The sequence below is a fragment of the Canis lupus genome, chromosome 5 (genome assembly GCF_011100685.1).
Source record: "Canis lupus familiaris isolate Mischka breed German Shepherd chromosome 5, alternate assembly UU_Cfam_GSD_1.0, whole genome shotgun sequence".
Classification (NCBI taxonomy): domain Eukaryota; kingdom Metazoa; phylum Chordata; class Mammalia; order Carnivora; family Canidae; genus Canis; species Canis lupus.
Window position 1 is genome coordinate 63,242,862 of NC_049226.1, and position 121,896 is coordinate 63,364,757.

General features: G+C 49.6%; 2 protein-coding genes and 2 long non-coding RNA genes across 9 annotated transcripts in view; 2 read left to right on the top strand and 2 right to left on the bottom strand.

Annotated features, from left to right (window-relative positions):
• Positions 1–6,486, bottom strand: part of LOC119872029 — a 6,901-nt gene extending 415 nt beyond the window's left edge. Inside the window, exons 1-6 of one of the 4 annotated variants that reach the window (XR_005358919.1) lie at positions 6,246–6,478; positions 5,841–5,976; positions 5,270–5,656; positions 3,776–4,002; positions 3,192–3,263; positions 1–579 (exon numbers count right to left, since the gene is read on the bottom strand). The exon at positions 1–579 is cut by the window's left edge and continues 415 nt beyond it. This is a non-coding gene — a long non-coding RNA (uncharacterized LOC119872029). Of the gene's footprint in view, positions 580–3,191; positions 3,264–3,775; positions 4,003–5,269; positions 5,657–5,840 lie in introns of all 4 variants that reach the window. The other 3 variants (XR_005358921.1, XR_005358920.1, XR_005358918.1) reach the window with 3 other exon arrangements.
• A 32,270-nt stretch (positions 6,487–38,756) lies between these two features.
• Positions 38,757–74,379, top strand: SLC25A33 (solute carrier family 25 member 33). The gene is made up of 7 exons (XM_038537906.1): positions 38,757–39,012; positions 51,521–51,700; positions 63,579–63,656; positions 66,629–66,729; positions 68,485–68,551; positions 71,906–72,186; positions 73,776–74,379. Exons 1-7 carry the CDS (start codon positions 38,957–38,959, stop codon positions 73,976–73,978), a joined length of 966 nt encoding a protein of 321 aa, XP_038393834.1. The 5' UTR covers positions 38,757–38,956; the 3' UTR covers positions 73,979–74,379.
• Positions 74,380–77,590: 3,211 nt separating this feature from the next.
• TMEM201 (transmembrane protein 201) lies at positions 77,591–102,017 on the top strand. 3 transcript variants are annotated; one of them, XM_038537907.1, is made up of 11 exons: positions 77,591–77,703; positions 83,992–84,112; positions 84,383–84,577; positions 85,833–86,009; positions 87,337–87,686; positions 88,299–88,502; positions 93,729–93,958; positions 96,953–97,024; positions 97,594–97,893; positions 98,705–98,842; positions 99,901–102,017. In XM_038537907.1, exons 1-11 carry the CDS (start codon positions 77,591–77,593, stop codon positions 99,996–99,998), a joined length of 1,998 nt encoding a protein of 665 aa, XP_038393835.1. In that variant the 3' UTR covers positions 99,999–102,017. The 3 variants fall into 3 exon arrangements, with proteins under 3 accessions (XP_038393835.1, XP_038393836.1, XP_038393837.1); XM_038537908.1 differs by lacking the exon at positions 77,591–77,703 and adding an exon at positions 79,495–79,601; XM_038537909.1 differs by lacking the exon at positions 77,591–77,703 and adding an exon at positions 83,438–83,594.
• Positions 102,018–111,649: 9,632 nt separating this feature from the next.
• LOC119872030 lies at positions 111,650–115,080 on the bottom strand. The gene is made up of 3 exons (XR_005358922.1): positions 115,023–115,080; positions 114,352–114,462; positions 111,650–112,819 (listed from the first exon to the last, which is right to left on the bottom strand). It is a non-coding gene; the product is annotated as an uncharacterized LOC119872030 (long non-coding RNA).
• Positions 115,081–121,896: the final 6,816 nt, after the last annotated feature.

A 121,896-nucleotide genomic window follows, 5' to 3' on the forward strand; every position in this document is an offset into this window, starting at 1 on the left:
ATCCATCGTCTGTCCCCCTCCTCCCTCACCGGGTGGTTCTGATTTGCAGACCGGCCAAGGCAGTGATGTCAGACCTCTGCCCGACTCTTGCCAGCTGGCTCTGTGAGCTTTGATTCAGTGTCTGGGCCTCCGTGAGCAGAGAGGAGCTTAGAAGGTGACGTTGGCAGAGGTGGGACAAGGAGCCTCCCAGCACATTCTTTATTTCTGAGGCTTCCAGAAGAGACCATCTCCTCTGGATGCCAATGAAGGTGTGAACAGCAGGGTGGGGCCGAGCCGGATGACTCAGGGCTGCTATGGGAACCGCTGTCCAGAGAGCGCCTGAGCCAGGGGTTCATAGATGCCTTGACCTGAGTTCTCGGCGAGATTCGTTAAGGCTCCTGGGACACTCTCCTTCCCCTGCCAGTCCCTCCATTTACTTCTCAGGGAACAGAAGTCATCTCTGGACACTTGCTGCCTCCAGGAGCTGCTGGGCTTCTGAGCCAATTTTCAGGTTTAACTTCCCAGGATTGGCTGCAGAGCCTGGCCCCTAGAATTATAATAACCCGGTTCATCCGAGAACTTCATGAAGAAAAGTGGATTCTGTGAAGAAATGAAGAAAGTGGAAAGTCTATACTGGGGGAACCCACCGCTGGCTGATTGTCAACGGGTCCTGCCTTCTCTCTGGGGGTCAGCAGGACGGGGCCTGGCTGGCTGGAAACCATGGCACCCAGAAAGCTGCTCACCCTCCAGCTGCCTCAGCTTCTTGGGCATCTGCATTTCCCAACCTGCCACATGTTGTCACGGGTACTACTCAGCAACCCTGCAAGTCCCCAGTCAGACCCAGCAGCCCCCAGCAAGAGTACCCGGCCCACTCTGAAAGTTTTTTGGAGATTAGCATGGAAGATTGGTTCTCAAGGACTCCTTTTTTCAAGAATAGTCTATTAATTTGGGGAAAGGGGGACGCCTGAGTGGTTCAGCAGTTGAGCGTCTGCCTTCGGCCCAGGGTGTGATCCTGAAGTCCCGGAGCGAGTCCCACATCGGGCTCCCTGCATGGAGCCTACTTCTCCCTCTGCCTGTGTTTCTGCCTCTGTGTGTCTCTCATGAAAAAATAAATAAAATCTTTTAAAAATAATAATAATAATTTGGGCAGAGGGGTGGTGTTTCATGCATTTGTTTCTCCACCAACATTCATCCAGAGCCTCATAGGAGCCAGGCTCTGTGCTGGGTAATGCGTGGGCCACAATACTGAAGGCAGTACTCATCCTGGGGCCAATGACATTAAGTTAAAAACAGTTAATCGCTATGAGAGCACATTGATAAAGTGCTCTGGGACCTGAGAGAGAACAAGAGAGCCTGAGTCCCTCTGAGAGTCCCCTCCTTTGTTTAGTTTATGTAACAAGGGCTTACAGAACATTCTGTGCCAGGCATTGTTCTAAGAACAAATGCTAAACCATTTAATTATCTTAACAGCTTTATATGATACTAGGATTACCACATTTTATAGAAGCTGGGGAAGCGGGGGCGCAGAGAGGTTGAGTAAGTTGCCGAAGGTCACATAGATGACTTAGCACAGAGGTGCTAAGTGGTAGAAAAAAACAACATTTCTACCCCAGTGGTCTGGCTCAGGTCCCTGCTCTTAGCCACCGTCAAGGCTGCTTCTGAGGATGGGATGCATCTCTCAGGACAGGTTCACACCAGCCACCAGGTCACTCAGAAAGCAAGTGACTTTCCCACTCAGTTACCAGGCACAGGCGCATCTCGGCATCTCAGGGCACCCTGCTCCTCCTGCCAGCTCCGAGGTCAGGGGTCAGGTGAGCCAGGGGGCTCCCAGGCCTGACAGTTCTCTGTCCTCCAGCCCTCAGGGGTGAACTCCAGGAGCCCTGTGGCTGGGTCCCTGCAGTGGAGCTACCTGAAGCAGGATTCCTGCTGCAGAAAACAAGGTTTTATGCCTGCCCTTGAATGACTTTGTTCCTGAAGGGTGAAACAAAACAATGAAACCTGATTCTAGGTAAGTGGAGATTTCATTTTACCAGTGAGAGAATGGTGTTCTCCTTCCCTGCCTGGAGCATGGATGACGTCAAAAACACCACCCCAGAGGGAAAGTTCCCAGAGGCTGCACAAGGCCCGCGTCACCTGTCACCTCCGCCAGCAGACTTATGAGGGAGCTTCTCAGGGCAGAGCCTGGTCTGGGAGGTCACTTGCTCCCTCATGACAGCTGACTCTGCTCCCAGGGGGAAAAGGAGCTGGAGAAATTCTAGAAGCAGGAGATCACTTTCCAAACAGTCTCTGTCCTCAGAGGCAGCTTCTGGAGCAGGCCGGCCCCACCAGCCTGGAGCCCCAATTCCTGTCTTGTTCACTGCTAGGTGTCTCTGAAACACGGGATCACAAAGCCCCACCATTTTTGTGTAAATTTAAATTTGCAGGCCATGTGACCTCTGCCGCTTTTCTGGGCTCTGTCCCCACAGAACCCCAGCAGCCTGTTCATATGGAAGGAATGGACAAGGCTGTGTCTGAACAACACTGTATTTATGGATACTGAAATCTGAATTTCGTATCATGTTCAAATGTCACAAAACATTATTCTGCCTTTGATTATTTTTCTTCCCCAACCATTCTTTTTTTTTTTTTTTTTTTTTTGGTGACAACCATTCCTAAATCGCAGGTGGCAGTAACAGACACCAGGCAGGATTTGCCCCCCAACCCCCGCCCCAGACCACTGTTGGGCGTCATGGTGACCACAATGCTTGGGATCAAAAGCAGGCATAAGGCTCCGGACACCACTGACTGGGGTCTCCTGGACCTCACAAGGACCCCAGCTAACATCTGCACTTCTCAGTACATGCCGCTCTTATGAGTTCTTCTGGAACATTCTTCCTCCCTTTCCAACACTTGATTGTTTGTTTGTTTTTTTAAGATTTTATTCATTTATTCATAGAGACACAGAGAGAGAGAGGCAGAGACACAGGCAGAGGGAGAAGCAGGCTCCACGCAGGGAGCCCAATGCGAGACTGGATCCCAGGTCTCCAGGGTCACACCCTGGGCTGCAGGCAGTGTTAAACCCCTGTGCCACTGGGGCTGCCCCACTTGATTGTTTTTTTAAGACTCGGATCAAGGGTTCCACTTCTAGGAAACCTCCCTCCATACCAAGTCAGGTGTGGATACTCTTCTCTTTATTGCTCAGACCCCCCAAACTAGGCCCTGAGTGTACTCACTTCGTCAGTTTGTCATCAACCTGGAAGCTCCCCAGTGTGGGGTCCGGGCCTTTCGTCCCCTATCCCGGCAGTCTGCAGTGCGTGGAACAGAGTATATGCTCAATAAATGCTCCTGGGACTCATTTATTGCTCCTCCTCCTCCTCCTCCTCCCCTTCTCCAAGCCTCTAAGGTTAGCAGACCTGAAGGCTCAGGGCCAGAGAGGTCTTTTCTCCACCCACCCTGTCATCCTGTGTGAGCTCACCCCACATCGGGCTTTCAGGCCACCTATGTGGTAACAAATCCCAAAAGTCTATCTCTGCTCCTGACATTCCCCCTGGACCCCAGACCCAGATATCCTGCTTCCCACTCATATCTCTGTGGGGATGTGGGGCAGGCATCCCGACCTTCCGGGCCGCACACCTGCCCCCTTGCAGGCTTCCCCATCTTCCATCTAGGCCGACAAGCAGCATCGATTCTCTGAAAACCCTGGAGTCCTCGTTTCCCCTCACAGCCTTGGTCTGACCCATCAGAAGCTCAGGCTGGCTCTGCTTCAAATACAGGCAGCGCCTTCATACCCAGCACGTCCCAGCCATCAGCCTCTCACCTGGATGAGTGCAGGGGCCTCTTACCCGGCTCCCTACCTCTGGGTCCTGCTCGTCCCCCCACTTCTCTTCACACAGTGGCCAGAGGGACCCTGTTGCAACAGAAGCTCCTGAGGACGGTCACACCTCAGTTCAGACCCCCTGGGGGCTCCCGTCTCACGTCTCACGCAGGGAGGCGCTGCTGACACACTCTGCTCCTTACCCCTCACCACAGGCCTGAGGGTAGGACCTGAGACACAAAAGCACAAAGAGGTTAAGTTGCTGGCCCAAGGTCACACAGTAGTGATAAAGCTCAATACCTTAAGGGGGCCTTCCTGACCACACCCCTCCCTCCCTGGGGTCCGCTCCTCCCTTAGCCCCAGGCACACTAGTCCCCTGCTTAGTTTTTTCTTTCTTTTAAATTTTATTTGTTTTTGAATTGTAATTGAATTGAATAAGTAATTGAATAAGTAATGCAGGCATTTGGAATTTAAAATGTACACAAAGGGAATACAATAAGTCTCTCTCCAACCCCGGTCCACAGCCACTCATTTCTTCCAGAGGTAAGCTTCTAGTGTTCATTTTATTTTTTTTAAGATTTTATTTATTTATTTGAGAGAAAGAGCACAAGGGATGGAGAGGGTCAGAGGGAGAGGGAGAAGCAGACTCCCCACTGAGCAGGGAGCTCAACAAGCAGGGCTTGATCCCAGGACCCAAGAACCCGATCATGACCTGAGCTGAAGGCAGACACTTAACTGACTGAGCCACCCAGGCGCCCCTAGAGTTCATTTTAAAACAAATAAATAGAGGGAATCCCTGGGTGGTGCAGCGGTTTGGCGCCTGCCTTTGGCCCAGGGTGCGATCCTGGAGACCCGGGATCGAGTCCCACATTGGGCTCCCGGTGCATGGAGCCTGCTTCTCCTTCTGCCTGTGTCTCTGCCTCTCTCTCTCTCTCTGTGTGTGTGACTATCATAAACAAATAAAAATTAAAAAAATAAAACAAATAAATATATGTCTCTAGCAAGTTTGTAACACACTGTTCTCTACTTTGGTTTTCTAAGTGTATCTCTGTATCTTTCCTCTCCTGGCTTCTCAAACACACCAAGCACACTGTACCTCAGGACTTTTGCAAACTGTTCACCTGCCTAGAGTATACTTCTGCTGGATGTCTCAGCTCAGAGGTCACCTTTCCAGAGAGGCCTGCCCCTGCACACAGAGGAAAGAACAGCGGCCACCCCCGATTCCCCTTTCTGCCTTTCCTTCTCAATGGTCCTCTCGCTTTCTGTTCAGGGGCTCCTGTTGTTCACAGTGTATCCACAGGGCCTAAACCAGTGCTTGGTATCTAGTAGTGGCTCCATAAATCCTGGGGAGCAGGTAGTCACTCCCAACAGAGCAGATCCCAGGACTTCAGTCTTGTAAAATGTTAGCAACCTATATAAATGACTGCAGGAAGGAGCAAACAAGTGAATGCATGAATGATAAGTATCAAACTTAACGCCAAGAGCCATGGTTCTCACCCTTTGGTGCTCAATAATCCCGTGGGACCTTCTGAAAATGAGATGGCCTAGACCCCATCCTAGGTCAACTGGAAGTAGAATCTCTAGGGAGTGCAGTCTGAGCATCTTTGAAAATCTCTGCCTCCCACTCCACCTAATTTGGATGCACAAAAAGGATCCAGAACAGCTGGTTGTAGACCGACCACCTCTGGAGCTCCCGATCCAAGAGATGAAAGGAGTGTCCTCTGTTTGATCTTCCAGTTTCATATGCCTGGCAGCATCAGGTAGCAACCATGAGAGGCAGCAGAGTGGCCTTGCCGGGAGCTGGCTTTGAAGGGAGGGCACAGAGTCCACAGCCTCGCTGCTCAGTGTGGCCCACGGACCAGCCACGTCAGGTCACCTAGAAGCCTGTGGGAAACACGACAACTCAGGCCCTGCTCCATAAAAGTCTGCACCTTGTCCATTCCTTCAGCAGTTCCTGGGCATATTCAAGCCCCCACAGTGCTGTGCCAGCACATGTCACAGGCGCATGGCCATCCCACCAGGTCCCCGCGTCACACACACACACACACACACACACACACACACACACCTGAAGTGTCTCACTTTCCTCCCTAGCAAACAGAGAAGATGATCCAAATGTTTCTGCTTCAACTGGTAGCAGTGAGGGAGTAGATCGAGGCAGCAACGGGCAGGGCACTTCATCATCAGCCAGAAAGGATGAGGCTCTGTGACCCCAAGGGCAAGAAATCAGAGAAGTCGAGGACACTGGGCTGGAAAGAACCAGCAAATGTCTGCTCAGCTGGGACCAGAGGCCGGAAGCCCAGTGGTCATTACCGGGTCTTCGGGGAGCACCCCCTGCCTCGGCCTGTCAGCCGCCCCGGGCTCCACCAGCCCATGCCACCCGCCCGCCCGGCTTTGAGCTGTCCTCTGAGCCGGGTCAACGGGCCGCCCGTCCACAGCCCCAGGAGCCCGGGCTGCATGTTCCCAGACAAACCCCGGAGATCCGAGACGGGCTGGGAGCTGGAGCTCAGGCGTGGGGAGGCAGGCCGCTCCCTGCAGAGCACTTCCTAAGACTTTGATCTTGTAAAATGTTAGCCATCAAGCCAGGAACATGTCGGAGCCCCTGGGATGCTATTATTCTCTCACTCGGGCTTTGTGCCCAGAAACAGTCTTCATGCTCAGCCTGTCACCTCCTCTCCGTGACATCACAGCAGCGCTCCTCCCAGACTCGCCCGAACCTCTCCTCCCATCTGGGCCTTTAACACCTGCCAGGCGCCCCTGCTCCCCAAAACAGCCACCGGCCATGCCGCCCTCCCCCGCTCCCCAAGCCAGGCCCTCCAGCCTCTTCACCTTTACCGCCCTCTCTCCAAAGTCCCTCCAAAGCCGCTACCGAGCTCGGTGTGTGAAGACCCAGAAGAAAATCCCCCAGATAAGAAACATCCTCTTATCTCCAAAGGTGTTATTTTTGCACAAGTACTTCTCGTGGGCCTGATTGCAGACACGGTTTTGGCCAGATTGAGCATATTTGTGATACTCGAAGGCTTCTGCTCTGTCTCTGAGAGCTCCTGGCCCACCCTTCTGCCCTCCCCAGATGCTCTGCATCAAGCCACGAGGAGAAACTGCTTCAGCTTGTGATCTCTCTGATTCTACCTAAAGCACACGCTACCCTAGGAGCAGAGTGTGGAGCTCAGGGAGGTGATCCTGGAGCCCTGGGCCTGTCCCCACCACCCCCACTGTCAGTCACTTCAGCAGCCCAGGGCCCCTGGAAGTGTCGGTTTGGAGCATCTCTGGTGGGCCAGGGAATGGCGGGGGGCTTTGCCACATTATTTCATCTGAAACAACCATCCTAGAAGACTTCATGACCACCATCACAGGGAGGACACACTTGATTTGGGCAGGTTTAGGTAACCAAACACAGCTGTATGATCAGGAAGAAAGGGCTGGGATTTGAACCCAAGACCTTTACCTTTCCCCTGGAAGCTTCAATTCCTCGATGTTCACATCTGACCATCACAGGACCTACAGATGCTGGTCCTTCTGGTAACAAGGAAATTATATTCTACCCACTGCTGCCTCCAACTGGAAGGATGGAGCTGCTGTTTACAGGGGTCAGGAAGTCTGTGGGAGGAGCAGGTTTGGATGGGAGGGTGACAGTGGTTTTGCAGAAGTTAGGGCTGGGCTCCCTACTGGGTATCCCAGCAGGGCTTTGAGACAGATGGATATGGGAGTCTGGAGTCTGTGAACGGAAGAGCCAGCCCCAATCGGCGAGACAGGGCCCCAGAAAGGTCCTCAGTGACCTGGTCAAGAGTGAGTTTGACGGCATGGGGAGCACAGGTGGCTGCCTAGAGCAGGTTTCAGATCCTGCTTCTTACCACGGTTCTTATATAAATCCTCAGATGCTCCCACTTCCCTGGCTGAAAGATGGCCCCTCCGTTTCTATCTTCCTCTCTCACCATTTAACGATTCTGAAATGTGTGGTTCACTGGTCTACAGCAGATGCTCAATACTGTCAATCATCGCCACCATCTACCTCCACAACTTCTCCATCCCTCCCCCAAACACCCCATACCCATGAGCTGTCACTCCCCATTGCCACTCTCCCTGGCCCCTGGCGACCACTGATCTACTTTCCATCCCCACCATCTCCCCTGACCAGGACATTTCAGATCAATTTCTGTGTCTGGTATGGTCACATGACACAGTATTTTCTTTTCTTTTCTTTTTTTTTTTTTTTTTTAAGATTTTATTTATTTTATTCTTGAGAAACACACAGAGAAAGAGAGGCAGGGACATAGGCAGAGGGAGAAGCAGGCTCCATGCAGGGAGCTCGATATGGGACTCGATGCCAGGACTCCAGGATTGTGCCCTGAGCCAAAGGCAGATGCTTAACCACTGAGCCACCCAGGCGTCCCAACACAGTATTTTCAAAGTTCTCTCACGTATCCACACTTCATTCCTTCCTATTGCCAAGTGGTATTCTGTTCTATGGATGTGCCACATATTGTTTATCTATTCCCTTGTTGATGGACATTTGGGTTTTTCTAAGTTTTCAACTACCATGAATGATGCTTCGACGAATATTTGTGTGCAAGCTTTTGCACAGACATACGGTTTCAATTCTCTTCAGTATTTACCTCGAAGTGGAATTGCTGGGTTATCATAGGGGTGACTAGATGTTTAACGCTTTGAGGAACTGGGAAGCTGTATTCCATAGCAGCTGCACCATTTTACAATCCCCCAGCTGTGGGAGGGTGGTCAGACCTGTCTGAACTATAATTGCTCATCGCCCTGATCTAATTCCTTGTGTGCACACATGTGTGTGGATTGGGGGGTGCAATCCACTTTGGTGGACCCCGACTCTTTAGACTCTAACTTTGGAGAAGCCTATCTCATTGCAGGCTACAGAGTATGATGGCAGCCTGCAACTCTCATGTTCTGGACTGAACTCACTCAGAGACAGGGCAAGAGGTTCCAGGAGCCCCTGTAATGGTCTCACTTCCAGGGTGGGAGAGAAAGAGGCCTGCTTGCTCATCAAAACCACAAGGGAATATCCAGAATAGAGAAATCTAGAAACATAAAGTAGACCGGTGGTTACTTAGAACTGGGGGCAGGGCATAGGAGGTTAGGCAGGGTGATAGCTAAAGTTTCCTTTTAAAGTGTCAAAAAAAAAATTCTCACATTGACAGAGGTGATAGTTTCATGTATCTGCTTATACTAAAAACAATTGAATTGTACATTTTAAATGGGTGACTTGTATGACTTGTGAATTATATCCCCAAAATAATTGTTAAAAAAAAATAAAAATAAAAACAAAACACACACAGGGAGAGTGGAGAAAGTCGGGGATAGATACCAAAGGATTAAATAAAGTACTCTGAAGTGACACTGGGATAGCCCTTCTTGCTTGCACATTCCTGCAGTCGTGACCTTGATCTTGACCTTATGCACATCTTTTGGGTTTGTGCATCAACCTCCTCCCCCCACCCCAGGAGTCTGAAATCTCTGCAGATCTCAGAGGAGGTGGAGAAAGAAGGGCGGGGAAGGATGGGGTGGCGCTTGGGTAGGTTACTGTGGTCTTGGCCGCCCCCTGGTGGGCACAGGGGACTGAGGCACACAGTGGGGCATCTGTACGGACCCGCCAGCCGGGCACTCTCTCCCAGCCAGCCAGGGTACCTCTGGGTGTGACTGAGTCCTTTTGCACCCAAAGAAGCCCTTATGTGACTCCTCTTTTTTATTTTAAAAACTTAAAAAAATAAAATAAAACCTTTTTTTATTATGGGTCATTTATATGGAGAATTGCAAACATATTTTTAAAAATAGAGAAAGAGGGGCGCCTGGGTGGCTCAGTGGTTGAGCATCTGCCTTCAGCTCAGGGCGTAATCCCGGGGTCCTAGGATCAAGTTCCACATGGGGCTCCCCAGAGGGAGCCTGCTTGTCCCTCTGCCTGTGTCTCTGCCTCTCTTTGTGTCTCTTATGAATAAATAAATAAAATATTTTTTAAAAATAGAGAAATAGTCTAATGAACACCTCTGCATAAGCGCCCCCCTCAACAATTACCATGTGGCCAATCTCATTCTCATTTCATCTTGACCCCCATCCAATCTCTCCAACTGTATTATTGTTATTTTTTAAGATTTGTATTTATTTATTCACGAGAGACAGACAGGTCATGATCTCAGGATCCTGGATTGGAGCCCTGCGTGGGGCTCCAAGCTCAGGGGGGAGTCTGCTTCTCCTTCTCCCTCTGCTCCTCTATCCCCTTTCCCATGCTTGTGCTCTCTCAGTGGGTGAAGTCAGATGCTTCACCCACTGAGCCACCCAGGCACCCCACTACAAAGGTTTTACTGACCCTTTCTCTCCCAGTTTCCCCAGATCTCTGTGGTTCTAATTCTTCTATCACAGAAAACCAATTTTCTTTAAACAGAAATGCATCTGAGACACTATCAGAAAAATTTTATTTTATTTATTTATTTATTTTTTTTTTTAGAAAAATTTTAAATTACACAGTTGACCACTATCAAATCACCTGAACCTAAAATTTCTCAAGGTCCTGAGATTCCTAAGCCTGTGAAGAATAACTCCGTGTAGACAGTGGTACGAAATGCAAAGATCCAGGAGAGTCTAGGTTTGAACAGATGAGGCCCTCACTCAGCTCGCTGGCTCGGCCAGCCTACACTGGGAGCCCTTGACTGCTCTCCCGTAGCCATCTCTCTTCCCTGAGCTCAGACACTCACTCTCCTTCCAGAGGAACTTGCCAGTCTTGATCCTGGAGGGCCCGTCACACAACCTCTGTGTTGGCTGCACCATGGCTTCCAAAACAAGAGCAATGACGTTAAATGTTGTAACTAACTTAGGTGTCACTTTGGGCCAATTGTGCCCTTTCAAGTTCAGATAAACATGGCTAACATGCCCTGATTTCACAACTCACTCAGGTCTAGACGAAAACCCAAACACAGATACATGCCATCTTCCAGTTTTCCATGCCCGGGGGTCCCCCGCCCCCCCAAGCCGCTCCACTCTCCCAGCTAGGGGTGTTGCCCCATTGGCTTCCAATCAGTTCACCAGTTTACTCCAGAATCCAGTCACACTTAGGCTGTTCTGAGATTAATACCATCACCAAAATCAAAGACCTAAGTTGGGGTAGGGACGGGGACAGGGAGATGGGGGTCTTTCAACAGACGACTCTAGGGTTGCTATTTTGCTGGGCGAGGACCAGGGCACATTGACATGAAAGACATCATCGGCCATCTGAAGACAGCACTAGAAAATAATCCAGAAAGATGTTATTTTTAAATATTTTATCCTCACAAATTGCTTATCTAATACAGTGGGGTTTTTTTAATGGAATCTAGAATTTTCCCCTAATGGCCAATCAATTATTTTGCCAATATTACCACTTCCTCTTAATTTCTTCCTTTCGTGAATTAAACAGTAGTACCATCAACTTGGGAATTTGAAACATATACTTCTTCACATTTTTTCATTTTTATTTTTTTAAAGATTTTATTTATTTATTTATTTATTTATTTATTTATTTATTTATTTATTCATGAGAGACACACAGAGAGAGGCAGAGACATAGGCAGGGGGAGAAGCAGGCTCCCTGTGGGCAGCCTGATGTAAGACTTGATTCCAGGACCCTGGGTCACAACCCCAGCTGAAGGCAGACACTCAACCACTGAGCCACCCAGGTGCCCCTTCACATTTGTTTAAATACTTACTTAGGGTTGCTGGAGATGGGAATGGGTAAAGCCCTGCCCCTCTCTCTCCTTGCCATCACCCACCCCAAGTCTTGGCACTTTGGCCTCACTCAAAAACTACGTGGCAGCGCCCTCCTCTGGACTTTCTGCCCCTTGAGGGAGGGTCCCAAGGGAGGACCTCTTTCTATATCCAGCCCTTGCCACTGATTTTATGGGGTGGGTTCCCCTGGGCTGGTGCGGGCTTTCCGGAGGAGAGAGGGTTGGCCCCCTCTCCTCTGGGGATGTGTCCTGGAAGGTCCTGAGGGGCGTCCGGTGAGGGAGGAGGGGCGGGGACGGGGGCGGCCCGGAGAGAAAGAGGAGTGGTCTCCATCCCAGGAACGGTTGGTTATGGGTGGATGAAGGAGTTTGGAGCACAGTCCTGCATACTGACCCCCAAGCGCCCACCAGTCCTGTCCTGAGGATGGTGGCCCAAGACCTGAGAGAGAGAAATCTGGAAGAAAACTCGGCTTGACCACCTTTGGGAACGCTTGAGGAGTGGTGCTCACCCCTGGCAAAGCCTCCGCAGGTGCAGGCGTGGTCCTGCCCCAGGTGCCCGCGTGGTCCTGCCCCAGGCAGCCGGCCAGAGCGGCCGCTCCCCGCTGCGGCCACCAGGGGGCGTAGTGGCGCCTACGGGAACCGCAGGGAACCTGCAAGTCCTCCGGGGACCACAACTAGCTGTCCACACTGAGCCATCCACCTGTGCCACCTCCGTGATCTTCACCGGCGCCAGCCAGAGTTGTAATAACTACCCCATTTCACAGGTGGGCACTGACTTGCCCAGTGTCCCAGGTTTACAATCACCACCAGCCCCCGTCCCCATGATTGTCCCCTGCAGGGTGATGAGGTAGGGGACAATGTAGACAATGTAGACATGAGGCTGACCCGGGCAGGCCTGGATGAGGGACAACTGCCATCCTTGCCTCCTTAGGCAGCCTCTCCCAGAGGCTCTTCCGCGAGCTCCATCCTCCCTTCCACTCCCCAGCTCAGAGGGCTGATGGGGTGGGGGGGGACTCAGGAAAGGGGTTTGGCTGAGTGAGTAATTTATTTTAATAGACCTTATTTTTAGAGCAGTTTTAGGTTCACAGCAAAACTGAGCAGAAGGTACAGAGAGTTCCCATATACTCCTGCCCCCACATGTGCACAGCCTCCCCCACAATCAGCCTCCCCCACCAGAGTGGTGCCTTTCTTACAATGAACTCACATTGACACATCGCCCAAAGTTCGTAGTGCACTCTGGGATTCACTCTCAATGTTGTACATCCTAAGGGTTTTGGCCAATATATAATGACATACATCTACCATTGTAGTATCTTACGGAGTAGTTCCACTGCATGAAAATTCCCTCCTATTTGATGCTCCCTCCCTCCCCCTAACACCTGGCAACCACTGATCCATTTACTGTCTCCACAGTTTTGCTTTTTCCAGAATGTCCCACAATTGGTATCATACAGCACGTAGGCTTTTCAGATTGGCTCCTTTCACTTAGTAATATGCATTTAAGTCTCCTCTATGTCTTTTCAGGGATTGATCTCTCATTTCTTTTTAACCCTGAGAATATCCCATTGTCTAAATGTCTAAAATTTATTTTTCCATTCACCTACTGAAGGACATCTTGGTAGCTCCCAAGGTTTGGCAATTATGAATAGAGGTGCCATGAACATCTGTGTGTAGGTTTCTGTGAGACATTGTGCGGGCAAGGAGTGCAATTGCTGGGTCACTTGGTAAGAATATGTTTAGTATCGTAAGAAACTGCCAACCTGTTTTCCTTTTCTTTTCTTTTCTTTTTTTTTTTTTAGATTTATTTATTTATTCATGAGAGACACACACAGAGAGAGGCAGAGACATAGGCAGAGGGAGAAGCAGGCTCCCCCACAAGAAGCCTGATGTGGGACCCAGCCCCAGACCCCAGGATCATGCCTTGAGCCGAAGGTAGAAGCTCAACCACTGAGCCACCCAGGCGTCCCTACATTCATTGGTTTTTGACTGTTGAACCAGCCTTGTACTGGGAATAAATGCCACTTGATCATGAGTGAATAATTTCATGTACCTGCCCTGTGACAGGTTAAGGGTCCCATACGCCCTATGCCACTCCCACCCACTCCATTGAAATTGACCCAGGAGAATGTGATGCTTTTCCTGACTCACTTCAAATTTGGAGAACTCCCTCTTTCCCTCAGTGGGACTGTTTCCATCATTTCAGCACAGGTAGATGAGGCCGGAAGCCCACAATCTCAACACTTTCCTCCTTTCTCCTTTTCTATCTCAGGGCTCTACCCTCAGGCTCTGCCCCCTTGAAATGGGGGGTCACCCTAAACCTTATGCAACAGAAAAAGAGCAAGTCTGGATCACCCTTCTGCTGACTCTACTCCCCTAAATGGTGAACCCAGGCTTGGTGGCAGAGCCCCCAGACCCACACAATGTCTCCAGCTGCCTTTTCAGCCTTGCTTCCTCTTACCTCCTTACTCCAACTTCCAGCCTCTAAAAATCCGGCTACAACAAATCAACAGGTGATGCATTCACCCTGCAAAGATGTATTGAGAGCCCCTTTGTGTGAGACCTTAACCCAGTTCTGAGATACAAGGCAAATAGACCCAGTCCCTGTCCTCAGGAGCAGACAGTGCAAGGGGACAGAGATGCAAGTAAATAAACCACTGTAACACTGGGGGGATGGGTGCCAGAGCAGGGGCGTCACAGGAGCCTTGGATAGTTCTGCAGTCTCCAACTTCTCTGCTCCCTCCTTTCTAAACTCCTTTTTTTAAAAAAAAAAAAAGATTTTATTAATTTATGCATGAGAGACAGAGCGAGAGAGAGAGAGAGAGAGAGAGAGAGACAGGCAGAGGGAGAAGCAGGCTCCATGCAGGGAGCCCGACGTGGGACTCAATCCCAGGTTTCCAGGATCCCACCCTGGGCTGAAGGCGGCTCTAAAATGCTGAGTTACCCGGGCTGCCCTCTACACTCCTTTTTTAAATGTTCTTCCTGGATTCTTACCCCTGCAAACTTTTATTCATCCTGCAAAGCCCAGCTCAAATGTCCCCTCTTCCATGAAACCTTTGTTAGCTGTCCGTTCTGCCCCAGCAGAACTAATTGCCCCTTTGTCTTTGCTTTTGTAGCACTTGGTGCAAGCTTCAGGCCTCACCTCCAGGGTACACTATGCTAGATGGTCCCAATCCCAAGTACAACTCCCTGGGATAGTGTAGTACCAGTCCTCAGTGTCTCTATGTGGCCACCATGTCACTTTCCCACGGTCCTCTGTCTTTCTGCAGTAAACACTTCAGTCACCAGCCTTCTCCCAGAACTGGCCTATCATCATTAAGATCACAGACTACTATGGAACTGGAGGGTATCATGCTGAGTGAAATAAGTCAGTTGGAGAAGGACAACCATTATACGGTTTCACTCATACGTGGAAAATAAGCAATAGTGAAAGAGATTATAGGGGAAAGGAGGGAAACTGAGTGAGGAAAAATTAGAGAGGGAGACACACCTTGAGAGACTCCCAACTCTGGGAAACAAAGGGTTGTGGAAGGGGAGGTGTGTGGAGGGATGGGGTAACTGGGTGATGGGCACTAAGGAGGGTACTTGATGGGATGAGCACTGAGTGTATTACTATATGTTGGCAAATTGAATTTAAATAAAAATTTTTTAGAAGAGAGAGAGATCAGAGACTCCTGAAAGCAGGCAATGGCCCTGGGGCACTTTGGGGGCTAAACAGGATCACCCAGTATGGGTGGGCAGGATATGCACAGCACACATCAAAGACAGTGCTGTTCACATCATGAACATGCTGGACATCCTAGATTTATATGTTTATTGCATCAATTTCCTGACAATCAGGGGTCTAGAGGAAGGGATGCCTTTTGCTAATTCTCATAGGGTAATGGCCCTGGGCCTGAGGTAGCTGAGACTGGAGAGAGCCAGCTGCCTTGCTCATGGAACCCCACTGAGGACACTGGGCTGGCAAAGACAAGAGAAGGGGGTGGGAGGGGAGAGTCCTGCTGCAGAGGCAGATGCAGCCCCACTGTTCCCTTCACGCTATACTTTCTGTTCCTGGGGGTGCCTGCTAGGCCAGGTGCAAGTGGCTACTGATTAACAGAGGCTTCTAGGCAGCTGGGTGTGGCTTTTGCAATGAACTGTGGGCACGTCAACTTTTCCAAGCCAGATATGGGTAAAGAGGCATCTAGCATAGAGGTGAAGAGCAAGACTCGTGGAGTGTGGCTGGCCGTGGGTTTGGACCTCAGACAAGTTGGTGATTTCTCAGTTTCCACATCCGTGGGATGCAGGGTAGCAAACGCACCCACCCCATGGGCCTGTTGTAGCAAAGAAATAGGAGTTTGCATGTAGGGGCACCTGGGTGGCTCAGCAGTTGAGCATCTGCCTTCAGCTCAGGGAGCGATCCCAGGTCCGGGGATTGAGTGCCACATTGGGCTGCCTGAGAGGAGCCTGCTTCTCCCTCTGCCTATGTCTATGTCTTTCTCTCTGTGTCTCTCATGAATAAATAAATAAAATCTTTAAAAAAAAAAAAAAAGAAGTGTGCATGCATGTAAATCGCTTAGCTCAGTGAGCCTCAATCACCTGTGACCCTTAGCAACTGAAACTGGTGGACCAGCAGGACCAGGGCAGACGCCACCTTTAGGCCCAGGAGACACTACACTTTGATACTTGTTGGAGCTCACAAGAATATTTTAACTACTTTATAAAATCAGGGGGAAGAAAAGGATTATGTTACTAATAAATATATAATAACAAATCCAGCCTGAATGATGTTTGTCTGTGTACTGACATGGTTCTAAAATATAACTTTTAATGATCTCTTTGTGGGAAAAAGACCCGCGAAAGCAAAAGCACCCATGGCCCATGGAAGTCATTACACTTCCCTGAGGCATTCAGAGCACATTCTGGAGGCCCTCTCCCTGGGAACTTCAGTCTACTTGGTAAATAACACCGAAGCTCTTAGATGTCCCTCTCTGAGAAGGACACAATCCAGGATAAATTCTAAGCAGATGCTCTTGGGAACCAGGATGGGATTCCTGCCCAGGGGATAAGTGGAAGACAAAGGATACATTTGAACCTTTGAGGCCTTGACAGTGAGTGGTGAGCAAGTATTGATCTAGTGATTTGATTCTGGGTTTACCTGACTCTGCTCACATTCAGATCCTCTCTGGAAAAAGAAAAAAGAAAAGACAAAACTTGGCACAGTTTCAAACAAACAAGCCAGTCCTATCCAGGAGTGCGGTGGCAGGCAGGTCTTGCGCAGGATGGTTTTGCACCTCACCCTGGAGCAGCCAGTGCCCACAGTCTGTCCCACCAGGCCCAGCCCGCCCCTCTGGCGTCAGCTAGCAGCTGTGGGCTGCAAGGGGAGGAGGGAGCTCTGACCACTGACTTTCATGCGTGCGCTCATTCTGGCCTGACAGTCAGACAAGTTCCTGGCCAGCGTGGGAAAGGTCACAGAGCTAAAGTTACTTGCCTTGAATGGGTGTCCCTGCAAGCCCTGCGGCCCAGGACCTGTACTTGTTTACTCTATTTTTAAATGTTTTTTAATAACCAATATGGCTTTCTTCCAGGTGCAAGGATGAGAGATGAAGGATGCATGTACCTGGACGGGCTTCTAAGAGCCATCTGTCCTTAGAAGCTGGGGACTCTGTGAAGGGACAAACATCTCCATCCATAGAGCAGAGTCTCATGATCCCACTCTCCTCCCTGTACACACTGTCCCTTGTTGACCGGGCCCTGTCTTGCCCTGCCAAGCCTTCAATATCTTGTAGTCACTCCTGCTTACATGCAACAGGACAAATACAGGGGCCAACGAGCATCTCGCCTTCTGGGCAAGACTCAGTGTCGCACTCGTACAAGGAGAGAATGGTGTCCAGGGCTCCAACCTCTCATTGCCTGCTGGACTGATCATTTTTCTCCTAACCAGGGTACCTCAGAGGCTGGCAGGGGCAGGAGGAGCTACTGAAGGAGAGGTCCTTTAGGGCAGGGCAGCCAGAGACTCCCAGGGTCATTTCTAGGCCTGGCACTTAAGGCTTGTGTTTAACCCTTTAACCTCCCCCCTCCATGGCCCCTCAGGTCCCTGCAGTGCTCATTGGTGCAAGGAACCTCAGATCTCAGGCACAGGCCAGGCAGAGGTTGTATATGGGTTTGATTCGCAGGGCCTGAGTACTATGTAGCCAAGGATGGGAGCCCTAGGGGAGCTGATCACACTGCAGGTCCTGATCCAGCCATGGCCAGGCCACTCAACCTGCCTGCACCTCCCTCTCACCATGGCCAAATGGGAATATACTAGCATCCACCACGCAGGTTATTCCAAGGATTAGATAGTGTAAGTAGGTTAATGCTTAACCTACATAGCTCCTAGCATGTGGTAAATGCTGTTTTGTTTTAAAACAAAGACATCATATATCAGTTACAGGTACAAGGACCATATTGATTTCCTCTGACCGCTGAAACAAATGACCACCAACTGAGTGGCTTAAAACAACAGAAACGGATTCTCTCACAGTTACAGAGGCTGGAAGTCATAAACCAAGTGTCCACAGGACGTTGCTCCCTCTGGAGGCTCTATGACAGAGATTTCTCATCCTCCAGCTCCTGGCAGCTCCTGGTGATCCTTCACTTCTGGCAGGGCCACCCCAACCTCTTACTCCTCTTCACGTGGCCTTCTGCACTATTGTGCAAATGTCTCTTCTTTTACAAGGGCACCAGTCATTGAAGGTAGGGCCCGCCCGGATGATCCAGGGTGATCTCATCTAGAGAGCCTTAATTACACCCACAAAGATCCTTTTCCCAGCTTAGGTCATGTTCACAGGTTGTGAAAGCTCATACTTTGGGGGGGCCACTATTCAATTCAGCACAAGTCCTAACGCCCAGGAGAATTAATGGTGAAAGGGAAGCTAAAATCTTTAACATCCGCTGGTGATTGGATGCCCCGGTGGCTCAGTGGTTAAGCGTCTGCCTTTGGCTCAGAGCGTGATCCTGGAGTCTCCGGATTGAATCCCACATCAGGCTCCCTGCACGGAGCCTGCTTCTCTCTGCCTGTCTCTGCCTCTCTCTCTCTCTCTGTCTGTCTCTCTCATGAATAAATAAATAAAATCTTAAAAAAAAAATTTAAACATCCTCTGGTGATAGGGTGAACTGGGCCCCAGGAGATCCATACAGTGTCCAGCTTCACTGCGAATGTGCCAGGAGATCACAAGTGAGGCCAAAAAGCCTGCAGATAGAGCTGGAACTCAAGGGGGTATGAACTCTTTGTGATTGCTCTGAAAACCTGTCTGGCCTCCCTCCTCAGGCCCCTGTGACCCATCAACCTCAGCGAGAATGGATGCCTTTGACTGACACTGTGTGTGTGAGACACTCACCCTCAGATCAGCTTCTGGAATCGAGCTCTTTGGCTGCTTTGTGGCTGTTCCCTAACTCAGCTGCTGTAATCGCGTCTGGGTTTGATCTGGCATCAGAAAGTGGCCTCCCTCTGAGGCAGGGCAACACCGAGGTGCTGCAGACAGGGTGAAAATTCTGTCGCTTGCAAAACTGTCCCAGGTCATGATCCCAAGTTGCTGTCTTAGAGTAGAGAGATGACAATCCGAAGCTGAACCATGTGACTGTTTTTGGTTTGTGCACAATCTGTTCCGTTTTTTTAACATTTATTTATTTAGGGATGCCTGGGTGGCTCAGCAGTTAAGCACCTACCTTTGGCCCAGAGCGTGATCCTGGAAACCTGGGATGGAGTCCCATATCGGGTTCCCTGCGTGGAGCCTGCTTTTCCCTCTGCCTGTGTCTCTGCCTCTCTCTCTGTCTCTAATGAATAAATAAATAAATAAATAAATAAATAAATAAATAAATAAATAAAATATTTTAAAAAGAAAAAGATTGATTTATTTGAGAGAGAGAACACAAGTGGGAAGGGCAGAGGGAAAGGGAGAGAGAGAATCTCCAGCAGACTCCCTGCTAAGCACAGAGCCCGACACAGGGCTCTATCTCAAGACCCTGGAATCATGACCTGAGCCAAAATCAAGAGTTGGACACGGAACCAACTGAGCCACCCAGATGCCCCACAATCTGTCCCCTTGTATTCTCACTCAGTTTCCAGGACCTCACAGATGTGCATCACCAGCATCAAGTGTGATGTGGTTTTATGCACCTTTGCATGGGCCTTCTCAGCTAGTCTTGAGCTGATCTAAAGCTGTTCCACCCAAGGTGGGGTCGTCGTGAAAGTAACTATAGCACTGACACAGCCTGAGAATCTACAGACACAGTGACACCTCCTGGTTGTCATTAGATTACTAATCTAAATGAAGACTGCCTTGGGGCGTCTGGGTGGCTCAGTGGTTGAGTGTCTGCCTTCAGCTCAGGGCGTGATCCCAGGATCCTGGGATGGAGTCCCACATCAGGCTCCCCATGGACAGCCTGCTTCTCCCTCTGCCTATGTCTCTGCCTCTCTCTTTGTGTCTCTCAGGAATAAATAAAATCTTTTAAAAAAATTTTATTAAAAATAAAATAAATAAATGGAGACTGCTTTAAAGCTGTCAGTGAGGATTTTATTTTGTTTGGGTTTTTAGGGACAGCTTTATCCAGCTGTAATTCACATACCATACAGTTCGCCCACTTAAAATGTACAATATGTTTTTGATATATTCACAGATAGGTGCAATTCTAGAGCATTTTTACCTTAAGAAGGAGCCTTAGGCATTACCCACTCATTCTGCCTCCCTCAGTTCCCAACAACCACTCATCTACTTTCTTTTCGCCTCTCTGGATTTGCCTATTCTGAACATTTCATATAAATGGAATCATATAACCTGTGGTTTTTTGTGTGTCTAGGTTCTTTCAAGTGCAGTAATGCTTTCAAGATTCATCACATAGTAGCAGGTGATGGTGCTTCGTTCCTTTCTATGCTGAGAAATACTGTGTGAAGAGACCACATTTTGTTTATCTGTTCATCAGTTGATGGACATTTGTTTCTTATGCTGTTTGGCTATTATGAATAATGGTACTATGAGTGTCCACATAAGCAAGTTTGTAAAGTATTGTATTTCTTTTGTGACCACAAGTAGAAAATGTACAAATGTCCTTAAGAGAACCATGGGCACCGTCTGGCCTGCTCACCAGGAGAGCATGGGTCATGAACTCTTTCCAGAGAGAGAAGGGACCTCTGTACACAGAGAGGGAGGTGTGCCTTAAGCATCCGGGAGCCTAGCAACAGTTCTTTCATGGTCAAATGTTTTTGCAAAATTTGCAAAAGTGAAATATTCAACAGCAATCAGGTAAACATTGCTTCTTTCTTTTATTTTTCTTAAAGATTATTTATTTATTGCTTCATGAGAGACACACAGAGAGAGGCAGAGACATAGGCAGAGGGAGAAGCAGGCTCCCTGTAGGGAGCCCGATGCAGGATTCAATCCCAGGACCCCAGGATCACACCCTGAGCCAAAGGCAGATGCTCAACCGCTGAGCCACCCAGGTGTCCCTCCTTTTTTTTTTTTTTTTTTTTTTTAAGATTTTATTTATCTATTTGAGAGAGAGAGCACAAGCAGGGGGAGCAGGAGAGGGAAAAGCAGACTCCCTGCTGAGCAGGGAGCCCCATGCAGGACTCAACCCCAGGACCCTGGGATCATGACCTGAGTGGAAGGCAGGTGTTTAATCAACTGAGCCACCCAGGTGCCCCAAATTTTGCTTCTTTCCATTTGGACTCCCCCTGCCAACTCACTGTTCTCTTGTCAGGGGTGGTACGTGACAATGATTGGGGACTGTGAGGGGAGGGGGAACTGGGTTTCACGGAGTGTGTTAAATGGACCATAGCCAAGTCTGTTATGTTAAGTGTCTACGGACAAGGCTTCCAGAAATGCTTTCCACCACTCACTGCAGCTCACCCCACATGGTGACAGAGGCGCAGGGTCAGAGAGGGGGCAGCCAGATGTAGGAGAAAGAATGCCAGCAGACTGCCGGCCAGCTGATTAACTTTTAAAATATTTTTATTTCTTTTTTTTTTAAGATTTTATTTATTTATTCATGAGAGACACAGAGAGGCGGAGACATAGGCAGAAGGAGGAGCAGGATTCCTGCCCGGATCCCCATGCAGGACTCCATCCCAGGACCCCAAAATCACACCCTGAGCCGAAAGCAGACGCTCAACTACTGAGCCACTCAAGTCCCTGATTTTTTTAATTTCTGGATTTAAATAAAATGTTTTTACATCCCCTACTTTGTGGTGACTTCTAGTATCGTGGTGGGCAGCAAAGGAAATGAGGTTGGTGTGGGTCCCATCATGTCGGAGGCACCTGTGAGGATGTCTTGCAGGAAGTCCAGGGGAAGGCCGGAGGAGCTCATTGAAAACAAGTCTGGGTGGACGTGTCCACGTGGGAGCCCCAGCAGGAGGGTGTTTAGTAACACCCGAGAGGAAGTGAGTCACCCTGAGACACAGTGCAGAGCGAGAAGGGCGGGCCAGGCTTCCTGCACCAGGAGGTGGCCACAGGGCGGTGGAGGGCCCTCTGGGTTTAGCAACCAGGAAGCCATCAGTGACTGTGGCAGGAGCAGTTTTGGTGGCTAGTGAAAACGTCAGACTGAGGACAAGTACAGAATCTAGCTCTAAAAGGGGGACACCTGGGGTGCCAGGGTGGGAGGAACCCAAGGCGCTTGGGGACAAGGTTTGTCAAAGATGCTAAATGCCAGAGGGTAGGAACCCATGGGGAAAGTCAAGTTCAGTTAAAATGCAGAAGAGGGAGTTGGAAAGCAGATGAGTGGTTGCCAGGGTTGGGAGGAAGGCCAAGCAGGTGGCTGGAGGGGGTGGGTGCGGAGGGGGCGCAGCAAACCTGTCCCCTGTGCCACTGGGCATTTCAAAATCTCTGGCACAAGGAGTGACTCTTAATGGGGGCAGACTTTTAAAAACTCAACGAGGAGGTTGGAAGGTCCTGGGACGGGAGGCAGACTGTGACGAAGAATCCTGTGTGTTAGGAACATGTGATACAACCTCACTGAAGGTGATGCCCGCCCAAGGTCACCTGACAAACTGGGGCTGAGTGGGGAACCAGAGGACAGAGGACAGAAGACAGGGGAGCCTCACAGACTCCCTTGCGCTCTGGTTGGTGAAGTCTTTCCTGGCGGTATGTGGGCGAACAGTTCTGCTGCACCACACGTGTGTGCCAGGATCCAATAAACCAGGCAGTGGACGGTGATGGTGGAAGCCCAGGCCTCACTGTTGGAGAGGAAGTGATGGGGGCGGGGGGGAGGCTAGAAGGAGCCATGTGAAGTGGGTGTAGAGTGGGAGACATCAGGATGGACTCATGTTCAGCCTAATATAAGCACAGACAGATGAACACAGAGATCTTAGACATGTTGGGATGCCTGAGTGGCTCAGTGGTTGAGCATCTGTCTTCAGCTCAGGTCGAGATCCTGGGGTCCTGGGATGAAGTCCCACATCGGGCTCCCTGTGTGGAGCCTGCTTCTCCCTCTGCCTATGTCTCCCTCTCCCTCTGTGTCTCTCTTGAATAAATAAGTACAATCTTTAACAAAGAGAGAGAGAGAGAGAGAGAGAGAGAGAGGTGCCAACGGCAAAGCTCCTGAAGTAGCTAACACTAAAACAATTTGAACAAAATAAATAGTGTAGTATTGATAACAACTCAAAGTAGACAATAAAGTTCTGTGAGTCTACGCTGATACAAGTAAATGATTGAATAAGTATATACATTGGAAAGACACACCTCATGTACAGATGAATTCTAAGTAACGAAGTAGATATGACCCCTGAAGAAGGTGAAGCACAACTCCCCACCCTTTAAGTGCGGGCTGTGCATAGTGACTCCCTGCCAATAACGATACCATGGAAGGGAGACACAAAGGAAACTCTTTAGAGGAGACACCTGGCAAACACCACCTGAACTAGGTAGGTAACCAAGGTCAACAACAGCAGTGGTGAGTCATGTTGGCAGCAGGTACCCTTCATACGGTGTGATGAGGCCTCTGCCCCTCTGTGGTCTTCCTCCCAAAAAACAAACAAGCCCAGGCTACTCATGAGCAAAAGATTGGATAATTTCCAACTGAGTGATGTTCGACAGAACACCTGCCCAGTGCTCAGAATTGCCAAGGTCATGGGGCAGCTGGGTGGCTCAGCTGGATAAAAATGCAACTTAGTTTCAGCTCAGGTCATGATCTCAAGAGTTGTGAGATCGAGCCCCGCATCGGGCTCTGCACTCAGTGTGGACTCTGCTTGAGATTTTCTCCCCCTCTCTACTTCTCCTTCATAAGAAGAGAGAGGCATCAGAGATGCCCACTCATGAAGGAAAGACCATGTTAGGATACAGAGGTAAGGAGGCCACCCAAGCAGAGAGGCTGTCCATGAATCCAGACTTGGTGGCACCTTGATCTGGGACTCCTAGCCCCCAGAACTGTGAGAAAATACATTTCTGCAGTTTAAGGTCCCCTGTCTGGGGCACTTTGTTAGGGCAGCCTGAGTAAACAGAGACGATAGGTAACCTGACATTGCTAGCTCTGGGAACAAGGGAGCGGCATTTACACTGGGACGGGTGTGTTCCTGAGAACTGCTGTCCAGAGGGCAGTTTTCTGATCCCCTGAGTCCTAGCACATGGGCACAACCCTTGCTATCAGGGACTGCCACTCCTCTGTGAAGCCTTAGCATTGGTGCAGCCTGGATCTGGAAATAGCCGCATGTAAACCTCTGTGTGAGACCAAGTTACCTTGTCCACTCAGATCATTCATTCATTCATTCATTCATTACATATGTACAAATGCTCAGCGTTGCCCAGTATTTTACTAGGTGCTACTGATGGGTAGTATTATTAACTGCTTTATCACCAATATTCTAACCCATGGCTCCGCAAACTTTCTCTAAAGTACCAATCAATCATTGTTTTAGGCTTTGCAGCCATGCAATCACTGCCTCAACTACACCGCTCTGCCCTTCGTAGGGAAAGCAGTCACAGACAATATGTAAGTGAATGGGTGTGGCTGTATCCCAATAAACTTTAAGGAACTTTGAATTTCTATTCTTTTCACATCTTGAAATACTATTCTTTTTTTTAAAAAAGATTTTATTTATTTATTCATGAAAGACACAGAGAGAGAGAGAGAGGCAGAGACGCAGGCAGAGGGAGAAGCAGGCTCCATGCAGGGAGCCAGATGTGGGATTCAATCCCAGTACACCAGGATCATGCCCTGAGCTGGAAGGCAGATGCTTAAATGCTGAGCCACCCAGGCATCCCATGAAATACTCTTCTTTGTGTGTTTTTCTCCCAACTCTTTAAAAATGTAAAAAACAGGGCTTCTGGGTGGCTCAGTTGGTTGGGCATCCAACTCTTGATTTCAGCTCAGGTCATGATCTCGGGGTGGTGGCATCAAGCCTCAAGTTGGGCTCCACACTCAGTGTGGAGTCTGCTTAAGCTTTTCTCGCTCTCTCTCTACCCCTGCCCCTGCTTGTGTGCTGTCTTTCTCACTCAAGTAAATAAATAAATCTTCTTCTTTTAATGTAAAAAAGTGTTCTTAGAGCCCAGGCCATACAAAAATGGGTCTTCAGGCTGTACTTTGACCATCTTTATTCTGAAAAATAAAAAAATCCATCAAGACAGATGAATAATAGAATGACCCTGAGTCTAACTGATTCATCAGTTTCAGTTTTCCTTTGTTTCAGTCCTCGCTGATGGATATGATTCCTGATGCCAAGTCCGAGCTATAAAACATACAGTTAAGCTGGGCTGTCTTCTTGAGATAGAAGCCCCTGCCTCCACCCTCCACCTCGGGAAATGATCCTGGAATAAAAACACCCACTTAATGTCACTTTCCCAGTTCAGGCCTCACTGAAGACTTGTGACTTGTGACGGAATCTGCCATTCAGGAACTTCTAAAGGCCTTAGGATGGAAATATGATCTGCGGCTGTCAGGGCTGCCTGTGAGGGCACAGATGGGGGTCAAGTCCCTGAGCGGTGTCCTCAACAACGAGGGTTGAAGTGCCAGCTTTGCTTTTCAGTGGAAAGATTGGCTAGTCTCAGAGGTTGCCTAAGAAGTGCTGGCAGGCCCTGGTCAGTCCCAGAGCATTAGTGGAGCCCCCTGGCCTCCCCCAAGGGAAAGCCCTAGGAGGGGAGGCGGGCTGAGGAAGGAAGCTTCTCCGCACTGTCACAGAACAACGAGTTCCCCCACCAGCTGCCAGGACCAACAGTGTCCCGGGATGGGTCCCCGAGCCCTGGGCTGGGAGGTGCATTTGAAACCCCACTGAGGGGCACCTGGGTGGCTCAGTGGTTGAGCGTCTGCCTTTGGCTCAGGTCATGATCCCAGGGTCCTGGGATCGAGTCCCACATGGGGCTCCCTGCAGGGAGCCTGCTTCTCCCTCTGCCTGTGTCTCTGCCTCTCTCTGTGTGTCTCTCATGAATAAATAAATAAAATCTTAAAAAAAAAATGAAACTCCACTGAATAGGAGGGAGTCCCTCTCACCACAATTTAAGACCAAAACAAAAACACCGATACCCACACTTTGAGGGGAACCCTAATCTAAAATTCACAGACTTTTAAAGAATAAAATGCTGTTATTTTTGAGGACAGGGGGTTGTTTGTTAAAATGGAGCTGACTAGCAGCTTTGCCGTAGCAAGGCTCTCCTCAAAAAGGAACCAGACAACTCTGTCATCTCTTCATTTTCCACATTTTTCCTGGGGCACAGGCCATGCAGTAAAAACTAAAGCAGAAACAATAAAGGGAAACAAATGCTTCTCTTTGGGGACACCCGGCTGAGGTGGCCAGAGCTGGGGCAGAAGAGCAGCGGGCTCCGTAGGGAGGTGACATTTGAGGTAGATCTACCAGCAGGGAAAGGGGAGAGTCCAGGCAAAGGGCACAGCATGTACAGAGACACAGGCATGAAGCAGTGTCCCGTGACAGAAGAATCTGGAAATATTGCCAAGAGCAGATTGTGCTTTGAAATGGTGGCTTTGACTCACAATCAGCTGGGCACCAAAGAATGGGAATCCTGTAAACCCATTGTTGAGGGTGTGTGGGATTTCTGCTGGCTACCCCAGCACTGCCACCCAGGGCTACTAGGTTCATGGATCAAGTATTGTCGGGGAGCCACCTGTATCCCCTCAACCAGCCCCCAAAGCCATGGCAGGTGCTCCCTTGGTGGACCCCTGTGGTTTACCGAATCCTCCATGAGGACGGCCCCTGGCTATGGGAACACAGGACAGTCTGAGGGATACAGGAATTAGCCCCACAAGAAGAATAGGAGTGGGTTGGACAGACACCCAGCTTCCATGCCCCTCAGGGAGGCATTCCAAACTGTGTCCCACGTGGCCTCCCTGAGAGCCCCAGAGGGATCTGGCCCCATATCCCCACAGTGGTAACAGCTCACTAGCACCCGCTGTACCTCTTTCCTCTCTTCCCTCACCTCAGGGCAATGCCTAGGACCACTCCCCAAACAAACTAGCCACACTCAAGGCACATCACAGCCCCTGCTCTGGGGAGAAGCAAAAGCAAGCATAACTTTCCTATATGGTTCCTTCTGGACCACAAGAAGTATCAATTCAAACTCCAAACTCACATGGGGGGTCAGGCCTGTGAGCACCCATTTTCAGAGGAGCTTTTTTCCCCTCCCCCTTGCGTCCAGATGACAGATGTCTCTGCTAGCAGATGTGTTAAAGTCCACCGTTTGCACCCCTGGAGGGCCCCACTTGCACCCCTATACCCTCAGCCATCTGACTCCAAACACCTGGGCTATAAAATCCAGCAAGTAGTTAGAGAGTAGCCACAACCCTCTGTCTGTTGACCTCTGGAGATTTCTCACAGATTTTCGTGAAAATGGGGACATCTGGGTGGCTCAGTGGTTGGGCGTCGGCCTTTGGCTCAGGGCGTGATGCGAGATCAAGTCCCTCATCGGGCTCCCTGCGTGGAGCCTGCTTCTCCCTCTGCCTGTGTCTCTGCTTCTCTCTCTCTGTGTGTCTCTCATGAGTAAATAAATAAAATCTTAAAAAAAAAAAGATTTTAATGAAAATGGCATGGCCGCTCCCCAAAGAAGTAAGCATAGAATGACCACATGATCCATCAATTTCACTTCTGTGCACACAATCAAAAGAATTGAAAGCAGTATCAGGGAATAGATATTTGTACACCCAAGTTCCTGACAATCTTATTCACAAGAGCCAAAAGACGGAAACAACCCAAGTGACCATCAGTGCATGAACGGATAAACAAAATGTGGTTTATATGTACAATGGAGTATTATTCAGCTGGAAAGTAAGGACATTCCAATTCGTGCTACAACGTGGACGAACCTTGAGGACATTATACTAAGTGAAAGGAGCTAATCACAAAAAGACAAATGGTATATTATTCCTTGTATGTAAAGCACTTAGATTTGTCAAATTCATAGAGAAAGAAAGTGAAAGGGTGGTGAGCAGGGACACAAGGAGGGAGCACAGAGAGTTAGTGTTTACTGGGGACAGAGTTTGGACAGATGAGAAAGTTCTGGAGCTAGTTAGATGGTGGTGATGGTTGTATAGCAATGTGATTGTATTTAATGCCCCTGTATTCTTAAAAATAGCTAAAATGGTAAGTTTTGTTATGTCTATATTATTATAGTTAAAAATAAATAAATGAATCAGAGAATAACTCAGCTTAGTGTTTTAAAAGTGATTTGTGAGGCGCCTGGGTAGCTCAGTTGAGCACCTGACTCCTGATGTGGACTTAGGTCTTCCTTTTTTTTTTTTTTTTTTTTTTTTTTAATTTATTTATTTAGGGGATGCCTGAGTGGCTCAGCAGTTGAGCGTCTGCCTTCGGCTCAGGACCTGATCCAAGGGCCCTGGGATCGAGTCCCTCATTGGGCTCCCTGCATGGGTCTACTTCTCCCTCTGCCTAAGTCTCTGCCTCTCTGTGTATCTCTCATGAAAAAATAAATAAAATATTAAAAAAGAAGTCTTGGGGCTGGGGGAGGTCACCTAGGGAGAGGGTATGACCCCCAATCACAGATGAGGAAGCCTGGCACTTTTTGAGCTGTAAGAATCACATTTATACCACATGGTCAACCACCCAGAACATCCCCTTTGGTGGTGGGCGTTACAATCTGACAGCAGCAGCATGGAATCTGGAATGATAAGACTCAGGTTTTATACCATAACTCTGTCCCTACTAGCTGTATGGCTCAGCAAGATGTAACCTCTCCCAGTTTCCTCTTCTGTAAAATTACCTCGAGCCACTGGACCTCTTTAATTTATCAACAATGAAACACATTCCCCCAGGGCCCTTGAGCACTGGTTTTGCCCTGACTTGGACCCCACCCTTTAATGGGAAAGGCCTGGAGGCAGAGGAATGAGAGCTATAAAGCTACAAAGAAAGCTATTCCTGAGTCCCAAGGAAGCAGGAGGGGCCACTTCTAACTCAGAGAAGGTGTGTGTTGGGAAGATTCTGAACCACCTGATGAGGTAAGCATTTTATTCGTTTATTTATTTAATTAATTTATTTATTTTAAGTAAGCTCCATACCCAACGTGGGACTCAAACTCATGGCCCCAACAGTAAGAGTCACGTGCTCTTGCAACTGAGTCAGCCAGGCGCCCCTGAAGAAGGCATTTTAAGCACCTTTTTATTTTTATTTATTTTTTAATTTATTTTTTAATAAGTCAGTTTCCTTTTTTTTTTTTTTTAGTGATACAAAAAATATTTATATATTCCACAAAAACTTCAATAAAATTGGTGATTTAGTCCTGCAGAAACATAAGCATGCAACACCCCCCCAGGACTCACCCGTCGGTGTGTTTGAATGTTAAAGTCCACAAAATGTCTACAATTCAATCTGGATCTATAACACAAACTAATTTGATAAGGGTGAAATCCTTTTATTTTTTATTATTTTTATTATTTTTTTATTTTTATAAATTTATTTTTTATTGGTGTTCAATTTGCCAACATATAGAATAACACCCAGTGCTCATCCCGTCAAGTGCCCACCTCAGTGCCCGTCACCCAGTCACCCCCATCTTTTTTTTTTTTAAAGATTTTATCTATTTATTTATGAGTGACACACACAGAGAGAGGCAGAGACATAGGCAGAGGGAGAAGCAGGCTCCATGCAGGGAGCCTGATGTGGGACTCGATTCCAGGACTCCAAGGTCATACCCTGGGCCAAAGGCAGGCGCTCAACCGCTGAGCCACCCAGGCGTCCCATTAAGCACCTTTTTTATAAAAAAAGAAACATTCAGAGAAGGCAGGGAACTCAGTCAAAGTTACACAGCCTGAAAGTGGCAGAGCACACAGTGGCATGCTCAGTTATCAGCTTTGATGTTCTTGGCCACAGCCAGGGCAGGCAAAGCCTTGCAGTAATGAGAACCCAGCCTGTCCGTCTTTTTTCTTTTCTTTTCTTTTCTTTTCTTTTCTTTTCTTTTCTTTTCTTTTCTTTTCTTTTCTTTTTTCTTTTCTTTTCTTTTCTCTTTTCTCTTCTTTCTTTCTTTCTTTCTTTCTTTCTTTCTTTCTTTCTTTCTTTCTTTCTTTCTTTCTTTCTTTCTTTCTTTCTTTCTTTCTTTCTTTCTTTTCAGCCTGTCCTTTCTTGCCCCTGCCTCCCTCCTCCCTCACCAGTAACAGGTTTATGCATCAGCACAAAGGGACGTGATCTGCGGGGAAGGTGGCTCACATATCAGTTTAACTTGAGTCAGAGATAAGAAGATCTGGGATGCTTTCTGCTTAGAGCCTCTAATCCAGTCCTGGGAGGAGGCTGGAGCATAGACTCCAGAGCCAAACCACACTGGTTGAAATCCTCTGTGCCTCAGTGTCCTCATCTGTAAAATGGGGACAATAATAGTAGCCTCCACCTGACGGGGTTGTTAAAACGGTTGAGTCAGTTAATAGAAGCACAGTTGCTCTATAATGTTAGTTAGGATTCTGGATCCCTTTTGTCGACCTGCCTCCTCCCTTGACCTGGGCCCAGGGCAGCAGCCTCCCAGCTCTGCCCTACTTAGACCATGACGATGTCAGGCCTGCAACCAGAGCCAGCTCCCCAGGGAAGACGGTGACCATGGGATAGTTTCCAGGAGCTAATGAATTCTTCAAACCCTGGGGCTTGTTGGAATATTACTCCTTCAGCTCTCTGAAGGGTGCCCTGGTTCTGCCTCCCAGGGCAAGGAGGCCCAGAAAAAGGCCCCCTGAAAAATGACCTGTCCAAGCCCAAAGCTGCTCACTTCCCCAACACTTCTGGGCCTCAGTGGGGACCCATGCCCATCTCAGGTCAGCCCGGAGCTGCTGGGACCCCCCAGCCCTGTTCTATGTCCCTTGTCTACCAACATCTATGTTATCTTCCAGGAAGCCAGAGAGAGCTCGTATTTCTCAAAATACCATCAGGTGCAACTGGGCTGAAGCTGCCCCGAGAAAAAGATGTCTCCCCAACTTGGCATTGGCTTCTCTGCAAGGCTGCAGCTCCAGGGCGCCTGGGGGGCTCAGCTGGGGAAGTGCCTGCCTTCGGCTCAGGTCATGATCCTGAGGGCCTGCAATTGAGACCCACATCATCTGGCTCCCTGCTCAGTAGAGAGTCTGCTTCTCCCTCTGCCCCTGCCCCTCCCCCCATTCATTCTCTCTCTCTCTCTCTCTCTCTCTCTCTCCCTCTCTCAAAAAAAAAAAAAAAAAAAAAAAGACGGTAGCTCCAAGCAGGCAGGAATCTGTGAAGCCCACCCCCTGCCATACCCAGATTTGTACCAGAGTGAGAGCCAAATCAGTATTTGTCACATGAATAAGTGAATGAGTGGGTGGTTCCCACCCTGTTTCTCTCTCCAGCTCTGCCCTACCTCCCCTCAGGGCCCAGAAGCCGCTGTGGGTCCAGTCACCGTTGCCTGTCCCTGTGGGTCCGCCACATTCCTGGAGATGCTCCCGGCCCAGCAACCCTCAGGATTCAGTGCTATGGGGCTGAGGGAAGCAACAGGAATCTTTTCAGCTCAGGGCCATGCTCTGTGGACAAGAACCCAGACCCCACGTCCTCTGCGGAGGGTCCTCGAAGATTCTGGCACTATAGGCTTTCCAAGTGCCACCTCATTGGCTTAACCTCACGCTGAGGTGCTGGGAGCCGAAAGCATGACAATAACAAAGCTTATGTTTAACTGCAATTTCTCTGGCCAAGGGGCGATTATCTTACAGGAAGCCTCACCATAATCCCATGGGGCAGTTACTGTTACCATCTTACCCTTTTGCAGTTGGGGAAACAGAGGCTCAGAGAGGCTGACTTGCCCAAGGTTCTGGGATTTGAGCGCACATGCCCTAACTCTTGGGTTGGTGTGCTCCCCTCTGTCTCAGCTTGGCAGTGAGGCACTCCCATTCTGCAGGCTGGGGCTGGGGGTACCTTACTCAGCCTCTCTGAAGCTCAGTCTGCTCATCTGTGAAAGGGGCATCGTAAGAGCACATAGCTTCCCAGGAGGATTACAGGACACAGCACCAGTGCTGGCCTGGCAAATGCTCTGCCTCCCAGGGTTGCTAGACGGTGAGATGCAACAGCACCCCGCAGTCCCTCGTCCACAACTCCAAAATCCAAAAAGCACTGAAGACCGGAGGCTAACTCCCTCGGCAGCAGAGCCTGACCTGGCTCCACCTCGTTTGGTGGTAAAACCTGACCTTGCCTGACCAGGAGGCTATTTACAGGGTGTTTTCAAAACCCCACAAAGTGTAACTATTCAAAACTGTTTTGTGCTGGAAGAGGGAATGCTGCCCTGGGGGTGTCACCCAGCATATGCATCCTCTGACTTCTCTGAAATCATCAGAACAGCTTGACTTGTGAAACACAGCCCTGGGGGATTTGGGATAAGGGGTTGTGTTTATACATCGTCCTCCATACAAGGGCGGCTTACAGCAGGTGCTCAATAAATGACAGTTCTCTCTTCTCTTAGGATACTACAGCTCCTTAACCTCTTTCTCTCCAGCCCACTCTGCTCTTCTACTTTGGAAACAAGGCTTCCTGGTAGAAGGGGAGGAGGGCGGGGGGTGGAAGTGAATGGGTGACGGGCACTGGGTATTCTGTATGTTAGTAAATTGAACACCAATAAAAAAAAATAAAAAAAATAAAAAATTAAAAAAAAAAAAAAAAAAAAAAAAAAAAAAGGAAACAAGGCTTCCTGTGCATTTCAATGACTGTAAATAAGTATGAGTAAGAATCCTGGTGGTGATGTCTGTGTGCACAATACTGATCACAGACGTGGCCCTGAGCCCTTCCTGTATCCTGCCTCAGACTGTGTCACTGCATGGTTAAGCCCGTGCCCTCCACCATGGCACTTCCTCTGTTCAAATCCCAGCTCTGCCACTCACTAGTAAGGCCTACTGTTGGACCTCGCTGCGACATAGTGAATGGGGGTACGGTCACAGCTCCAATTTAGAGTCCTCAAAGGATATAGAGCAGTGGCTGGCACATGTTAAGTATTAGTAGAATTATTATTACTCATCTCCTCTCTGTAATATATACCATAACTAGCCTCGTCAGATAGGTGGGGAAACTGGCATGGAGGGGATCCTTGGGTGGCTCAGTGGTTTAGTGCCTGCCTTCGGCCCAGGGTGTGATCCTGGAGTCCCGGGATAGAGTCCCACATCCGGGTCCCTGCATGGAGCCTGCTTCTCCCTCTGCCTGTGTCTCTGCCTCTCTCTGTGTGTCTCTCATGAATAAATAAATAAAATCTTAAAAAAAAAAAAAAAAGGTATAAAACCTACTTTCTGGGCAGCCTGGGTGGCTCAGCGGTTTAGTGCCGCCTTCAGCCGAGGGCCTAATCCTGGAGACCCGGGATCCAGTCCCACCTTGGGCTCCCTACATGGAGCCTGCTTCTCCCTCTGCCTGTGTCTCTGCCTCTCTCTCTCTCTCTGTCTCTCTCTGTGTCTCTTATGAATGAGTGAATAAATAAAATCTTTAAAAAAAACAAAAACAGAAAACAAACAAAAAATAACTACCTCCTTTGGTCACTTGGTTGGGTCTGCTATCTTCAGGGGATCCCATATATAAGAAATGAAATGAAATTTTTTTTCTCTTATTAATCTCTCTTTTATTACAAGGGGGAGTCTCAGCCAAGAACCTAGAAGGGTAGAAGTAAATTTATTTTTCCTCCCCTACAGTGCATTCCTTCTAAGAAATGAACAGGGAAGCACGGGGGCAGGGACACCCAGCTCACGAAGGGCTCAGACAAACAGGTTCCAGCCTGGTAGACCTCAAGAGGGCAACTCGCTGGCAGTGGCTTATCCTTGCGGGCGCAGGGACAACGCAGGCCTTTCATTAGTGAGAAGGCTGGGCTTGCAGAACCTCATTGGAACTGTGGCAGAAACTTGGCTCAGGCTGCACCTCTCAAGGAGAAAGAGGAGAGAGAGCAGCAGCCTGCTGGGCATTTGTCCTTCGCCCCCCCAACCCCGCCCGCCAACCATAGCCCCTGCCCCTGCTGCCCACCAGCCCCCTGCTGCAGACAGGATCTTGAACCTCAGCTCATTCTAGGTGAGGCCTCAGGAAAGAAACCAGCCCTGTTCCAGGCCTTAGCCTCAGCGAGAAACCCGAAATGCTCCCTACAGTTCTCTCCACAGATCTGAAATCCCAGCCTGTGGGGGTGCAGCGGGAAGAGGTGTTTTCCGAAGCCGGCAGCTTTGCAGAAAAACAAGGATTAGAGAGGCAATTAGAGGTTTGACAGCCAATAATCAGGGGAAGAAAGCAAGAAGAAACCAGCAAGAGGTCAGCAAGAAGCCTCAGGCCCTTCAAAATTTGAACAGTTGCAAAAAAATCCCAAACAAGCCTCTCTCCCTCTCTTACCAAGTCTGGGAGCAGTGGCTTAAATGAAGGTAGCGCCTAAGTGGATTTCCATAACCATCCGTCTGCACCCTTCCTCATCACTAAACTTGTTATGTCGTGTGTATATTTACATATGTAGTCTGTTTTGCTTTTTTCCCTTACAATCAACTTTCTTGAGATTTAACTGACATTCAATAAAATGCATCTCTTTTACTGAATTTTGACAAATATGTATACCCTGATTAGGAGAGAGAACATTGTCATCACCCTAAGAATTCTTCTGGCCTCCTTGCAGTCAGTCCCCCTTCCCATTCCTAGCCCCAGCCCTAGGCATCTATTGATCTGCTCTCCTTCACACTAATGCAGTTTTGCCTTTTTTAGATTTTCTTTTTTTTTTTCTTTTTAGATTTTATTTATTTATTCATGAGAGACACACAGAGAGAGAAAGGCAGAGACATAGGCAGAGGGAGAAGCAGGATCCATGTAGGGAGCCCAATGTGGGACCCAGTCCCAGAACCCCAGGATCATGCCCTGGGCCAAAGGCAGGTGCTAAACCACTGAGCCACCCAGGGATCCCCTAGATTTTCATATAAATGAAATTATGTATTCCTTTTTGTCTGGTTTCTTTATTATTGTTGCTATTATTCAGATGCTGCTGTAAGAATTTTTTTAAATTTTCATATTGGGGGCACCTGGTGGCTCAGCAGTTGAGCATCTGCCTTTGGCTCAGGTTGTGATCCTGGGGTCCTAGGATCAAGTCCCGCATCAGGCTCCCCAAAGGGAGCCTGCTTCTCCCTCGGCCTATGTCTCTCTCTCTCTCTCTTTCTCTCTCTCTGTCTTTTATGAATAAATAAAATCTTTTTAAAATTTTTTCATATTGAAACTGCTTGCAGCTAGCAAAAGTTATTTCTTCCTTGTATATTGACCTTGTCTCTTACAATCTTACTAAATTCAATAACTAGTTCTAGTACTTATTATATAGATTCCTTAGGATTTTCTAGTAAACTATGACATCATCTGTGACTAAAAACAGTTTTCCTTCTTCCTTTCTGATCTTTATATTTTGTATTTGTTTTTCTTCTCTTATGCACTGACTAGGACCTCTAGTTCCACACTGATCTTAGGGAGGTGGACAAGCAACCTTTTACCACCAAGCATGATGTTAGCTATAGATTTGTTGTAGATACCCTTTATCAGGTAGAGGAATTCCTTCTTTTTTTTTTTTTTTTTAAGACTGTATTTATTCATGAGACACACAGAGTGAGGCAGAGACACAGGCAGAGGGGAGAAGTAGGCTCCCTGCAGTGAGCCTGATGCAAGACTCTAACCCAGAACTCTAGAATTACAAAGTGAGCCAAAAGCAGACGCTCAAACACTGAGCCACCCAGGCATCCCAGAGGAATTCCTTCTTAATCCCGATTTGCTGAGAGCTTTTTTCAGGAATGAGCATTCAGTTTTGTCCAATGTTTTGTTTTTCTGGATCTATTGACATGATCATCCAGCTTTTCCTTTTTATTCTGTTCATATTTTTTTTTTATTTATTTATGATAGGCACACAGTGAGAGAGAGAGAGAGAGGCAGAGACATAGGCAGAGGGAGAAGCAGGCTCCATGCACCGGGAGCCTGACGTGGGATTCGATCCCGGGTCTCCAGGATCGCGCCCTGGGCCAAAGGCAGGCGCTAAACCGCTGCGCCACCCAGGGATCCCTATTCTGTTCATATTTTGAATTACATTGATTGACTTTCAAATGTTAAACCAATCTGTCATTCCTGAGACATATCTCTCTTGGTCATGATGTATAGTCCTTTTTATATATCACTGGATTTGAGTGCTGCTGTTTCAATAAAGATTTTTACCCATTTTAATCCCTGATGTACCCTCAGAGCCTAGAAAACAACCTTAAACAGGATAAATGCTCAATAAAAAGCATTGAATAAATGAATTAATCAATCAAATATCTTCCTCAATGTGGAAGTCAAAGAATGTGCCCATTTCAATGTTTGGCAGTGTCCACACTTCCCTCTGAAAATGTTGTCCCAGTCCGCACTCCCACCAACACATATGCCAGGGTATGAACGCTGGTGCTGCTCACTGCAATAATTTGCAGCAACATGGACTGGTAGTCACAGCCACCATTCCTTTGCTGTGTGGTAGGCAGCAGAAGAGGGAAGTACTCGATTCCCCCACACAAACAGGGGTGGCTTTATAGAAAAGCTAATTGTTGAGCTGGTCTCAGAGGAGGTCCAGCAGAGGAAGGGGGCATCCTAGGCAACAGCATGTTCCAAAGCACAGAGGCATGAAAGATCATTGCATCAGCCACTAACTAGCTGTGTGACCTTGGGCAAATTTGTCCTGCTTATCCATAAAACGGGAACGAAAACAACAGGGCTGCCAAACAATGTGAGTAACCAACAAGATAATATATGTGAAAGACCTTGGAAAAACTTTACATGAAGGCAGTGTTACTCTTCACAAGGGGGTGGGGAGGCCTGTTCATGTGCCCAGCATAGCCCAGACTAGCTTAGCCAAAGCAGGCAGGAGGCTGGGTGCTGCCTTGCTGTTAGAAGCCTGGGTCTGCCTCAGACACCTCCATAAGAGCAGACAATAGGTAGGGCTCTGCTCTAAGGAGAGCAACTCCTCGGATTAGAACCCTGCCCCGATGGCAGAGGTTCCCTCCTGGTTAACAGGGCCCCCCTAACTCTCTCCTTCCTTCTATTCATGCCTCATAAACCATCTTCAGCTAAGACCAAGACTGACTTCACCAGCAGCTAAAGCAAGGGATTTGGGAGATCTAGGGAACCGAAAGAAACTCACTTTTTCCCCCCTTCCTGTTTGCCTTCATTCTTTCCTTTTCTCTTTTTTCCTATATCATGGAGCTAGTGTGCTTTTCCCCCTTCCTAAGCCTGGGAGTAATGGTTTTAATATGGAGTATTCACTGCCTTTGTGTTTTGGATGACTGCTCCTAAGAGCTGTTTTTAAAGAGTCCCAGCAATCAAATATCTAGCTCTTGTGTTTGCACACAATTTCCCTTCTGCTGAGCTCTTTTTGTGTTTACACACTGGACATCCAGCAGCTTGGTCTGGAGATTGAAAAAAAGGGCTGATCTATCCTGTACCTTGTGCCTCTGGAGGGGGGGTAGGGGAGGCCTGTGAGAGCAGTTAGATTTTTTTGCTACAAAGTAGGTGAGAGGCATGAAAACTTCCAGCAGTAGTAAGGGAAGAAACACAGAGAAGGAGGTGGTGGCTTTGGGAGAATTTCAGGAGATGGAACTGCCAGGTGAGTGAGTGATGGACTGCTGAGAAAAAGAGAGGGAGGGGGGCGGAGTCCACCCTGGTGTCACCTGGTATCACCACCGGGACAGGAAATTCAAGCGGCGGGGCAGGTGTGGGGGAGGAGAGGAAGAGAAAAAGGAGTACTTGGGACATTTATCCATTACTTTCTAGGGCATTACTAGCAGCAGGTGCCTTGTCAGGCACCATTAGAAATAAAAGAAACCGGGGATCCCTGGGTGGCTCAGCCTTCGGCCAAGGGCATGATCCTGGAGTCTTGGGATCGAGTCCCACATCAGGCTCCCTGCATGGAGCCTGCTTCTCCCTCCGTGTCTCTGTCTCTCTCTCTCTCTCTCATGAATAAATAAATAACATCTTTAAATTAAAAAGAAAGAGAAAGAAAGAAAAGGAAAAGAAAAGAAAAGAAAAGAAAAGAAAAGAAAAGAAAAGAAAAGAAAAGAAAAGAAAAGAAAAGAAAAGAAAAGAAAAGAAACCAGATTCCTGCCCTCCTGAAGCTTCCACTCCGGGGGTAAAAGATCAGCTTAAAGGAATAAATCAACAAAGTAACTACAGGAGCCTACGTAAGGAAATTAAATGTAATCATGTGATAATGTGGGGCAGGGTAGCCAGAGAAGGCCTGTCCGTCAGACCCGGAGGTAAGAGGCCAGCCTGAGTTTGACAGTCACCCAAGGACATCCGAGTAGAGAGGCAGCTGGACTAGAGAAGCTTGGAACTCAGAAGTCTGAGCCGCAGATAGAGAGGATAAACCAAATGCATTTTTGCAGAGCCACAGAAAAATAATAATAATTTTTTTAAAAAAGCACACCCCGTTATAGGGGTGCCCTGGGGTCCAGGCTGCTGAGGTCACGTGTTTTCCCTGAGCTGGATGTCGAGTACAGAGCTGTGAAATAGAAGATGCAATCCCTACACCTTTTTGCACATCGTATCACAAAAGCGCAACTGAACTGAAAATAGACTGAAAAAACGGTCGGGAAGTCCGGGCCCCGGGTCCCCCCGGGCTTTGCCTAGCCGGGTTTCTCCGCGTCGGAGCGGGTACCAGGCAGCCTCGGCCGGTTCTGGCTCCCGGCGCCCCGGCCCAAGCAGGCCCCGCCCACCGGCCCGACCGCGCAGTCGCCCCACCCACGTCCGGCGCCGGCCAATGGGCGCGCGGGATCCGGGCCCACACCCCCGCCGCGTGCCGCCCCGGGCTCGCGCAGCCGCGTGACGACACGGCCCGGCCCCCGCCACGTGACGGCCGCGCGCCGGGCTCCGGCTGGTGCTGGGCTCGCGCCGCAGAGGCCGGTGAGGCGCCGGCGGCCACGCCGCGGAGGGCGCAGCGCGGGGGAGCGGGGAGTCGGGGCGCGCGCGCATGGCGGGGGCGCCGGCGGCCGCCTGAGGGCAGCCGGGCGAGCGGAGCGGGCCACCTCGCGCATCCCTCGAGCGACCTCGCGCCCGCGGCACCCGGCGGCGGCGGGCCGCGGAGCCGGCGCGGCCATGGCGACGGGCACCCAGCAGAAGGAGAACACGCTGCTTCACCTCTTCGCCGGCGGGTGAGCGTCCTGGCCCCACCGCACCTCGCGGGCCCCCCACCCCCGCGGCGCCCTGGGGCGCCCCGGCCGGCCGGCCGCCCTCCCCAGGCCCGAGCGCGGGCTCCTGGAGGCGGAGGAAGTCCCGACGGTGGGGAGGCCCCGGGGGCGCGGGCCTTCCCCGCCCCGGGCCGCATCCTCCGAGGGCGGTTTTACCCCGTGCCCGCCGCGCTCCCGCGGCCTCGCCTGCTTTTTCTCCTTTTCGACAATTAGAAGCTGGTGTGACGAGCGTCACTCGGGGGCGGTCCTGCCTGGCCCTTGTGGCTCGGTCCGCCCTACGCCCTCCCGGCTGGCGGCGCCGGTCGTGCCGCACTCGCCGTCCTTCTGCCTGGATTGCGCTCCGGGGCCTTTCCCCCAAGGCCCTGGGCAGTCTGACTCGTGGATGCTCGGGCGCGGCGCCGGGGGGCGGGGGGCTTCCTCCGGGCAGACAGTCTGGAGGCCGGGCAGCAGGTGATGGACATCAGCCGGGGCCCGCAGGGTGCTGGCGTTCCGAGATGCTGGCCAGCAAGCAACCTGTGGGAGGGCTCCTGGGGGCCCTCGGGGTGGGGGCGGGAACGAGGTCCGGAAGATGTGTTGAAATGCTTTCCACCTGCTGGTGGACGCTTCTCCCGAAAGATGTGCCTTGTGTTTTGAGAGCTGCATTTTTTTTTTCATCATCATGCACATGATATTTTTCAGGGGTGGCAACGCATTTTTAGGGACGTTGGGTGGTAGGGAGGTTAGGAAGGGAGCTGCTTTGTTTCTTTTCTTTCTTTCTTTTTTTTTTCCCAGAAAATAGTAGTGAAGATGTGTTCGAGCATTAGTGATTTTCTTTTAATACAGCCAGTGGCTCTGGGTCTTTTTTAAGTCTTCCAGATATTTTGTCTTATTTGAAGACCTCGCAAGCCTGGCACAGCAATTCTAAAGTGTAGGACGTTCTGCATAAACTAGAATTTATTCTAGATTATCATCTTGAGTATTTTAGTTGCAGCTTAGACTGAGGTATGTTCGTTATTTCAGACTAGTATCGGTTGAGAAAACTTAACTTGCAAAACAACTACGATGAAAGTGTGCTTATTATGGGTGATCACCCACTCTGTTTCTCCAAATAAAAAATGTTGGTTCTTCATACGTAGGGAGAATTTCTCATTCATCTCTTTCTTGTCATTCCCTCTTCATCCTTTCACTTCATCTCCCAGTGTTTCCTGAGAGTCACAGGGGTAAGGGGGTAGCATTTCTGAAGTCACACAGGATATTAATTGGTCATTCTGAGGAATTTTAAACAGGTTGGCCATGTTAAAGGCATCTCTCAAGCCAAGAAGGGTAACTGAAAAATGATTTTATACTCCATGATTTTGATTTCATGATGTTAGTGAGGTGGGCTTTACAAAAATCCTTTGTACTCAAGATTAGGAGAGTTACATGCTCCGGAGCAGCCTCTGTTAGGCTTGCTGCATAATCCATTGCCCTGTCTTGCTGAATCTCCCTACCCGCCCTTCACAGTGCCCTCTGGCTGCTGATTCTCGGCCGAGCACCAGCCTCCTGTGACGAGGGAAACTGCAGTAGCTGGGGCTTGCAAGGACTGATTAAAATGTAGAGGGTTTATTAGAATGGTGCCTGAAGCCATTGCATTTAACAGGTTCCTTCTTAAGCAGCAGTTCGGGATTACTTGCAGACACAGTCAAGAAAGAAAATAAATCTTCCAACAGGATGCTTTCAGAGTAACTAATTGGATTTTGATTCATTCCCACTAGCCTGAAATACATTATTTCAATTTCTTAAGGGAAGAGCATTAAAGGAGCTAAGTATTAAAAAAAAAAAAAGGAGCTAAGTATTGAGTGCTTAGTATATTATATAGTTAAAATCAGTAAACCCAGTGGATCCACCTGGTGTGATGGCTGATAGCACTGCTTTGCTCTACGTAACTAGTTTTCACTGTTAAGCTGGCATCTTTACAAAGAACTGAAATTCAGGTCTTTGAAAAGAAGTCAGAGCCCTTTGTTTATAAATTGGTCACATTTCTTCTGTTGAATAGCCATTGGACTCTTAAGATCAAACAGGTTTAATGCTGTCACTAGTTAATGATATTGGACGATTGTTTTTATCAGGTAGCAGAGACTTAGGTTTAGTTGAAAATTAACTTTAGAGCGTGGGAAATAAAAACTACACCCGAAACAACTCAGTCTTTTAAATTTTTTTGATTTTTTTTTTAAAACCATTTCTTGGGCTCTTTGCAAAGGTAAAAATACTCCTGTTTTAATCTGTAATAGTCCTCTTTTTAACAGTGTTACCCTTAAAGAAGAGAACTGGAGAAAAAACCACCCACAAATCAACACCTAAAATAAGCGCTTTAAGAAATGGTTCTATGCATGTGTACATGTACTAAATGTAATTCCATAGCTAGTTTTAAAATAGGCTCATATTCTTTAAATTGCTTTCTTCTTAGTAATACACTGAGTTTTAATGGCAGTATGTAGTGAATTTTCTAGGTAACCCTTTAATCAGTCCTTAATGTTGGGTGGTTGCAGTGAGGAAGGCAAACTCAGCTTCCAAGGCCAGTGACTGGAATGTAGAATGTTATAGTAACTTTACCACAGGGCTACCTAACTTATAACTTTTTCTGATGACCTACTTTCTTTTTAATCTTGTTTCTTATTTTTTGCTAACATGAATAACTAGATATCCTTATGTGTAGTTCTCTGGTTACTTCCTTAGGATAAACCACTAATGGTATAGTTGCTGAGTCAAAACACATTTTTAAGGCTTTTGGTATCTCCCAGCACATTCATAACCAGTTCTTAAAATGTATTACTTCTGCATGAACAAACATCATTCACTTGATGTTGATTTTTAGTATCTTTAGGGATTCTGTGGTTTTCTGCTTCCTTCCTCCCAAAATCTGGGCAGTATCATCAATATAAAAAACCTATTCAAACAGATTTTGTTACTATATAGCAAAACCTGTAGTTCCTTTCTACTCTTTAGACTCTCTCAGTAAGAGAGAGGCTGAAATCCTCTGAAGTTGCCCATCTGAGGCTAGACCTTATGTCTGTTAAGAAAAATCCTTTAAACTTTCCTTCTCACATGTCTTGGGGGTTCTCATAGTCCATATAGTGTTAGTGATGCCCTTCAGCTGTTAAACTAGCAGTGACAGCCAGGTGATGACTTAGTAGACATGCTCAGCACCTGAAATAGCTGGGCTAAGCTGCCACTGGAGTTAGTGGGGGGCAGCCTGGATTATATGCTTTAGTCCTCTTTTTGTAGCATGATTTTTTTCTTTTGTCATCAAAAATACATATCTTTAAAAATCTATTTTAGTGGGAATATGGTATGTCTTTAAGGTTTTAAAATACATAATCAAGATAATTTTCAAGATTCAGTATTTCATTTACCCTCCCCCCTTCCATTATGGGCAGCTGTCACCTGGTATACTTCTGTGCTGTGCTTGTCTATGGATGTAATCTGTATCAGCTAATGGTTACTTTTGGAGTGTTAGGCACATATTCCTGTGTTTGCCAGGGGACCAATGCAAAGAAGGTGCAAGATTTATTTAAAATGCTTAAGGAATAGGTATAGTGTGCACGTAATACTTTATATAGGCATACCTACATATAGATATATTGAGAATATAAGCTTTCATTTCATCAGTGTACTTTTTATATGTGACAAACATTTTTCAATACTATATGGTTTTTGTATGAAAGATTCCTGCTAGAAGTAAGCTTCATGAGAATAGCAGCCATGTCTGTTTTCATCACTAGTATATCGCGAGTCCGGTATCACACGTATTACACATGCTTGGTCAGTACTTGTTTAAATGAATAAAAGGTAGTGTGTGTCTTATCTGGGGGTTTAGATTTATGTGGCCTGCTAAATTGTCCCAAATAAAGAGAAGCAGTACTTTGATTATTTACAAATTGTGAACATGGTTCTATATTAACATTTGCTGAAACTATATTGGCGTAAGGTAACATTTTGGATTTGTGTATTTGCAAAAAATAATGATTCTCTTCAGGTTCAGAAAGTACTACAGGATTTTTTAATCCATTCATAGGGTGCTATTTAAATTTTCTTTCTAAATGAAATGGAATATAGGACATAGTATCTAAAAGGTAATTAGCTGCATTGAAACTAGACATTTTGGTTTGACTTGAGTAAATACAGAATTTGCATGATCCAAATCTTCTATGCCAGGTATTCAAATGAGACATTCCAGAAAAGTATATGTAAAGAAGCACTAGTGTTTTCAAGTAGTGACTATAGAGTTAGTAGATGAAAAGAGAATTACTGAAGGCCACAGATTGGGACCACAGATTGTCTGACAGTATCATTTGTTGGTGGAATCCATGGTGTAGATAAGTATAAGCTCTGAATCTGGAAAGTAGTTTACTATCCATTAGGTAGCGATTATAATAAAGAGCAGATTGGTCTTGGCTTTAGTGCCTAAGATGAGTGAGTGTATATATGGAAAACAAGTTCTTGTTGAAAACATCTAGTTGTTGTTTGTTTTTTATTAGAGGCAAAGCAGGAAGAACTTCAGCCTTTTTTTTTTTTTTAAGATTTTATTCATGAGAGAGAGATAGAGGCAGAGACATAGGCAGAGGGAGAAGCAGGCTCCCTGCAGGAAGCCCAATGTGTGGGACTCAATCCCAAGATCCCAGGATCACGACCTGAGCCAAAGGCAGATGCTCAACCACCACTGAGCCACCCAGGCATCCCTGTTCTTTAAGATTTTATTTGTTTATTCGTGAGAGCCACTGAGAGAGGCAGAGACACAGGCAGAGGGAGAAGCAGGCTCCCAGGACCCCAGGATCACACCCTGAGCCAAAGGCAGATGCTCAACCACTGAGCTACTCAGGTGCCCCCCAAAACATCTGGTTTTAGAAAGGTGTCCTTGTTACTTGATACTCAGAGTTAAAAGGTAAAAGTTTGTCCGGATAATTAAAAGTTTTTGTGTCTCCGGTCACATGAAGATAAAAGAAAAAATCCAGTGTATATATTGTAGTCGTGGTAGTCTAGCTTTGTTCTGCTGTAAAGTGGAGGAGAGGAGCCTCTTCCATGGGCAGAGGGATATCAAGTAAGGCTTAGGAAGGTGAAAAGATTAAATCCACATGTGTGTACTAAACCCAAGACTTCAGTTCTGGGCAAGAAAGAATGAAAGAAAGTTGGGGGGAGGGCATTCAGGAATATGTAGTAGGAGGGAAAAGGCACAGAAAATCCAGATGATAATTTTTTTAGAAAATTGGGCAAATAGATTTCAGAGAGCAACTCTCTCTTATGACTGCTCCCAGACATGTAATTTATTGTATTATTGAATTTATTGAACTGCTCACTGTTCGTAGCCTTTGTGCTACTCTGTCCAAACCCTTTCCCAGTGTATGGAATATCCCACAGAGAATTATCTCTGAACTTTGGCATCAGTGGATAGAGCAGTATTACCTTAGGAGCAAAATTAAATGAACATCCAAGGAGTTTCCTCATAGCTGTTGGAAACATAGCCTACTAGCTACATGAGTCCCAACTACTTTTGGAAGATTACGGATAATAGTAAAATTCTGTAAGTGCTTTCTTGAAAAAGGAGGATGTACTTTTTTTTTTTTAATTGACTAGGGTCATTTAGGAGGCTTTCATTTGTAAGTAATAAAAAACTCACTTCCAGCTGGCTTGATTATTGGCACATGGACCTAAATTCTAGAGAGAGAGAACAGGCTTTGGTGAGGGCTTATTTAAGTGGCTCAACAATGTCAATATGGAACCCCTCATTGATTGCCATGTTCCAGAAATATCTGTGTGATTCCAAGATTGGTCACTGCATGAACTCGGAATGGTTCCCTGCAGCTCCTAGTGTTTCTCCACCATTGAAAAGTCTTGAGCTTAATCTGATTGGACCAACTTGGACGTGCACCCATCTCTAAACCGGTTCTGCTCCTAGGGGATTATTCTGTTTGTTTTGGGCTGAATCATGTGGCCATCTCTGAACAGATGACATGGCAATGTAGATGGTGTTATGTTGATTAAGTGAGTCAGGTATAAAACTAGAAATGGGTTCAATACTACCTAAACTATATGACATAAGACATTTGGAGTCTTGTTAAGACTTCATTAAGGAGGAAGGGAATGGATGCTGGGGAGGCAACCAGCAATGCCCTCCACATCGGTTGTACTGTTTTCAAGTAGATTGTCCATTTTATTGATCTAGAACAGAGGTTCTCAACCTTGGCCCAACAATTTTTTGGCAAAGGGCAGGATATTACTGTGGGGTTTCCCATGCATCCCATGTAGGATGTTTAATAGCAACCCTGGTCTCAACCCACTAGATGCTAGTATAGTATCCCCTCCCCCAGTAGCAACAGCCAACGATGTCTCCATACCTTACTTGATGTCCCTCGGATGGGGACATAACTGCCACAGTTGAGAACCACTGGTCTAGAGCAGTGCTCTGCAGACTAATCACACAGCCCTGTGGTTAAAATGTTTATGCATGTATAAATTTATATTATCCTATTAATTTTATACATATTGTAAAGCATATATACAAAATAGAAATTAAATAGTAGAGATTATACAAAATTGAAATTTTTTTTTTCTGTAATTTTTCTTTCCCCACCAGGCCAGTATTCTATTGTGCACGCTTAGGAGTATGCCCCCACTTTGAAGATTAGTGATCTGAAATACTGGTATCCAATCAGACTTGCTTTCCCGATGATGTGATGCCAACACTGCCACCATATAATTGATCATTGGATGTGACTTTTTCTATTGTCTGTGCTTTGGCTCCTGTGACCCTCAGCTGAACCAAGAGGCATTTACCCTGAGACTTAAAGATGCAGAATCTGGGATCCCTGGGTGGCGCAGCGGTTTGGCGCCTGTCTTTGGCCCAGGGCGTGATCCTGGAGACCCGGGATCGAATCCCACGTCGGGCTCCCGGTGCATGGAGCCTGCTTCTCACTCTGCCTGTGTCTCTGCCTCTCTCTCTCTCTCTGTGTGACTATCATAAATAAATAAAAATAAAAAAAAATCTTTAAAAGATGCAGAATCTGCCTGACTGCCATTGACCACTTCACCCCAGATTGTATATACAGAGCAAACAGGCTATAGTTGTTAGTGTTGTGGCAGGTGGAGTATTGGGAGAGCGTTTTGCTGTCCCCAGTCCCTATTGGTCTGGGTTGTAGGTTGAGGGAATTTGTAAGGATGGTACCTTGCTCTCTGGCCAGTGCTTCCTGCAGGTAGGTTGTTAGCCCATGCCAGCTGGATGAGGAGGAACTGGTGTGGTGTGCTTGGGATGGATATGGGGGGACTTCCCACCAAGAGCCAACTTCACTGCCTCCTGACAGGGAAGAATGAATACTCTAGTGGGACGCCGCTTGGTGTCAAGGAGCATGGGGACCAGAAGAGGGGAAGGCACGCAGGGAGGGACTGCTCGAGGGACCACTATGGGGGTTCCCAGTATTGGGGCCTGTGGTGAGATGGAACACCACTCCAAGAAGGTTTGCACACCACCTACACTGAAATCATAACGTCTGCCAAGGCCATTAGCAAAACACACAGCCAGGTGGGCCCACAGCAAACAGAAACCAACCACATGAAACCACTTTACTTGGGGGACGCCTGGGTGGCTCAGTGTTTGGGCGTCTGCCTTGGCTCAGGACGTGATCCCAGGGTCTCAGGATCAAGTCTCACATCCGGCTCCCTGCATGGAGCCTGCTTCTCCCTCTGCCCGTGTCTCTGCCTCTGTCTCTCTCTCTGGGCTCTCATGAATATATAAGTAAAATCTTTTTGTTTTGTTTTGTTTTGTTTTTTAAATAAGTAAAATCTTAAAAAAACAAAAAACAAAAAAAAAACTTCACTCCTCTGTCCTCGTGCCCAGAGGACCCTTAAAGGAATGGAAGAGAAAGAGCAGACCCAAGTCTCCTCAAGCCATACTTCTGGCTGGCATTGCTGGAGGGAGGTTTTGAATGAGATTTGAGATAGAAGTTTTGGACACACCTGAATTTGAAGACCTGGAGTTACCAGAAAGTCATGGAATCTGTCCATTGATAAGAAAGGGGGAATTCAGTAGAGCACAACTGAAAAGCAGACACGGAGGGAGGACTGGTGGATGGAGCTGCTAATATCTTTTTTTGAATTGAGACTCATGAAAAGCCCAGTTAATAAATACTGCACAGAGTCACAGTGGACAGGGCTTTATGTGAGCTGAGTGACCATGGTTAGGAGCCAAGCTAATACCGAAGGTCATCTTTGTATCAAAGAATTGAGAATTGGCAGGAACTTTTTTCTATAAATAATGTAATTTGTTGTAATCACAAGTGCTTTGGACCCAACATGATTAAATGTTTTTAGAAAAATTTGGAAAGCCAATTCAAAGAAGTCAGTTTATACTCCCAGACTGATGGATGTGCTATGTGCTGGTTCATGAAGAAAGGAAAAAAAGGGATCCCTGGGTGGCGCAGCGGTTTAGCACCTGCCTTTGGCCCAGGGCGCAATCCTGGAGACCCGGGATCGAATCCCACGTCGGGCTCCCGGTGCATGGAGCCTGCTTCTCCCTCTGCCTGTGTCTGCTTCTCTCTCTCTCTCTCTCTCTCTCTCTCTCTCTGTGACTATCATAAATAAATAAAAATTAAAAAGGAAAAAAAAAGTTGAGCTGAAATAAGATTCTGTGAAATGTTTTTTTTTTTTTTTTCTGTGAAATGTTTCTATTTCAAGAAGAATCTTCTCTGGAAATTTCAGTTTAGTATCAGAACTTCTTTCCTTATAATCAGAAGTATTTTCGTGGTGATGTTTCCAACATAGGTTAATAACTTAAAATTTTTTAATGACTTAAAACATTTAAAATGACTTACAGTTGAGAGATCTGGGTGGCTCAGCGGTTGAGCATCTGCTCGGGGCATGATCCTGGGGTCCTGGGATTTGAGTCTCGCATCAGGCGTCCTGCATGGAGCCTGCTTCTCCTTCTGCCTGTGTCTCTGCCTCTCTCTTTGTGTCTCTCATGAATAAATAAATAAAAATCTTAAAAAAAAATGACTTACAGTTGATGATGGTTTCTCATCTAAGGTTTCAAGTAGGTAGGGAGGGGCTCACCTGCTGAATAGTTGCTTCTTACCACTGTTTATAGTTGGCATTGTTTCCCCCATTTTGTCATTGCCTGTAACACTGTGAGGTGACATCACTCTGTCTTGTAGAAGAGGTGCCTGAGTGCACCTTGGTTTGTCCCCTGGTGAGGAGTCTAGAAAGCCTAGGTCTTTTCACCACAACCACCACCCCCTCCTGCCATAGGCACAGGGTATAACACATAAGAAGGTGTGTGGTAGTGATCATAGTCTGCTAGCCTCAAAGAGGTCACCAGCTTGCTATCAGGAGGGCACTTGCTTTCTGGGGCAGGCATACCTTCCAGTGGGTCATCCTTTGATCAGTGGCATGGATTTGGTTGATGGTTGGCCAAAGTGAGGAATGTAACTGACATGGGGACAAAGCAAAGGTGGCTGACCTGTGTCGTGTTTGAACTTGTTGACTTTCTTATGAAAGACTACCCAGAAGTTCTGGGTTTTTTTTTCAGCAACGTGGAGTCATGTTATTGAACATAGATTTCAGATGTTTACCCTTACTCTGTAGTGTGTGTGAGTTTTCTAATGTCTTTAAATGTTAAGCCTTTTATTTTTTTATTTAATTTTTATTTATTTATGATAGTCACACAGAGAGAGAGAGAGAGAGAGAGAGGCAGAGACATAGGCAGAGGGAGAAGCAGGCTCCATGCACCAGGAGCCCGACGTGGGATTCAATCCCTGGTCTCCAGGATCGCGCCCTGGGCTAAAGGCAGGCGCTAAACCGCTGTGCCACCCAGGGATCCCAATGTTAAGCCTTTTAAAACACATGGTCGTTTTTCTAATAGGTAAGGGTAATTTATTTCGTGTGAATGGAGATGAATTAGTTGATTTTTACCTTTTTTTTTTAAACACTCCCCACTATATCCCATTTTCTTTAGACATATTCTAGTGCTTAGAGCAAATTATACAGACCAGTGTTCAGTTAGACTCACGATTTTTCATTGGTGCAGAAGAACACAGAATTATAAAGGCCTAATTGTCAAATAGGCAATTTGTCATGTATAGTGAATGTAAATAGTCTAAATTAGATAACAAAACTATCTTTCCATCATCCTATAGTGGGAAGAACATTGGATTTGGTCTCAGTTTAGCTACTTAGTCACTTTGTGACTTTGAAAAAGTACATGACCTCATTGAGACCAGGGATCCCCATCTAAAAACAAAAGACAATACCACTGGCAAAACCCTTGAAGGTCAAATGATGGTTGTCTGATACACGTCAAGTCTTTCCTGCCATTCTGACTGTGATCCCCTAAATTGCTTGATGGCCTTTGGCCCACAGTTCAGAAAACCTTGTGCTACGTAAATAGTTCAATTTACGGTACATTACCAACATGATTTTAAAGCAGGTTTGCTTAAATAGCCAAAAATTACCATTTTCCTCTACACTCTCCCCCTAGTTTGTACATTTCATACTTCTCGTGGTGAATGGTAGTTCCTACCTTATATAGGATAGTTGGAGAATTGAATGTCTGTCATAACATAGTCACTGGCAGTAATGCTGTTATTTAAACTGATAACTTCCAGCTCTGAGTTGTCATTGTACTTGTTCTTTGGAACTTTGGGCTCCTGATTTTAAAATACCACATGGAATTTTACTTCATTCCTTACTTCACCATTTGTGTTGGGTGCTAGATTCACTTCTAAATTTCCAACATTTACATCTGGTGGCATAGGGAAGCTAACTTGAGTACTGTGTCTGCCAGAGCCTGTCCTTTCTTGATGTTGCTGTTTCCCAGTCACAGGTGCTGGTGCTTAGCATTTTTATTGAGCCGCCTGTTTGGCAGGTGTTATCCTACCTGTGTGCAAGAGTATGTGAATACTCAGCCCCTCCCTACAAGGAGCTCCCGGGCTAAGGGAACCTTTGACAGAAGGTAGAAAGTATGTGCTATTTTTCAAACATTTAGATCCCCTGAAAGACATTGTCCTTGAAATCTGAATTCAGTAATTCTTCACTTAGCAAATACTGTTTGTACACTTGAGTTCTGATGCCAGGGATATAACGAGTAAGACACAGGTCCTGATCATCAGTGTTTCCCAAAGAGTAACACTAGTGGGATGGTTTTAGATGGTCCCTGACATTATTAATCATGGCTAGCCCATCAGACATGCAATTTCATGGACATTATTGTTTAAGAAAAGATGAGGGGCACCTGGGGGGCCCAGTCGGTTAGGTTTTCGACTCATGATCTCAGCTCAGGGTCTTTTTTTTTTTTTTTTTTAAGATTCATTCATTCATTCATTCATTCATGAGAGACATGGAGACAGAGGCAGAGGGAGAAGCAGGATACCCGCAGGGAGCCTGATGTGGAACTCGAATCTGGGACCCTGGGATCGTGCCCTGGGCCAAAGGCAAACGCTCAACTGCTGAGCCACCAGGTGTCCCTCCTTTTTTTTTTTTTTTTTTTTTTTTAAGATTTATGCAAGCACATGTGTGAGAGTGCAGGAGGGTGGGGGGTCTAGGAGAGGGAGAAGGAGAGAGGGAGTCCGGAGTCTCAAACAGACTTCATACTGAGTATGGAGCTGGACATGGGCTCAGTCTCACAACCCTGAGATCGTGACCTGAGCTGAAACCAAGAGTCCAGCGCTTAACTGAGCCACCCAGGTGCCCCTCAGCTCAGGTCTTGATCTCAGGGTTGGGAGTTCAAGACTGGCGTTGGGCTCCATGCTAGGTGTGGAGCCTACTTTAAAAAAGAGAAAAAAGAAAGTGGGTATTTTAGAATAAATAATTGAATTGTCTTGAAAAATATTTAAATTTTTAAATTCAGTTAATATTTTGACATGAACAAACTATAAAGAGTGGTCAGGGGGAACCCTGATCCAGAGAGACTGAGGGATGCTTAAGGAGTTCATTTTAAGGAGCTTTAACTTAATTTTCAGTGGAGGCCAAATTAATCATACTCTAATGGAAGTCTGTGTTGTAGAGAACATTGATTTCTCAAAATAGTAAAATTCCCTGAGTAACTTTCAATTGTGCAAAGGTGAATTGTCTAGAAGAGTCACTGCAGCATGGCAGTGAAGTTAGAAATGACGAGCACTCCTAATGGGTTAAAATGGTAGACATTGGCACAGAGTCCTAGTGTATGGTCATCATAGATGATACTGTAGGTGAAGGTACAGCCTCGGAGAGACGGAGTGATGACCAGCAGGCAGGTAAGTGAGGGGAGGGGTCATTAAAAAGCCAGTGATAAAAACCCAAAGGGTATGCCAACGTGTTAACAGTGGTTCTGTCTTTAGCTGCTGAGACTTCAACAAATTCTTTTTACCTCCCAGTATGTTCTAGTTGTGAAACAAACAGGTGCCTTTTTCTTTAATAGAGAAAAATGAATTTTCCCACTTTATCAGCCCAGGGAATAGTACAACTTATCCTGTTGTGATTTCTTCTCTTACAGATGTGGGGGCACGGTTGGTGCTATTTTCACTTGTCCACTAGAAGTCATTAAGACACGGTTGCAGTCTTCAAGATTAGCTCTTCGGACAGTCTATTATCCTCAGGTTCATCTGGGGACCATTAGCGGAGCTGGGATGGTGAGACCAACACCCGTGACACCTGGACTCTTCCAGGTTCTGAAGTAAGTTACCGTGCTGGACGCCAGCGCCCAATCTAAGTACAGAAGGTCTGTCAGGCTCACCAGATGCGGTGTTCTGTTTGCAGTCTTTGTCCAAACTTGAGAATTAGGTTTCCGTACTAATACCTTTGAGCTCTGACCTCCCTTGGCAGCAGGGCTACGTGTGATCATCATCCAGCAGTAGTCAAAGTAAACCTAACAAAGCAAACAAAAAATCCATTTTTAAATTGTTGCATCATGGTGTTGCTCTTGCCCGAAATCTTTGGAGGGCTGGCAAGATCTGGGTTGGTAGGGTGACATTAAAAATTTAAAGACTGTGCATAATATAGAGATAACATATTTTGATGTTTTTTGCTTGCTGTTTGGAAATAATTTCATATTTATAGAAAAGTTGCAACGTATATTTGGTGAAAGGGTTTTTTAAATGTTTGTTTCATACTGAAGCTACCTGCCTAGGATGTTATTTTTACTGCATTAAAAAATGTCTCATTTGCTTATGAAGTGACTAAATATTCACAGACTGAATATGGCCTATCAGTCTCTATGCTTAAGGCAGAATCAAATGCAGAAGAGTGCTCAGCAATACCTGAGTTTTAGCTTAGGGTCATATACTTTATTTTACTTATTTACATACTTATTTTAAAGATTTTATTTATTTATTCATGAGAGACACAGAGAAGAGAAACAGAAACATAGGCAGAGGACCCCGGGATTATGACCTTAGCCAAAGGCAGACGTTCAGCTGAGCCACCCAAGTGTCCCGGGGCCATGTACTTTAATTTTAAAAGAGGTGTTCAACAGGGGTGTCTGCCTGGCTCAGTCAGAGTGCGCAACTCTTTTTTTGTTGTTTTTTGAAAATTTACTTATTTGGGAGAGAGAGCATGAGCAGGGGTGGGTTGGAAAGGCAGTGGGAGAGGGAGAAGCAGGCTCCCCACTGAGCAAGGGAGCCCAATGAGGGGCTCGATCCCAGGACTCTGGAATCATGACCTGAGCCAAAGGCAGATGCTTAACCAACTGAACTACCCAGGTGCCCTAAGCGGGCCTAACTCTTGATTATAGAGTTGTGAGTTTGAACCCCACGTTGAGTATAGAGATTACTTAAAAATAAAAAAATAAAAGGCGGTCAATAAATAGTAGTTGAATTTAGCTAAAGATGATACTCAGATCTCTGAAACTTATCAGAGATAAGTGTTCAAGAAGGACATTGCTGTTTGTCAATATAGAGGTTTCATTGGGAAACAGAAAAAGATGTGATAAAATGGAAATGTTCTGTCTTAATAACCATATCACTTAGCACTTTGGACAGAATTCACTCACATTTTAGATAAGGTGGAATGAATTGGAAAGTGCTTAATTTATTTTTAGGCACGTTTTGTTTGTAAAGTCTACTAATGAGTCACCCGGACTTCCATGCCAGATGTGTGTATAAGAGTGCATCTGAGTTTATTCAGCAAAACTGGACAGCAAAACCAGCGGCTGAGGGCAAGGTCCCAAGTGAGAGAATCAGAAACCCAACTAGGGGAAAAGAGGGCTGGTACCCAAGAGGTACTGAGAGGATCTGTCAGTTTAGTGAAACATGGAAAAGGGCTGTGGAGACACAAAAGGCAGAAAGCCTACCTGGGAGATAGGCCCAGGAAAGATAAGCACAGAGATATGGAGGCATGTTTTGATCTGAGTAGGGAGGGAGATAAGCCCACGTCATTAAAAAACTGTGGCTGAGGAAACATCCCCATCCTGGTATGCCTTTTTATGTTTAGGCCGTGGCAGTGTCTCAAATGACACCTTTCTTCTGAGGAACACAAAGTGCTTTGAACATAATGAAACAGACAGGTAATTTGCCAACTTTACTGACACCCCCCCCCCCCCCAAAAAAAAAAACTTCCTCTTATGTGCTTGCCAAATAACTCATGACTAGTGGATTTGTCTATTTACTGTAACTGGAACCTGTTAGCCAGAAGTTGTGGGTGTCAACAGGGCCAAGTTTGTAAGGTAAATGGGGATGTTTCTCTAGTTAAAGTTTTCAGGATGCCTGTTCTGCAACTGTAGTATCTCCATCTTTCTTCTATCTCCTGTAAATCACTCTCTCTCTTTCTCTCTCTCTCTCTCTCTCTCTCTATATATATATATATATATATATACTTACATAAGTATTTTCCCCCAGTGAGAACAATTGTATATTAAAATGTAAGTCAAAGGAAAAAAAAAACGCCTCGCCATCTTGTGAGATATAGGAACAGTGCTCACACCACGCTACACGTAAGATAGCTCCTTTCCCTGTGGGCCCACAGCATTCATGCAGCCACAGCCACACAATCTTGAGGCCTTACTGACGCATGAGTACTTTTTAAAATCACCTATTCTATATTCACATCAAAATACGAATAATGGAAATATTAATTAACATTTTTGTCATAACATTTTATTAGAAAAGTATTTGTAAATTGGCATTTTCTACCCGAGCTGTTTCATGAAGCTTTCTTTCCTCAGCTTGACGTATATATACATTTTTTTAAGACTCTCAACTGCTGTTTATTAGCTTTTGAGTTAGAAAATGACCATGTTTCTGTGGTATCATTCCATCAATTTTTCACAAGAATCCTTAAGTGAGCATTCAGATGTGAAATTAGTTTATAGATGAGGAAATGCAGATAAGGGGTTAAGTGACTTGCCTAATGTCATCTCAATATATATTCACCTTAAAATAGATTTCTAGGGGGATCCCTGGGTGGCTTAGCGGTTTAGTGCCTGTCTTTGGCCCAGGGCGCGATCCTGGAGTCCCAGGATCGAGTCCCGCATCGGGCTCCCGGCATGGAGCCTGCTTCTCTCTCTGCCTGTCTCTCTCTCTCTCTCTCTCTCTCTCTCTCTCTCTCTCTCTGTGTGTGTGTGTCTATCATGAATAAATAAATAAAATCTTTTTAAAAAATAAATAGATTTCTAAGGAAGATTTGAAGCAGCTAAGAGTAAAGTAGATGAGGATACCCCCCTGCTCACACGAAGCTTGGCTGCTGCTTCTGCCCCTTTGCTGAGTCTCTGTGACAACCTTTTTTTTTTTTTTTTTTTTTTAAAGATTTTATTTATTTATTCATGATAGACAGGCAGAGACACAGAGGGAGAAGCAGGCTCCCAGCAAGGAACTCAGTCCTGACCCCAGGATCATGCCCTGAGCCAAAGGCAGACACTCAACTGCTGAGCCACCCAAGTCTCCCTCCGTGACAACCTCTTGATGTTGGAGGGCCCCAAGGGCTCCTGTGGTGGTCCCCTGCCCTAGCGACAGCCCGATCATGCTTTAGTCTTGCAACTCTAAGTACCACCTGTAAGCTGACAATGTTTCTCCTCTGAGCCTCCCACGTTAGTCCAGCTGGGTGTTTGACCTCTCAGCTGGGGTGTTCTCTGGGCATCCAAAGTGTAATTTGTGCAAAACTGAACTTCCCCAAACCTACTGCTCCCAAAGTCTTCTCTGTCCATTAAAGACAACCCCATCCTTCCCATTCTGGATCTTTGAAACCCCAGAGGCATCCTGAGACCTTATTTCTCAAAACCCCACGGGAAAATCTCTGAGCTCTGCCTTCAGAATATGTACAGAATCTGACATATTTATATATATTTTTGCACTCCTTTCTCCACCACTGTCATGATGGAGGCCACCACATCTTACTGTGTTACCAGACTAGCTTCCTAACTAGTCTTGCCACCTCCCACTTCTCACTGTGCTCTCCACAGTCCAAAAATCTCCTACTCAGACCCCTTCAGGGGCTGCCCTCTCCCTCTAAGGAAAAGCCAAAGCTGTGCCCACCACTTCACAGGCTCTACACTGTAGCTACCACCCCTCCCTTAACTTCTCCGACCTCCCCTCCTGATGTTTCTCCTCTACCCAGCTACACTGACCTCCTTTCTGTTCCTTCTCAGCCATTTAACCTGGGAACATTGAAACATTTTCTGATGAAGGGCCTTTGTACTGGACACTCTCTGCCTGACTGGCTCCCAGCTGTTACCTTTGCAGGAAGGCCTTGCGGTGACCATGTTATTTAAAACGAGCCCTCCTCTCATGCCCTATCCCTTCTTCCTGCTCTGTTTTTATCTCCAGCACTTAACCTCCATCCAACATACAGTATGGTTTACATAATTATATTGTTTATTTTCTCTCTGCCCCCACCAGAATAGAAATTCCTTGAACACAGGGACATTGATTTGTCTTGATCATTGAGGTGTCCCCATGCATGTAGAATGCTACCTGTCACATAGTAATAAGCATTCAGTACCAACAGAATGAATGAATAAATGAATGAATGAATTTTGGCATGCTGTAAGATACTGAGTATGAAGAACTCAGCACACACACCATGCCATGTAAATAATAAATATTAGCTGCTGTCATAATAGGTACTTTCTGTACTTTTTAAATTTTTTTAATTTTTTTAAAGATTTTATTTATTCAGGAGAGACAGACAGAGAGGCAGAGACCATAGTCAGAGGGAGAAGCAGGCTCCTTACAGGGAGCCTGATGTGGGACTTGATCCTGAGACTCTGGGATCATGCCCTGAGCCAAAGGCAGATGCTTAAGGCACCTGAGCCACAGGCATCCCCTTTCTGCACTTTTTAAACTTACGATTTAGGGGGATCCCTGAGTGGCTCAGCGGTTTAGCGCCTGCCTTCCACCCAGGGGGGCGCCTGCCCCCCACCCCCCCATCTGTCTCTGTCTCATGAATAAATATTTTTTAAAAAATAAATAAATAAAAATAAACTTAAGATTTATAACTGAGTTTCTTGGTGGCCAAGGCAAAAAGGGGAATATCCTATTACATAATTCTCACCTGAAGAAAGCATACTTGCTTTCCAGGGGTAATATAGGTCTCTTCCTCCTGTATTAAAAGCAGCCTGTTACCCAGCACTTACATAAAAACAGTGTGCCAGCATAAGGAAGCACGCTTTCAAGGTGGTGTAATAGATGGCAGCTACTTTTCTCGTCTCCTGCCACGCTGGTTGAAGCCACCCTGCTCTTTCACGTAGATTATTAGATAGCTTTCTCCTTCTTCCATTGACGTGGGTGAGCTATTAGGAGTGTTAATCTACAAAAAGAGAGGGCTTTTTATCTGGTAAATGACAAAAGGAGGACAAGAGTCAGGCCTTTTCTCTATACCACAAAGCCCATCAAGATTGTTCACATTTTTAGAAGACACTGGGTTACCAAAAACCCAAATGAATAAAATGGTTATTCACTTAAAACTAAGCAGCCTATTTCTAGGCTTACTCTTTCAGGCAGTAATACTTTAAAAGACTTAACAGGCAACAGAATTTGTTTATAGGAAGTTTATTTTTCAAAATGCAAATCAGTGTTTGCATGTATCTCATGTTAGGGTAACCTGTTAGGAAAAAAAAATTATCCTTCACTGGAGCACCAATAATCTTTACATTTTGAAAACAGTTACTTAAAAAAGGCAAGATGCTAGCATGTTTAGGCTCTTGCTGTTTGATTTGCCATAGGGATTTTTTTTTTAAGATTTTATTTATTTATTCATGAGAGAGACAGAGAGAGAAGGGGAGACATAGGCAGAGGGAGAAGCAGGCTCCATGTGGGAAGCCCGATGTAGTACTCGATCCCGGACCCTGGGATGTCACCCTGAGCCGAAGGCAGACGCTAAGCCACCCAGGTGTCCCTGTCATAGGGATTATTAATTAATATATGTTTATCTCTTGTGCCTGCTTTATGAGTTAATCTTTTCTTTTTTTTTCCCCCCCATCAGAGCTCCCATTCTGTAAATTACTCAGGTACTTTATTTTTGTTTTTTCAAGTACCTTTCTAATCTGAAAAGTAATGTATTAGTGAGCTAGTCTCTGTCTTGTAAAAACTTTCATGTTTAGGGATACCTGGGTGGCTTAGTGGTTGAGCGTCTGCCTTTGGCTCAGGGCATGATCCCAGGATGTGGTATCGAGTTCCGCATCGGGCTCCTTGCATAGAGCCTGCTTCTCCCTCTATCTATGTCTCTGCCTCGCTCTCTCTCTGTGTGTCTCTCATGAATAAATAAATAAAATCTCTTTAAAAATTTTATGTTCAGATGAGATCTTTGTCTTGGATTAGTCTACAGTATATGTATTGTGATTAAAACTAGCAAGGAGAGGGCAGCCCCAGTGGCGCAGCGGTTTAGCGCCGCCTGCAGCCCAGGGCATGATCCTGGAGACCCTGGATCGAGTCCCATGTCAGGCTCTCTGCATGGAGCCTGCTTCTCCCTCTGCCTGTGTCTCTGCCTCTCTCTCTTTCTCTCTCTGTCTCTATGAATAAATAAATAAAATCTTAAAAAAAAAAAATAGCAAGGAGAATGAAATGCTCCAAACAAGATCCTGATTTCCTTTTGCGTTTCTTCTCTAAATCAAAGTTGATACGACTGTGGGAAGGTCAGTCTGTATCCTAACTAACATGCTTTATTATGAAGCCAAGGCGTACCATTTATAGTAGGAACTTGATTGTTCCAGAAGAATTTTGTAAACATCCAGATAAGTTGGAAGTTTGAATTATGTAACAGATTTGACTTTTGCCCACTGTTAATATGCGTAGCTATGGAGACCGTCTTTCTGCAGTTCTTAAAAGGCCTGAGTCGCTTGAGGACACGAGTTCCCTACTGCATTATAGATGAGAGGCTTTTGGGCCTCCTGGAGCCAGAGTTCCTTAATTGTGTTTAACTGCCTCCTGGGCCTGGCTCTGTGCCCTGTCCCTTAATGGGACCACAGACAGAATCCAAGCTTTAAAAATGTTTGAGTATACTGACCATTTGAAGTCTTTTATACCCTCCTGCAAGTTGTAGGTCATTTCAAGGTGTCACTTGACACTTTTGTTCAGAGACCTTGGCTTTTTGAAAGCATAGTCCTGTTTTGAGAAAGAGTAAAAGAAAAGTATTTACAGTTGAAAACTCAAAATTCTCCTGCCTCCAGTAAGAGCCAAGTGGCTTGTTTTAGCCAGTGTGAAAGTTCACTCAAAGTGCACGAACTTCAGCTCGCGTGTTAGATTTGCAGAAACCCAAGAATGGTCTTTACCCCACCCCTTGCTTCTGTGACTTTGTGGGCTGTTGTCATGAGCTTAAGATTTTTATAACCTATGACCCACACCTTTTTTTTTTTTTTTTTTTTTTAAAGAACTTTTTACTTTGGGCAGCCTGGGTGGCTCAGCGGTTTAGTGCTGCCTTCAGCCCAGGGCGTGATCCTGGAGACCTGGGATCGAGTCCCATGTTGGGCTCCCTGCATGGAGCCTGCTTCTCCCTCTGCCTGTGTCTCTGCCTCTCTCTCTCTCTCTCTCTCTGTCTCTGTCTCTCATGAATGAATAAGTAAAACCTTAAAAAAAAAAAAAAAAAACTTTTTACTTTGAAGTAATTTCAGACTTACAGAAGAGTTACAGAAATGGTATAGACAACTTGGTTATATTCTTTACTTCAAGTCACCAATTTGTAATATTTGCCACATTTGTTTTTTTCATTTCTTCTCTGCATACATACATATTTTTTCTGAACCATTGGAAAATAGCTTACATGCATCACTATGCCCCTTTACCCTTGGTACTTCAACATTTATTTCCTAAGAGCAAGGTAATTCTCTTAAAGCCATGGTATAGTTTTTTCACATTCAGGAAATTCAATATTCATATATTACTTCTTAACTAATCTGCAGTCCATATTCCAGATCGATCAGTTATATGTTGTGATTGATTTAATGGAAGAACTGAATTTTAAAACTGTTCCTGCCAATATTTCCTCTGTTTCTTAGACCTTTGTCTTTTTTTTTAAGATTTTATTTATTTGAGCGAGAGAGCACAAGCAGGGGAAGGGGCAGAGGGAGAACTCCCCCTGAGCGGGAAACGCCTCGGAGCTCAGGACCCTGGGATCACAATCTGGGAAGGCAGAGGCTCACCCAGCTAAGCCACCCAGATGCCCCCACTCTGGTATTAGACCTTTTTCAAGGAGCCTTTCTTTCTTCCTTGCTGTGTTGTTTCTTGATTTGTTTAACATTAAGATATAATTCACATACCAAACAATTTACCCATTTAAAGAATACCATTCAGCCGTTCTTAGTATGTACACAGAGTTTTGTGTGACCAATACTACTAATTTGACTTTAGAACATTTTCATCCCTACTAAAAGAAATCTCTCACTCATTTGCAGTCACTCCCCATCACCCAGCCCCAGCCTAGGCAATCAATCACTAATTTCTTTCTCTGTATTTGTCTCCTCTGCACATTTCATATAAATAAAATAATACAACATAGGCCCTTCTGTGTCTGGCTGCTTTCACTTTTAACCAAATGTTTCTTGAAGGTCATCCTTGTGTGTATCAGTACTTCCTTTTTATTGCCAAGTGATGTTATATTGTATAGCTAGGTTTCATTTTAAACGCTGTGCTTTTACATTCTCTAGGTGCCATGAAAAAAAAAGAAAGGTACACTCTATTTAGAGTGAGATGCACTCTCTAATTGTGTAGTATCTCACACAGAGGTCCTTCATGCAATACTCGGGGGTGACCAGAGGGTTTAGGCTGGGCTACACAAACAAGAGTGTGTCATGGGATCCCATAAAAGGGCCCAGGCTGATAACTGCCAGTGAGAAAAACATTCTATGATAAGAAAATAAGACTATTGTTTAAAAAGAAAAGAAGAAAAAAAAAAAAGAAAAGAAAAGAAGACTGTTGTCTTCCTAATATTTTGGAATAAATTAATTATTTAGATGGAACTGAGATCCACTTTATTATTATTCACATATCCTAAAATTTTTCCTTTTAAAAGTGTATAATTCAGTGGTTACAGAGTTATGTAACCACCACCACTATCTAATTCTAGAACATTTTCATCACCCCAAAGGAAGCATGTACCCACTAGCAGTCTTTCCCAACTCCCCCTACTCCACCCTGGCAATCACAGATCTACTCCATCTCTGTGGTTAGGAGTGTTCTTCTCTTGGAGGCTCTTGTAAATGGAATCAGTTTTTATCTCTGTATTCAGATTGTTCATTGCTACTGTGTAGAAATACAATTGATTTTTGTATATTGATCCTATATCCTGCAACCTTGCTGAACTTATTAGTTATAGTAATCGTTTAGTGTATTAATTAGTATTTCTATGTTAATGATTGTGTAGTCTATGTGAATAGAATTTTGCTGGGGCATGCCTGGGTGGCTCAGTCAGTGAAGCCTCCGACTCTCGATCTCGGCTCAGGTTTTGATCTCAGGGTTGTGAATTCAAAAGCCCCATGTTGAGCCTCACTTAAAAAAAAAAGTTCTGTTTTTTCCTTTCAATCTAGATACCTTTTATTTCTTTTTTCTTTTTTTTCTTTTTTAATTTATTTATGATAGTCACACAGAGAGACAGAGGCAGAGACACAAGCAGAGGGAGAAGCAGGCTCCATGCACCGGGAGCCCGATGTGGGATTCGATCCTGGGTCTCCAGGATCGCGCCCTGGGCCAAAGGCAGGCGCCAAACCACTGCGCCACCCAGGGATCCCTTATTTCTTCTTTCTTATCTAATTGCTAGTCTGCTACTTTTGAAGACAGCTCTTACAGGTGCAAATATACTTTCATTTTCAAGCAATTGAAATATTTTATAAACATCCAAAAATTTGAAGAAAGAAGCCAAAGTTCAAATGTTTTAGTTTGTACATTCAGGAACTCTAGACCGTGAAAAACTACATTGACCTGAAAAAGGAAAGAAGAGGAAGGAAAGCTTCCTTCCTCTTTCTGGATAAAACTTGAACATTGCCTAGCATACCAGGGACCAGATAACTGAACCTCTTCACCAAAAATTTCAGCTTTGTTTCCAGAAATTTTATGGGAAAAGTGGAAGGTGGTAGAAATAAAATTGGCAGGATTCAGAATCTTTACCAATAGCTTTTCCATAAAGTGGAACACAACTGTTTTATTTTACCTTCGAAGTCATAATGAAGGTAAAGCATTATATAAACTCTTTTTTTTTTTTTTAAGATTTTATTTATTTATTCATGATAGTCACACAGAGAGAGACAGAGAGGCAGAGACACAGGCAGAAGGAGAAGCAGGCTCCATGCACCGGGAGCCCGATGTGGGATTCGATCCCGGGTCTCCAGGATCGCGCCCTGGGCCAAAGGCAGGCACCAAACTGCTGCACCACCCAGGGATCCCATATAAACTCTTTTGACAACAATATGATCATTAGTGAGCTAGATAAACTTAGAAATTGGAGGTACTAATTACTGAGTGCAGAAAAATCTGCAGTAAGAAAAGATTAGAGGGGACCTCCGTGTAACAATGTAAATTCTCTTGGATACCATGAAAATTGAGCCAGTTGAGCCACTGAAAAGAATAAATTTAACCAACTTGAAGAATCATGTTGGAGCAGGAAAATGCCTCTAAAGAATGTTCTATACAATCCTTTCCTTAGTCCTTTTCAATCAGAAAATAACACTTTTTTAAAGCACCTTGGCAGGAGTGTGGAAAAATTGGAACGCTTGTGCCTTGTTGGTAGGAATGTAAAATGATAAACAGCTGCTATAGTAGATAGCATGGCAGATTCTCAAAAAATTAAACAGAAATTACCATATGATCCAGCAGTTCCACTTCTGGGTACGTACCCCTAAGAGTTTAAACTAGGGACCTGCGGGATGCCTGGGTGGCTTAGCGGTTGAGCGTCTGCCTTTGGCTCAGGGCATGATCCCGGGATCAAGTCCCACATCAGGCTCCTTGCAAGGAGCCTGCTTGTCCCTCTGCCTAGGTCTCTGCCTCTCTCTCTCTCTCTCTCTCTCTCTCATACATACATACATACACACATAAAAATTTTTTTAAAAAATTACAAAAAAATGAACTAGAGACCTGAACAGATATCTGGACACTCATGTTCACAGCAGCATTATTCACAGTAGCTAAAAGTGAAAGCAACTTGAGTGTCCATTGACAGATAAATGGATAAACAACATGTGGCCCATATACAATAGAGTATTATTCAGCCTTAAAAAGGGAAATTCTGACACATTCTGCAACATAGATGAACACTAATGACACTGTGCTGGGTGAAATAAGCAAGCCACCAAAGGACAGATACTGAACAATTCCACTCATTTGAGATCCCTAAAGTAGTCCAGTTCATAGAGACAGCACAATGGTGGTTGCCAAGGGCTGGTGGGGGAGGGTAATGGGGAGTTAGTATTTAATAGGTAGGAGTCCAGTTTAAGGAGATGAATAAGTTTTGGAGATGGATGGTGATGGTTGCTCAACATGTGGAAATACTACCACTGAACTGTACACTTGAAAATGGTAAATTTCATCTTATATATATGTTACTATGATTAAAAAAAAAAAAGAAAAAGAAAAAGCAGTATTCTCTTTAAGCTTGAGATACTATGCTTTGTCTTTAAATAAGATTCATCCAGCCCATGAAAATCATTAGGTTTTTCTATTCTGTAGATCCCTGATTGGGGCCTTTTATAATAAGTAAAGATCTGGAAGATTGGATTATTAGAGATAAGGAATAAATCCAAAAGGAATACAATCCAAAGAAATCTCAGAACCTGTTTCTCAGTGAATTTTGTTATTATGACGATATGATTCCCTGTATCAGATGTTTTGCCAGGCGCTCATCCTACCATATTAGGAGTTCAGCATGTAGTACAAACCCTGATCATCTTGGTCCCATGTGAACTAGGGAAAAGGCTTCTTGAAAACATGTCAAATTGATGCTTCTGAAGCATGCTTTTTCTCTGTATCATAAAAGGAGTATTTTTCAGTCTTCTAATGCTGTATTGTAGGACAATCAGGTAAGAGTCTGGGCTCTTGTAAACATTCTGTTCTGTATTCACGGAGCTAATGTGAAAGCTGAGGCCTCATTGTTTTGCATAGGCCCTGCCTAAAGGATTTTAAAGATCTTCTCTTATTATTCAGGTCAATCTTGGAGAAGGAGGGACCAAAGTCACTTTTTAGAGGCTTGGGTCCAAATTTGGTTGGAGTTGCACCATCAAGGTAAGCATTAAACTTTCAGTTGGCTCACTATGTATAGTATATAATACTGACTCCTCTCTTACTGAAAAGCAGTACTACTAGATGGCCAGTTTCTTTTTTCTGTATGGAATACATCTGACATACAGAATAGTGACAACTGCTAGTATGTCTTTCGGTGTATGTATGAGAGATTCTAGTTATTTTATTCATAAGTGAAAATTCACTCTCTCATCACCTATAATCTTCTCTAAAGAAGTATCTGCTAGGGCAGCCCGGGTGGCTCAGTGGTTTAGTGCCACCTTCGGTCCAGGGCCTGATCCTGGAGACCCGGGATCGAGTCCCCACGTCAGGCTCCCTGCATGGAGCCTGCTTCTCCCTCTGCCTGTATCTCTGCCTCTCTTTCTCTCTGTGTCTCTCATGAATAAATAAATAAAATCTTAAAAAAAAAAAAAAGTATCTGCTACTTCAAGTATGGTATGTGGCCAGCAGTATTGGTGTCACCCAGGGCTTGTTAGAACTACACACTCTCGGACTGTACCCCAGAATCCGCATTCTAGCAAGATTCCCAGGTAATTCATATGCACTTAGAAGCTGAGATCCGAAGAAATTTAAAGGCTTCCAGGCTTTACTTTATTTAAAACATCCTTATTCTGTCATGAGGCTTAAATCTCTTTAAAGCCTGTGTTTGATAAAAGTGAACAGGTGAAGTGTGTGTGTAACATATCTCTGAAAAGTAGATAACTACTTGTAGAAATTGCCTCCTGGGAGGGGAGCTGGGTGACAGGGGTAAGATACTCATATTATTTGATGTAATACTCAGACTTTAAAGAGAATGAACCTTTTTTTTTTTTTTAAGATTTTATTTATTCATGAGAGACACAGAGAGAAAGAGAGGCAGAGACATAGGCAGAGGGAGAAGCAGGCTTCATGCAGGGAGCCCTACGAGGGACTCAGTCCCAGGTCTCCAGGATCAGGCCCTGAGCTGAAGGCGGTGCTAAACCACTGAGCCACCCGGGCTGCCCGAGAATTAATCTTTATAACAAAAATAAAAATGTTCTATATAAGGTGAAGACTAAAAGCTTCCTAGGATTCTTGCAGATCTTTGCTCCAATTTATAATACAAATCAGGGATCCCTGGGTGGCGCAGCGGTTTGGCGCCTGCCTTTGGCCCAGGGCGCGATCCTGGAGACCCGGGATCGAATCCCATATCAGGCTCCCGGTGCATGGAGCCTGCTTCTCCCTCTGCCTGTGTCTCTGCCTCTCTCTCTCTCTGTGACTATCATAAGTAAATAAATAAAAATTTTAAAAAAATTAAAAAAAAAAATAATACAAATCACCTGAGGATGTTATAAAAATTCAGATTGTTATTAAATCCTTTTGTTCCTTTAGAGTTTTGTAGCATATGTGTATAACCTATTTAAAAATAAAAACACTGGATCCCTGGGTGGCGCAGCGGTTTGGCGCCTGCCTTTGGCCCAGGGCGCGATCCTGGAGACCCGGGATCGAGTCCCACGTCAGGCTCCCGGTGCATGGAGCCTGCTTCTTCCTCTGCCTGTGTCTCTGCCTGTCTCTCTCACTGTGTGCCTATAATTAATTAATTAATTAATTAATTAATTAATTAATTAATAAAATAAAATATAGAAACACTAGTCTGTGAGATTATATGGCGTATACATTATTAATAGATGGTGGATATGTCCACACTGCATATGTCCACAACTCAATAAAGAAAATGAGTTGTATCTCCTTGTGGACAGTGCTAATTTGGTAACACCTGTTAATCTGATGTAGCTTCCTGGCTGCCACACCCATTTAGAACAGTTGGGACCTAGGAAAAAAAACAATACTGTTGGGATCCCTGGGTGGCGCAGCGGTTTAGCGCCTGCCTTTGGCCCAGGGCGCGATCCTGGAGACCAGGGATCGAATCCCACATCGGGCTCCCGGTGCACGGAGCCTGCTTCTCCCTCTGCCTATGTCTCTGCCTCTCTCTCTCTCTCTCTGTGTGTGACTATCATAAATAATAAATTAAAAATTAAAAAAAAAACAATACTGTTACATAACACAATAATGATAAGTATTCCAGGGCCTAAGTTGAAGAATCAACTATGATTCTATGAAGAATCATTCTATGATTGATGCATTGGCCAGTGAAAATGAAGAGACATTTTCCCTGACATTGCTGGTGAAAGAGCAGAGGAAAATACCAACCAGCCACTATTCCCCAGGCCCAGTAAGAAAGAAGTCAGAGGAGAGAAAGCAGACAGAGAAGACCTGACCAGAGAGGCAGCAGGGAGGCCAAACTCCACCTCTAGGAGTTACGGGGTTGGGGGGAGGCGGGGGGCGTATTCAGTAGCGGAAGCTCTGTATGAAAACTTATATATGGGCAGCCTGGGTGGCTCAGTGGTTTAGCGCCCGCCTTCAGCCCCGGGCCTGGTCCTGGAGACCCGGGATCGAGTCCCACGTTGGGCTCCCTGCATGGAGCCTGCTTCTCCCTCTGCCTGTGTCTTTGCCTCTCTCTTTCCCTGTGTCTCTCATGAATAAATAAATAAAATATTTAATTTAAAAAAAAAAAAGAAAAAGAAAACTTATATGTGATGGCTGTTCCCTATGTGACCCTGAGTCATCAAAAAAAAAAGTCAAATATAATTTGCATACTCATTGTTATGTGAGGCAGGATGAGTGTGGTATATTTTAGAAGTATTACGAATTTTAAAAGTATAGATTTTGGTTGCTTAAGGAATTGACATATATCCAGAATGAAGAATATAAATGGATTTTGTATATTACCAAAATCTCCTCTTCCCCAGTTATTTTAGATACTTCTACCATCACTGAAATACTCTCTGGAGGGATAAGCAGCAGCTTGTGGTTTATAAGGTCAAGCTTTTGGTTACCTGTTAACCTTCTTATACTTTACTACATTTTTAGAAGTTGCGGAGGGATGTATATAATGCCATGCCAATGTCTGTAGCGTTCTCTCTTTCTTCAAACAGGGCTGTGTACTTTGCGTGTTACTCCAAAGCCAAAGAGCAGTTCAATGGCATTTTTGTGCCTAACAGTAATATTGTGCATATTTTCTCAGCTGGCTCTGCAGGTATGTTACCCTAAGTGAGTGGAGATAAGTTTCTCAGTTTTCTAAAGCATGTGTTGTGCCAAACAGCTTTTTCCAGGAACCAGAAATTAGCTCTCTGCATCTTTTGCCTCTAAAGTCATTTTTCTAATGCTTTATGTTAGAACTAATAAAACACAAATGTTCAAGAATAGATTATAACTCGGTTCCGTTTTCTTTGACAACTAAAATTTTATTCTTCCTCAAAATTTCATCTGTGCTCGTGCATACTCTTGATTAGTATTACATCTTTTTTAAAGGAATATTTATGGGTTTCCATATCCTTCTGTTGCATTAAAGTTATTTTAAAAATTTGAGGTTTTTTTCTGTGACTCCCCATTGTGTCCAGCATATCCCATGCACAGTTGGCATTTCTGTCCACAGCTAGGTTCTGTGATGAGGGCACGGGGCTGTGGAGACCTTTTAGAAGGGCTAGTACCAGATCAAGGAGTATCTGCTCCCTTTTGAGGGAATCCTTTCTCTTTACTATAGAAAATTCATAACAAAAAAAAAATTCATAACAGGATTTGTTCCCCTGGAAATAGTTGACAAAGAACCATGGACTTGTAGATTGAAGAGAGAAGGCTGTCTCTTTGGGTACCACTTTATGTCTTATGTAAATGGAAGCGTCTCCTAAAGAACTTAAATCGGTATGCTATGAAGCATTTCTGCCTCCTGCCAGCCTGTAAGGTGTGTATGCACCATGCACCAGTTTTATCTGCCTCTGTCACTCAAAATAAGAGTTCTACTAACGCATCTGAGCAGTTCCAAGTCATAATTACTGGCCCTCAAATAGAAGATAGCATATGCAAAGCTGCTTCATGCAAGAAAGGCATTTCTATCGAACACGGAACTCCAAGGAGGAAATGCGGAGTGACCGAATGAACGGGTCAGCTCTCCCAAGGGTGGTCGCGAGTGAGCCATAAGCTCTGAGCTGCTCGTCAGTTTTGTGACTTTTACAAAATTAACTAAAAAGAACCATTGGCAAATAAAGCAGACCTGGAGGGAGTTCTCTAAACCACCGTCTTGGTTCCTAATTAATCTGCCTAGGATTGCGGAGGGATCGAGGTGTTCAGAGCTCACTGTCAGGCTGATGCCATGATGCTGCTCTTTCTGGCTGATCTGGAACAATGAGCAATATAAAGATGGGAAAGGCTTTAGAAATGGTTCCTGTAAGCAAATCAGCCTTTAAAACTTCAATTTCCTGAAATGATTAATGAGATACTAAAATGTGTATGTTCAAATTCAGGTAAATGGAGATTTAGTGGCTTCTGTTTTAATTTTTTTTTTTTTTGGCTTCTGTTTTAGATTTAATATAAGGTAACCTTTTGGATTAGATCACTAACTTTTTAAAACAAATTATTTCTAGACCTGAAGCTTATAAATTGAGTTTTAGAATAGTTTCCATATTTATCATAGAAATTACATTTCCAGAAATATCAACAGCACCACCTACAGGTTGGAAAGACTAGACAGGGCTCTAGAAAATTGAGAGGTTTCTTTTAGGTCCAACATCTCAATGGATGTTACATTTTTTTTTTTTTTTTTTTTTTTTTTTTTGGATGTTACATTTTAAGAGAGTGTAACTTCCATCTGCAGTCTGGGAATGTAACTTCTTCCTACTGTCCAGTTTTACTTTTAAGCCATTTAAATCCTGATCTCAAAGTTTATCATATGAAATAGCTTTAATAAGCATGGATTGTGTTCAATGGTGACATTTGCTGTTTGTTTTTCTTCCAGCTTTTGTCACAAATACCTTAATGAATCCTATATGGATGGTTAAAACTCGGATGCAGCTAGAACGGAAGTAAGTCATTAATTGTTCCTCCTTAATATTCGTGAGGATTTTCTCCTTCCTCCCAATTCCAGTTGTGAAGTAAGGTATACAGAGCCCTTAGCTATCCCAATCCTTGTTGTTTTCTGAATATAAGCTATATGTAGAAAGTCCTTTTGTTTTGAGATGTGTGCTGCGAGGCATTGTGGAGAAATGAGGGCCAGCAGAAGTAGCACCTCAGGGCGGGGATGGGTTGGAAATTTGCTCACTTGCCACCCCTAACCTGCTGCTGACTTCTCTGAGGTAGTTGGCAGGTCTCTGCTCTTGGCCGACCTACCCCCACCCTCAATTAGAGCACTTTGGGCTCCTCCAGTTGGCTTCTCTTCTAAGGGGGAAGATGCTAGTAAGGGTAGAATGGCAAAGGCCTTCAGGTGTACTAGATTTCTGCCCTAAAACTCTGGCCCATGATTCGTAGCATTTTCATGCTATGGATCCCTTTGGCAGTCTGGGGGCGCCTCTGCAGTTGCTTTTTAGAGTAATATTTTTGAAAGCAGTGGTAACCAATTGTTGAAGTACAATTATCATTTTTTAAATACAATATAGTAAGAGACTTCTTTAATATAGTAAATAGCAAGATCAAGCAGTGGCCCAGTAACTACCTTAATTTCAAAGAAGTGATGGTGATAAGGGACACTGTCATCAACTCTAAGAACCCTTGTGTAACTCTTGCCTGAAATATGTGTGGGCCCTGGAAGCTTTCAGCTAGTCCAGCCTAACTCTAAGCAACCTATAAAGAAAGGAGAGACAGAACAAGACTACCCTCTGGAAGTGTAGCTTGGGGTCTGCCTTGGTTTGTTTTTTCTAACGATCACGGAAACCTCTGAATTGGTCTCAGATTCCATGTTTTCTTCAATCCATTCTGCATGAAAGAACCCTCTAGAATACATCAGATCTCTTCATTTTGGATAGATCGCTTGCTCATAATCCTTCAATAAATCTTGCTTACTCTCATGGTCAGATCCTAACTTGTGGGCTTAACATTCAAGGTCCTTTGCAGTTTTTCTAGAACTGTCAGGTGTTCTTAGGCTTCCATCTCCCTGAGTGTGCTGACCCTCACCAGGAGGGATTAAGAGTCCCACACCCCTCTTGTTGCCCAAGAGTGCCTGTTTGTTCCTCAGGATTCTGACCAGCACCCTCTCCTGGAAACCCCTGGTAATCATTTGCTGTGCCAGCTGTGCCCCACACTGTCCTAGTATCATTGCTGCTTAACAGCAGGTACATGGACAAATCAGCTAAGAACCTCTATATGCATGCTTTTATATCTATGTCCTGGGATCCCTGGGTGGCGCAGTGGTTTAGCGCCTGCCTTTGGCCCAGGGCGCGATTCTGGAGACCTGGGATCGAATCCCACATCGGGCTCCCGGTGCATGGAGCCTGCTTCTCCCTCTGCCTGTGTCTCTGCCCCCCCCCCTCTCTGTGACTATCATAAATTAATTAATTAATTAATTAAAAAATTTATATCTATGTCCTAATGATTTGTGCTTAGGATATTTTATTTATTTTACGTAAGGTCTATTTATTTATTTTAGAGAAAGCGTGTCAGTGGAGGGAGGGGTAGGGGAGAGGAAGAGAGAGAATCTTCAGGTAGACTCCCCTCTCCACTGAGTGTGGACCTGAGATCATGACCTGGGCTGAAATGAAGAGTTGGCCACTTAACCAACTGAGCCGCCCAGCACCTCCACGCTCAGGATATTTTGAAGCTTTGTTTAACCAGTCCTGCAGCAATGAGTATTTGTTGCATGCTTGCTCTGCAGTAGTCACTGGGGAAACAGCAAGGACTAAGCCCTAGGCCCTGCCTTCCAGAAGCTCACGACTTTACAGGTAATAGAATTAGAGGCTGATGAGATAGGGGCCAGAAATGCTAAGGACCCCAGAGCGTCCCTCCCTAATGCTGTCCAGGCGGGGCAAGCACAGGGAGGGCTTCTGTTAGTGGTGATGTCCACCCTACCATCTGGAAAAAAATGAGGGAGGGGGCCCATGGCACTGCACATGCTTCCGGCCAAGAATGGAATATGCGGGAAGCATGCATTCCCCGGGGACGAAAGGAAGGGAAGCATGGTTGGAGTGTGCTCTGTGTATATGTGCTGGAGGAGGGGATATATAAAAAAAAGCAAGGCTACAGAAATGCATGGGGGTGGGGGGCACCTCCTTTAAAGCCCCGGGAGGGTCTTGGAGTTCAGCTTTGGGCTCTAATTTGAGGGCCGTAGACAGCCATTAGAGCTGTGGTTCGGGGTGTGAGTGGGGACCACTCTGTAGCACAGCAGTGTGCTTGGATCTGTATTAGAAAGGTTGCTCCAGCCAGGAAGTGGAGAAACAGCCTTGGAAAGACACAGTGAAGAAGGCAGAGCCTGTTGTGACTGTTTGGAGCAAGGGGCTCACTGGGCCTCAGCCCCAAGGAAGGGCTCTTGGAATGTGGATATGCTGTCAGAAGGTTCTGTTTGCAATAGGCAGTTTAGGATACTACCCATCATGAGCTAGGAGCAGCTAGCCCAAGGCCAAATTGTGTAGTTTATTCCATGTTTATTTCATAAATTTAGAAATAATGGAATCAGAATACACCATTTGGGGGCACTTGGGTGGCTCAGTGGGTTAAGCCTCTGCTTGCAGCTCAGGTTTGTGGTTCCAGGGTCTTGGGATCGAGCCTCACATCAGACTCTGCTCATCGGGGAGCCTGCTTCTCCCTCTTCCTCTGCCTGCTGCTCCACCTACTTGTGTGTTCTCTCTCTCTCTCTCTCTCTCTCTCTCTATCAAATAAATAAATTTTTTTTTTAATACACCATTTGGAGACTAGAGTTAAGAAAGCTTACTAGTGTAACAAACCTTACTCAACTACCCAGGCAGAATGTTGGTGAGGTTTTTCCTTCGGCATTTTCTTAAAGCATATTTTTGCCATGATTGTAATTATACTCCTGCTTTCCACGCAAGCACTTCTGCATTGCTTACTGCCTTCACAACTATTTTAATCTAGTATGTGTATCCTAGTTTGCTTATCTGTTCCTATTTTTAGACATCTGGGTTGTTTTTATTATACTGCAGTTGTATTTTCCTCTGTGATGAACGTCTTCCTCCATCCGGCTCTTTCCAAAATTAGGTCAGAGGCTATGGACATGTTTTTTATGGCTCTTGGTACAGATGTACATACTGTTCTGTGGACTTATCAGGTGTCTCAGCTGGTGGGCCCAGGCTCAGCTGAACATAGGACAGGGAAGCCACATTTCACCCATGTGTAATTTCTCTTTATACTCAACACTCCTTTCTTTGCAGCCTGGTACAGGAGCCAGGCTCCAGAGTGTGCATTTTAACGGCTTTTCATTGATCTTTACACAGAGTAAGAGGCTCCAAGCAGATGAACACACTCCAGTGTGCTCGCTATGTTTACCAGACAGAAGGCATTCGTGGCTTCTACAGGGGATTAACAGCCTCGTATGCTGGAATTTCAGAAACTATCATCTGTTTTGCTATTTATGAAAGTTTGAAGAAGTATCTGAAAGAAGCTCCATTAGCCTCTTCTACAAATGGGACTGAGAAAAATTCCACAAATTTTTTTGGACTTATGGCAGCTGCTGCAATTTCTAAGGGATGTGCTTCCTGCATCGCTTATCCACATGGTATGTTTTGCTTTTTCTTCCAGAACAGTAAAACAGCTGTGAGGCTTGTGTCATTGTCCATAGAGCTAGACTTCTGCAGCTCACATGGAAATGCAAGTACCTGCAGGTACTAAGGTAATAGAATATGAGTGAAACTGGCTTCATCTGTCTGGTGTAGGTTATGTGAGCAGCAGGAATTCAGCTCTTCTCAGCTCCAGCTACTCGTGGCCAAAACATACTGTGCAAAATGTGGGCCCTGTGTTATAGAACTTCTGATGTTTTCAGAGAAGCCAAAAATCTGGATTTTATTTAAAATTCCTCGATTTAAAAAAATGGTGTGGGTGCCAACCAAAAACAAAACAAAACAACTCTCAACTTCCACTTTGAATGGAGTGCTGAGTGAGTCTACTTTGCTAAGTCTATTTTTTAAGGAATTAGAGACCTAATGTTCCACTGACCTACTTAAAAAAAGAATAGCTTAATTTATTGTACCATGAAAAACAGGTTTTGTTTTCAAAAGCCTGCTGCACGGTCAGCTATGACGAACATACATGGTCAATTCAAAAGCAGGTAATTGAGCCCCCGTCACATGGTGGAACACTCAGCGGCCCCCTAGGGCTCAGGGAGAAGAGATCGGGCTGCCTCCTGTAGGGTGGGGAGACAGAAGGATGTCCAGCAGTGACAGCTGTCGTGCTCGCGGGGGGGGGGGCGGGTTGTGCCTGTGTTGACAGGGCCCAGGTGTGCAAAAGTTTAAAAATGCAGGAGGCAGGGGATCCCTGGGTGGCTCAGCGGTTTAGCATCCGCCTTCAGCCCAGGGCGTGATCCTGGAGTCCTGGAATCGAGTCCCATATCAGGCTCCCTGCATGGAGCCTGCTTCTCCCTCTGCCTGTGTCTCTGCCTCTCTCTCTCTCTCTGTGTCTCTCATGAATAAATAAAATAAAATCTTTAAAAAAAAAAATGCAGGAGGGGCAGCCCCGGTGGCACAGCGGTTTAGCGCCGCCTGCAGTCCAGGGCGTGATCCTGGAGACCCTCGATCAAGTCCCGCGTCGGGCTCTCTGCTTGGAGCCTGCTTCTCCCTCTGCCTGTGTCTCTGCCCCACCCCACCCCTCTCTCTCTCTGCATCTCTATGAATAAATAAATAAAAATCTTTAAAAAAAATGCAGGAGGCAGCTTTTGAGCTGGACAGAGTGGTGGAGAAGGGTTATTAGTAGGAGAGGAAGTTGGCAAGCATATGAAAAGAAAGTCTTGATGATTTGCTCTGCTTAATACAAATTACACCTTCAGTGAAATTATAGCGCTTGCTTAATTGGGAGTAGAAAACCACAAACTATCTTAAAATGGAGTCCAATTCAATGTAAGCTTTTACAATCCCTTAAAAGTTATTTTGTATCTACATGTAACATCCTTAATTGACCATTTCCCAGAATTAGAAAATATTCTAAAAAGATCGCAACTTTTCATTGTCCCAAAGTGACTATGCTGTCCAAATAGAGCTGAAATGGCAAATAGCCAGAGATGTACATTGACAGAGCTCTGTGCTTTGAATTCTCTCATTGTATTGCTTGGCGATGTGGTTCGTTGTAGCATAAAGTATGTGTTTCTCTCTGCAGAAGTCATAAGGACACGGCTCCGAGAGGAAGGCACCAAGTACAAGTCTTTTGTCCAGACTGCTCGGCTGGTCTTCCGGGAAGAAGGTTACCTTGCCTTTTATAGAGGACTCTTTGCCCAGCTCATCCGGCAGATACCAAATACTGCCATTGTGTTGTCTACCTATGAGTTAATTGTGTACCTATTAGAAGACCGTTCCCAGTAACAGGCCAGAAAATTGTGCTCTAGAAGAATAAAATTAAAAAACTATAGAGAAATTTTTTTTTTCCATTGATGTTTAGAACGTTTGAGACTGAAACAGGAAAGACCATAAAATATGTGGCTCATATCCCCTGTTGGACATTTCCTTTTGGATTCATGTTTTCTGGAAGGTTTAAATTCATTAACGTTAATAGTTAATTATAACTTTTGTTTTTTAACTTAAGAGGATTCAGGATTAAGCAGCAACTAAATTAAATCACACTACTTAATTTAAGTATAAATTTGGTTTGTGTCCTCTTTTATGTTCACTGTGCTATAAACTTACAGCTTAAGTAATTTAGTGAAACATGACCCTAGAAATTCAGAGAAAACCTGCAAAATAAAAATACAACTTTTCTCCTCTGACACTACGCTGCTGAACAAGTAAGATGTGTTGCATTCTGGTGGCACTGGGTGGACGGGGACAGGCTTCCCAGCCATTTTTCTGGTCTGTACATTTCCAAGTCTTGTGCAGATTGAGAATTTAAGGTTTCAGGGTGCTGAGTTAGAAAAAAATAAGTATAACTTTCTGACGCTAAATATTTTAAACTGTAAATGTTTTTCTAAAGTTATCCTTTATCCCCAGTTGGAACAAGAGGCATGAGTTTTAATGAGTTATTTACCAAGACTTACTCCTGGACCTATTTCCAGAAGTTAAGCCAGGTCAAACCCCAAGCACCTTGTACGTGTCAGTCGTGAATGTGGAATATGGCCCTTCCTGTCAGGTCTTTAACCCTGTTCTTGGATCCCTAGCACTGGAGGAGAGGACAGTGACACAAGGTTGATTGCCCACCTCTCGGTTCACTTTTATTTTTCTAGGAGATGTGTTTAAAAACAAAAACAAAAACCCTAGAAATGACAAATGACCAGAATTTTAACCACACCTCACCACTCCCCACTTTTAAAGGAAATTCAATAAAGGACAAAACGGTAATGCAGAAGGCAGGTCAGATGGACAACCTTCCCCAGCTCTTCCACTGGAATTTGCTTATTTGTCCATTGTGAGGTGAGTTTTCAGTCTGAATATCTAGAAAGATAATGGATTTGAAAACTGCTGCATTGTAGTTTCAGATTCAGTTGCAGATGCACTGGTGGGGACGAGAGTAGGATATTTTCAAATTGTATTTAAGTGGAGTTTAATTTTGTTCGCCTTTAGGCACAAAGGAGGTTTGTTGGTATGCTTGAGCTCACTGGTAGAATTTGCTACAACTGTCAACAGCCATATAGAAGTCCAAATAAATGACTTTAGTCAAACCTCAGTGCTCATAAAATACATAGCAGTCAAGAGATTTCTCTTCCAGGAGCTCAGTTTAATTGATAGCCATGTTTAACAACATCTTCGTATTTTAGTATTCATAACAACACCTGAAGTCTTCAAGGTTTGATCTAGTATGAAGATTAAAACTTAGGTTTCTTAAAATCCACTAACTGGGTATGAGAATTATTTGAAAATAATTGTCATTTCTACATTCTTGAATTAATAAATTTTTTTAAAGATTTTATTCATTTATTCATGAGAGACAGGAGGTGGGGGCAAAGAGAGAAGCAAGCAGGCTCCATGCAAGGAGCCCGACGCGGGAATCGATCCTGGGACTCCAGGATCATACCCTGGGCTGAAGGCAGGTGCCAAACCACTGAGCCACCCAGGGATCCCCCTTGAATTAATAAATTTGACACTGATCAAGGATCATTCAGTTCTCTGCTTGCTTCTCCTGCACCAGGACATTGAAATGAGAAAGGCAAGCACCAGGAGTAGAAAGAGAAGCAGGAAACTATAAAGGGGCTTGTCAGATTTGAAATGGAACTTGTCAGTGTTTGAGCTGTCCACGGAGAGATCTCACAATTTCTCTCTTGTGCACAAGCTCAGTCATCGGGATTTCATTATTTCTGAGTAGCCATGTATATATATGACTTGTAAAACTCTCATTGTTTACCCACTGGGTGCCAAACACTGTGTAAGATGTTCTGTATTTTCTCATGGAAATTATTTCTGACACAGCCTTGTGAGGCAGGTATTACCATCATCCACATTTTACAAATAAGAGAGGCTCAGAGGTTTAATGACTTGCTTGAGGCCTCAGAGATGGTAAGTTGTAAAATGGCCAGCAGTGGGTCTGCAGTGCTTGTTGGGTAGAGGGGGCATCTGAGCCTGTGTAATGGCCGCTCCCCGCGGGGGTCCAGCAAACCATTCCATTCACTCAGGGGGCACCAGCCCACATCACTACCACTGATGAAGGCAAGACCAGTTAACACCAACGACTGCGTTGTTGGGTGTGTTCTCTGTCCATGTAGATCACAGATCCCATCCTGGGAGTGGGACATTATTCAGTCTCTGAATCTTCCTTGGAAAGAAAGTGGTACTTAAGTACAGTGCCACACAGCTTGAAGGAGGTTTCAGTGCTGCTTGTTCATATGTATATTAGCAACATGGCCAAGGCAAGGCCTTGGCTCTGACACCCACATGGAAGAAAGAGGATCTGCAACGGGGCCTCTCTCATCAGCCCCTGGATACCCTGCCCGGCTCCTTGCCCTCTCTGCAGCTCCTGGGAATGCAGGTGACTAGGGTGCCAAGCAGATTACCTGATGTTACAGGGGTAAGGTGTGCTGCTCTATAACCCCACACCCACACCATCCACCACAAGGAGAGCTCCAGTGTTGACCTCAGAAACACTGGATGTGTAACTGAATAGAAATATTTACAATCAGCTGGGTTTTTTTGTGGTTTTTTGTTTTGTTTTTAGTTATGAAAAGTAATTTAACTGAAGCCAATAATACTGAAAATGGCATAAAGTGAAACTTCTCTAAATCCACAACCTGGGGTAATCATAGCTCAGCACTGAAGAGTCCTCGACTTCTACAAGCATACGCATCTAGGAGCGTCTTTGTTCACAAACTTAGTTCTCACCAAAATCAATGTGCACGTTCCTTTTTTTTCAAGTGTCCTCCCTCCAGGTCAATAGCCATATAGCTCCAGCCTTACATCCCGGAGTTCAGGTAGGGCTGTCCTGGGATTAGTTCTTCTCTACGGACAGACGTTCATGTTCCCATGAACTAATTTCGTATTTAATGGAGTGGATTCAAAGAGCAGCTTGCAGCAAAACAGCTGTTTGTGCACCGGCTGGCCTTGGCCGGGCGTCGGGGTACAGGACCAGCGGGAGAAAAGGCGACCCAGAGTCCGTGGCTCGAGGCGCTAAGGGTGGCGGACTTCGCGGGAGGCGCGGAAGAGGGCGGGGGCCCGGGCCGGAGCCGCCTCCCGCCTCCCACCTCCCACCTCCCGCCGCGGGGGGGCGCGCGCGGCCTGGCGCCGCAGCTTCCGCCGGCGCCCCGCCCCCCGAGCTCGCCCCGGGCCCCGATTGGCTGCGCGGCGGGAGCGCGCCGAGTCAGGGGGCGGGCCCGCGCCGGCTACAAAGCGGCGAAGGTCACGGCGCGAGCAGGCGCGCGCCGCCGCCCCGCGTCCCGCCTGCGGCCCTGGGCCCCCCGCCCCGCCGCCCCGCCGCCCGCCGCCCCCCGCCGCCCGCCCGCCGCCCGCCGCCCGCCGCCGCCCGCCCGCCGCCCGCCGCCGCCCGCGCGCGCAGCCATGGAGGGAGTGAGCGCGCTGCTGGCCCGCTGCCCCACGGCCGGCCTGGCCGGCGGCCTGGGGGTCACGGCGTGCGCCGCGGCCGGCGTGCTGCTCTACCGGATCGCGCGGAGGTGAGTGCGCGCGGCCCACGCGCCCCGGCCCGCCGCCCGCCGGCCTCCCTCCCTCCCTCCCTCCCTCCGCGGCCGCGCGGCGCCTCCCTGCCCGCGAGGCCGCGGCGTGGCGGCGAGGGCCCAGCCTGTGCGCCCACGCGCGGCCCCCGAGGGCCCGGCCGGGGAGCGGGCGCGGCGGGCGCAGGAATGCGGGGCGGGCGAGCGCGGCCGGCGCGTGGGTCACACACTTCCTCCCCCACGGAGACTGCAGGGCCGCCCCCGCCGCCCCCGCCGCCCCCGCCGCCCCCGCGCTGCGCTCCTGCCCGCCGTCAGCCCGGCTCCGCGCCTCGGGCACCGTCGGGGGGCTGGTACTCGCTGGCACTCCCGGCTCTGCAGACGCCGTCCCAGGGGCCCAGAGTCACAACCCCAGCTCCCCCTAGGGAAGGAAGCCGAGGGACAAAAGAGCTAAGAACGTTGTCCTGGACTAGGAGAGCCACCGTGTGCGCTGCAGCGGCCGGCCCCGGAGCCTGCGTTCCTGCCCGCGGCTGTGCCGCCCCCAGGAGCGGGGAAACCTAATGTTCTTAAATGGGCTGGGGTTCCCGCTGCTGCGTGGCGGCTTCGGTGGCTGCCCCAGCGCTGACGGGGCTCAAGCGTCACGGTGACCCCTGTTCAGAGCCTGCATCTCTGGGGGGCCTCCATGTCGGGGATGAAAGCTGAGTGGCCTCTGGCTTCAGCAGGGCCTGGGGGCAGCCCAGCTGCTTCTGCATCTGATCCAGCCTCTCCGAGGACAGGGGGAAAAGGGTTGTGAGAACATTCTGGGGGCCAAATGGGTGGCTTTATAGTTTCAGCAAGGGACCCCGCAAAGCTCCAACATGAGATGGAAGAAGAGAAGGAACTTGCCTGCAGTCCCTCAGCAGCGACCGGCAGAGCTGGGGTTTGAACCTGGGCAGTCTGGTGGTTCTTCCTTAACCACCACTACATATTGCTGCTCACCCAGGGGAGAAACAAGTGAGGGCCACTGAGTCACAGGCTTCCTGGAGGGGGGGGGGGAGGAGCATTGGTGGTGTCTGCAGGGCGACCCAGACTGGCAGGCTTGAGGAGGGGGTGGCCTCCCAAGAGAGGATTGAAGGAGCTCCCAGCGCTCGGAGTCCCTGACACCCCCACGTCTCCCACTGTCCCAGTTCCTGCCCAATTTCTGGAAGCTGGAGGGCCTTCCAGGACCAGCTGGTTCAAAGCGGTCACTTTATACGTGAGGGAACTGAAGGGCAGGAGCACATGGCAGTTTGCTCTGGTTCCCAGAGTGTGTGGACAGCAGTGGGGGAGTCCAGGGCCCAGCTTGTCTCCTGTGACACCCCTGCCTCCCAGTTACACCAAGGATCAGAGCCGGGGCCAGGCTTCCATTGAGTGTAGTGCGGCTGAATTTGGACTGGGTTTGCTCACCGTGCCTCAAGCTCCTCTGTCTTTAGCTGTGGCTGCTCTCAGGGGTCCTGTTTTCCCCTCCTGGACTACTGGCCACCACTTTGCCTCTCCCAGAGATAGGAATCTGGAGACTTGGTGCATTGTTGGGCAGGCTGGTCCGAGAGGAGCCAGGAGAGTCCGTGGAAGGCCATTTCACTCCAGCAGCACGACACCAGAGTCATGGTGTGGCATGGGGGCCCCTTGGTTGGGCTGACAAGGACCAGACTTTTCCCAGGAGGCTCTGAAATTTTCAAAAAGCACTCGCTTTTATCTGGCCATCATAAATTGGCCACTGTCATGATTCAGAAGCAAGACCAGCCCTGCAGAGACTGAGCCCATCTCCTTCCACCAGGGCGAACACCCGGACATTGAGGAACAGTGGCTTTGGCTCCACCATGGGTCTTGAGTGACCCTTGGGAAGATGTGTGAGGAGAGTTGTTTCTGGAAGGCGGCGTGGCCAGGTAGGATGTTTGTGGGCTCAGCACAGAGCTGGCAGAGACATATATAGAGCAAAGACTGGCCTGAGGCCACTTCTCTGAAGGCTGCAGCCCTCCCAGAGCCTTGGTTTTGACCAGATCGTTAGTAACTCAGTGCTGATGACCTGCGTAAGCACCTGCATGCCGCCACCTTGAGAAACCCATTCTCCAGGTGAGGGGACCAGGACCTGGAGGCTTGGGCTCTTGTCCTCCTCTTGCCTCTGTTAAATAGCAGATCCACCCTAGCTCCTCAGCTCCTAACCAAGCCACATAGTCTGGGTCCTCGCGGAGCATGCACAGGAGGCCACCACTGTCAGCCTGGGGTGGGAGCTGAGTTACACTTCCCTGGGCTAGCTTGCCCTGCCTCCAGGTGGTCGTGATGGCTGCCTGTTCCTCCCCCACCCCAGACGCCCAGCTCCAGACTGCTGCTCAGCACCAGGATCTGTCTTTGGCCAGCACATCCCTGCTGAGGGCCTCGGGCCTCCTGTAGCACCATGAGTGTTTATTGAATTATCTACTTGGGGTTTGGAGAGAGAGAAGAGCAGTCTTCCCGCGTTAAGTAGCAGAGCCTCATCCTGGTGTCCAGAATCCTTCTGGCCACCTCTGGCCACACTCCCCTGGTCCTGCACACTTGCCAAGGGGCCACCACGCCCTGGATGCATGCTGGGTGTACCCACCCCACCCCCGGCCCAGCCATCCCGCCTGTATGAACACCAGCAAACCCATTCTGTAGGGTAACAGCAAATGCTGTGCTTGTTGGCCTATCCTGTGACATCTGTCACTAGCTGCCCTGTGAAGTTGTCATTCTCCTCATGTCCAGGTCAGAAGTGGAGAGCCTTGCTCATTTCCTGTCTCCCTGTGAGCCTAGCATGTGCTCAGTACACATGGGTTGTACTGAGGTGAAGGAGGGCAGTCTGCCATCCCCAGGCCAGAGAGGTGGATTTGGGGGCTCTCTATCTTGGTGTTGGCAGGACTGCCCTGAGGATGGGCGGGAGGCCTGGAGGTACCAGGTTGCTTTTTGGTGCTGCTGGTCCTGTGGCCCCGGAGACACCTACTCCAATTCTCCTGGCTGGATAGGACAACATATGTTGTCCACAGGGCACAGAGGAGCAAATGAGGAGCCACGTGGGGGTCCAGCAAGGGTCACCTGTGAGGCTGTCGGGGGCTGTCCTCCTGGGGCCCTGCTAAGGCTAACTTCCTGGTTCCTGAGGGAACCAACCTGACTCTCACGGAGATAGTCTCCCAGATTTCATGCAGCCAACACGCGGTGCCTGGAGTCCTCAGCTGTGTGCCAGGCCCTTCTGAGGGCCTGGCAGAAACATTGCCACAACAGTCTTCCCCAGACTCTGAGCCCGCTTAGACAGGGACAAAGCACCATCCATATGTCTCCTCCATGTGGCACAGTGCCAGGCTCAGGGCAGGTGCCGAGGACCTAGAGCTGCATCCCTTAGAGTGGTGGGCTCACTCCTAGATGTCCCCACCCCCATCGTAGGAAAGTCAAGGCACAAACTTTGTTTTAACTAAGTGTCCATCAGGGCTGATAGGGTGATACCATTGTTGAGGTCATGTGTCCATCTTTCTTTCCCCAGTGTGTATGTTTAGGGCTTGTGGACGGGTGGGACCAGAGCATGTAGCTACTCCTTGCTTCTCCCCAGGAGCCTAGCCTGCTCCTAGATGCTTCAGACCTCCTCAGGCTGCCTCTGGCTCCAGCAGAGCCCAAGAGTTAAGCATGCAGGTAGCAGAAACTGGGTGAACCCTTCCAGATCCTCCTGTCCGCCCACCTCTTGGGGCCCAAACTTCCTCCCTAAGGTGCCCTGGCCAGGGACCATCTCCCTCTTGCCTGTGGGACAGGGACGTGCTGTCTTACCACCTCAGACTTTGTCCAGTCCTCAGAGTAGTTTGTCCTAGAGTCTCACTGGGATGCATTTGTTGGCTTGGGGAGAAGTGGTTTGGAGGTTGTATGAGGACCTGGCGGGGGGGGAGGGAGGCTTTTCCTGAGCAAGAGCAGGACCAGCACTAAGCTGGCTCAGAATAGACCCTAACACTCCTGTCAGGCCTGATACAGGTGGAGGTGGGTGCAGCCCTGGGAGGGGCAGCGCTGAGTGGGGAGCTCCAGTGCTCCCTGGGCCTTTTCAGGACAGGCCACATAGGAGCTATGAGGGAGGCCTCAGTGGTGGGTGATCCCCCCACCCTGGGCAGGGATTTCCACAGGGTGAGAGCGACAGGAGCCAAAGTGGCTGGTTGCCCTGACGGCCCCAGGGACCAGAGCTAATCCCCCACCTCCCCTTCCTGCCACCCACTTCCAAGCCAGGTTCATTTCCTGAGCAGCAGAGCTGGAGGCTCAGAGTGGAAATGATGGCTTCCTGGGGCAGGAGAGGCTTCGGGGACTCCCTGGGACTGAAGCCACAGGTCCTGCTCAGCCGCGTGGGTCCCCGGGCCGCCGCCTTTATCTCCTGCCTGGCTCGTTCTTTATGCCGAGGCTGCCAGCTCCTCTGCTTGGCTTCTCTCCATAGGCCAGGCGTTGCTTGCGGGGGTGAGGGGACCCATGGTGAGGATGAAGGGCCCCCGCGTCAGGTGAGAGAGATTTCTCAGCCTGCATCGTCACTCACTTGGGATGTGCCCCTGCGCTGTCACAGAGATGCCTGCAAAGCAGGTGCAGACTGACAAAGGGAAAGCCAAGTGCCAGCCTCTCGGTGGAACGGGTTTCCACACCTCTTGCCTTGCCTGGCGCCGCCTTCAACTACTCTTTAAGTGGAGCCCAGTGAAGCTGTCCAAGTGCCTCACACCAGCCACCTGCCAGGCTCAGCACTTTCCTAAATGCCCTGGTTTGATCCTCTTAGCGGCCTCCTTTTGGGGCAAGGATTATCATTATCCCCATTATCCCCCAAAGCAGTGGAGGTTCCAGGAGGTAGATGACATTCCCCAGAGGCCATACCACACAATCCACGACCTCAGGGCTGTGCTGCCGTTTCTAGGCCTTGTTCTGGCCTCTTGCTGTTGACAAGATGTGGTGGTCCCTTATCCATCATGAAGGCTTTGACCTGAGCAGGGGCAAGGAGTATGCTGCTGTGGCTGCTAGGGGCGATACAGGGTGCCTTCATGTACCCTGGGTCCTTCCTTGCATGTCTGCCTCTCCCCCTCACCCCTTCCCAGGCTCATTACCATTTATTAGGCATTTAGGCCAGCATTGTTACATACTTTCCACCCTTGGCATGCTCTTGTCCCCAGTTGTCAGGGGGTAAGAGTGAAGCCTGCCCATGGTCGATGAGGGGGCAGTGGAGGGGCTAGCCCAGGAGGTAGCTGCGGTATCAGGACGGTGGCAGGCCCAGGGACAGGAGAGTGACGGAGCTGGCCCTTGGCATTGCAGAGCACCTTTATGTGTCTCATGTTGTTGGATTGAAGTAACACGAAACGCAGATTCTGTGATGGCTCACACTCTGCCAGGGCAGGCCAGGAAGCTCGAGGTCCTGCTGCCCTGTGGACAGCACACATGAGTGTGCTACAGCAGGGGCCCAGGCAGTGCCCCAGAGCTGGAGGTTGCCTCTGAGGGAGGACAGGAGCTGTGAGGCCAGGACCCCAGGGTTCAGGCAGCTGCTACCCACTGCCTACATTGTTTCTAGGTCCCTGGACTGGAGGAGTTTGTTGGGCAGTTGCTGTACTCCCCCGCCACTCCACCTCACAGCCAGTGAGGTGGGGTGGAGGGGCCCAGAGCACAGATCCCCCAGTGTCTGGGCCAGGATTACCCTACAGACCCCACCTGTCACCACATATGTGGCCAACAAGGGCCACTGTGGATTGCCTGCCCTGTCCCCTCCAGCAGGGACGATTGGCTCCAGCCTGAGCAGCTGTCTCTGGTCTCCACCCCTCAGTCTCCATGGCCTCGCTCTCTTGGGGTTTTCATCTATGGAGCACAGGAGGCTCCTGCCATCTGGAAACTCCCCAAAGAACACTCTTCATATAGCCCAGGACAAGCCCAAGGTCTGTGAGCCTTGGGTGGGTGGTCCTAGAACCTGGGCACTGTCGACCCTATGGCTTGGCCTGCCCTGGCTCCTATAACCCATTCCCCCATCCTCCCACTCCACCCCTGCCTAAGCCCCAGGACACCAGGGGTAGGGGTGGGGGGGGCACAAGCAGGGCAGGCTTTGCCTGGAGGCCTGTGGAGAAGCTCAGCTCAGCCCAGCCTCGGCCTCCTTGCTGGTCTGACTGGTAAGCAATCAACATGCAGCCAAGCCCCTCATCCTGGCCCAATCATTTCCTCCAGCCCGCCGTGTCTCCAGCTCTGGGTCTCCCATCCTACTTCCTGTGCTCTTTCTCTGGTCCCCTAGTACAGGTGGCAGAGCCCTTCTATTTGACTCTGCTCTGTCCTCATCCGCAGGATGAAGCCGACACACACCATCGTGAACTGCTGGTTCTGCAACCAGGACACAGTTGTGCCCTATGGGAATCGTAACTGCTGGGACTGTCCCCACTGCGAGCAGTACAACGGCTTCCAGGAGGTGCGGGCCTGTCTGGGGCTGGCAGGCACCCCCTCCTCTGACAAAGAGGAAACAGGCCCAGGGAGCTGAGGTGGTTTGGCCAGTGTCACACCACTACAAGTAGCAGATCAGGGTTCAAACCCAGATCTTTCTAGCTCTGAAGACACTTCCGTGGAGTGTCGCTAGATGGGGGCCTGACCTGGCAGGGAGGCTCTCCTGCTTGGGCGGGTGGGGGGGGGGCACACGACGACTTCCCCCACCAACTCTGGTCCCTTTCCCCCCCACTCCCAGAATGGCGACTATAACAAGCCGATCCCTGCCCAGTACATGGAGCACCTGAACCACGTGGTGAGCAGCACGTCTGGCCCCCGTGCCCCCACGCAGCCCCAGCAGTGGGTGAGCAGCCAGGTGCTGCTGTGCCGGAGGTGTAGCCACCACCAGACCACCAAAATCAAGCAGCTGGCTGCCTTTGCACCACGTGACGAGGTGAGGTGGGCGCAGCAAGGGGCTGGGTGCATTAGAGCAGCTGTGGGCAGGGGCGGAGAGGGCCCCCTCCTCATCCCGGGCCGCGCCAGCCCCATGTTCTGGGCGTGTGATTTCTTCCACCTATGTTGGAACATGCTTCTTGCCCTCCATCCTGTCTCGTGGTTGCTGCTGTTAGGGCTCCCAAGTGCAGAAACAACCTGGAAACCCCAGTGCCTGCAGGGGGTTTGGCCCTGTGCAGGGGGAGGTAGGATCCTTGGGCTCCCACTCAGGCTCTCCTGGACCCATCTTGTCTATGTCCAAGTCAGTCTTGTCCACTGGCTGGGCAGGCAGTTGCTCTGGAGTTGTCAGAAGACACTCCCAGCTTCTGGAAAAGGAGCCTGGTGTTAGGAGCTCGCTCCTGCCTTGGAGCCCAGCAGCCTGGTTAGCTAGTACATCCTGCCTGCCTGCCCCCTGCCAGGCCTCGCCTAAGTCTGGGGGTTCCCCAAGCATCAGGAGAAGAGTCCACCTGGGGCTCAGAGACTCTGGCTTTCCCACAGTCCTGTGGGCAGGGAGGAATATAGTGGGAGTCCTGGCTGGGCAAGGGAGACTTGCATAAAGAAGGGAAGACATGTGCAGTTTGGCAACCAGAGCAGCTGTGCTGGCATATTCGGCCCAGTAAGAGATCAAACTGAACACTCGTGGCTGCCGCAGATTGAAATGTTTGGCTCCTCCAGCAATGAGGAAGGAGAGGTGTATTGCTCCCTCCCTGGAAAGAGGAGAGATGAGACTCGAATCTTTTGAGCTATTCTGAAGCCCAAAGGACCCTTCAGCTCCCTGTTAAGCCTTTGTCTATAGTGTTTTCTGGACCCTTGGTCTTGAGGAAAGGGGCAGGCCCTGTCTCTGGGCTGTTCTGTCTACATCTAAGTAGCGAGGCTAGAGCTCTTTCTCCTGTGACTCACGTGCCTTCCTGGAGCCTTGGAGCCCAGGAGTGAAGCCTGAAGCAGGGGCCGTGTCCTGAGCTCCTGGCCTCCAGCTACATCCTATGTAGCAGCAGAACCTGGCAGAGAGGTTCCTGTCACCCATGGGCCCCTACCATGTGCTAGCCAGCCCTACCCTCGGTAGCCCACATCACCACAGGCAGCAGGGCATTAGCCCAAGCAGGGACACCTTGCTCGTGGTCACCCCACTTGCCAGAGAACTCAGATCTGACCTGCTTGCCAGGGGCAGCCCCGGTTGCCAAGGACCCTGAGCCTCTGGCGCCCCCACTCCCATGCAGGGCAGGTACGACGAGGAGATCGAGGTATACCGGCATCACCTGGAGCAGATGTACAAGCTGTGCCGGCCATGCCAGGCGGCCGTCGAGCACTACCTCAAGCACCAGAACCGACAGCTGCGCGCTCTGCTGCTCAGCCAGCAGTTCAGGCGCCGGGAGGCCGACCAGACCCGCACGCAGGTTGGAGCGAGGCACCCCGCAGGGCATTCGGGGAGTCACAGCCTTAAGTCTGAGATAGAGGGCGGAGCCCCTGTGGGTGGAGGGCAGCTCTGCCGAGCCGGGATCCTTTCCCCAGGGGGAGTAGCCTTCTCTGGGGGGCCCCATTCCCACCCTGTCCCCAGGCCCCTTGTGGTCATCAGCCTTAGTAGGTGTCCCAAGAGTGACTGAGTCTCATGATACACCTGTGTTTGTGCTCTTGAGTGGGGGGCGGGGGGGAGGTCTATGAGGGCCCTGCTGGACCTGGGCACTTCCCCAATACTGGCATGCATTCCCCACAGCACCCTACATGGCAGGTACGCCCGTTAGGCTCTAGGACTCCCATGCACACCTGGAAGTCAAACTTGGGGGTTCCATAGCTGGCTGAGGGACACACACCAGGATTTGAACACAGGACTATCTGGCTAAAATTATTTTTAGTTACTATCACGGTGCTAAGTGGATGGAATGTCCTGGTTTAAAAACTCTGATATAATAGTAAGTGGAATTAGAAGTAAAACCATCCACCCCAGAGACATTCCTGCCTGTCCCGTGGGGTGCCCAGATGTGTTCTCTGTCCAGTTGGTGTGTGGTTTCCAGTCTGCACCCAGGCCCCTGACCACAAGACCACAGCCCTGGCCTGCACACCACCCACTTCTGCACAGCAGGAAGCCAGAAGTGCTGACCTTTGGCTTTCCTCCTCACCACCATGTTCCTAGACCAAACAACTTATTGCTGTGTTTAACTTCTTTTTGGCCTGAGTTATCTCTGTGTTTATTATAATGCCAATTCATAGTAGAAACTTTGAGAACTTCACAAAATGATTGAGAAACTTAATAGGAAAAACAGGTCACCATAATACTATAAGGGTTTTTCTAAAGAACGGAGCAGAACTGTAGCCTACCCAGCGTAGTGACTTTCACAGTAGGTGAAGGCCAAGAAAGGATACAGATCAGTGGGACACAGCAGTAAACCTAGAAACAAAGCTGGGAGTACATGAGAATTTAAGACCGAGTAAGACTCCATCTCTGACCATTAGGAACCAGATGGGAATGTTTTATTTTTTTTATTTTTTATTATTATTATTTTTTTAATTTTAAGTGGGGCTTGAGCTCAGGACCCTGAGCCCAAAACCTGAGCTGAGATCAGGAGTCAGACACCTAATGGACTGAGCCACCCAGGCACCCCCCTGAAACCAGGTAGATGCTTCTGCACGTGCTCTGGGGCCCTTGCCAGACCTCTGCAGAGTGCGCACCAAGAATGATCGTCAGTGGCTCTGGCCACCTTGCTCACCAGTTTCTCTCTCCTGCAGAGCTTCTCATCCGCGGTAAAGGCCCCAGTCCAGGTCATCATGCTGCGTGCCCTCGCCTTCCTGGCTTGCACCTTCCTGCTGACCGTTGCGCTCTATGGCACCAGCAACCCTTTTGCCCCAGAGGCCACTCTGCCCCCAGCCCTGCCGCCTGGTGGTAATGGCTCAGCCACACCTGACAACAGCACTGGCCCTGGGGCTGAGGGCTGGCAGCAGCTGCTGGGCCTGCTGCCCGAGCACGCGGCAGAGAAGCTACGCGAGGCCTGGGCCTTCGGACAGAGCCACCAGATGGGCGTCGTGGCATTGGGCTTGCTCACCTGCCTGCTGGCCATGCTTCTGGCTGGCCGCCTCAGGTGCGTGGGGATCCATGCAGGGCAGGACTTGGTAGGAGGAGTTGAAGCCAAGAGGCTGTGCTGGGCGTGCAGTGGTGGGTAAAGCTCCATGATGTAGCTGGAGGACGACATGGTTCCTCTTCTCCAGTGGCTGAGAGCCTGGGGGGCAAGAGGAAAGCAAGGGCCTGCCTGAGGGATTGGTGGCACTCAGAGCTGGCCAGCCACCTCCTCCTATGTACTTAGGCCAAATGGGGCATGCCTCTCCCCCCATCTGACTCCTCATCTGCAGAGTTGGGGTGGTGATGACCTCCTACCTCTCTGGTTGTTGGATGACCAGTGGGCTCCCCCGCCGTGCACTTTGGAGACCCTGTGTTGGATGCTGTCCACATCACCTCAGCAGCTCTGAGGGGAGGGTCCTTCACCCAGGTTTATAGGCCGGACTCCTGAGGCCCATTCAGAGTCACACAGCATATGGATGTTGGGAGTGGGAGTCAAAGGCCCACACTTTCCTCGGCCCTGGACTCTGACCTCTGAGCGGGGCCAGGGACAGACATAGGGGCCAAGTGGCAGGAGGGGGTGGGTTCTTACACTGACGCCGTGGGCCCTCACCACCACCCCTGCTCTGTCCCACAGGCTCCGGCGGATTGACGCCTTCTCCACCTGCCTATGGGCCCTGCTGCTGGGGCTGCACCTGACTGAGCAGTACCTGCAGGCTGCCTCCCCCAGCTGGCTGGACACACTCAAGTTCAGCACCACGTCCCTGTGCTGCCTGGTGGGCTTCACGGCAGCCGTGGCCACAAGGAAGGCGACAGGCCCACGGAGGTTCCGGCCCCGAAGGTCAGAGAAGCAGCAGTGACTGTGGGGGGAGGACAGACGGACGGACAGGCCCAGAGCAGGGCCCCTCTGACTTGCGTCTTAACCTGCCTCACTCCTGCCCTTGCCCAGCCTAGAGCTCCCTGTCCTTTCCGGCACCACCAAGCCACCCTCCAAGTGTCCTCTAGCTGCCCACCACTGCCGCCATTTTTCTGGCCAAAGACCCTGTTGCTGCCTTGAGACTGGATCACAGGCGGCACCCACACAGCCTGCCTCTGACCCAGGGCCTCCAGCTGGCAGCTCCTAGAGCCCCCACCCTGGCCACACCCTTTTCCTGGTTCTCACACCCGGGGGTGAGGGTCAGGTCTCTGCTGTCTGCCTCTCCTCTCACTTTGCTCCATCCCCGAGCTTCTGGCTCAGGGGCTGGTGACAGTGACTGCAGGCTGAGCCCTTGGCGCATGGCCTACTCGGGCTGCTTGGCATGGGCAGGTGCAGCTGAGCAGGGGCCAGAACAGAGCCCCCCCACCTTGTCCTCACATCACTGCTCTATCCTTTTACTCCTGACCGTAGCCCAGCCAACCCTCACAGAGCAGGGAACCAGAAGGACACAGGGCTGCCCCTAAGAGCTTCCCGAGACCCACTGTCCCCCAGCCTCCTTCCTCAGGAATGGAGAATGCAATTCTTGGGTCCAGACTGGGCCTGACCATGAGTGTGGCGTGAGACTCTTGAGGTGGACAGTAGAGAATCCTGTTTCTGTGGCCAGCAAGTGTCTTCTTAGCAGCCAGGTCGTTGGGCGATCTGAGCAGTCTTTATCTGTCTATTTTTCGGGCACTGCTGTGGGCTAGGACAGAACTAGGGCACCCTCAAGCTGCTCCCTGTTCTGAGACATGCCTGGCTCTGCCCTAAAAGGGCAGGGCCCTATCGTATTGGCTGAGCCCTCTGCTCACCCCTGCAGGGACTAGGGTGCAGGCGTTGCCAGCAAAGGCTGGCAGTAGAGGCCCGAGTACTCTTGGCCTGTGCCCTTACTCCCATGCCTGGGAGTTCCTCCACTCAGCCCCCATACGATGCCTGGGGAAAGTTCTCACTGTGTGTGGATAGCACAGGGCGAGGGCCCAAGAGCGACACCCAGGACACCAGCTCATTTGTCACCTTGTCCTCATTTGTCACCACTACCCTCCTGGCTCCTGGAGCCCCTAATGGAGGCTGCCGAGGCTTCCTGCTTTCCAGTTCTCTGTGGGGTAGCTTTTGCTTCTGTGGGTCAGGTGGGAGGGGAGGGAGAGAGTCACCGCTCCGGGGAGAGGCACACCTGCCTCTCACTAGCTGATCCTAGCCGGGCCCGTGCTCTTTCCAGCCTCAGTTTACCATCTGTGAAATGAGAGGTGGACCTTTCTCCAGGACCTCTGAGTGCTCACCTTGGTATGGACACCCTGTGGAGACAGAAGTGCCAGCCCAGTGGGAGGGTGGCCCCAGGCTGTTTCCTTCCTGCATTGTGCACCCTGATGACTCCCTCTGGGGCAAGTATGCCCTGCCACTAATCACTCTGAGCATGAGTCCCCCTCCAGATGCGATCCCAAGGGTCCCAACCACTCCGCTTTACACGTTGAAGCGGGAGAAGGCAAAGCAGATACCATGCACATGAGGGTCACAGCAGCTGCCAGAGCCTGAGGGGCAGGAGGGAGAGCACCCTGGGCAGGCCCTTCATGGAGCCTGGGCCCCACCGTCACAGGTCCTTACGTTGATGGGGTCCTAAGAAGCCACCCCGTACCACTCACCATATTGTGCAGCAGCCTGTGCCCCGCCCTGGCCCCTGGGTGGGTCCAGAGCTGCCCCTGTACCAGTGTAGCCTCAGTTGTGTGGCCTCAGTCAAGGCCCCTCCTGGCTGGGCTCTACTTGTTCTCTGTGGAGGGTGAGGTACAAGGTGACTGACGAGCGGGGAGCATGCTGAACCGGGAGCAGGCCCTGCTGGCCTGGCCGAGGTGGGGGAGGAGATGGCCCCCCTTCTACCTCGTCACCCCCAGGCAGCCCGCCCAAGGGGAGGGGCGGCGGCAGGTACCAGGCTGAGAGCCAGTGGTCTGTTAGCTGTGCATGCCCTTGTATACGGAATCTCCCATTCTCAAGGAAACTGACAGTGTGATGCTAATTACTGCCTTTCTTGGCGTGGAGTAGAAGCAGGACATCTGTGTGTATGTGTGTATTTAAGTTAAATTATTTATAATAACCATAACCAGTTCTCTTGCTGGCCAGGAGCCCCTGCCGAGCAGATGTCTTTCCTGCCCTCTAGTGGGGAGGGAAAGACACCCTCATGAGATGAGCCTCATCGGAGCAAGGCTTCCTGGGCTTTTTAGAGTTGTGTGTGACTTTTTAAAATGACCTGTCTGTCCTTTAAAGTTCGTTATTTGGAGCATATTCTAGCACCTTCTGATGTTTACTGGCAACCGCTGAGGAAGTGCTGGCACCACTGGGACTGTGGCTTATTAACTGGAAACGTGTTGCCCTACTGGGGACCTCTGTCCCCTCCACTGGGGACAACTGTCAGACCACCTGGGGTCGGGGTGACCATCTCCAAGACATGAGGGAGGCGGTCTTCTCTCTCCGAATTTGGGGTCCCCATCATGGGCTGAGCAGCCACCTGGACGCACCTGCCCTGGGAGGAGCCTGTGTCCCTTCTGTCCGTGACCGTGGCCAAGTGTCCCAACCTCTCTGGTTGTGTAGTAGAACTACGGAGGATCGGCCGGTGACTCTCTCTGCTGTAACCATAACTCCTGGCCATAGATGTTGTGTTTTTCGTGCTGTATTTTCAATAAATGCCTCCGGGGCTCTGCTTTTACCGGCGGGCATCAGGTACCATGTCTTTTTTGTTTGTTCTTTCACGTTTCTTCAGAGGCTTCTGTGGCAGGGGCAGGGGAATTCGGGGTACAGGCATGCCCACAGGAGTCAGGTCTGGGTGCTGGCAACGTGGCCACCAAATGCTTGGGGCCCAGCTGCCCTCACATGTCCTGCTGGGTCATATTTTCCCCCATCTCAATAAACTGCTGCTTAAAATGTAGTCCTTTCTCTCCTTCCATTCCTGTCTGGGACTGGGATTGGGTCGAAAAGACTGGACAGCCCCCTTAGTGTCAGATGGGATACAGTACAACCGCCTGACCCATCCTAGAACCTGTTTATCCCAGTGGATGTACAGACTTGGGTTATGGGCTGAGTGCTTCTCTGAGATGGCGTTTGAGGGTGCAGGGTGGTCTGGGGGGAACCCTTGCCAAAGGCAGTGTAGATACTTTGGAGCTCTCTGGAGCCTGGCAGAGGTTCCCAGGGACCGTCTGCTGCAGAGCCATGATGAGAGCTCACTTGGCCCTTTACAAGTACCTGCAAGTTGACTGATGTCACTGCATGTCACAGCAAGAGGGGTCAGACCAAAGAGCTGTCTCCTCAGTGCCAGTGTTCTTAGGGAATCAGATTGGGAACAGCTCTGTGCCAGATGGCTGAGAGACTCCAGTTTTAAGCACTAGGGTGGCCCCAGGTGTGGGCAGGATCTGGGAAAAAGGGAAGAGCTGGAAAGACTCTGGAAGCTGCTTCTGGGCACAGCTGACCGCCTCTGAGCTGCACAGCCTGGCATGGAGCCTCTCCCCTCACTTGCTGGTTACTGGGGGTGGGCCATGGGCTCTGTGGCAGGGGTGGGCACAGAAAGCCTGCTCAGAATCCTGCTGCCATCTGCTGGACAGGCCCAAGCGTGCCCTGCCCCCAGGGGGTCCTCTAGGAGGTTCAGGTCCAGCAGGGGACAGAGCTTCCTTCACATGTGATCAGAGCCAACTGGCCAGAGGTCCCAGTGCACGTCCCCTGCCCCTGCTGTGAGTTCGGTGGCCCCCCACCTCACCTTTCCCCACAGTAGTAGCGCCATCCTGCCAGATGGTATCACACACAGTTCTACAGTGACAACCTGTGTGGAGACAGAAAGTCGACCTGTAAGGAGACAGAACCTTCCTCAGATGTCTGGGGGGCATGGAGGTGGGTGTCAGGCTTGGGCAGAACAAGTTGGCACATGGAGTGCGGCCTCGTCCAGCCTGGAGTTGGCCAGACCCACCTCCTGGCGATTGGTTTGAGGAGTTCCTGCCACGATTTCCCCGTGCCCCCAAAACCCAAGGCCCCACCTTTGGTTCTGACATCCAGGTAGCCTCCTGGCACTTTGGAAGGCCCTCTAGGAGGGCAGCGGTAGACATTACACTCGCCTCATAGAACTTGTTTAAAAGGAGGGATAGGAGTGAAAATAGTAGGGCAGTCAGCGGAGTGTAGTTTAGCTAGCAGTGCCCTGAGTATTTGTTCACGGTGGGTGTGGGGTGGGCCCCTTAGCAGGCCCCCGGCTCTGCTGCAGGGCCTGAGCCAGCCTGCCCCTCCGTCGGCACATTGTCCATGGCCCCAATTGTCCCTTGGGACTGAGGTAAGGCTGGACCTCCCCCAGCTCCGTCCAGACGGCGGACTAATGTATTAACTGCCTCTGCCCCTTCCCTCCTTCTGTAATCGGTTGCCTTAATCAGAAGCATGGTTGACAATCTGGCTTGGGGCCACCAGGTCCTGTTGTGTGATTTGTCCCATTCTCGAGTTAAAGAGACACTGTCACCTTCCGTCTTTGGGGCAGACCTTGCAATGGTTTACCAGTCTTTTCCAAGCTTGAGTTGTTAGGCTTGTGTCCTGCAAGAGCCTCTTCCCCGGGGAGTCCAAAGCCTGGCCACCTCCCCCTCAGCTCTGCAAGGGGCTTTAGAGGAGTGTCCGAGACCAGGGAGCAGCAACGGGATTCCTGGAGCCTGGCCCTGTGGAGCAGGGGGCTCCCCGAGCACAGCCGCCCTGTCCAGAGGCTCTGGGCACGGAGCACAGAGTGGCAAGGCCTTCGTTGAGCACCTGGCACGGGGTTGAGCATTTTTGCTTCAAGGCAAAGGGTTGGCGTGAGGTTGGCAAGGGCGACAGTGTCACTTTAATACCGAGACCAGTAGTGGAACTAGTTTGCTGTGAAAGCTGAGGGGGATCGGAGGGGGGCATGCAGGGAGGGGTGGGTCACGCTGGCACCTCCCAGCCACCCGCTCCTAATGGCGTGAATGCGGTTGGACTGCTTTTCTGCTTCAACTAACGCACGCCTCCCTGGGACCCCGACTCCGGCCCCACCTGGCACCAGGGGAGAGGGGACGGGACCTGTGTGGAGGCCACCTCCAGAGCCTCCCGGGGCTGACCCTCCTCTTGTCTCCCGTGCCCGACGGGCTCTTGCAGGTGTTTCCCGAGAGACTCGGCCGGCCTCTTCCCCACGAGCCCCAACCTAGCCGTGCCATGCCCAGGCGCGGGCCCTGCAGCATCTCTGTTCATCCCCAGCCCGCCTGGCTTCCTGCCACTTGCCAGCCAGCAGCTGTTCCGGTCTCCTCGACGGGCCTCGCCCTCCTCACTGCCAGGCCGCCTCAGCCGGGCACTCTCACTAGGAACCATCCCCTCTCTGACTCGAGCAGGTAGGAGGTGCTCAGCCCAGGCAGGGTGAGCTGGGCTGGGCAGGGAGATGCTGAGTGTGGGGTGGGATGTGGGTGAGAAGGTGGTTAGAGCTCCTGCTGTAGAGATGTGCAGAACTGGTCTCAAATCCTGGCGAGTCCACTCAGTAGCTAGATGCCTTGAGCCAGGGGGCTTTATCACTCTGAGCCTGTTTCCCTCAAAGACAATGAGGCTAGGGGGCCCCTGGGGGACTCATTTGGTTGGGCATCTGACTTAAGTCATGATCTCAGAGTCCTGGGTTCGAGCCCCACATCAGGCTTCCTGCTCAGTGAAGAGTCTGCTTCTCCCTCTCCCTCTGCCAATTCCCCTGCTTGTGCTCGATCTCTCTCTGTCTCTCTCTCAAATAAATAAATCAAATCTTAAAAAAAAAAGAAAAGAAAAGAAAAGAAAATGAGGCTCGTAGCAGAATCTGCCTGTGGGTGTTTGTGTCAAATGTTGTGTCAAATGTTGTGTCAAATGTCAAATACCTTCAAAGCATCTTCTAGAAGGGCAGCTGGCACCTTGCGGGCACTCAGACATCCACGCACACTGGGCATCCTCTTTTACCACCCTTCTTGCTGTCATTATTATTGCCATTGTTTTGAGGCCTTGGGGGCTGGAAAATTTGCCCCACTTCTTGACCGCTTGCTGCACATGGGCCCTGGCACAAGAGACTTTGTTTTATCCTTCCCCTTCTCCAGCAGAATCTTCCTGGGAGGTCAGTTATAAATTAAATCCAGTTTTTCCTCTTCAGAGCATGGCGAGCACTCTGTGATGGCCCTCAGCGCTTGGGGAAGCCACCTGGGCGGACTAGGCTGCATCCTCCTTGGGATGTGTCCTAGGGACTGGCTCCTGGGGGACGCAGGTTTGGGAGCAGGAGTCATGAGGCAGGATCCCAGCCTCCAAGAATGTGGGCGGTGTCTTGGTTAATCTGGGCTTGGTAACCTGCAGTCAGAGTCCCGGATTCCCGTTTCAGCCCCTCAGCAGCTCTGCCTGTTTGGGGACTCCAGCTCCAGTCACATGCCCTCTGAACTTCAGTCACATCCCCTCCCCACCCCCCAAGCTTGGAGCTGGGCTTTGTACCCAGTCATCTGGCTCCTGAGCTCAGGCATCCTGCAGCCCTGGTGTGTGCAGGCCCGTGTCCTCCTGGGTAGAGGGTGGGTCACACCACAAGAGGGCAGGTCACACAGTGGGTAGGGTTCAAGGCCTTCAGAGTAGGATAGGTGTGACTGCCCCAAGTACAGACACCTGGATGCCAGATGGTTCTGTGTAACCAGCAGTATAACCAGCACCCTCCTCCGGGAATGGTCATTCAGCGGAGTTGATGAGGCCTCTTTGGGCTCTTTGTGAGCAGCCCTTGGCGGGTGAGGGGAGACCCTGAAATTCCCTGAGTGTGGGAACCTGGGAGGCCTAGGGACTGGGCCCCTCCCCCTAGAGTATTCTTAGAGCTGTGTCCATCCAGCTTCCAGGTAGGGGTGGGGCTGGTTGGGCCCGAGGTAGGGACAGCTCATTTCAAGTCCTGCCAGAGCCTTCTGATGGCCATGTTGGGGAGAGCCAGGGCAAATGCAGGGTTGAAAAACTGAGCCCCAGGCCAAGCAGGCCCCCAGCCCAGGACCCTGGGAGGATCTAGAACCAGAGGCTGTGCCTCAGGGCTGAGGTGGGCATGATATCAGAGAAGCTTCTAGAATAGGGCCTTTAGCAAACATGACTAAAGTTATTATAATGGGATAGGAATGCTGGTAACAGCAGCAATTGGAGGCCTAGCTCCTCCAAGGTGACTAAAGGCCATTTTGCTTGTACCCCGAGTTGACAGTAGGATGATTTTCCTTTACCCTCTTAGCAGAGATATCCCTCTCTGTTCCCTGTGGGTCTTGAGGAAAACTTGGGGAGAGAGTGGGCTGCCTGTTGAGGGCACCAGGAGCCCAGCACCTGCCCAGCCAGGAGCAGCCCTGCCCTGGGCCTGACTCTCCTGGATGGCTCTCTGTGCATGCTAACCCCGGGTGGCCTGAGCTGGGGAGCTTCTATTTCAAGCCCCTCAGGAGGGGAGGATGGCATTCTAGAGCCAGTGCAGGCCATTGAGGCAGGGCCTCACACCCATCGTGGAGGACCCGCAACCTCCCTGTTGCCCTGTGAGGCTGGAGGTCGGGGTGGTGGGGCGTAGGCTGGTCTCAAAATGTCTGGTGACAGGTGGGATCCCAGGGTCTCCACTGCCAGGGGCATCGAGGATGAGTTTTTGCAGTTCCTTGGCTTAGGTAACCAAAAGGAGCTGGTAGTCTGGGGCTCAGGCACCAGGCCAGGTTCCCATTTCCTGTTTCTCTCTTTCTCACCCTCCTTGCCTCTGTTCCTTCCTGCTGCTGTCCTCATCCCTGCATCCCTATAGCTCATGCCCAACAAAGAGACTGCTCTCCTAGCATCCATAGAGCGGGCTCTGGAAAGGACTCTGCTTGGGCCACATGCCCACCCTTACCCAGACACATGGGTTGGCCGGGTGTTTGTTGCTGGGCCTTGTGAGGGAAGGGGTAGGCGGTGCGCTGTGACCAAGGGACCCTCATAGCCCCACGGGCAGTGGAGGAGCAGCCGCTCATGACAGCACATGGTGGTTGCTGAACCTTTCCACACTCAGCTCCCACCTGAGTGTTGGGGAAACATAGGACCCTTGGGGTGGTGTCTCTGCCCTCGGGGTGTGCTTGACTGAGGAAAAGCAGCATGTTCAGTGCTCCCTGAGGTGTAGTACAGGCCAGCAGGTGCAGGTGGTGGGGAGAGGGCTGGTGTCTGTTTCTTTCTCCGTGAACTAAGCACAGGCCAAGCATATCTCAGACAGTAGTTCAGGGAGTCAGTTGAGAGCCTGTGTTTCCGTGAAGGCCTGACTTGAGTGACAAAGGTTAAATGTCAGCAGGGCAGGGACTGGACAATGGAGAGGGTGGGCAGCTGTCGTCACCATGGGCCTGATATGTCTCACCCTCTTCTTTCCTCTTCAGACTCGGGGTATCTGTTCAGCGGGAGCCGTCCGCCATCTCAGGTGTCTCGCTCTGGAGAGGTTCCTGTTTCAGGTAAGGAGAACGGGGTGGCTGCTTTCGCTGGGGACAGTGTGGGCCCAAGTTTCCCGAGCATGCAGTGGGAGGGGCGGGAGCAGCAGCTAGATTAACCATGAGCCTTAGGATCTGACGAGGGCCTTTGTTCAAGCCTCAGCCCCATGCCTCCCAGCTGTGCAGCCCTGAGCAAGTGACTCACCCCTGTGCCTCAGTTTCCTCTTCTGTGAAATGGGTGTGATAGTTTCCAGGATTAGGTATAATGCCATCCCCTTCTCAGTGATGACGGATGGATACACGCACTGAGGATCCCGCCATCAGCAGGGCTCGGTCTAGTGGAGCTTAATTCAGTGCCCTTGGCAGACAGAGGGGACGGGGCTAAGGCTCTGTGATCCTCTGGCCTCTCTCAGCTTCTGGCAGGCTTCCCTCTGTCCCCCACCTTGGGCCGGCCTTGCCTTTCTTCTTGGGTTTCTAGAGGAAAAGTGGCAGGAGCACAGCTGCTGTAGCAAGCGTAGCTGTGACAGTAGGCAGCACTCATCCTTGTTACCGTTCTTACCAGAAGTCGCCGTTTCTGTCCTCCTGCCTTCCAGATTACTTCTCTCTGCTGTCGGGATGCTGCCCCTCCTCCCCACTCCCTTCCCCAGCACCTTCCGTGGCCGGCTCTGTGGCCTCCAGCTCTGGCTCTCTGCGCCACCGCAGGCCGCTCATCAGCCCGGCCCGGCTCAACCTGAAGGGGCAGAAGCTGCTGCTGTTCCCATCACCCCCCGGGGAGGTGCCCAACACACCTAGCAGCTCAGACGAACACTCGCCCCACAACGGCAGCCTCTTCCCCCTCGAGCCGCCCCAGGTCCCACAGAGATCGCCGGCGCAGGACACGAAGCTCACTGTGGGTACGACCCTCTGATTGCCCTCCCGGGATACAAGAGAGCCCAGCCGAGCTGTGACAGTGTCTCTGGTCACGTGCAGGCAAGAGGCCACGCAGGGCCTGTCCTTGCTCTTATCCAAGCATGTGCAGCCACCCTCCCAAGCTCCAGACACTCCTGGCCTGGCTTCTGGGGACCTCGGACCGTCCAAGACCTTGCCCTCCGTTGGCTGGTTTTATTTTCTTCTCTTGCAATTGACCTGGAGGGTCCTTTGTTCCTTGGGATGGATCAAAAATGCATTATACCCTGCTAGCCTGCATCTGTCTGGTCACAGATATTTTTGTTTTGCTCAAATGGTGGTTGTCCTGTCAAGTATTTTTTAATTCTTAAATTTTTAACATCAACCTTTAAAATTTAGGACTTTCACATGAATGTGTGGATCTCCTGTGTCTCTTACAATGTCCGAAGATCTGGCCACAGTGGGTCTGAATACTGGCCAGACAGGTGGAAGGGCAACTTGAGATCCCACGTCCCCGCCTCGGTCACCCCCTGCCCCACGTCTGGAAGCTTCACTTGTGGCCATCATCTGTCAGCACCTGTTGGCCGTGCAGTATGCTGCTCCTGATCTAAAACCAGCTCCCTTCGTGGCAGCTACACAGCCGGGATATGAACGAGGACCTGGCCTTCCATTGCCCAGAGTAGGGCGAGTGGGCTGGGATGGCCAGGGCTCGCTGGCCACATCCAAGGACAGTCCTGGGATTGGAGGTAGAGCTGCCCCATGTCTGTCCCTGGGGGTGAGCTGTGGGCACCCTCTGAGACACCCCTTCTCTCTCTGCAGACATGAGGTCAGTGCCAGAAAGAGGCAGTGCCTGCAGCAGCCGCTCCATCAAGAAAGAGGACGACTCATCCCAGTCATCCACCTGTGTGGTGGACACAACCACCCAAGGGTGCGTGGAAGAGGCCACTGCCTGGAGAGGTCTGTACTCTGATGTGGTTGAGGAGGGCACAGCAGCGTGGAGGCCAAGGGTCTGCAGCCCCCATCACCTCCTGGTCTGTGTGGGACCTGAGAGAGCGAGCTGTCCTGGGCCCTCCAGTGATGGGGGAGCCAGCACCTTCTGGGTCCGACCACGACTTGGCAGACGGCATGCCCCACCCTCAGATCAGGGTCTGGATCTGCATCAGAACAGCATCTCTGACCACAGGGAGCTATTTAAATTTAACAGAATGAGCATTGAATGCCAGTAAAAAATGTAGTTTCTTTGCTGTGCCAGCCACATCTTGAGGTCGCTGCTGCCGTGTTGGGCGGTGGCTTCTCTTCCTGCACGGCCCTGGGAAGATGCGGGCCTGGAGAGCCTGGTGCACCGCGGGGCACGGAGCTGCTGGGTTCCAATCCCGGCTCCTCTGCTTGCGGGCTGCAGGGCCGGGTATGAGACTAGATCCTGGTTCTGTAAAGTGCCTGGCATGCAAGAGCCAGCGCCCCGTGTTTTCCCTAGGAGGGCCCAAGGGACATGTATGTGGGAAGATGGATTGACGTGTACACAACAAGTCTTTTAGCAAAGAAACCTTTGAACTGACTGGAAATAGGTGCTGCCCCCAAATCCAGCCAGTCTGGGGTGCAACCCAGCAGCAGCAAGACCCAGAACACAGACCTGGAGCGGGGAGCCCCAGTCTGAAGCCTGGGCATGGTACTACTCACTGCCCTAAAACCCCCGTTTCCTGTCTGTAAAGTGGGGGACACACTCCTGGCCCTCTCACCAGGGTACAAGTATGGGACACACCCTGGCCCAGTAGCTGCCGGGTAGCATGAGCTCAGGAAATGAGGTACCTTTGGGGGGGGCAGGACTTGACCAGGTGACCCCAGGTTCAGGGGTCTCTCTGGGCAACCAGGAGAGCCCTGGGAGCAGGGCCGCAGGGCCCCACAGCAGCATCTCTGGGGGGCTGGGCCAGTGATCTGCTGCACAGCAACCCTACCACCCACAGGTCCCTCTTCTGACCTTTGCCCCTTTGACTGTATCTCTCTGCTCTCTCCCGAAGGTCGTTTCAGGCCCTCCCTGGTCCGGGGCCTCCTGGCCGTGAGCTTGGCTGCCAATGTGTTCTTCACCTCTGCCTACCTGTACCAGATTCTGCGCTGACCTGTGGTCCGCAGCCTCCCAGCGCCCAGAGGGTCTCCGAGGCGCCCAGGTGCATGCTGCTTCCACCACTGCCGGCCTCAGAGCCCTCCCTGCAGGGCTGCCTCCACCGTCCTCTCCAGGGCCTTTGACCTCTCTGGGCCCGTCCTGTGCTCGGGATCCCTCCTCCTCACCTAACAGACCACAGGGCTGAGCCTGGTCCGTGAGGTCACTCTCCTCCCTGCCCGTTTCCTTAGCTGACATCTCTTGTGTTTGGTGCTGACCCTGATCCCGAAGCCAGGGGTCCCCGAGGGGCTACAAGACCCTGGAGTCCCCCCCCGACTGCCCAGCCTACCTGGCCGGTGTGCCACTACTACTGTACCTGCAGCAGGCGCTGGGCTGCCTCATAACCCTGCGCCACGGGCTAGGACCACATCTCCGTACTGTACTTCTATCTCACTACAGCCACCTCAGGTTCCCTGGGGGAGGATGGAGGGTGGTCCCCGTGTCCCTCATCCTCAGTCCTGCCCCGTGAAGAACAGACCCTGGGCAGGCCCCCTTGAGGACAGGCAGTACCTGGCCCTGCCTTGCCCTGTCCTGTCAGCTCCAGGCCCAGCCTGCCCTCTGGCTCTCCTGGTGGGCGGGCAGGTACCAGGGGTCCCCAGCCCAGGGCCCCTCAGAGTTCTAGTGTAAGCACCTCCCCTCCCGCCCCCACCAGCCACCCTTCTGGCCTCTCGTGCCCCCATTTTATTACCTCCAGTGCCCTTCCCAGGCAGCAGCCCTGTGACACTGAGAACACTACCCAGAGCCCCCTACCCCATTTCCTGGCCTGTGCTTCTGGGCCCCTCCTCCACACACTGCCCACAGGGGAGGCTCCAGCCCTTGGCCTGCATTGCCCTGCGGGACAGGCCCGGGCCAGCCTCCAGGTCTCAGATGGAAGTGGACCCTGCCCCTGCCCTGCCGTGAACCTCCTCCCCTCCGACTCATTCTGCTGTCACGGTGGGCTCAGGGTGACCTCTGTCTCAGGCCACCTCAGCTGGCTTTCCTTCCCACCCCACTGCCCTTCAGCCCTGCCACTGCCCTTCCGACAGCTACTGCACATTTGCCCCCCAACCCCGGCCTTTCTGCTGGGGTCCCGTCCTGCCCCTGAGAGGAGGAAGGACGGCCCTTGGTCTGGCAACAGGGACTCCCCCCGCCCCACTGCTGTGAGGAATGAGTGTGCGTGTGGCCATCAGAGGCCCCCTGTCCCCGTCCCCGCTGCCCTGGGGCCTCAGACACAGGTGGGCAGCCACAGTCTTGCACAATCCTGTGCCACTCGGGGAGGAATTGGCAGTCTTGGCGAATTCTGAGACTTGCTGGTGGAGGGTGGTGGTCATGACGGCAGGAGGAAGGGTCTTTATCATTCAGGGATAAAGTTTAATTTTATTTTTCTACACATTTTTGCCAGGTAAGGCATTTTGCTGGTAAGCAGGATGCCCCCAGTTCTCCCTGCCAGGGAGGTTTCGTTTTTTTAAGCCTTGGGTGCTTTTTTAGAGTTTTTTTTACCATGTGGGGAAGGAGTTGCTCTGACTTCCCCCTCTCTCCTCTTCCCCCCACTCCTGTCCTGAGAGCTGTTTCCTGCCCTGTCTCACCCCAGAACACGGGGCATGGGGAGCCAGGGGCCGCACCAGGACCCTGTGTCTAACTGCCAGAGATGATTCCAACTTGGAGGTGCTGCTTCTTGGCCCCCATTTGTACAGCTGGCATGTGTGTCAAGTTTTTTAATTTTATTTTTTGCCTAACAAAGCCAAACTCCATTCCCGAACACCCTTCCTCTGTGGCTCTGAGGAAGCCTCAACACAGTGCCCAGCCTCCCGTCTCAGTCTGGGACAGCTTGGTCCCTCCTGCCCAAGCCCGGAGGTTACAGCACCTCTCAGGGGCAGGGGAGAGGCGGAGTGGGGAAGGGGGGCTTCCTCATGTTTTCTTTCAAACAAAAAACACAACCTTATTTTTCTTTACAAAAACAAAAAAGGAAACCAAAAAAGATACCAACCTTTGAACTATACATCTCAGGCCGTCTTGTCTTTATTCACTTGGGTGGCCCAGGCCCTGGCAGCAGGTGGGGAGAGGTCCTGGCTGCAGATGGAAATGACTTTATTTCTCCAACACAGGTTTGAGAGTGGGATCCTGGGGCTTCCTGTGCAGGTGGCAAGTGCAGCATGACCGCATCCCCAAGAGGTGAAGGGATTTGAACAGGAGACCTACTACCTGGGGCAGGCCTGAGTGGGAGGGGACAGGAGTCTGCTGAGCATAGAACCAAGGAGGGTGTTTGGGGGGACAATATGAGCAAGGGCTCAGGTGGAAAGCCTGTCCCAACCAGCAATCCCCAGCCCCACCCCAGAGCCCAGGGGCAACAGACCTTTATCTCCTGAGCCTCCTCCCAGAGGCCCCACTGACCCTCCTGGCAGTGAGGCTCAGCACCAGTCCTCCTGGTACGCAGGACACTGCCCAACCTGGGTGAGGAGGCCTCACTTCAGGCCCAGCGGAGGGCAGGTGTAAGGTGGGCCTGGAGAAAGCACTTGAAGATGCTGTACTGTACCCACGCTGAGCCCAGAGCCCAGGGGCAGGGCCCACGGGGTGGCCCTTGTCTGTGTCGTGTACAAACTCTGCTTGAGAGTCCATGCTGCCCTGAGCAAGACTATGATGAGCAGCATTTGCAAGTGCCTTTGGCGGGGGTCTGTGTTACTATGGGCTGAGTTGAAGTCTGAGGTAGCAGACTTGAGGGGGTGATAAAAGCACAGCATGATGCAGAGGGGCAGCCCAACAAATGTGAGCACCAAGGGGAGGATGGCATTTGGTGGGGACAGGGACTTGGCCAGTCATTCTTAGGCTAGAAGCTGATCCTCTGGGATGGCAGGGCCAAGCTGCTCACAGATGGGACCTCAAAACTGATCCCAGAGGTCACAGACTTCCAGGGTCCTTGTGATGCCCCAAGTCCATAACCAGCCTGCAGGGTATGCTCACAGGAGGAGCCCTCGGCTCCCACAGTCACAAGCGCTTCTCCTCACCCTGGGTTCCCAGGGCTCCCCGGGCTCTGTGCTGTGAGCAGGAAACCAGGTGGGGGCGGTGTTGTCTGTGAGGGATTCTCTTCCATCCCTAGGTGTATTCATATTACTCTACTAACATCTCTTGTTGCTTTCTTATAAAAGGGAAATACGTTCATTGTAGGAAATCCAGAAATAACAATGAGCAAGAAAAATCCCTCCCGGTCCTGCAACTTTATAAAGTACGGGCCTACTCTTCTGATTTTCTTCTTTGTATGTGTTGGATAAATAGATGGATAGGTAGATAGATAGATTTTATTTATTTTTACAAAAATAGAATCTTTCTGTACCCAGCATTTTGTCACTTCACTTCTGATACCATCATAAAGCTGTTCCGGGCCATGAAGTCAGCTTTCTCATCCTCCTAGAGGCTGCTCTGTGCAGCACTGCTGTGGTTTTTGCTCACTGCTGAGGGCCTGGAAGACGCCCGTTCTCCCCACACTGGTAATTGGAGCTGCCAGTCGCCTCAGTAGGCTCCTACCTCTTCTATATGTAAGGCTTTTCTTGGGTAATTCTTGAGAGTCGGAATATTCTATCAAAGGTTTATCAAGATTCTAAAGCTTTCTATATGTGATGCCTGGTTGCATTATAGAAAAGACAAAATTACGCAGTTATGGGGGGTTTTGCTGTTTGTTTTTCAAAAATCCTGAGCTGACTTGCTTTGCAAACCTGGCCGCTGGTTACCAGACAGTTTACGTGGTGGGATGGGCAGATGACCAGGTTGGAGTTCTAATAATATTTGTGTTGACCCCAGGCTCCAGGGAGAATCTAGAGGAGGATGAAGGGAGGGGGCCAAGGTGCCCGGCACCCCCACTTCTATGCTGGGCTCCACTTGAGTTTTATGTGGGGATAAGTTCTGATTTTGTAAAAAGTTTCAACAACCACTGCCAGCCTTCCACGTGGACCCTTACCCATAATCCATGAGACACTGGGACCCCAGTGCAGCAGGAGTGGGAGGACCTAGATGATCTGGCCCCTCTGAGAGGTGATCAGAGGTAAGAACCTCCCTGTTAGGACACATCGGGGGTTCTAGAGTGGTTCCACCTCTGCAAAGTGGTTTGTTGTTTTTTTTTAAGATTTTATTTATTCATGAGAAACACAGTGGCAAGACATAGACAGATGCAGAAGCAGGCTCCCTATGGGGAGCCGGATGCTGGACTTGATCCCAGGACCCCCTGGGATCACTCCCTGAGCCGAAGGTAGATGCTCAACCACTGAGCCACCCAGGTGCCCCTGCAAAGTGGTTTTTATGATAGTAACTCAGGGCATTTTTTGCAACCTGGTGTGGGGAACCTGGAGGAGGCTAAGGCACTGGGGTTCAGCTAGCTTCGGGGCTGACGTGGGATTGTGCCCAATTGCCAGCTTTGAGTTTGTGGGGTGAGAGAGCTGGATCATGGTGGAGGAGAGGAGTGATCCAGGATTTCCAGGGCATACTCTCCTTCATCTGTCCGTCACCAGCCAGATTTGCACAATAGTTGTTACAGTGGCCCCAGCGTGTGCATGGAACAGTGATGGTCCTGCTCAGTGGAGCCCTACCTAGAACAGAGGCAGGCTCAGGTCAGCGCATGCATAGCAGAAGGCAGTGAGGTCATGGGACACTGTATCTGGTGTGAAGAGTCAGGAGGCTGGAGAGGAGGATCAAGGACGAGATTGAGATCACTGTATGGGGGAGTCAGTGCCTATGGAAAGGGCCCAGGGTCAGCTTTCAAGGAATTGAAAGGACAGTGTGGCAAGAACCCAGGGAGGGAGGAGGGCGGGCAGTCTTCCGTGAAGGGGGCACTGGGTTTTATCCTAAGAACAAAGGGAAAGCCAATGCTGCATTCAAGCAAGGGAGTGACAGGAACAAGTGTGCATTTTAATTTTTTTAAGATTTTATTTATTCATGAGAGAGAAAGAGGCAGAGACATAGGCAGAGGGGGGAGCAGGCTGCCTGCCTGCCATCCAGGTGCCCCCAGATGTGCATTTTTAAAAGGTCACTGGGCCTAATATGGAGCCTGGGTTGGAAGAGCACAAGAATGAAGGAGGGAGCCAGCAGGAGCTGCTACCTGGTTCAGGAGAGAAGGTGCAGTGAGAACAGAAGTGTGGAGGACACTGCCAGATTGCCGGAATGACCCACAGGACTTGGCGATCAGAGGTGGGGGCAGAGGGATGTCCAGGTTGACCTTTGGGCGTTTGGCATGCATAGTTGGCTGGATGGAAGAGCCCCTCCTAATTTAGGGAAACTAGGAGGGAGACAGGGTAGACTGCGAATTCTATAAAATTCAGCTTTGAGCATTTCCATTTGCTGTTTTAGAGAGAGTGGGTAGACACCTGCCCATGGGGGCCCTGCCCAGAGCCCTCCTGCCCTAACTGCACAGCTTCGGGCACCACTCAGAGGCCACCTGCTTTGAGAGGCCTCCTCTGTCTGGATCCACCTGTGACTCCCTCAGTGCCCTGTCGCCTCCATTCAGTTCCAGCCGTGGCCACCTCCCCTTCAGAAGATAATTCCCACCAGGGCAGACACCTCGGCTCATAGTGGTGGCTCCAGAAATACTGTTGAATGAATGAATGAGATGTCCACAAGGCATCTGGCCTGCAGGTATTTCCAGGCCTCAGCTCCAAGGAGAGGTGACAGTAGAGACCTGCGGGGTTCCCTGAAACCAGGCAATAGCACCAGGTGCTAGCTCAGGGAACTGGAGCCGACAAGGAGGGGGGGTGAGTTGGGGACCACAGAGCTGAGACCAGGTCCCCAGGGAGGCTTGAAGTCATGTGTATTCCATCTCCTGTCCCTTTAGGGTTTGCAGTGCTGGGGGCAAGGGGGACACAGGATTAAAGGAACAGTCACAAATAACTATGTCAGACATCCTGTAGGACAGCAGAGGCCAGGAGGCAGCTCAAGCCCCTCCTCACCCTGAAAATCCAACCCTAGAAGGATGGGGAGGGCTTCAAGGTCGGGCAGAAGGGGGCAGAAGGCTGGTCTGAGGGAAGAGGGCCTGAGCAACCCAAGGTTTGACCCTCTGCTGAGCTGCATTGTGTGCCAGAGGATGCCCAGGCCATGAGCGTCAAGGGGGAGTGTTTCAGGGTGGAAGCCCAGCTCCAGCCTCATACTGGAAGTCACTGGGGAACTGATCTGACTTAGGCAGTTTCGACTTCCTGGATCCGTTTGGAGAAGGTCCCGCCACCCACATTCAGAGATGAAGCGCTGGTGCCAACTGGGGTCAAAGAAGGGGGAGTCTCTCAGGAGGAAGAACTGGGGACAGGCACTTGCAGATGTCCTGGCCGGTCTGGCCACTGACCTGCTGTGACCCTAACAAAGAAAAAGCTGTCAGGCCAGATCTGAGGCTACAGGGAGGGACCTCGTGGGATAGTGGGTCTGCAGGCTGCTGGGAGGCCATCACAGAGAGGAGTGCAGGGGCGAAGGGATGGCTTTCCTGGGGGCCCAAGGTCACCGCCTTGGCTGCCACCCCAGGGATGGACCTCTGAGCTCAGCAGGAGCACGCAGACTGGGGACTGTGGCCAGAGCCACTCACTGTGGATCCACAGTGAACCAGAGAGGAAGCCGCACTGACCCTTGGGGTCTTTCCTGCCTCCTAAAGCCAAGTAAGGACTTAATGTTAACCTAATGTCCCTGAGGAACTGGGACACCTCGGTGGCTCACCGGTTGAGCATCTGCCTTTGGCTCAGGATGTGATCCCAGTTCGGGGATCGAGTCCCACATGAGGCTCCCTGCGAGGAGCCTGCTTCTCCCTCTGCCAATGTCTGCCTCTCTCTGTGTGTCTCTCATGAATAAGTAAATAAAATCTAAAAAAAAAAAAAAAAAAGCAATGCTGAGGAGCTGCTCAGAGCCAGGCTTCCCATTCAGTGCAGGCTCTGGGGTCTGGGGGGGAACCTCCAAAAACTGACTGAGTCATTGCTGCCCAGAAAAAGCACATCTGATGTCAAAGACTGGGTCCCTAAGGGGCAGAAGAGGCAATGCCTCTATCATACGCTATTGGGTTTGCAGAGACCCATGGTGGGTGTGACTCCCAGGGGTTCATCTGCTGTACTCAGTGCAGTAAGTCTCCCAACCTGGGGCTAAGGGTGCAGGGGAAAATTTCCTAGGGTCTTTTCATTCTTTCCATGGATTCTAAAGACAAAACATTTTCAGGTGGTGAAGTTTTTTTTAACTAAGAGTTGTTCAATTTTTGGAGAACCAAAAAAGATCCGAGTCCAAGATCCATGTGCAGAGAAGCATTTTCTGTGTTTGATGTTTTCCTCTACTTAACAGAATCAAATATTCACTTAGCTTGAATCCTGTTGGAAAGTTTTTTTTTAAGTGTTTTTTTTTTTTAAAGATTTATTTATTCATGAGAGGCTCAGAGAGAGAGGCAGAGACATAGGCAGAGGGAGAAGCCCAATGCAGAACTTGATCCCAGAACCCCAAGAACACGACCTAAGCCAAAGGCAGATGCTCAACCACTGAGCCACCCAAGCATCCCTCCTGTGTGGAAATTAATAAACTAATACCTACAGCATCTCAGCCAGAATCAGGCAGTACAGGTGACAGGGGTCGCAGACAGGCTTCTGGGGCCACTTGATGCCTTTTACGGAAATAATTTCTGTAAATGAATTTGACTTTTCCTTGTAATACTAATTGTAATTTCCAGGTTAATCCATTCGAGTGCTGTGCATTAGCACAAATCCCCATGGAGGGCCCCAGCTTGCAGACCCCTACCCCCAGGACCTGCTGGGGGTTCCTTCCCAGTGTCGAGATGCAGGCTTTTCCTGTCTCCACTTGCTGTAGACCCAACACAGGAAGAACAGAGCTAAGGTGCAGCACATGGTTTTTGATTTTATGGCAAAGTCTAGCACAGAGCAGCCGCCACTGGTTAGGGCATTTTATGACCTTGAGTCCTCCCCACAGCTGCTGAGAGGTTTGCTGAGCTGGGATTTTGTGTAAAGATTTCATTTTCTTTTTGCCAAGACACTGACAATTTGTCATGAACTAGCAGCTTCCAAATTCAACTGTGGTCGGGCTTGAGGAACAGGCTTCTCTGTTTTGACTTTATAAATAGTAAAAGGGGGGAGCTGAATTTTTTTTTAAGATTTTTATTTATTCATGAGAGACACAGAGAGAGGCAGAGACATAGGTAGAGGGAGAAGCAGGCTCCCTCTGGGGAGTCCCATGTAGGACTGGATCCCAGGACCCTAGAATCATAACCTGAGCCAAAAGCAGATGCTCAACCACTAAGCCACCCAGGCATCCTGGGAGTTGAATTTAATATTTTCATTTGGCCCCTTCACTCAAACTTGCCAAATTACCAACTGCATTCACTGATGACTTTACAAAAGGGCTGATATAAATGTCCCCAAATGACCCCTGGCACGATGGAGCAATGTAGAAAAAGACCAAATTAGCAGGTCCCTTCTTCCACCTTAATGGTGAGTAAACAGCAGGCTTAAGTTGCTTTTTTTTTTTTTTCTTTAAGATTTTATTTATTGGGGCAGTCCAGGTGGCTTAGCGATTTAGTGCCACCTTCAGCGCAGGGCATGATCCTGGAGGCCCTGGGATCGAGTCCCATGTCGGACTCCCTGCATGGAGCCTGCTTCTCCCTCTGCCTGTGTCTCTCCCTCATTTTCTCTCTTTCTCTCTCTTTAAAAAATAAATAAAAACTTAAAAAAAAATTTATTTATTGGAGAGAGAGCGTGCGCCCGTGCACGAGCAGGGGGAGGAGCAGAAGGAGAGGGAGAAGCAGACTCCCCCCCTGAGCAGGGAACCCTACAGCAGGGCTCAATCCCTTGAATCATGACTTGAGCCAAAGTCAGTTGCTTAACCGACTGAGCCGCCCAACCACCCCAAGTTGCTTTCAAACACATTTTATTAAACTTGTATTTTCCTCCATGAAATCACTAGAATACATGCAACTGGTGTGGAGTTCCTTTTTTTTTTTTTTAAGATTTTATTTATTTATTCATGAGAGACAGAGAGATACACACAGAGAGAGAGAGAGAGAGGCAGAGACACAGGCAGAGGGAGAAGCAGGCTCCATGCAGGGAACCTGATGTGGGACTCGATCCTGGGGCCTCCAGAATCACGGCCTGGGCTGAAGTCAGGCGCTAAACCGCTGCGCCACCCAGGGATCCCTGGTGTGGAGTTCCTAAATATTATCCTATGTGAAAACAGAACCTTGTCATGGAATGTTGCTGATAGTGTTATGGGTTCGTTCATCGGGACAGAGGACCCTAGAGCAATAGCGTGAGATGGTAGCAGTCAAGGAAAGCAGATGTGGGGTGTACAGAAACCCTGCTATCTTCTCTGTAAATCTAAAACTATTCTTTTTTAAAAAAATATTTTTTTTTATTTATTCATTCATGAGAGACACACAGAGAGAGAGAGGCAGAGACACAGGCAGAGGGAGAAGCAGGCTCCATGCAGGGAGCCCGACACGGGACTCAATCCCGGGACTTGATCCCGGGTCTCCAGGATCACACCCTGGGCCGAAGGCGGTGCTAAACTGCTGAGCCACCCAGGGATCCCCTCTAAAACTATTCTAAACTATAAAGGTCATTAAAAAACAACAACAACAGAAGGACACCTGGGTGGCTCAGCCGGTTAAGCATCTGCCTTCAGCCCAAGTCATGATTCCCAGGGTCCTGGCATCAAGTCCCACATCCGGCTCCCTGCTCAGTGGGGAACCTGCTTCTCCCTCTCCTCTGCAGCTTCCCCTGCTCTTGCTGTCTCTCTCTCTGTCAGATAAATAAATACAATCTTTAAATAATAATAATAAAAATAACAGAATGTGGGGAAGTGGTCATTTTATAATAACGTTACATAATGGGACAGTCACTTGAATATTTTTCTTGGTATTTCCCCCAATAGATGTCTGCACTCTTCCCCTTGGTTCCAAACTGATCACCACTGTATATGCATCACCACTGTCTAATTCCAGAACATTTTCATCACCCCAAAAAGAAACCCCGTATGCATTTGCAGTCGCCTCACCTTACAGTCATTAGAGGAATAAAAACCAAAACTGCAGTGAGACCTCCCCCCCTGCCCCCAGGACGGCCAGAAACAGCAGAGACAGACAGCAGCAAGTGTGAATGAGGATTTGGAGGAATCACAGCCCTCACGATTTCCAAACACTGCACACCGAGGCACCATGTGAACCAGCACCCCGACTCCTGGCACAGACCCTGCACAGAGACTCACACATCAAATCCATAGCAGCTTTATGCACAATGCCAAAAACTGAGCACAGCTTAAATGTCCATCACTGGGTGAATGGATAAGGAAAATTCGAGACCCATGGAACGGAACACAGCCTACAAACCAGGAATGGTCTGTATAACCAGCATGAATGGGTCTCCAAGTCAGCTACGTTAAGCCAAAGAAGCTAGATACAAAGGAGTACTACATTATCATCCCATTTTTGTAAAATTCTAGAAAACACAAACTATAGTAATTAACAAACAACAACAATAGAACAACCCTTGACCCAGAGCTGCGGGCCTGAGCCCAGCTGCCTGCCCCCAGTCAATCCCTGAAAGTGGGCCACACTCTCCCCTCCTCCCTGGACAGCAAGCAGCTCAGCAGCCCCTCTGTCACCTGCTGCTCATAGCCCACACTTGGGGCACTGCTGTCTTCTCTCAACCTCCTCCTCCAACACCTACTGGGCCAGAAGTGGGCAGTTCCCCTCTCCCTCCCCCGGAGCTGGTTCCTCCCTGGGAGGGTGACTTCAGGGCTGGCTGCCCCCCTACCCCCATTTCCCATCCTCAGCTGAAGTTTGATGAATCGAAATCAGACCTCTGTGCCAACTGGTTTTCTTTGTTTTCAACAAATATTGGGTTTTGTAATTTAAAAAAACCAAACAGATTAGTAGTTACCTGGGACTGGGGCAGAGGGAAGGATAGATACAAAGGGCCCCACGGAATCCTGAGGAGTGATAGGAATGTTCTTTATCTTGACAGAGTCAGTGTTTCAAGGGCAAATACGTGAGTCACAACTCAGCCAACAGGACACTGTAAATGGATGTGGTTTGCAATACATAAAGTATAACTCTGAAAGGTTTTATTTTATTTTATTTTTAAAAGATTTTATCCATTTATTTGACACAGAGAGAGCACAACAGGGGGAGCAGCAGAGAGAGAGGGAGAAGCAGACTCCCTGCAGAGTCTGATGAGGGGCTCCATCCCAGGACCCCGAGATCATGACCTGAGATCAAGGCAGAAAGAAGCTTCACCAACTGAGCCACCCAGGTGCCCCAAAAGGTTTATTTATTTATTTTTTAAAGGTTTTGGCCTTTTTTAAAATGATTATTTATTTATTTATTCATGAGAGACACAGAGAGAGAGGCAGAGACACAGGCAGAGGGAGAAGCAGGTTCCCTGTGGGGAGCCTGATGTGGGACTCGATCTCAGGATCCCGGGATCACGACCTGAGCTGAAGGCAGATGCTCAACCACTGAGCCACCCAGGTGCCCCAAGAAGGGGTTTTTAAAAACTCTTTTTTTTTTTTTTTTAAAGATTGATTGATTGATTGATTTTTATGATAGACAAAGAGAGAGAAAGAGGCAGAGACACAGGAGGAGAGAGAAGCAGGCCCCATGCCAGGAGCCTGACATGGGACTCGATCCTGGGACTCCAGGATCGCGCCCTGGGCCAAAGGCAGGCGCCAAACCGCTGAGCCACCCAGGGATCCCCCTAAAAACTCTTTTATTGTCTCAGATGTATGGCTCCCAACTTAATTAAAGGGACATGGTGGCAGGCAGAATGATGAATGGCCCCCAAAGATGTCTGTCTGCACCCTAATTCCTGGAAGCTGTTGGATTCGGAGAGGTTGGGAGGTGCTCTGCCTCTGGCTTTGAAGATAGCAAAGGGGCCACAAGCCAAGGAGCGAGGCACCTCTAGAAGCTGTAGAAGGCCAGGGAGCAGATTCTCCCCTGGGGCCTCCAGAAAGGAATGAGCCCTGACTCCTTAACTGATTTTAACCCAGTGAGATACCCCCACCCCCAATGGCACATCTAACGTGCAGAACTGGAATGTGATGAATGTGTGTGGTTTTAAGCCACTAACTTTGTGGTTACTTGTTACCGCAGCTACTGGGAGCTAAGGCAGCGACCTCCCTGATGTCTGGTGTCCATGTGGACACGCCGGAGGGGGCAGCCCTCCCTGCACTTGAGCTGCTCTTCTCTCTCACTGGCCACCTGCCCAGGTTGAGATCCAGAGCTCTCGTGACCTTGTCGTGCTGCCTGCACCTGCCCCCAGCCCAGAGCCGGCCTCCTCACCTGCCTGACGCTGCTCCCCTCTGTGCCCTCCATGCTCTCACCCTCCGCCTGCATGTTCCAGGTGAAACGTTTCTGGCACTACCCTCTATTTCTCCCGAGGACTCTATCTTCCCACTGGCTAGGGCTCAGCTCAGACTGCAAGCTCCAGCCCCACCGCATGGGAAACATCCCTTCCCCAGAAACAGGCAGAGGTAGCGGCCCCAGAAGGCTGCTGCATGTTGGTCATGAGATGGAGAAATTGGAAGTGACCTGCGTATCCGTTGTCAGGAGACTGATGAAATGAGCGTGGCACATCTCCAGCCGGCGAAGCATCGGGCAGCTGCTGACAGCAAAGAGAAAACTCTGTGCGTGCTGACCTGGAAGTCGGCTCATCTGCAGTCTCTGTCTCCAGAGTAACCAGGTAGAGTCAACTGGGCAAACCCCAGACCACACCTCCTGTCTTCCGATCCTCTGTCCGCCACTCCCGCGTAGCCTTGGGTCAGCTGCTGGTCCCCTTCATGCCTCACCTTCTTCAACTCTGTTATGGGGATTAGGACAGTTTGCCTGTACCCTGGGCTGCCTACCTCACAGTGCTGTAAAGGAGACGTGCACAGTGCCTGGTACATAGCATTTCCTGTTATTCTTCATAAATAGAAAAGCAAATACCAGTTGGAGGATAGCCTGTGAGGCTGGCTTTTCTTATATATTTAAAGTCCTGAACATATTTTGGGAGTGTACTGAAGAGGCAAACCAGGGAGCAGGGGATCCCTGTTTAGCACCTGCCTTCGGCCCTGGGCGTGATCTTGGATCACGGATCTTGGATCACGTGATTTTGGAGCCCTTGGATGGAGTTCCACATCAGGCTCCCCAAATGGAGCCTGCTTCTCCCTCTCTCTCTCTCTCACTCTCTCTCTCATAAATAAATAAAATCTTTAAAAAAAAAAAACAAAAGGCAAACAGGGAGCCGAGCTAGCTTCAGGAGTGTGAGGCCCAGGCAGCAACACAGCCCCCCACGTGCAGAAAGGGCCCATGCCCCACTTAAAGTATTGCTCTGCTGCACCATCTTGAAATTCTTAATAATTTTTGAACCTGGGGCCCCACAGTTCTATAGCCGGTGCTGGCAGGAAGGGACCGCTCCAGTAGCTATTCCTGGGAAATAGGACTGGGGCAGAGTGAAAGCCCCAAGGACCTCTTGTAACCTTCTGTATCTGCATGTTTACACGCACTCAAGCTTTGGTAACATATTTGTACCTCCAGAATGTGAGAGGAGATATCAGGGAGAAGCCAGCCAGCCAGTGGAAAAGGTGTGGGCTTGCAGTGGACAGAACTGGGTGGAACTCTGCCTCTACCAGTGAGTTACTGGTTCACTCACCTTGGATAAATTAATTATTTTGCCAAGCCTCAATTTCCCCCTGGAAAACAAACAAACAAACCTGGCAATTGTTTCCTACCTCTTAGAGTAGCTGTTAGATGGAAAAGAGCCCATAGTGTGAAGGTGCCTTGTCTGTAACACTGGTGACAAACTACTGCTTGTTCCTGAGTGAGCATGATTGGGAGGGGGGGAAGGGAGGCGAGGGGTGGAAGAGCGCTGGAGGACAGATTAGAGAGAAGACCCTAGGGGATCCCTGGCTGGCTCAGCAGTTTAGTGCCGCCTTCAGCCCAGGGCATGATCCTGGAGACCCAGGACCGAGTCCCAAGTCGGGCTCCCTGCATGGAGCCTGCTTCTCTCTCTGCCTGTGTCTCTGCCTCTCTCTCTTTCTCTCTCTCTCTGTGTGTCTCTCATTAATAAATAAATAAAAACTTTAAAAAGACAGAGAGAGAGAGAGAGAGAGAGAAGACCCTGGGGTCAGAAGCCTCCCCTGAAATGTGACAGGTGACAAAGTGGGAGGCTCCAACTCGGACCAATTTCAGCCAGAGAAGCCCTGGGCAGGGGGAGGTGAGGAGGCAGGCTGGTTGTGCCAGGATCAGAAGCCCCCCCCCCCCCCAGGTGAGACTTTGGTGGACAACTTGTCCTTGCACCTCTCAGGGCCCAGGGAGGAGGCCTCAGGCTACCCAGTTCACTCCACTCACATTAACCCCAAAGACAGGGAGCCTGGGAAACTTGGCCCCTTGTCTCTAAGGGACGATAACTGGAACCAGCAACTGCTCCGTGGGTGAGGACAGGCAGGCAGGGGCAGCAGCCTAGGGGGCGAGAAGAGAAGGTAGAGGAGCAGGTGTAGGTGCAGACCCATTGGGACCAAACCCCAAAATCCAAAGAAAAGCAGCCATGCGGATGGGTCTCACACCGCCAAACCTTGAGGTGCCTCCTGTAGCCCCACAGTTCCACTCCTGGGGAGTCCTGAGGGATTCTGGGGAGACTTTCTATACCCTCACTTCCCACCCTCATTCTCAGCATCTCCTGCCCTTTCCTCTGCCAGCCAGTGAGCTTGCTTCTGATCGCACAGAAACAAAACCACAAAACCCAGGAGAAAAGTCCACAGACTGCTGGTTATAGCTACCGGCCTGTGGACAGCCCCTGCCCTCCCGCTGGAGGCTAGACTGTCCTCACAGCCCTCCAGGCCCGCTCCCTATCATACGACCATCCCACCCCCTCCTACCCTGCGACCCCATCCAGTTCCCACCAGGCTGCTCCTCTGCTATCTGAAAACACCCTTCTTTAGCGTGTATGGCATTCACTGGGCTACTCTTTCTGCTTTGGGGAAGGTTTAAAATTCTCAAAATATCCAGTTGATTGGGGGCACCTGGGTGGCTCAGCCGTTTAGCGCCGCGTTCAGTCCAGAGTGTGATCTTGGAGCCCTGGGGTCGAGTCCCACGTCGGGCTCCCTGCATGGAGCCTGCTTCTCCCTCTGCTTGTGTCTCTGCCTCTCTCTCTGCGTCTCTCACGAATAAATAAAACCTTTACAAAAAGAGAGAGAAAGGCGGGAGGATCCTCGCCTGGGGTCTGTACCCTAGAGAGTCAGGAAGGCCTGCGGACAGCAGCAGCCTGGGCTGGGGTGTGGAGCCCAAGCAGGGTGAGGGGGGCACCTGCCTGACCTGGCGGCCCCCCACCCGGCTTTGTTCTCCCAAGTACCACCACCCTGCGAGGCGTTCCGGATGCATTTGCTGCTTACTGGAGTCACCTGCCCCGCCCCTCGCTTGAATGTCCTGGAGGCAGGGCTGCCGGTGGCCGCAGTATCCTGGGGCACAGCCCCGCACAGGCCCGCACAGGCCCGCGTCTGGTGGCGGGACGACAGGTGCCGAGTGGGTGAGTGAAGCTGAGGGCCCCGCCCCCCGGCGGCGGTGCAGAGCGCGAGGCCCGGGGACACCTGCGCGGGGCTGGGGAGAGGGAGCCGTGAAGCGGAGGCGGGTTCTGCGCTGGCCGCGGGGAGACGCGGGGCCACTTTCACTGAGGCAGGCAGGAAGCGAGGGGCCCGGCTGGGCTGGGCGGGAAGTTGGGCTGGGGTCCGCCCCGGGGGGGGGGGGACACGGAGCTGCCCCGGGGCGAGGCGCAGGGGTCCGGGCCCAGGAACTGCGAGCGGCTGGGGCCGGGGCGCCGAGCTCGGCCCGAAGGAAGCTCTGGGATAGCCTGCGTGGTGCGTGCGGTCGTTGAGGAAGGAACGGGGTCTGGGGGGACGTACATTTTCAGCAACACGAGCTTGCCGCCCCGATACCCGCCCGCAGCCCGGCAGCGGCGCCGGGGTCTTCGCGCTCGGCCGCGCCCCGCCGGGAGCTGGAAGCGGGGCGGGAAGCAGGAACGACGCCCGCCGCGCGGGTCCAGCAGCTCCGCCGAGGCCCGCCCCCGAGACGCGGCGCTCACGCCCCACCCGCCGCCACCAGGTGGCGCCCGCGCCTCCCTGGAGCCGCCCGGGAGGCCCGAGGTCGGCGCCGCCGCGGAGGGGGACCGGCAGCGCGGGGGCCCCGCCCCGGGCCCCGCCTCTGCCTCCTGGGGTGCAGCCTCGCACCCCATCCTGTCCGACTGCGGGGGTGGGGGCAGCCCAGAGGTGGGTGTGTGGGTGGTGGAAGGGGGGTGGTTGTGTGGGTGGGGCGGGGTCTGTGTGGGGGTGCGGCTGGGGCTGGGGGAGTGTGCATCCAGGGCTGGCCTCCACACCAAGCCTCCAAAGGGCTTGGCTTTATTTATTTTATTTATTTTTTTTAAAGATTTTATTTATTTATTCATGAGAGACAGAGAGAGAGAAAGAGAGAGGCAGAGACACAGGCAGAGGGAGAAGCAGGTCCCATGTCCCCAGGATCACGCCCTGGGCCAAAGGCAGCTCTAAACCACTGAGCCACCCGGGCTGCCCAGGACTTGGCTTTAAATCCCGGTTCAGGCACTTAATACTGCCTAAACGTAGGCCTGTGACTTCACTTCCCTCTCTCGTAAAATAGGCACGTAATCCCGACCTCACAGGGGTGTCCTCAAGTTTAAATTAGATGGGGACGCCTGGGTGGCTGAGCGGTTGGGAGTCAGCCTTCGGCTCAGGGCGTGATCCCTGGGGTGCCAGGACCCAGTCCACATCCCGCTCCTTGCAGGCAGCCTGCTTCTCCCTCTGCCTGTGTCTCTGCCTCTCTCTCTCTCTCTCTCTCTCTTTCTCTCATGAATAAGTAAATAAAATCTTTAAAAAACAAAAGATTAAATTAGATGGTGATGATAAGGGACACTTGGGTGGCTTGGTGGTTGAGCCTCTGCCTTCGGCTCAGGTCCTGATCCCAGGGTCCTGGGATTGAGTCGCGCAACCTGGGATCCAGTCCCACATCCTGGGATGGAGTCCTGCATAGGGCTCCCCATGGGGAGCCTGCTTCTCCCTCTGCCTATGTTTCTACCTTTCTCTGTCTCTCATGAATAAATAAATAAATCTTAAAGAAATAAAAGCAAATGGACAGCCCAGGTGGCTCAGCGGTTTAGCACTGCCTTCAGTCCAGGGCATGATCCCAGGGACCCGGGATCAAGTCCCACGTCAGGCTCCCTGCAATGGGCCTTCTTCTCCCTCCTCCTGTGTCTCTGCCTCTCTGTGTGTGTCTCTATGAATAAATAAATAAAATCTTAAAAAAAAGAAAAAAAAATGATCATAATACCCATATATTGAGCTCTTTACTAAGGGTCAGGCATTGTTCTAACCACTTTACATATAACACCGTATTTATTTGTTTGTTTGTTTATTTTAAATAGGCTCCACACCCACTGTGGGGCTTGAACTCACAGCTCTGACTGAGATCGAGTCACAAGCTCCATTCACTGAGCCAGCCAGGCACCCCTGTAACACCTCATTTTAATAGCTCCCTCTTACGTGGAGGAGCCAGAGACAGAGGCTGGGTCTTTTCTGCAAAGGAAAGGAGGCATCCCCCTGGCCCCGGGGTGCTGCTCAGTACTCAGGGGGTACTGCTAGCTGAAGAAGGCAGAAAGAGGCAGGGAGGCCTGAGGCTGGAGGCTGAGAGCCTCTCTTGTTTCCAGTTGTGGAGCTCAGCAGCCTGGCCTGTGGGGAGCAGACATGGAGCCCACCCAGTATCCAGAGAGCAGCAGAGGGACCACTGAGGCAGACGGTACCTCCTGTCCTGTCCGTACCTGGCTTCTGCTGTGGTCTGACAGCCCCCAGGCTTCTGGGAAAAGCACCCTGTCGTGGCGTGTGAGTGAAGGCCACAGCACGACACTGTGGCTTCAACCTCAGAGATGGAGGTGAGCGGGGAGCAGTGCCTTCTCTAGGGGGTAGCCAGATTCGGTGGGCCTGGGAAACTCTGCTTGAGAGCTCTGTGGGGTGTTGGAGGATGCCCAGAGAGAGCTGGAGGTAAAGAGGTGGTGGCCAGGAAGGTGTGGGTGGCCGAGGATGCCGAAGCACAGGGCATGACCCTTCTGTCAAGGCCTGGGAGAAACCAGGCCCGGAAGGGCCATCTCCTGCCTCAAGGCCTCAGATCTGTGGGAGCCGGTGCCAGGAAACCTGGGGTAGAAGTCTGTGAGGGGGGTTCCCCAGACGTCCTGATTTGCCTACTATGGTCTGTCCTGGCATGGGGTGAGCAGGGTAAACCGGGCATCACATCCCAGGGCCAGGAGTGCTGGTGTCCAAGTGAGGGACTGGCGGGGTGGCTTTCGGAGGGTTCTCTCCCCACCGTGTCACCTCACCCCTCTCTGGATACCTGGAGCCAGTCTCCCTGCTCCTCCTTGGACTCTTGTTTTGATAATGCCTCTCGGGCCTGAAACCATAGGACTGGGGCTCCCCTGAGTCCCAGGCCTGAGAGGGAAAGAAGGTTCTGGACTCACCTGAACTTTTGAGTCCTTTGGGCTGTCTGCCAGCTGAGGTTATCAGTACTTGATTTTGTATTGGGGGTCAATGCCCCCCTGCAATGCCTGTCAGTTGGCTGACTTCCCCTCCCTGGCACCAACCCCCCTCCAACAAGGGACCAGGGCACTCGGACCTTCTGGCTCACACGTTGCAGGAAACAGAATCTCAAGGGATAAGCCCTCAGCAGCCTTTTCTTACCACCAGTTTAGATGTGCTGAGATGAAGGAGCCAGAAAGAGTGCTCCCCTCCTGCCCCCCCCTCCCCCTGTCCGCTCACAAGGCCAGAACAAAAACACACCACAAATAGAAGTCAAAGTCTGAGAAAGAATCAGGGAGCCATGACCCGGCCGTGGGAAAAGCTGTATGGCCTTGGCCAAGTCACCTAACTTCTCTGGGCCTATTTGCTCATCTGTAACCTAGGGTGGTTGGACTAACCTTGACGAGCTACTATGAACAGGTGAGAGAAGATGCAAAATGCAGAACACAGATGTAATGTTGTCTAAAAGCAAAGCCCCTAAAAATACAGCCCAAGGGTCTTTATTGGACTCTCCCATTGGCACCGCCCCCCGTCTGTGCCCCCACGTCTCGGGCTGGGGCTGCCCCCTCACCACTTTCCTGTAAGGCTGCGGGTGGAAGGGGCTGCCACATTCGCCTGGGTAGCGCCTCTGCAGCCTTGCTCTCAGGCTCCACTTCCTGTTTTTCTCCCCAACGAATTTTGCACCATTGCTCTTTCATCAGAGCAGGCTGGGGGGTGGTGAGGTAAAGGCAGAGGCCTGCCTGGGAAGAAACCCTGGGGGTCAGAGGATCCCAGGGGTGGGGGCACCAGGAAGTGTGCCGGGTGTGCTCTGGACTCTGATCTCCGGCTCAGAGCAGATGCAGCAGTGGAGGCTGGAGGCTGGTGGGGGAAGCCAGGGGTCCACCTGATGGGAGGACCTGAGGGGTCCCTGTTTCCATCCTCAATCTGGAAGCAGTGGTTTTTCCTAGACCTGGGGGCAGGACCTAGGGATGGAGTGATACAGGCCGAACGAACTCACACCTCTGGTGAAATGAGGGGTGGAGGGGCTGCTCTGAAAGGGGAGTCTGGACTCCCTGAGGCTGTCAGGCCTCTGAGCATCTGGCTCCCCAGGTCACTGGGTGTTGGGCTACCCCTGGGAGGAAATGAAGGAGCTGTTCCCACACTGGCAGGACCAGGACCTTGTCCTTCCTCTCCCTTGGCTCCAGACCCCTGACCCTTCTACCTGGCAAAGCCTGTCCAGCCATGACAGGGTTATTTCCTTCATTCATTGGTTCAACATTTCTACAGACTCACTCGTCAGACTCTGGGTGTACCACACAGAGCTCAGGGCCGGGATGCCAGCCTGGATCCAGGCAGAGGCCCTGCTCCCCTCCCAGGGCAGCTGAGCACCCAGGCAGTACAGTTGAGCAAACTGAGTCCTGTGGGGGATGGTACAGCCTAGAATAAAGACCCTTCTAGACAAGGGGGCCGAGTGGATAATATCTGTTCTGACTGGCTAGGCAAATAAAGAGAGGGAGAGTAAAAGGAAGAGCTGGGAAGGGGACTGACTCCAGGCAAAGGGAACTGCATGAGCAAAGGCTTAGAGTCAGAGCGCCTGGGGTGGCCTGGAGCTGCAAGGCACAGCCCATGGTGCTGCAGCATGAAGGGTGGGTGGGGGAGTTGTGGGAGGAACCCCAGTGGGGTAGCCAGGTTGGTTCCCTTGATTCTTAGATGTTTTGAGGTCGTTCTCCAGCCACAGCTGACCCGGTACTCCAGTGTTGGTCGCTGTCCCAGCAAATAAGTGGTTCCAAGGATCAGAAATCAGTGCTTGCTGGGGTCCCTGGGTGGCTCAGTTGGTTAAGCATTTGCCCTCAGCTTGGGTTATGATCCCAGGGTCAAGGGATTGAGCCCCACATCAGGCTCCCTCAGTGGAGGGTCTGCTTATCCCCCTCCCTTTGTCCCTGCCCACTGCTTGTGCTCTTTCAGATAAATAAAATCTTAAAAAAAAAAAAAAAATCAGTCCCTGATAGGAGTGCTTGGCTGGCTCTGTAGAGCGTGCAAATGGAAGGTGTGGGTGGCCGATCTATGGTTAATCTATGGTTGTGAGATCAAGCCCCACATTGGGTGTGGAGATTACTTAAAAAAAAAGAAAGAAGGAAGGAAATCAGTGCCTGGTAACTCAAGCAGGAAAGGAGACTTTTAGCAAAGGTCCAAGGTGTTCTCATGGAACCCAGAGATGCAGCCCAGCTTTGGAACACTGGAACCAGAGCTCTCAGACACTTTCTCAGCACTGCTTGCCTGTCCCCATTTGTCCACCTGCATCACACCTGCGTCATACCTGGATCATTTCACCCAAAGAGAAATATTTCCAAGTCCCAACCCCCGGGAAACGGGAATCAGTGATGGCCAGTGGTCATGTTTATATGCTGCCTTTCTGTAGTGACTATGTGAGGGAGGGTTACCAGAAAAGGGGGCCAGATGGACAACCTAATAGCCTAAAAGCCAGTAGTGTCCACTCTAGGCCATGCCGTTTTATCCTACACACACACACACACACACACACACACGCACACACACGCGCGCACCCACACTCACACACGTTTCATTTTGTTGGCTTTCCCCAGATACCTCCATTCCAGTTGCTCTTGCTTAATCTTTATACCACAAAGTCCACCACAAATATTTCTCCCCCTGCCAAATGTGAAGCAATCCACGGCAGGTCAAACTATTGCTTCCAGGACTCTGATCTCAGAGCTACCATCTCCAGCTGATATCCACTCCTGTCTATTTCTACTGAATCTCCTCTAAGATGGCTCTTCAGGATCCTCCTCAATCTATAGACTAAGTGATCAATTTAACCTCTCCTTCCATGCATGATCTATAGAGCAGAAAAGGGAAGCACCATACAGAGTACGCACCATGGTCTTCTAGTCACGCAGGGTAAATTAAACATCAGGAACAAGATACTGCATGGGGTTTGCTCTGCTGGTTACCTTCTCTGGCTTCTTTGTTGGTAAACATGGCTGTCCCAGGTTCTGCCCACTGGGAGGGGATCCCTTCTCTAGGGGTCTTTCAGGTCTGCCCTTGAGAGGTTCTTGGGAAACCTCTTTCAGGCCTTGGCAGCCTGCTTCATCCTGGTGCTGGGACTTGAGCTTTGGAATCACCCAGAGGGTAAGACATCAAAAGTGCCAATTTGCCAGGTTTTAGGATTTCCTGGAGTTTCAGTCGTACAGAAGCTTAGTTAATTGACTGTCAATTTTATTTTGGGCCATATCGTTTACCAATAACCACCCCCATGAAATCCTGTCTGATTGAATATTTGGTCTTAGACTGAGCCATCCCCCAGGGCTGGGGTTTCTCAGCAGCAAGC

Excerpts from the sequence above, each read along its gene's own strand:
- SLC25A33 (XM_038537906.1), top strand. The coding sequence starts at position 38,957 with ATGGCGACGGGCACCCAGCAGAAGGAGAACACGCTGCTTCACCTCTTC. Across the intron at positions 51,701-63,578 it reads GGACTCTTCCAGGTTCTGAA|GTCAATCTTGGAGAAGGAGG; the intron begins GTAAGTTACCGT and ends CTTATTATTCAG. Across the intron at positions 72,187-73,775 it reads CTGCATCGCTTATCCACATG|AAGTCATAAGGACACGGCTC; the intron begins GTATGTTTTGCT and ends TTCTCTCTGCAG.
- TMEM201 (XM_038537907.1), top strand. The coding sequence starts at position 77,591 with ATGGAGGGAGTGAGCGCGCTGCTGGCCCGCTGCCCCACGGCCGGCCTG. Across the intron at positions 87,687-88,298 it reads CTTCTGGCTGGCCGCCTCAG|GCTCCGGCGGATTGACGCCT; the intron begins GTGCGTGGGGAT and ends TCTGTCCCACAG. Across the intron at positions 98,843-99,900 it reads AGAGGCCACTGCCTGGAGAG|GTCGTTTCAGGCCCTCCCTG; the intron begins GTCTGTACTCTG and ends TCTCTCCCGAAG.